At 38.7% G+C, this 144,179-nt stretch overlaps 2 protein-coding genes across 2 annotated transcripts; one reads left to right on the forward strand and one right to left on the reverse strand.

Moving 5' to 3' along the window:
- Positions 1-38,222: 38,222 nt before the first annotated feature.
- LOC139155342 (cyclin-H-like) lies at positions 38,223-50,833 on the forward strand. The gene is made up of 9 exons (XM_070730477.1): positions 38,223-38,428; positions 40,342-40,464; positions 41,674-41,747; positions 41,975-42,185; positions 42,881-43,044; positions 44,236-44,306; positions 47,025-47,136; positions 49,195-49,255; positions 50,668-50,833. The coding sequence occupies exons 1-9, from the start codon at positions 38,312-38,314 to the stop codon at positions 50,698-50,700; spliced, it is 966 nt and encodes a 321-aa protein (XP_070586578.1). The 5' UTR covers positions 38,223-38,311; the 3' UTR covers positions 50,701-50,833.
- Positions 50,834-56,992: 6,159 nt separating this feature from the next.
- On the reverse strand, positions 56,993-118,642 carry LOC139155343 (ras GTPase-activating protein 1-like). The gene is made up of 25 exons (XM_070730478.1): positions 118,182-118,642; positions 109,262-109,414; positions 107,328-107,463; positions 105,347-105,417; positions 101,590-101,707; positions 99,404-99,435; positions 97,497-97,549; positions 96,645-96,795; positions 92,428-92,506; positions 91,119-91,239; positions 85,404-85,560; positions 82,611-82,698; positions 81,543-81,620; positions 76,253-76,410; positions 75,947-76,023; positions 73,042-73,214; positions 71,065-71,224; positions 70,746-70,888; positions 69,158-69,273; positions 67,189-67,275; positions 66,263-66,330; positions 63,144-63,232; positions 60,741-60,818; positions 59,867-60,001; positions 56,993-57,794 (listed from the first exon to the last, which is right to left on the reverse strand). The coding sequence occupies exons 1-25, from the start codon at positions 118,613-118,615 to the stop codon at positions 57,711-57,713; spliced, it is 3,039 nt and encodes a 1,012-aa protein (XP_070586579.1). The 5' UTR covers positions 118,616-118,642; the 3' UTR covers positions 56,993-57,710.
- Positions 118,643-144,179: the final 25,537 nt, after the last annotated feature.

Genomic DNA, 144,179 nt, shown 5'->3' on the forward strand with positions numbered 1-144,179 from the left:
TTGTGCTTCATTGAAATCCAAATTGCTATTTTATGGTTGAAACTATATTTTCATGTTCAAGTTTTTCTTTATGGAGGCAGACTGGAATTATATATCACTAAATGAAACAAATTGTTTCACTCTGGAAGAATCTTATTTGGCAAAATTAGATGGCCAGGGGCCAATCTAATTAGCATTTCATCCTAATACTGTGACATCTGGCTTATTTATGCAACATATGATAAACTCCCCAAACGTCTATACAGCTCTTGGTTTTGGATTTTCCCAAAGTATTCTGTATACTAACTCTTCTCATGTTCAAAGTTCCCATGCATTTTTCAATTCTATTTCCAATAAGTAATACTACAACATTTACCAGATATTGGTTGTTAACCTGATCCTACGTAGCTTCTGCTCCGGTAACCTCACACTACTCACCAGAGCTTACAGACCCATCCTCGAATACAGCTCATCTGTCTGAAATCCATACCACATCTTGGACATCAACAACCTTGAAAATGTCCAAAGATACTTCACCAGAAGAGCCCTTCACTCCTCCACTCGAAACAGAATACCCTACGAAACTAGACTAACAATTCTGGGTCTAGAAAGCTTAGAGCTACGATGCCTTAAACATGATCTAAGTATTGTCCACAAGATCATATGCTGCAACATTCTGCCTGTCAATGACTACTTCAGCTTCAACCACAACAAAACAAGAGCACACAATAGATTCAAACTTAATATTAACCGCTACAAACTTAACTGTAAAAAATATGACTTTAGCAAGCGAGTTGTCGAAGCGTGGAAATCACTACCTGACTCTGTAGTGTCAACCCCTAACCCCTAACATTTTACCCTTTGACTATCCGCAATCGACATCTCCACGTTCCTAAGAGGTCAGTAAGGGGTGTGCATAAGTGCACTAGTGTGCCTTCCGTCCTCCATTCAATTGTCTCTCCTATATATCATATATCCTTTCTTCCATACCTATATCTTTTCTTCTATTCTCCATTGACATATTTTATTCTTATATCTTTTCTCCTATTCTTTCTTTGATATATTTTACTATGTGTATATTCTCTACAACCTTCATTGTGTATTGGACACAACAAAATAAATAAATAAATAAATCAATCAATAAATCAATCAATCATACTAATTTTTTTAAAAATATATTAAAATCTTGCTTTCCTAGATGGTAATTGATTGATTTTGTCCTAGATTTAAGTTCAATTGTTAGTATTTATTACAATTCTGTCTTTTCCAAAAAAAGATTTGCAGCCTGAATGGTTCTTCAACTCAGAGATGGGCTGCTGTCAGAAGGGCTAATTGTGCGCACAATTTTTCTTCCCGCACCTGTGCAGGTAGCAAAAATATCGCACAGAGACGCATGTGCAGGTGCATTTTGGTTAGGTTTTTTGCTTCCCTGCATGCCACAGATGTAGCCATGGCTGCAGTCCTTCTTCAAACTAACAAAGAAGGGATCCTCCAACCCTGCACTTACACATCATGAAAATTAACAGAAACTGACAGAAATTGGCCTATCCGGGAAAACGAGGCATTTGCTGTCCAATGGGCATTAACCACATGGTGACATCTTTTTTTGGTGGGGGGGGTGCCATTTGGGTAACTACACTAAGATGGAGTTGTATGTTACTTAAAAGTGGATGGGGATCACGGAGAATTAGCTCCAACAAAGATTCCTTTCTATAAAACTTTAAGATAGTCAGTTAGTACCTATGTTGGGATAAACAAACAAACTTGGTAACTGATTTTGAGTCCTGATTTTTCCTGTCCCAAATCCTACAGAACTTGACAAGAGTATTTCTATTTAACAGGGCTAAAAAAATGTATAACAAATAAATAAAAACATACTAAGATCCCAACTCTCACTAGTATTTATCTTTCTAGATCTGAATATAATTTATTTTTATATTTTAATAGAACCACTATTAATTGCTCTCTCTCTCTCTCATGTCCTGTTCACAAACCTGCCATGAGAGACTTGCTTGCCACGAAGGCTGTGGCATGGCAAAAGGATGAAATAGCACATCTTGGTTGCCCAGGCAACCATGTCACAAACAGCAAATTCCCCATCTCCAAATTAAAAGGTGACAGCACTGAGAACATTGCCTCTCTACGAAGCAAGGGATGCCTTTTGCAAAGAAATATTTCTCTTGGATTTCTCTACTTTACAGGCAAACATTATGGCCAAGGGAAATGCATACCACTATTCAGTCAAATATTAAAGAGACATAGGTTGGATGAAAATAATGTGTGTAAGTCAAACATGCTCTCTTTTCACATTTGAGATTATGGTAGGAAAAGGAAGGTAGAGCTACTATTTCTGAAATGAAAAAAACAAAGTAGATAACTACCGTATTAGGGAGTGTTTGATTCTTTGACCTGCCCTTCTACTGGTTGTCTGGATTTTTATAGTCCAGACCCTTATTAAAGGCCATGCAAAAATTCAGGGCTGGTACCTATTGCTTCATTTTTTGTATCCTTTCTTTGTTCTTTCTAGCAACACTATAATAATATACAGCGTTCCCTCGATTTTCACGGGGGATGCGCTCCGAGACCGCCTGCGAAAGTTGAATTTCCGTGAAGTAGAGATGCGGAAGTAAATACACCATTTTTGGCTATGGACAGTATCACAAGCCATCCCTTAACACTTTAAACGCCTAAATTACCATTTCCCATTCCGTTAACAACCATTTACTCACCATTATTACTGGTACTCACCATTGAATAAGACACTTAGTGATCCTGATATTTATAAACATAATTATTTTATTGACAATAATTTTTTTTGTTATTTATTTGCAAAAATTATTAGTTTGACGATGACGCATGATGTCATCGGACGGAAAAAACTGTGGTATAGAAAAAAACCCGCGAAGTATTTTTTTAATTAATATTTTTTTAAAAAACGTGGTATAGGCTATTCACGAAGTTCAAACCTGCAAAAATCGAGGGAACACTGTAATTCACTTTGTATTCTTCCAGCGCAACGGAGAATTGCAATCTTTCTCATAATTGTGTACTAATTCCATCAATTGTGTGTACCTCAAGATAATCCTCCATCTGGAGCTCTTTAATATTTATTCAAATTTGGTTTGGAATTTCAGCAAGGAACAAAAATTAACCCCTCCCTCTCCCCTATACTATGTCTCTTATTCCATTGCCTACTCCCTACTGCTAGAACTTTAGCTATTACAAATAACTCTTACTAAATGCAGTATTTCATAAACAAAGAAACTCCATCTTTATTCTCTTCTGTATTCAAAATATAGTTCATACTAGCACATTCCTCTTCCTCCTGTTATCTTTCTTAATTGCATTCCTCATGCATTCCTCCCAGCCTCCTCCGTTTAACAAGATTTATGTACTCACAGCATGATTCAAAAACAGCAGAAATGACTGTAAAATAACACAGAATGCATTTGCGTGCTTGGGAGCTGAACACCTTTCATTTTAGCCCTACCACATTGAAACTCCACCCTTCTTCCCCACTGACCCCCTGATGTACCAAATACATCACTCCAGTATTTAACCCATTCCTCCCCTTAATATCTTCTACAAAAACACCTGTTCCTTATGTTTTTGGACCCTTCTGAATTTAGGATTGACCCAGCAAATGTCTGATTCTTTCTTGCTAGATTCTGGACTCATAGCAACATCCTGTGGCTGGCCTCCCACCTTCTCTACTACCTGTAACCCCGGGCCCACCACTAATTCATAAACACTATCTGTATCCGAGTCCTCAAGTTCTTCATCAACCTCCAACTGACCAGGAGTATGTGCAACAGGTACAACATTTTGAGTTGAATGTGTTTTTGAAGTAGATGTCCTCTTCGGAGTCGGACAGAAACAAAATATGGCATAACTGTCAAACCTGCAGCCTGTGGGCCAGATGCATCACATGCTGGCCACACCCACTTTTGGTTTAGCAAGGGGGGGGACACTTGCGATATGTCACATGACGATGCGGACTTGACACCCTGAACTAAGAGATCCATATCCAGAACAACAGAAGAAGCAGAACAACAACAGTTATCTCATAAACTCTGTTAAATATTGGACAAGCTCCAAGGTAGAAAAGTTCTCACTTTATTGTAGCAATAAAACACATAAAACAAACCCAATCCATACAAGCTAAAACAAGGAGTGTCTGTAAAAACGCTCCTACAACTCCTTTTATAACAGGTTGTCATTACTCAACAACCAATCAGTGAGGTAAGATTTCCCGCTGTTTTAGAGAGTATACATCTGGGCTCCCTGCTGTTGCTTGGGACACAACAAACTCCAATAAAATTCTTCCAATCTTTCCCTTCATGAGAGAAACACAGCTGGACTTTACATTGTGGGCACGATTCTTGCAAAAATGTTGTGACTAGATATTCTTTGGGAAACTATTCCTTATAAATAAGTGTCAGTCCTTCAGATCCTCTCCTTCTTACCTACCATTCCCTAAATCTAATAAAAGGAAATAGCAGATTTGGGGTTTTTTAGATTAGCTACTTTTCTGCAGTTTTTCAATATATCAAAAAAGCTCCAGTAAAATCCTGATTCAGTTATAGTTATTATGGAAGAATTGTTGCTTCATCTCGGAGCACCAGAGGATTTCTTCAACCAGCAGCCCAGTGGGACCCTCAGATTTAACTAAATCCAATGTATGTTCTCTGTTACTGCCTTTGCTAAATTAGGACTGCTAATAGGAAGCTCCCATGACATAGGAAAACAGTGTAAATTTCTCTGTGTACAATCACATATGACAATTATAGACCACACCCATACATGAATGCATGCATGCATACTATGTTACACACTGGCTGCATTTTGAAAAGAGGAGGTTTCCAATGGTCAAAGCAATAGAAACTGCAGTTTAATGTTTCCAAATGTAAAATAATGCACTTGGGGAAAAGGAATCCTCAATCGGAGTATTGTATTGGCAGATCTGTGTTAGCAAAAACTTCAGAAGAGAAGGATTTAGGGGTAGTGATTTCTGATAGTCTCAAAATGGGTGAGTAGTGCAGTCAGGCGGTAGGGAAAGCAAGTAGGATGCTTGGCTGCACAGCTAGAGGTATAACAAGCAGGAAGAGGGAGATTGTGATCCCGCTATTTAGAGCGCTGGTGAGACCACATTTGGAATACTGTGTTCAGTTCTGGAGACCTACAAAAAGATATTGACAAAATTGAACGGGTCCAAAAACGGGCTACAAGAATGGTGGAAGGTCTTAAGCATAAAACGTATCAGGAAAGACTTCATGAACTCAATCTGTATAGTCTGGAGGAGACAAGGAAAAGGGGGGACATGATCAAAACATTTAAATATGTTAAAGGGTTAAATAAGGTCCAGGAGGGAAGTGTTTTTTAATAGGAAAGGGAACACAAGAACAAGGGGACACAATCTGAAGTTAGTTGGGGGAAAGATCAAAAGCAACATGAGAAAATATTACTTTACTGAAAGAGTAGTAGATCCTTGGAACAAATTTACAGCAGACGTGGTTGGTAAATCCACAGTCACTGAATTTAAACATGCCTGGGATAAACATATATCCATTGTAAGATAAAATACAGGAAATAGTATAAGGGCAGACTAGATGGACCATGAGGTCTTTTTCTGCCATCAGTCTTCTATGCTTCTATGTTTCTATTAACATGACCCCTCATGTTAAGATTTATCATCTGCTTAGCTACAGCTCTGGTGACTATAGACTAATTTGTCTCAAGCATCATTGAAACAGATGCAAGCATACTAATATGATTAAATGAGAGTTTCCTGCCAATACTTCTAAAACGGTACAAGATCCTTAAAATGTACTGGTCTCTTTATGGATCAGATCTCCTAAGGTGCTTTTGTATAAAGGTAACAGGTAAAAAAGAACAGCACCATTCTCTGTTCCCTGTTTCCCTACATACTGCATAACTCCTACTTTCATCTAAAGGATGCCTGGCTTTTGTAAAGAGCTTTTAGCCCAATATACACTGGAAACAGCATTTACTGAACAAGAGATTGCACCCTGTGCATGGTTGAAGGCTTAACTTTAGGCTGCCATTTGGGCATGGAAGCACACTTTGGCAACAGTAATTGGCTCTACTCTGACAGCAGGCATCACATACAAAAATGTATGTCACACTGACCCAATGTCAACTTTCAAAAGAAAAACAGCTTTGCTATGTGTGGGGTGGGAGGATATCAAAATGAAGGGGACGCATAACTCTTTTTCTACTTACCTCGTTTCTACTCTACTTCACCTTTTCACTATGTTTTCAAATGAGAGCTTGGCTGTCATAAATTCTCTTTTGTCTGGAGTCTTTAAAAAAAAAAAATTAAATGCCCATAAGAAAAATACATGCATTTAATGTAGTTTAGTAGCCAAGGAGGTAGAAGTTAAGAGGCACTGTATAAAGACATTCACAGCAATTGCCTAATTCACTGTAAGTAGAGATAGCTGCTTTTATTAAATGAACATTTAAGAACTGAAAGCAAGGCTCCTTTCTCCTTTTTTTTGCTACAACACAATTTGTAACACAATTCTTATTTATAATAATTTTGGTCCTGTGTTGAGACATCTTCATTTTACTTTTATCAACTATGAAGTATATCAAAAGTGTTATGGTACAGTTTGTTTGCTAATCATCTTTGAATTTTTTTGATTTAATGAATATAGTTTGCGTGTTTGTGAGTTATTAACTAGAAGTAAGAATAGCATAATTATTTGGCTGTATCCATCCTTCCTTTAAAGCATTCACCTTGACTCATAGGAATAACACACAAAAAATGTATTATATTATTAGACTACTGGTCCATCCACCACTCTGGATAGCAGTAATTTGCTTGCAATAATTCTTCAAACTTCCATTCTAAAGTTTTTCGTTCAATTCTAGTTAATAATTCCAAAGATTGAACCATGGATATTCTGCAGAGAAGACATAGCACCACTAATCTATAACTTTCTTCCAATGTCACTTGCCTGGATTTGTCTAAGAATGTTTCCTCAGGTTATTCTTCATGGCCTATTTCTTCTTTGTAGTCTGTATGATAGAGGTTGTGTTAAATCAGGAGACTGGAGACCACGGGCTAATAATCAGTTCTTTAATTAGTAGTGATAGGTAGAAGTGTTCAGCTCAACTCTCAATCTCCAACAGAGACAGCGGCATGACAGGAGGTAAGAAGAAACAAGATGAAAACTTAACTAATAAATCTAGTTTCACCAATTTTATTCATTATTCATCTCTATACCTTTCTACCCTTGCAAAACATTCTTACTTCTACCAAAGTCAAACAGTAATACATACATTACCATTTGCTCTTTAAAGTTGTTGCCTTCTTTTATTTAAAGATCTAATCAGCTAGACCCCACTGTAATTTTGTGATCATACCTTTAACTAAAAAGACTTAGGATGAGTAACCTGAATTGCTTTGAGTGCTTCCTTCAGGCCAATAATTACATGGAGCTGTCCAGTGACAGAAAGCGAGCACATTTCCTGAATTCTTGCAGTTTGCAGATCTTCACCACAGCCCAAGCCCTACTGGCCCCACAACCCGTTTACACAGTGCCATGGGAAAGTGTGCTATAGAAGTTACAGGGCCATTGTGTGCCAGGTCCCTCCTGCATTTCATGGTGTTTTGCATTCCAGGAGAGACTAGAGTGAGAAGGGGAATCTATCAACCAATATATGGCTTCCTTCAGGACAGCCTCCATCCACTGTGAATTTCATGACCTAAGGGACTTCCTTCTAGTCCTGGTATGCAGAGTGAGGGACTTGTGGCTGCAATGTCACCTTCTGGCCAGGAAAGACATCAACCTGCACTCTGTGATTGATGAGGCATGCACATCCTAAATATCAGAGAGGTCAATGGCCAAAATTCACCGGACCTTGTAAACTGCTGCCTCTGACAGGACCGTGGCTGTCCACCATGACAATGCCATTTCCGATGACCAGATAGACGATGCCTCAAATCATCTCAGAGAGACAAATGGAATACGGAGAAAAAGCCACCTCTATTGCCTTGCCGTAGCTGCAGCGAAAATCACCTCAGATCTATTTGCTGTTTCAGAACCGCTATCTGCTGCCAATGCAGAAAAAAGGGACATCAGGCTAAGGTCTGCTTATCCACCTCACAACACGATCCCCATCCAGCCAGAAGATTCAAGAGCAGGTTCACTAAATCAAGGGAAGATTGCTTCACAATCTCCCAAGATAATGCCCACTCTGTGTTGTACATCAGCCATGCATCGTCCGATTCCAACAAGAATATTTCTCTAACTATCCAGCGAGGCAGTTCACCTGGCAAATTGGAGTTGGACACAGACTCCTCTGAATCCATCATAGCCTGGTCCATCTTAAAAAGACTAGTGCCAAATTTAAATTGCATAGGCCTACCCGCCTGCAAAACTACTCTTTGTGATTACCAGGAAAATGACAGCCCTATACTAGGCCAGGGCAAATTACACCTAGAGAAGGGTTCCTGTAAAGGCCACCACCCCTTAATCGTTGTTAAGGGGAAACGTCCCAGTTTGCTAAGGCTTGGTTGGTTCGAGGCTCTTGGGTTCAATATCACCAGCATCCACACCACTAGCACAGATGATCTCAAGGCCTTGACCTCAGAATTCTGTGGGGTTTGCTTTTTTCTTCTTCTTCATTTCCAAGGCTTTCTCTTCTACTTTCAGAAAAGATTTATGTAGATAAACTTTTTGGGCCACTAGATATGCTGGAAAAAGCCCAGAAAAGGATATCAGGCAATACTCCAAATTATATAAGACATGCTCTCTCACACACAAAGAGAGGGATGGCAACATGAACATAATAATATTGTGGTACTGGTATATAGCACAATACAGAGGGTAAAAATGCACAGAATGTGAAGAAAAAGCAGAGTATAGGGCAGAGTGATGGCGAACCTATGGCACTTGTGCCACAGGTGGCACATGGAGCCATATCTGCTGGCACGCGAGCTGTTGCCCTAGCTCCAATGTGCATGTGTATGCTGGCCAGCTGATTTTTGGCTTGCACAGAGGCTCTGGGAGGGCGTTTTTGGCTTCCAGGGAGCCTCCGGTGATGGGAGAGGGCACTTTTACCCTCCCCGTCACCAAGGTAGCCTTTGGAGCCTGGAGAGGGTGAAACACGAGCCTACTGAGCCCAACAGAAGATGGGAAACAGGCCGTTACCGCCCTTCAGTGGGCGGGGGAAGCTGTTTTCACTCTTCCCTGGCATTGAATGGGCACTCACACATGTGTGATAGCATGCGCCTACACTCTTTCGGCAGCTGAGGAAGAAAAGTTTTGCCATCACTGGTCTGTAGGAAGGGAAATATAAACTTTAAAATTAAGAATTAGCTGGAAGTGGAGCAAGGAATCACACAAATTAGCTGGCCACTTGCTCCTTGGCTTCTGTATAGGTAATCCTTGACTTATAATTGAGTCCAAAATTTTTGTTGCTAAGCAAGACGATTGTTAATTGAGTTTTGTCCCATTTTATGACTGGCCACAGTTGTTAAGCTAGGAACATGGTTATTTGCTTGTCAGGAAGTAGCAAAAGTCGATTACATGGCCCCAGGACACTGTAACTGTCATTAATACATGCCAGTTGCCCAGTGCCCAAATTTTGATCATGTGACCATGAGTAGGCTGAAACAGTTGTAACTGTGAAAAATAGTCATAAAGTCCTTTTTGTCAATGCCATCGTAACTTTGAATGTCACTAAATGTATGGTTCTAAGTAGAGTGCCTCTGATGCATTTCTATTAAATTGCAATTGTTTCTAAATTAGCAACAATTGTATACAACAGAGTTTTCTGAAAATTTATATTTGATTTTTTTTCAGGGCTTTGTTCTTTTTTACAGTCATTAAATAATCACCATTTTACCCCTTAACAAAAAAAGAGAAAACGTCTTATTCGTGCCTATGTAGTAACGCAACCCTGGGTTGGTGTGTCAGAAGAATTACAAACCAATTGTATGAAGACTCTTCCTTTTTTGCATCTCTGTTTTGCAAATAAAAAAAAAATAAAGAGGCTAAAGCTGGGTAATCTAATTTGCTTCTGGGCAAATTCAAAGTGCTAATAAATATTTATTTAAGCCCCAAAAGGCTTGGATCTGAACCAGTTAATAGAGTGCCTTCAGCTGCCTGATCAAAACTGTTCAGTAAAGTCATCTGGAGAATTTGGTCACAGCTGTCACACATCATCAGATGGAGATTTAGTTTACTGCAGTGATTCCTTATTTAGATAAGTGGACTGATAACTTGGGTTTTCTTTAAGATGGTCATTAACATTATATTTTGTTTCCAGGCTGTCAACTGATGTTTTAATTGTTTTTAAATATTTTTATTGTGATAAATTAATCTGTCATATAAACATGTGTCACAATTAAAGTTTGCTTAATTTTGATCATATGCCCATGGGCTTTTAGCTGAAATGGCTATAAGTGTGAGGACCTGTAATAAGTTACTTTTTTCCAACATATATAAAATATTAGAAAAAAGTGACTTATGACTGGTCCTCAATTTATAGCCATTGCAGCGGGCTTATGATCAAATTTTAGCCACTTGATAATTATCATATATTTAAACAGTAGCATCATCCTGGGGTCATGTGATCATCGTTTGGACCTTTGTATCTGGCTTCTGACAAGTAAAGTCAATGATAAAAATTGCTTAATATGTGATCCACTTAACTAGGGTAATTTACTTAACAACCATGGGAAAATTAGTCATAAAATTGGATGCAACTCACTTACCAACACCTTACTTAGCAATTAAAATTCTGGTCCCAATTGTGTCATAAGTGGAGGACTACCTATAATAAAAAGGTGTACTAAACATATTGTTAATATATTCCATTTTTTTAAAAAAAAATCTAACAATTAATTTTATTGCTTGGTAAAACTAACATGCCAAAATAATAAACAGGACTGTCATAATATTGACAGCTTGAGACAAAGGGAAAAATTGAAACTCTCTGGGGAAAAAATATTTTGAAACCTGTCCCCAAAACTTTCTACATTCTGAAAGTTGAGTTATCTCAGCATTTCTACCAGCCCTTCTTACAATAGCTGGCTGCTTTCACTTTATTTGAGAGGCTTGAAGAAATCTGATGGTTCTTTATTTATTTATAGCTTGTGCTCACGTTTATGCAAATAAGGAACAAATCCAGTGGCAAGCTTAAAAAAAAACAACCAAGGAGATCTGACTGACTGAATGCACAAAAGAGCAATTGCACATCTTTTAATGCATTCTCTTAAGGAGGGGAAAAGAAACAACAATCACAAGGAAAAAAACTTTGCAATACAATTGCCTTGAAAAGGCAACAAATATTTCTCACAAAATAAATACTGTCCATTCTTGTCAGCTTTTTTCCCCACCTTCTTTGTGTTCCAAGAAATTGCCAGTAATGAAAACAGAGCAGAGCCAATCAAATTGTTGTGTATACTACTGCACTGTGGAAACGGGAAACCCTGCATTTCAAGTAAGTGTTATGCATTATTCATAGCCTATGCATGTTTATGTAAATTAACAAAGGCGGAAGTGTATAGTGAAGCAGTATTAGTAGGTGAAATAATGAGGGGGAGAAGTACCATGCTTAAAATGTATGTTAACAAAGATGCTGTCCTTAACCTACTTCATTAACATACACACGCACGCACATACATATATGTATTCAAGAGGGTACATCCTATGGGGAAAAAAATGAAATGCATGATCTTTTACTCAAGAAACTTGCATTTTTCATCCTTTTCCCAGATTACAGCTATAGCATAAATCTTTATAAACAGTAAGAAAAGAGGTGTGTATGCATCAATATCATTGTCAAATATATGACACCCTAAAATAGTAGAGTGCCTCTAAACTGTGATCAAAATAAAAGGGGGGCATTGGATTTTGGGATGTATTTAAAAAAGAGGTAAACTTATATCTTGGCAGGATCACTAGACAAGGTGTAATTCAAACCCCATCCCAGCCACCCCCAAACAGAATGATTTGGGTTAAGATAATTACTCTACAGACACAAAGAAAAGCTGTTTTCTCTTCCTGTCTATCTCTTTCTTTCCACAGCCAGTGATAGGAGGAGTAAGGAGGAGAAAGGGGAGGAGAAGAAAGACTTGATTGTAATGCTCATTTGCAGGAGATCTGTGCTTTGGAATTGAATGTGTGGCCTTCTGCAGCTTACTGACATACAGTATAATTTTGTGCATGTTTACTATGCATACTGCATTACGATTTGATAGAGAAAAACAAGGTTCTTTAGCTGTCTCCTTCCTCTTGCTTTAAATTTGTTTGAAGCTTAGCATTCAAAAGCCTCTCGGGTTTTTCACTCAAATTAAATACAACAATCTTCCAAAATGCAACTGTAGATATGTGTATAATTTACTTGTTTAAATATTATTTTTGGCTTGACTCCCTACTAAATTCATTGTATCTCTGTGTGCAATATGGGAGAAGCAGATTGAGAAAACATAATACTGAAATGTATTTTCAGCAAAAGAAGATTTTGCACTGCATCTGAATATTTTCAGGAGTAGATTTGATTGAGCCTATAGGTTATCCAAGCATTTGGGTTTTTCTTTTTTTATATTTGATATGTATGGATCTGATGCCTGCTAGAACCAGAGTGGGTTTTTTTTTAAAAAAAAAGGGATAAAATAGCTGTTATAAAACATTGTTTGAGACTTTCCAGAATTTGGTATTAACATTTATTGTTTCTAGAATTAATATGAATATCAAAATTGAATGTAAAGGTGTTGTGATTCAGCCTGAGGCTCCTCAGGGACCGGCTGCATCTCTGCCGGATCCATCCCCAGAGGAGGAGGACAGTGAACAGGAGGGGGAGGACCAGGCAGACGGGGGAGAGGAACGTCAGGAAGAGGAGGAGGGAGAGCAGCCTGAGACCCCCAGGGGGGGGGGGCTCTCCCCAGCTAGTAGCCTGGATTCATTGGATGAAGACGCACAGGCTATAATAGACATGAGGCAGCAACGTGCAGCTCAAAGACGGGGCCAATTAGAAAGGTATTTCCATCCCTGAATTGGCAACAGCTGGGTTTGGATGTGGTTCTCCTCAGCAGGGTTGAAAAGGCAGGCCCGCCCTTACAGTCTTGTGGAGAGTTATTAACTAGGAGTCCTGTGACCTTGCTTCGATTCTCGGCGTCTCTGATCTTGGCTTGTGGCCTAGAAGTCTGGAAGACTTGGGGGAGGCGTGGGTTTTATTATCTCCAGCATTGTTTTTGCCAGCAAGAATCCTGTTTTATTGCCTGGCCTTCGTGAAACCTCTGTGAAGCTTCATAGTGTTCCTGTCTGTAAGAACAGTTTTTGTTACCTGTGTTTGCTTTGAATTATATAAACTGCCTTTGCTTTTTACCAGTGTGTCTGGATACTCTTTTTGGTTGGTGTTGGTGTCTGGGGGGAGCCAGACAGAACAAAAGGTACCTACCAGAAGGTACTACACCTTTTGCCGTATTCTCCTTGTGTTGCCATTTTAATAGTAAGATTCCAATTGCTACTGAATACAGTCCTACAAACTTCTGCATTTCCTTAAACTCTGTATTCTTGCCAAGCTGGTGGATGGGTAGCGGGGTGGGCTACTGCCTGGATGAGGGGAACGCAGTGGGGTAGAGAAAATGGAGCTCCACCCCAGAGCACCCAATTTGCACTGAAAGATGTTGAAAGAAAATGCAGGGCGTCCTGCATAAGCTACACCCAGAGTGTGGTAGTAAAAATTTTGGTAGCCCTTCGCTGATGGGTAGTGTCCTTTTGCAAAAATAAGAAATGGATATCATATGATAACAGAATATTAATATAGATGTGGGACGTTTAAAATAATTTGACTACTCCTTCAGCAGAACTATCTTTTCAACTCCCATTCCCCTCTAATCAATTACACTTACTCAAATTTACTCCCAATTTTGCTTGCCATTATTTGATAAGGAATGGTTAGGTGATTATAGTAACTAAATGCAAAACAATAGATGCCAGATAGGTATCATAAGTGGGAGTGGCAAATTTCCTGCCAATATTCAAGGAGAAAAGAACTGAAAACAACTGAACAACTTGGTGCTACTGAAAAGACCTTAGAAGAATTATTTTTGTTTTTCTTCCTTTGTTTTTCTTCCTCCATATTAAAAGATATAAAGTTTGTATTACAGCAACACTTTCATCGATATACCCCTCACTTTCTACCTCTCAAGGATGCTACGGAATATATGATCACATTTCCTGTTTTGATGTTGTTGACATTCTCCAAGAACCAGGGTCAACCTATCCCTTTTTAATATGCATACAAAAAGGGAGGGCCTTCAAGAGCCCAGTTGACCTGATATCTTGATGCTGTTGACCCTTCTCATCTCTACAGAAGCCACTGATCAAGAATACTGTCATCTCTTTGTTCTTTACTAAAGATTACCAAAAAGAAACATTCTAAGAATGGCCATGGTGCAGCCCTGAAGCAGGCCATCATTATCTGGAACACCCAAAATAAACTTTTGCTTTGGATCAAGCCAGTCCAAGAATAACTGCATTGGCACAAACAGGAAAACATTTGGGTTTTCACATCCTTAGTATGTGGGCATTTTTGATTGATCATGCTCAAGAAAGCAGCTATATGGTGAGAACATGCACATGGTGTTTAAATTCTAGAAGTATCCATGAAACAAAAAAGGTTGATCATCCTGAGGGAAAATTACAGGTTATATTTTTCCCATCATTCATATTCTATCTACTCTGCTCTCATTATCTACTTTTTAGTCAATAGACTAACCAATATGATGAGTTTTACTGTATATTTAACAAGTTTGATAAGTCTTCAGCTTTCAGTTATTCTCAACAGGTTAAAACCTTACGCGATTGTGTGCAAAGCTAGGCAAAGTTGGCCCTGATCATGACTAATTTATATCATACAAGTAAGTGTCCCATTCAAAACATGCAACTAGTAAGCATGCTATTTAATTCTCTTATGCGAATTGGTACGATACTGCAAATTTAGATACTATGAGGATAATTTTTGTACATCTGCTGATGTGCTAGGTCAGGGGTCGGCAACCTTAAAAAGTCAAAGAGCCATTTGGATGTGTTTCTCAGAGAAAATAAAAACACCCAGAGCCACAAAACTGGCTGGCTGTGGCAAGCATGGGGAGACCCTCCTCAAAGCGCAAAGGCACACGTGGAGGGTGGGTAGCATGTTGCTGCTCACTTAAGGAGGATCTTTGGATGCAAGGAGGGCATGACCTCAAGCCCAAAGTGACAGGAAGTGAAGGCTGCCTTACCTGCCAATGTGGCATGAAGGCAGCTACAGGGCTGCTTCTCTGCTGCCCTAAGGTTCTGGTGTTCACCTTGCTATGGGCCTCCACCCCACATGAGAGGGGAAGGAGGCTCACTGGAGTGAAGGCAGCCTTCACTTCCTGCCACTTCAGGCTGGACCCCACTCCGCTCGGCTGAAGAGCTGTGGGGATGGAATTGGACATGGCAAGGCAATGGCTAGATCCTTAGGGAAGGAGAGAAGCCATATCCAAAGACCATCTAAAGGGAAATACTTAATGACGGAAGTCAAAATAAGAGAGTGAAAACTACTGATAGTTAACATATATGCCCCCAACAAAAGACAGAAAGAGTTCTATAGACAAATACACAAAAACTGATTTAACTGTTGTTCATAAAATCATGCATCATAATGTACACCCTATCAGTGACTACTTCACCTTTAACAACAATACAAGAGCACGTAATAGATACAAAGTGAATGTAAATCGCTCCAAACTTGACTGCAGAAAATACGATTTCAGCAATAGAGTGGTCACCTCCTGGAACTCATTACCTGACTCTGTTGTTGCTTCCTCCAACTCCAAAATCTTCAACCTTACATTATCTACAATTGGCCTTTCCCCTTTTCTAAGAGGTCTGTAAGGGGTGTGCATAAGTGCACTTATGTGCCTAATGTCCCTGTCCTACTGTCTTATTATCCTTTCTATTACTACGTTCTACTTATGTTATGTTAATATGTACTATAATACTATACTTGTTTGACAAATAAATAAATAAATAATAAAATAAATAAATTTGTGACAACAGAACACCAGAGGATAAGGGGACTACAACAGAGTAGTAGACTCCCCAAAAGGTTATACAACAGAAAAAGGGAAATGTACAAAAAGAGACCCATTGCTAAACACATTTAAGGACATGGTAGAAGAATTAAAACTGATAGACCTATGGAGAATTCTACATCTCAGAGATAAACAATGCACATTTTATTCAATACCTCATAACTCATATTCTAGAATTGACATGGCATGGGTAAGCAATGAACTAAATCAAAACATAGAAGCTGTAGAAATAACAACAAATGTATGGGCAGACCACAATCTTTTGATTGTGGTCAGGAAAGGAACCAAAAACAAAAACAGAAAGTGGTCACTAAATATATACTTGTTGCAGAAAAAGGAATATGACCAAACAACCAGAAAGAAAATAAATCTATTTTTAAAGGAAAACCAGAAACAACCAATGATGCTACAAAATCTATGGGACACACTAAAAGCCTATATCAGAGGAACCACCACAGCTTATACAGCTGAAAAAACAAAACAAAGAAAAGTGGCAGCGATATAACAAAATGATGGAAGATATAAAACAATTGGAATATAAACTCCAAAAATCTCCAAAAGATGATAAAATATATGAAACTTTAACTGCATTTAAGCACAGGCTAAACTTAATGGACCAGCAAGAATATATCAAAAATATTAGGTTAACAAAACAGACATGTTTTGAAAGTGCAGATAAGCTTGGCAGGTAGCTGGCACATGAGATCAAAAAATGAAAAGAAAATAGGGTGATACACCAATTAATAGACAAGGAAGGGGAACCACACCACAATGAGGAGAAATTAAAGGAAATTGCCGTAGAATATTACAAGAAGCTCAAGATCAGATAGAATTCAATAAAATAGACAGAAGTAAATATGCCAGAACTAGAAGAAGAGGATAAGACAATGCTAAATAGAGAGGTCACGTTATTGGAATTCCATGACACAATTAAAAGACAAAAAAGAAACAAATCACTATGGATTGATGAATTTTCTGGAGAATTTTATAAAAATCTTGGAGATACACTACAACACTTACAATGGAAATTGTATAATGAAGCACTTCTGAAAGCAAGAATGCCTGAATCGTGGAGGGAGACATACATTATCTTGATTATGAAAGAAGGTGCCAATGTAAGCCAAATTTGAGACTGTAGGCCAATTTCTTTGTTGAACGCTGATTGCAAAATCTGGACCAAAATTGATTTTTACCAATGCGGCATATCAGAACCAATATGAGAACAATATTGAATATAATTGAATACTATGAAGCACATCCAGAAAGGCAAGCTGCACTAAAAAGGCATACGAAAACATACATTGGCAATATATGATAGAATTAATTAAATAGATGAAATTTGGCAATAAATTTGAACAAATAGTCGAAACAATATACACCTCCGAGAAAGGCAGGTTAATTATAAATGGGGAAATGACCAAATCATTTCATATTCTTAAAGGTGTCAAAAAGGGAACACTAAGAAAATAGAAGACAATGGAGAGTCTGCAGGGTTAAAAATTAACAAGCAAAAAACTAAATTTCTGAGTAAGAATATAACATCAAAACAAAATGAAGAATTGGAAAAAAGCTTAAACCTGCAAAGCATTAAAAAAAATTAAATATCTGGGCATAAATTTAACCAATAGATATTCATCTATCAAAGAAGATAATTATACAAAATTGGTAAACAAAATAAAAATCGAATTAGAAAAATTGGGAAATGTACAATTATCACTGTTAGGCAATAATATCGGCAATCAAGATGAGCATCCTTCCAAAATTTCTATTTCTCTTTCAAACCATACCCTCCTTGCCTTTTGCAAACTCCTTAAAACCCACCTCTGTCGCCAGACAAGGGGAAATTGATTCCCCTGGGCCATTTCCGTTTTACGTATGATTTGTATCAGATATTTAATTGTTTTTTATATTAAGGGTTTAAAATTGTTTTAATAATTGGATTTGTACTGTTTTGTTGTTGTGAGACGCTTCGAGTCTCCGGAGAGGGGCGGCAAACAAATCTAATAAAAAAATAAAAAATAAATTAAAAAAAAAATACCAATCAAACTAGAAATGAAGTTCTTCACAAATTTGAATAAAATCATCTCTAAATTTATATGGCATCTCTATATTTATATGGCAAGGCAAAAAGCCTATAATTAACTTAACTAATCTTCAAATAGAGGTGGCTTTGGACTACCTGACTGGAAGTTATATTACAAAGCAAGCCTTCTTCACCTGGATAAGAGATTGGATAAATTTAAGAAATAAATGTATACTACAATTAGAAAGTCATAATTTAGAGAAAGAATGGCATGCTTATTTATGGGACATTGGCAATAAACCACAGAAATATTTTAACCAACACCTAATCAGAGACTCCCTATTGAATACATGGCAAGAAATTAAAAAAAACCCACTATTTAATTCCTAATTGGCTCTCAACCATAGAAGCCCTTATATATCCAAATACAATAGATATGACCAAAACAGTCAAATGTAAAGAAATATTAGACCCATTGGGAAAACTAAAAAGCAGGGAAGAATTAGCAGAACAAGGTATAAAAATTGATTGGTGGCCCTATTTGCAAATGCAATCAAGATATTTATTTATTTGTTTGTTTATTTATTTATTTAATTTATTAGGTTTGTATGCCGCCACTCTCCGAAGACTGGTGATTGCAATATAGAGCATCTATGGCCCCTTTTCCATTGCTGAGTTAAAACGAGATCCTCAGGAAAAGCCCTAAGACCCCTCTGAACCCAATCAGGTCCCACCAATCAGACATTGACTGGAGAAAAGAATACCATCTTTGCTATGGATTAGCCAATTTAAAAAAAAATACAAAACTTCAAAGAGAGTCAATATTAAGGAAATGGGCTAGTAAAAGAGAGTATACTGTAGATATATCCCAAATGGTTTAAATTTGAGGATGTTAAATTCTTTTTAGGGAAAATATGTTGCTTACTCCATCCTAATATGTCTGACAATAGTGTTTAAATCTGGTTAGTGGATGGAGACAATGAATTTTTCAAGCAGCTATGGGATAAAGTAATACCCTGATGTCCTGCCTAGTTGGGCTGAAGCTAAGAACAATTGTTTTATATTCAACTATATTGCACAGTTTCTACCTTAAAATATATAGATATTTTCAGAATACAGTGATACCTTGTCTTACAAACTTAATTGGTTCCGGGACAAGGTTCTTAAGGTGAAAAGTTTGTAAGACGAAACAATGTTTCCCATAGGAATCAATGGAAAAGCGATTAATGAGTGCAAGCCCAAAATTCACCCCTTTTGCCAGCCGAAGTGCCTGTTTTTGCACTGCTGGGATTCCCCTGAGACTCCCATCGGAAATCCCACCTCCGAACTTTTGTGTTTTTGCGATGCTGCAGGGGAATCCCAGCATCGTAAAAACGAGTGCTTCGCTGGCAATGGAAGTCCGGAGGTGGGGTTTCCCAACAAAGGGAGCATCAGTGAAATCGCAGCATCACAAAAACACCGAAGTCCTCGAAATCCCACCTCCGGACCTCTGTGTTTTTGTGATACTGCGATTTCACTGAGGCTCCCCTCGCTGGGAAACCCCACCTCCGGACTTCCGTTGCCAGTGAAGTGCCCATTTTTGCACTGCTGGGATTCCCCTGCAGCATCACAAAAACACGGAAGTCCGGAGGTGGGGTTTCCCATGGAGGGGAGCCTCAGGGAAATCCCAGCAGTGCAAAAACGGGTGCTTCGCTGGCAATGGAAGTCTGAAGGTGGGGCATCCCAGCGGCAGCTGTGGGTTTGTAAGGTGAAAATAGTTTGTAAGAAGAAGCAAAAAAAATTTAAACCTCGGGTTTATATCTCGAAAAGTTTGTATGACGAGGCATTTGTAAGACGAGGTATCACTGTATATATATTCAGAAGCATGGCTAAGGGGTGAGGTGTGCATTTCCTAACTACAGTTATAGTTCTTCTTTCCACTATGCCTAACTTGTCAATGGAATTCAGAAGAAAATCCTTCTTAGAGATTTGAGAAGACGAGGCACCACTAGTCAAAACAGAGACTATACATTGGATGGATCTACTGTTTGATTTGGCATAAGCTTCATGTATTCAAAAACACCAATAAGAACAAAAGTCAGTTTGTACATTTTGATCCAGCAATCTTACGTGGCTTTCAAGCAAGCTGTATAAAATAACATTTTTTTTCTCCATTTTAATTTGTTGCTAACATATCTCTATATAAGAAGCAAGGGAGGGGGGAGTGCAGTTGTCAACTGTCTTTCTAGCAATTGCAAGGATTTATTTATACGTGTAATTTCTCAAAAGACCGTTCCATGTGTAAGAATGGAATTGCTTGAAAATGTTGGCAATTATTTTGCAAGCTGTGGTTTCTCCCTTGCATGATGCTACAGCTTATTTGCATACAGTATGATTGAAAATGAAACTCTGACACATAGGATTTCACAAATATCAAGCGGGGTGGGGGGGGAAGCCAACTTAAAACAAATAAATGCTGCCACTTATAGATCACAGACAGTGTTGCAACTGCTAAGTATTTTGGCCGTTTGCTTTGTTAATGCACATTTATGAATATTTTATTAAAATAAATCTATCATTTTTAACTCTTGGACAACAGGCAGGAGAATATCTTGATAAATTCTACAATTGGTTGAATCAAAATGTGCCCTACAGGTGATATCTTTTGAAAACTAAAAATATGAAAAAGACTTTTTCTTTAAAGTTTATAGTGATCCCACTATATTAGAGCGCTGGTGAGACCACATTTGGAATACTGTGTTCAGTTCTGGAGACCTCACCTACAAAAAGATATTGACAAAATTGAACGGGTCCAAGGAAAGGCTACAAGAATGGTGGAAGGTCTTAAGCATAAAACGTATCAGGAAAGACTTAATGAACTCAATCTGTATAGTCTGGAGGACAGAAGGAAAAGGGGGGACATGATCGAAACATTTAAATATGTTAGAGGGTTAAATAAGGTTCAGGAGGGAAGTGTTTTTAATAGGAAAGTGAACACAAGAACAAGGGGACACAATCTGAAGTTAGTTGGGGGAAAGATCAAAAGCAACATAAGAAAATATTATTTTACTGAAAGAGTAGTAGATCCTTGGAACAAACTTCCAGCAGACGTGGTTGGTAAATCCACAGTAACTGAATTTAAACATGCATGGGATAAACATATTTCCATCCTAAAATAAAAATACAGGAAATAGTATAAGGGCAGACTAGATGGACCATGAGGTCTTTTTCTGCCGTCAGTCTTCTATGTTTCTATGTTTGTTTTTCAATATGACCCCCATTGCCCATCAGAAACTTGAAAACTGCTGCAGAATCACTACACATTATACCAGTAGTGGGTTCCACTTACCTTCGCTACTAGTTCAGGAATGGGAGTGTGTGGATGTGCGCAGGCATATACAAATCTTCTGTGCATGTGCAGAGGGTTTTTGATGATGTCCGGGTGGATGGGAGGAGCCTCCCACTACTGTCACCACTGCTACCGGTTTGTTGAACCCGTGAGAAATGGTAACAAACCACCACTGCATTACACTAATTTTAGATATATTTATTCGAAATTATTCGCTAGAACTCTGTGAAATATCATCAAATATTATGTTCACATACAGTACATCACTTACAGACTTCTGAAATTATCTTACAGATATGGTAAAATGCATCAGGATTTCTGTGAGCTGAAGTACAAAAATATCTCTTATAGAGGAATAAATAACAAGGGACACAATCCTATGGTCTGTTGCATATCTCCTTCCTTTCCAGGCACCCAGAAAAAAAACTATCTACAATGTCATGTCCTCATCCCACCCACAGGCAGCCAATGAATATAAAGCTACTGTTATGTCCGTAAGAGAAAATAAAGAGAAAATCGCTGATTTGTTAAGACACGGCTTAAGTTTAGGAAGCCGGCAAAAATAAACGGTTGTCAGTTTATTCCCGCGCAAAAGATAGAGTATAAATAGGGCAACAGATTATCCGTTGCCCTTGTTGGGATTGATTGTTGGAGAGAGCTGTTGTCCTATTATGTCTTAGTCAATAAACCTGTTGAACCCGAAGAAGTCTGCGGTGCCGTGATTTAATAACGATCCCTTGTTCCGGCTCCGTGAGCTCAACCCAGAATACTGGTGATGAGTGTAAATCTGGCCCTGGGCTCAGGTTGCTGCTACTCAATGCCAGGTCGGTGGTAAATAAAGCTCTCCTCATCCGGGATCTGATCCTGGATGAGGAGGCCGACCTGGCATGTGTAACTGAAACCTGGCTGGGCCCAGAGGGAGGAGTTCCTCTCTCTGAAATTTGCCCAGCCGGGTTTCAGATATGGCATCAACCTCGACCCCGGGGAAAGGGGGGAGGAGTGGCTATTATAGCCAGGGAGAGCCTTTGCCTGCGTAGACTCGTTGCTCCGGAGATTGCGGGTTGCGAGTCCCTCCTGGTGAAGTTGGACTTAGGGGTTCAGGTGGGCTTGTTTCTCATGTACCTGCCTCCCAGCTGCGTGGCACAAGCCCTGCCTGTGCTGCTCGAGGAGGTAGCCGGGCTGGCGGTGGGGTTCCCTAGACTTATTGTCTTGGGGGACCTCAACCTGCCGTCGCTCGGCGAATCCTCTGGACTGGCACAGGAGTTCATGGCCACCATGGCAGCCATGGACCTGACCCAAGTAGTTCAGGGTCCGACTCATGAGGGGGGGGGCACTCACCCGACATGGTATTCCTCTCTGAGCAACTGAGTAATGGTCTGAGACTAAGGGGCTTAGAAGTGTTGCCTTTGTCATGGTCAGACCATTTTCTACTGCGGCTCGACTTCCTGGCTCCAATCCTCCCCCGCAGGGAGGCGGAACCAATTAAGATGTTCCGCCCCAGATGCCTGATGGATCCAGATGGTTTTCAGAAGGCGCTTGGGGTTCTTCCAGATACACTCGTCCGCAGCTCGGCAGAGTCTCTGGCTGAGGCCTGGAACAAGGCTGCAGCGGAGGCCCTTGACAGAATTGCGCCGCTGCGACCTCTCCGTGGCGCTAGACCCCGTAGAGCTCCATGGTTCAACGAGGAGCTCCGGGAGTTGAAGCGCCAGAAGAGACGTCTAGAGAAGCGATGGAGGAAGAGTAAGTCCGAATCCGACCGAACACTTGTAAGAGCACATGTTAAGACTTACAAAGTGGCGCTCAAGGCGGCAAGATGCGCGTATCATGCCGCCTTGATTGCATCAGCGGAATCCCGCCCGGCCGCTCTGTTTAGGGTAACCCGCTCCCTTCTTAATCAGGGGGGAGTTGGGGAGCCCTTATAGAGTAGTGCCGAGGACTTTAACACGTTTTTCGCTGATAAAATCGCCCGGATCCAGGCGGACCTCGACTCCAATTGTAATACAGAGTCGACTGACAACGAGTCAGTCGAGGTGACTGGGGCTAAACGTCTTTGTCCAGCTGTCTGGGAGGAGTTTGACTTGGCGACACCTGATGAAGTGGACAAGGCTATTGGAGCTGTGAGTTCCGCCACCTGTTTACTGGATCCGTGTCCCTCCTGGTTGGTTTCGGCCAGCAGGGAGGTGACACGGAGCTGGGCCCAGGAGATTACCAACGCTTACTTGGGGAGGGGAGTTTTTCCATCACTCTATAAAGAAGCGCTCGTGCGCCCCCTCCTCAAGAAGCCCTCCCTGGACCCAGCCGTGCTTAACAACTACCGTCCAGTCTCCAACCTTCCCTTTATGGGGAAGGTTGTCGAGAAGGTGGTGGCACTCCAGCTCCAGCGGTCCTTGGAAGAAGCCGATTATCTAGGTCCTCAGCAGTCGGGATTCAGGCCCGGCTACAGCACAGAAACTGCTTTGGTCGCGTTGATGGATGATCTCTGGCGGGCCCGGGACAGGGGCTTGTCCTCTGTCCTGGTGCTTCTTGACCTCTCAGCGGCTTTCGATACCATCGACCATGGTATCCTTCTGCGCCGGCTGGAGGGGTTGGGAGTGAGGGGCACTGTCCTTCAGTGGTTCTCCTCCTACCTCTCTGGTCGGTCGCAGTCGGTGTTAGTGGGGGGTCAGAGGTCGACCTCCAGGTTTCTCCCTTGTGGGGTGCCTCAGGGGTCGGTCCTCTCCCCCCTACTATTTAACATCTACATGAAACCCCTGGGTGAGATCATCCAAGGGCATGGGGTGAGGTATCATCAATATGCTGATGATACCCAGTTATACATCTCCACCCCATGTCCAGTCAGCGAAGCAGTGGAAGTGATGTGCCGGTGCCTGGAGGCTGTTGGGGCCTGGATTGGTGTCAACAAACTCAAACTCAATCCAGACAAGACGGAGTGGCTGTGGGTCTTGCCTCCCAAGGACAATTCCATCTGTCCGTCCATTACCCTGGGGGGAGAAACATTGATCCCCTCAGAGAGGGTTCGCAACTTGGGCGTCCTCCTCGATCCACAGCTCACATTAGAGAAACATCTTTCAGCTGTGGCGAGGGGGGCGTTCGCCCAGGTTCGCCTGGTGCATCAGTTGCGACCCTATTTGGACCGGGAGTCACTGCTCACAGTCACTCATGCCCTCATCACCTCGAGGTTCGACTACTGTAACGCTCTCTCCATGGGGCTACCTTTGAAAAGTGTTCGGAAACTTCAGATTGTGCAGAATGCAGCTGCGAGAGCAATCATGGGCTTTCCCAAATATGCCCATGTCACACCAACACTCCGCAGTCTGCATTGGTTGCCGATCAGTTTCCGGTCACAATTCAAAGTGTTGGTTATGAGCTATAAAGCCCTTCATGGCACCGGACCAGAATATCTCCGGGACCGCCTTCTGCTGCACGAATCCCAGCGGCCAGTTAGGTCCCACAGAGTGGGTCTTCTCCGGGTCCCGTCAACGAAACAATGCCACTTGGCGGGGCCCAGGAGAAGAGCCTTCTCTGTGGCGGCCCCGGCCCTCTGGAACCAACTCCCCCCAGAGATTAGAACTGCCCCTACCCTCCTTGCCTTTCGTAAGCTACTCAAAACCCACCTCTGCCGCCAGGCATGGGGGAATTAAGACTTCTTCCCCCTCCCTAGGCTGATACAACTGTATGTATGGTATGTTTGTACGTATGTTGGTTTTATACATTTAGGGGTTTTAAGTTAGTTTTTAGTATTGGATTTTTTACTGTATATTGTTCATGTATATTGTTCATGACTGTTGTTCGCCGCTCCGAGTTTTCGGAGAGGGGCGGCATATAAATCCAATAAATTGAATTGAATTGAATTGAATTAACAGTGGCGACGAGGAGGTCGAACTCCCGCTGAAGAAACCATGAGCTCAAGCGCCCGCCTTCTATAACCCGGACACCAAACCTACAGTATATTCATATAGCAACTGGATGTGTCCAAGAACCAAACAAGATATGATGCCAATTGTATGAAAGTAAATAATGTGTGCAATGGTTTGTTTCTTTTTGTCCACAAATGAGTTTTCTTTTATTTTCCTGAAATGTGTCTCCCGGACAAAGGCTGTACCAGTTTTACCCAGAAGCAAATCGTTATACTGAAGCTGTTAATTTCTAAAAATAGGGGATTATAGTAGAAACATCCAGAAGATTGGTCTTCAGCACACCATCAAGGCTAGAAAATCTGTGGTAGCAATGCTCGTCCTTGTCCACTGTTTCCAGCACATGGTTATTAATACATGAAATGGATATGAATAAAGGGAGGACATTAGAACAGGAACGCTAGCAGAGGTTTGGACCAGTTTGAACCAGAAGTGACCCACTGGTGATGTCACGATGACATCACGGAAGTTATTTGGTCGGTGCCAGTCCGTGAGCACCACCATCTTTAAAAAAATGTTTTATTTATTTTTTTCTGAGCATGTGCAGAAGCTGAGTTTCTGGAACTGTGCGTGCAGTCGCCATCTTGTTTTTGGCTTTTCTTTTAAAAAATCAGATTTTTCAACACTATTCATGCACTATGCATGCACAAGGCTTGCCCATAAGGCGCAAGAGGAAGCGAACCTGCAGTGAAGTAAATTAGAACCCACACTTGAATGGTAGGTATGTTTGTGTAAGGTATGTTTATGTGTCATGCCCCTTACAGCAGTGTTTCCCAATCTTGGCAACGTGAAGATATCTGGACTTCAACTCCCAGAATTCCCCAGCCAGCGAATGCTGGCTGGGGAATTCTGGGAGTTGAAGTCCAGATATCTTCACATTGTCAAGGTTGGGAAACACTGCCTTACAGAACTCTTAGGAATGAGGTGAGGACAACAGTAGATAGTCTAACGTTAAAGTTTTGGGGGTTTGGGGAAGAAACTACAGAGTCAGGTAGTATATTCCAGACACTGACCATTTAAAAAAATGTGGGAGAGCTAAGTGAAACTCACGATTACTCTGATGGACAAGATTGGTTCTTTCCTAATATATATCTGAGGACCACTTTGATGTAGTGGTTAAGGTATGAGGTTAGAAATTGCTAAACCGTGAGTTCTAGTCCTGTCTTAAGCACAAAGCCAATAGGGTGACTTTGGGTCAGTCACTTTCTCTCAGTTCTGGAAAGAAGACTGTGGCAAACCACTTCTGAAAAAGAAAATTGCAGGGATTTATCCTGGCAGTTTCTGAACATGGGCAGGAACAAAATAGTTCAAGTATGGTTGATGCTACTTACGAACTGCACCAAACAAAGATGTTCAAGGAACTTGGAGCCATCAACATCAGGTTTGGTGCAGGGGTGGTATTCATTTACCTTTCCTACCGGTTCGCAAAGTCCATTTAGTCACCGTTCGATGTTAAGATGTCACTGAAAAATGACTTATGAACTTTTTCACACTTATGACCATTACAGCATCCCCATGATCATGTGACCAAAATTCAGACACTAAGCAACTGACTTAATATTTGTGATGGATGCAGTGTCCCGGGGTCATGTATTTTCTTTTGCGAACGTCTGATAAGTGAAGTCAATGGGGAAGCCAGATTCACTTCACAAACGTTACTAACTTAACAGCAGCCATGATTCTTTTAACAATCATGGCAAGGAAGATTGCAAAATGGGAATAAAAAACCTCACCTAACAAATGTCTTGCTTAGCAGCAGAAATTTTGGTCTCCATTGTGGTCCTAAGTCAAAGACTACCTCTACTAACAGATAGCTTGGCTTGTTTAAGAACTTATCTACCATTTGGCTCATATGCAGGTTTTAACAGCATTAATTACTAACACAAACAAAAATAGAACAGAGAAAATGGACAGGAAATAGTAATAAAAGAAAAATCTAAAAGTGCTATAAGAAATAATTTCATTTCATTTTCATTTTATTGGATTTGTATGCCGCCCCTCTCCGTAGACTCGGGGCGGCTAACAACAGTAGTAAAAACAACATGCGACAATCCAATACTAAAGTAGCTAAAAACCCTTGTTATAAAACCAATCATACATACAAACATACCATACATAAATTGTAGAAGCCTAGGGGGAAAGAATATCTTAATTCCCCCATGCATGACGACAGAGGTGGGTTTTAAGAAGCTTACGAAAGGCAAGAAGGGTGGGGGCTATTCTAATCTCTGGGGGGAGTTGGTTCCAGAGGGCCGGGGCCACCACAGAGAAGGCTCTTCCCCTGGGTCCCGCCAAACGACATTGTTTAGTTGACGGGACCCGAGGAAGGCCAACTCTGTGGGACCTAATTGGTCGCTGGGATTCGTGCGGCAAAGGCGGTCCCGGAGATAACCTGGCCCGGTGCCATGAAGGGCTTTATAGGTCATAACCAACACTTTGAATTGTGACCGGAAACTGATCGGCAACCAATGCAGACTGCGGAGTGTTGGTGTGACATGGGCATATTTAGGGAAGCCCATGATTGCTCTCGCAGTTGCATTCTGCACGATCTGAAGTTTCCGAACACTTTAATAAAAAAGCAGAAAAAGAGAAAGATGTAAAGATGGTTAGAAAGATAAAAAGAAGCTTCTCTAAACTTACATCATGTCTCTCTTCTTTCTATAATTTATAGTGTGTAATCATCAATAAACTAAACCAATCCTCTGCTACCTACCATTTTCTTTGGAACAACATCTCATTCAATCTTGACCTGAAAGCACTGTTTTTCATTTAAAATGTTAAGTCATTAACATGTTCTAATGAAGTCTTTGGTAATGCCATCATTTTATTAATTTATTATTAATATGCATAAACCAAACTAAACTAATAACCAAAGACTCAAAGTACAAAATCACATCTGTTCCTGAAAATAATCTATAGCTTTCAAAAAAACAGGAAATGCTTTTGTGTCAGCCTTTTTACATCTCTATGCATCAACAAGATCCAAATTATCCATTAAATAAGTTTTTAAAAACCTTTGGTAGTTTGCATTGTACATTTTAAATATTTTTCTTAGAAGTTCTATTTTTTGTGGGGGAAAACCACTCCTTTTCAAATTCCCAGAATACATCAATTTTCATATGTAAAATCCAATAAAATTCCACATTAAGCATTAAGATTTTAGAAAAGTCAGTTTATTCAACTTTAGTATTATGTGAGCAATTAAAATTTCATTGAAAGAGCACTAATCATCAAAGTGGAATTGTCTGTTGCTTTAGGACTGAGAAAAATCACCAATATTTTGAGCAGGTCTTTTAAATGTTTGCCACATCTGTAACATGTGAAAGAATTAACAGTTTTTTTGCTGATACTACAGGAACATAAGATTTGACTATGGGATTCACTTTCTTCTGTGATTTACATATCTTCTACCTTTATTTGCAAGTATAGAGAATATAAAAAGAAATCTGACATTAGATTTCATATCTTAGAATTACCAGCCTATCATGAATAATTGTTTTTTAAAAATCAGATATTTTGTTGGCTGAATCATTTCACATTAAATCAAGGATAATATGCACTAATGCAGCTTACCCAATAGATTTAGCCCTGCTTATCCTTTGTATGTGTTCTATATGTGTGTACGCGTATGTGCATGTGTGCATATGTGCATGTACAGAGACACATACACACACACAAAGCAAAATCTGGGGTTGGAATTATATACTGTACTACCAAGAAGTATAATAATAAGAAATGTACCTCAATATGGGAAATAGCCAAGCATGGGGGAGTTAAGATATTCTTTTCCCCTAGGCCATTACAAGTTATGCATGGTATGTTTGTGTGTATGTTTGGTTTTACTATAAGGGTTTTTAGTTGTTTTATTAATTGGATTGTTACATGCTGTTTTTTAAATTATTGTTGTTAGCCATCCCGAGTCTGCGGAGAGGGGCGGCATACAAATCCAATTAATAATAATAATAATAATAATAATAATAATAATAATAATAATAATAAAATAGGAGCAAAGAATTGGAACAGTCCATATTTCTGATGTAGATATATTCCCCTAACTTTTCAGTGGGTTATAAATGGAGATGAGAAAGTTTCTGTTTTAGACTTGGTATGAATTCCATAATTAGCTATTTCTTGTGAAGAAACAAGCTTGAATAAATCAGATTTTTTTTTTAAAAAAAATACTGATTTCCCTCTCAAGTATTAAAAGCAGTTAAAAATAAAATATTCCTGAAAGTTTAAAAGTATAAATTAAAATTAATATTAAACTAATTAACAATATTTGTGAAATAAGCCTTATCCTCCCCTCTAGCAAATTAAGAAAAAAAAATCTCTTCCTGAGCCATGCCAGGAATTAATCATTTGGCCTGAGAAAGTGAATTATTAATATCTTAGTGAACAGAATTAGTTTTTTGGAAAGTTTATAGTTTGGTCTCAATTACTAATCAAGTACCCAACTTTCCTTTTTTAAACCTCACTCCAGGATACTAGAGCCACTTTAATGTAGCAGCCTGGTGAAGCTCTCTCACCTTCCCAAAAAAGCAGAAAAGATTGTGACATAACTAGGTCATGGAAATATAAGAATTTTCCCACTGACTTTTTCTTAAAGGTCACCCTAAGGAAATAGTCCTTCCAAAAATTATGTTTATCACACTTTGAGAATGTGCAAGATATTTTATTTTATTTTAACAGTGCAATTGGTTAACTTAAATCTTCTTGGACAACTGGAATCACTAGGCAAGTGACATAATTTAGGAACTATAAAAGTGATAGTGATGCATTCAATTCAGTGTTATTGATACTAATTGTGGTATTTTATTTATTTATTTATTTATTGGATTTGTATGCCGCCCCTCTCCGTAGACTCGGGGCGGCTAACAACAGTAGTACAAAACAGCATGTAAATCCAATACTACAACAGCTAAAAAACCCTTATTTTACTTAAGTTGGCTACAATGAGATGCAAAGCTCTTGCCCCCAAACAAAAAACCACTGAAAGTTATTCATGCAAAGTCTAAAGACAAACATATTATAGTCAGCAAAATCATCAGAAGCAATTAAAGAAACTGTAATGCTTTCCGTCTTCCTAACTAAACAAACTGCATAGACCAGTGATTTGGTTGATAATTCTTCCTCCCCCAAGACTTTGAAAGTTGGTGATATATTTCTTTCCACAGTTGGAAATAGGTATATTAATATATACAACTGCAATTTTCAGAATATAGATCTTTCTGTTGGTTGTGATGAACAGCAGACTTGAGTTTCACAAAAACACCACATATTTCCTTTTTTCTATACCTATATTTACAATTTTGTGTAGCACTGAGAGATGAACTCATTTGGGAAACTGAAAAGAGTAGTAGTAGTAGTAGTAGTAGTAGTAGTAGTAGTAGTAGTAGTAGTAATAGTTTTGTAGTAGAAGTAGAGCAGCAGCAGGTTTTTTAAATCTTGATTTCCTACAAATGTTTGATATAAACTGGAGAGCACAATAAATGTATTTTTATTTCCTAAATCAGTCATATTAGAAAATATGGACTGTTCTTTAGAGGAGATATGTTTTGGACAAGTTTTCTATAGACTATATGACCATTATTGCCACAAGCAATAATGCAAAGGTATGTTTTAAACAGCATGGCAGAATGAATTGTGACACTAAAAACCATCCACTGCAATCAGGGTTACGCCCGAACTGGTAGTGATAGATCTGGTTTGGTAGGTGCCCGTCCGTGGGCACCACCATCTTTTTTAAAAAATAAAATTTAGTTTTTCTTCTGAGCTTGCTCAGAGCCCGGGTTTCCGACACTGTGCATGTGGCTGCCATCTTGTTTTCGGCTTTTTCCCCCCCAATTTTTTTGCCACTGTGCATACACACGTCCACGTGGTGTGGGAGGAAGTGAACCAGCAGCAAAGTAAGTTAGAACCCACCCTTGACTGCAATATATTATAAATAGGAGCCCATTTGTTCATTGTGTACAAAAGAGGACACAATGGAATGTGCAGGTGTTGTGTCCCTACCCTTTCCTCTTTTTTTAACTATTCTGCTGAGAACATTGATGGAGGCTCCTCATGATTTGTGAATCTTAGCTTCTAAACGTTTAGAGAAAAACTCCACAAATAGATATGGAAACCTTTCTTGTGCACTTTCCGCCTTTCCATATGGTTCTAAATTATCTCAAATTGGTTAGAATACATTTTAGGAATACTATAATCAGATGACTTTCAGTCTCATTCTTGTGCATTAGTTTGAACTGTAGTTATGGGAACTTCTATAAGATTAATCATAGAGTCATTCTTTGTCAAGTGGACCTGTTGTCCACTTGACTTATTTTTGCAGCCTTGTTTGAAAATAAACCATCACCGAAAGCAACATATATGATAGAAAAAATGTGCTCTTTCTAATGAAATAAAAATGAAGATGATTGAAGGTGAGAAAACAGAGAGCTGTTTCATCATCTCCAATCATCTTCATTAGAAAGAGCACATTTTTTTCCTATCATATATGTTGTTTTTATGATGGTTTCTTTTCAAATAAGACTTCAATTTCACCTGGTCCACTTGACAAAGAATGACCTCATATAGAGTTCCACAAACCTTTATGTAATTTTCCCATTAATTAACATTTGGACAAGGCAAATTGGGAAAGGTTCTTGAATGTTTGAATTAATTGAATGGTACCACTGAAGGTTATATAACCAGGAGTAGAAAATAGTGACCTTAAATTGAATGTAGCTCTTAGCTCCTTTTGTGGAACTTATGTGAATGACAGCCATATGATTTTCCATGATTTCCAATAAAAACAAGTAGGCTAAATATATCCATTTTATTTAACCTTGCCAATGAAAAAGGGGTGAAGCCAAAGTAGCTTGAGATGTAGAATCTACTGAATATAACAGTATGAATGCCCAAGTAATGACTTTGAATAATTTTGCCTTTTATGGGCTAGAAAATTCAGGGGGTTGAGGACAAATATTTAATAAATCTTGTGGGTATGTGACTGAAACAACATTAAATGTTATACATTTTATACTTGATTGATATGAATTGGCTAATTCTGGTGAACTACTGGTATTAGTAACTGATTTCCCACCCCGCCCTTACACAGACAATTACTAATACAATATCTAATGTATCCAGAACTGGAACAAAGGAATGTTTACAATTAATTTACTGGTAGGTACAAATAAAAACAAAGTTGAATTTTAGATAAATGATCAGCTGAAAAGAATTACATTCCTATGGTTTTTTTAAATTCCAGCATTTGTTAATAAAGGACATTATGGCCAATGGTTAAAATAGACAGAAAAGGTTATTCAGCAGTCTCTGAAGAGCCATTAATTTTTTCCACATCTAGTCTACACACTTTTCTGCCTAGATTCAGGTGTAAGATCAGTGACTGCCACGTTTTAAGGGTTTACCTACTCCAAGCAAGCAATACTACTCTAACTATACAGTTTTTGTGTTTTGCTTCTCACCCCAAAGAAACAAAACAGACCATACCACACCATTCAGAGTAGTAGTAGCCCTTAACAATAGCATCCCTTTGTGTCATTCTTTTTATTCCTCTGCAATTTTTTGAACACTAACACACACAAAAATAATAATCTTATTCCCATTTAATATATTATACAGGCAAGCAGGGTAGGGGGAGATTCCTGTTGAGAAAACATAACCATGGCAACAACAGAGCCAGGGAGGGAACCATTGCTACTTGTGAATTTCAATGTAATCAAGGCTACAGGGAAAAAAGGGAAGAGTTTTTTCTTTCTTTTATCCCAGAACAGACCTGTTTTTCAAGTGGAGAAGGAAAACACTTATCAGTAAGGCAGCTGGTCTGGTTCATGTTAGTGCTTTATTGTGAATCTAAAAAACAGCAGTCGAGTCATACTTAGTATTTATTAGGGAAATCCTCTCATGCATGTCACAGGATTTGGAAATGAAACATTTTTAATGCACAGGCTGGTTGGAAATTCTTGAAGCTTCTACTCCAGTTTATTTGGAGGGCAATGTTCATTTAAATGTAAATAATTTGACATCAATCTTTGCTTTAGACTGGTCCAACCACTACTTCTTGGAGTGAGGTCCTTGTCTTGGTACTCAAAGACCAAGCACTATTCTGGGGCTGTTTTTTATGAATTTTTTAGTTTAAAATTGTAATTGGATTGGTGGGTATTGGATTTGTTATTATGTACTGTTTTTACCCTGTTGTGAGCTGCCCCGAATTTGCGGAGAGGGGCGGCATATAAATCCAATAAATCTAATCTAATCTATTCCTGCCTCAGGAATTTTTTTTTTAAAAAGTAAACTGGCTTAGCATTAAATCATGTCAGGAATCATTACAACGACATCTATCCATTTTACTTCTGGATGATGCAAAATCTGACACCAGATGTTCACAGTTCTGCATGCTAAGGATCTCAATCCACATCAATCTTTTAATACATTTACTTCTGGTGGGATAAGAAATTCTCAAAACTGTTCCACAAAATGTTAGCTTGACAAAGACTGACTGTCCCAAGATTAGTTATCATAGAGACAAAGGGATTTGAACTGGCTCTCCTTAGCTCCATTGGTATTCACTCAGATGAATACCAATGAAACCAACAGAATGGTAGAAAGAACTAGAGGCTTCTTTTGCATCTTTTTGTGCTTTTTTATTGAAGCCTTGATTAACAGCAAGTAGGACTTATTGCCTATCCCTTAACTACCAGAAGTGGAAACAAATAGTGTATATGTACACCAGTCTGTATGAACTAAGTATGGTTTTAACAGAAGAATAAACAACCCGAAGCCATGAATAATGGAATCTGAAGAGCCACAATATCATATCACCCACAGGACTCATAATGGGCATGGCTAGTGATGAAATGTGTCATCATATCATGACTCAAACACTGTTACTTATGTATTTATATATATTAGGATGCGATTTGAAAGGGTGGGCTTTGCATTTTGATGTACCCACTGTTAAATCATTGTATCTCAGAGCAGATGCCACTTTCAATGGCAACAAGTCTTATCTGCTATCAGGGACAGAGCACAGCAATCATGAGCAGGACTGCCAGAATAAAGAACTAAGCCTTTCACTACTTCTTACTCTAGTAATGACCTCGGTTGAAGTAAAATAATCTGCAAGCAACATTGCCACTCTCTTCTAAGGATCACCTTGACGATCTGGGGAATAGGTATTAAGTATACTGCACATTAAGTATACTGTACAGCCTTTGAGAAATCAAGAGACAGTATATTTTGAATTCCCCACTCAATTCTTTTTTCATTGGCCCTACATCAAAGTCACACCCACACACCCACACAACCTTTTGGCTAACTGAAATCTAAGGCTCTAGGATGTAACAATCCTTACTCCTAGCTAACCCTGTATTTGTAACCATTACATTAAACTGACTCTTTAATTTAAGGATAACTAACAGACTCCTAATGCAGCATGCACTCTGCAGCTAAAGTAAACATCAGCATTCTACTTTGTACCAAGAAAGGTCTATAAGACCAGTTTGGTTTCAAACACATGCTGGTTGCTGGGTCAGAAGTTCCGGGTATATGTGCACTCATTGATCTGTACGCCCATGCTGGGGGAATTTTTTAGAGAAGAATTGGAATAATAATTCCAGTTCTCAGAGATGGAAAGGGCTCCATTCAACTATGGTTTAGTATTTGAAGTAATCAGGTGAGTTGATCTTTTCCATTCAAGATGGTAAAGTTAATCACTCCCAAGAATTAATTTGGTGTTTTGAATTTTCCCATACACCACTCCCTCCTCCCACCAGCCTTAGATAAGCATCTTTAATTTACTGCATTTTAAAAAATCATTTATAAAAGGTAGATGACTAAATTGGCTAATTCCTGAATTTCAACTTTTGTTAATAAAAGACCACATGGCCAATAGCCAAATTGATGGAAGAAGTTATTGAGTAGTCTCTAGCGTCATTCAGCTTCTCTACTCTGGTCCATTCTCTTGCTGCAAGGGAAACAAGCCATTCTTATTTAAGAAATAAATAAGAAACAAAGAAGTACATTCTTATTTTTAAAAAACCTCAGCAAAATTCTGGAAGATTTTGATATAACTCAGGTAGTACATTCTTAAAGGGATAAGTAATTGGCTAATTTTCATTATCTTCCTAGTTTGCTTTGCTGTTCCACCATTCTCATGATTCTGATCAAATATTCTAGGACATGTAATGCTTAATGGCAAAATAAAACATCTTCATAGATTAAGAATGTTTACACATGACTGACCAGAGCAACTGATTAATAACTTTTACAGCTGGTTATGAAAATGAGATTACAATACTTGTAAAATTAACACTGCATTTCTAATTCTCTAGCCTCTGGACAATTTGCACAACAGGCAATTGAGCCATTCATAATTAACTAGCACATTTCAGTTTCCAGTTTTAATTTTCAGTGGTGCATCTTTTTGAGTCATCCATTAAAACTGTACCATTAAACAGGTACTGAGGTTTTATTTATTTGCATTATTCCCTTCTACCATTAATGGCTTGGTAAATTTTATAAAATAATTTTTTTGCTACTGCTTTCAAAACATTGAACAAGATCACTATTGCTTTTTGCAACCATTTTAATAAATCAACAACATTAATTTGCTGATATAGTATTTCTAGAAACACAAAACATATGGATAACTTCTCATTCCGTATTAGGAATCTGCAACCTAAGATATGCCATATATTTGATATAAGTATGAAGAGCCTGTGACAACTCATTTTCTTAATTACATCTAGAGCCTTCCTCCCATTCTCTGGCCTACTTTATACAACAAATATTAGTATTCAGCTTAGAGAAACTTAGACAAAAGCCGAACTTTTCACCTCTGACTTGTATTGACCATTAATGCAATTGTGGTAGTATCATTTCTATATTCTGGAACATCAGGTGTTTTTGTCAATGTCACTATATTGGAGAACTATTCCACTATTAATCTACTGTATCTATTTTTATTAGTCAACTAAACTTTTTTCTTGTATCTCTATCCCCTCCTAACTAGCAAAATATTATCTCTTTATAGAAGTCAAGCCAAAAGTTAAAACTTGGACATAACAAAATTACTCCTTGGCATGGATATAAATAATCCTGTCATTACCTTTAAATATTTGCTTTGGAGAAAACGAACAATTTAAGGCTAAATATCTATTTTTTGCAGGTATTTCAGGGACTGAAATCAGCATGTATGCATCTTCTGAAAGCTGCAAAGATGACTTGACAAAGATTTTTTAATTTTATTTTGCATCAAATCAGCACAAATAGCCTATCAGAGATCTATGGTGGAGTGGGTGGCTGTTATCCTGCTCTAATGAAGGGATAAGCTAAGCCTATTCGGCCAGAGGCATCTTCTAATGAAGTCATCCTTTGTGCCTGCATAGAAAAAGACATTAAGGCACCCCAAATTTTGCTTCAGAAGGATTAAATCGTGCATTAAAAGATTCTTGCCAGTCCCTGCAAACTGTTCAAAGATCTACCTACAGCAGGGGACCCCACTATTTAAGTTTGATAGTACAGTACAGAGCTGGTAGTCCAGCTGCATAGTATTTCTTTAACAAAAGAGAACTATGATACGGCTTTTGGAGAAATGAGATTCTTTTTGGGAGCCGCCTCCCCAGGCATTGAGTTCATCAGAAAAACTAGGATCCAACTTCTCGCAAGGTTGAGAAGACGAGGAAGAAAAAAACTGCTTCGAATTGCCTTCTTATGGCAAAACTCTCTTCTCTCCGCAACGGCACATCCAATAGGAGGAGGAGAAATCCTTTCCTCATTCGGAGACCCACCTGATCCGTTGCACTTCAACTCCCATAATTGCTGGGCCGGCCTCCAGCACTTATGGGAAATGAAGTTCAACCTGTTCGGAAGATGGCAGGTTAGGCAAACTGATCTTCAGAGCTGCACATTATTCCATTCAGAGAGAATGTGTTTATTCCCTTGCAAGGTGCGCAAGTCTCCATTGACCCAGCTTGCCCATAATCCTCGTTGGGCTACATTCCCATCTCTCGCAACCAGGAAGGCTCGAATCGGATCTGATCAGTGCTTTTTTTTCGAATTTCCAAAATGCGAATTGCTTATTGAAACCCAAGCTCCCCCCACCCTCGGAGCATCAGCGCCAAGCCGACAAAGAATCCGGGAAGCCGCTGTAGCTCGAAATCCAGTCCTGAATCGCGCGGCGTGCGATAGCTCTTCCATTTTTTAATCTCTATATCTGCGCGCGCCAGCATCTCTCGCTATTCTATTGACTTTTTGTTTTTATTCCCGAGCTGCCAGTTGACTAATTAGAAATACAGGCGAGCCACATCAGGGCATGCGCCAAGTTAGATTAACACTAGTTGAGAAAAAGGCTCACGATACATACATTCATTTTTCTCAACTAGTGTAAATCTAAATTGGCGCATGCGCCGATATGGCTCGCCGGTATTTCTAGTCAGTCAACTGAATATATTACCAGTATACAGTATATACATATTTCAGGGCACCGAATAAGATTCTTTACGCAGGTTCGGCTTGTAAATGACGGGAAACTGAAATAGCTCATATGGTGTTAAGCAGGCGGTGCGAGCCCGCCAAATTTTTTTATTTTGCCGTCGCTCAAATCTAAGGCTTTTTTTTTTCTGAGTAAACTCGAAGGTTGTCCCCTCAGAAAGACGTCGCATCGCTCTCTAATATTATACGCAGCTTTCCGGAAGTGCGAGCTTAGAAAGCGACTCTTAACTTTTCTTCACTCCCGGTACGGCCTTGCGAGAAAGCCGCGGGAATTTAGATTTCAGGGCGTGCTGGGAAATCCTCGCCCTTTGGCGCAAGGCACGCCGGGAACTTGGGGGCGGAGTGATGGCGGATGTTTTCAGAGAGGGGTGGGGCGTTGCGCAGTTTCCGGGGGTGGAGGAAGGCGGTTCGTCTGAAAGGCGGCGGTTGGGCGAAGCTCAGGACCGCTGTCGTCGCTGGTCGCTGTGATGTATCACAGCAGCACTCAGAGGCGCTACTGGACATTTCGAAGCGAGGAGGAGCTGGTTCGCAGGCGCTCTGATGCCAACCGCAAGTTCAGATGCAAAGTTGTGGCCAATGGGAAGGTAAGGGCGGTGGGGGGGAAAGACCTAAGGGAGCCCCGGAGTTTGCTGTCCGTTGCATTTGCCTTTAGGATTGCCCGCTTTAGGATTTGTTAGAATGGTACAGGTAGCCCTTGTTTACCGACGTTAATCCGTACCGCGTAAGTACATCAATTTACGCAGGCAGATGGCAGTCCCGGTCAACGCGAATCCTGTATGGTGGCTTGGATCGCGTCCCACTGTCGTGCGATTGCTACCCTGCCGGCTTCCCGGTTGCCTTTGCTGGTTGGAAAGCTGACATCACAAATCTGGGATATGATGCTTGTTATAATTGGGAGCCAGTTGCTAAGCACTGTGAATTGTGATAACTTCACTGAGGATGTAGCAGTGGTTGTAAGAGAAGTCGTTACAATGAGTGCTCATTCAGCACTACTGTAACTTTGAACGGGTGGTCATTCAAATAAATACTTTATTGTCATTGTATATACACTGCTCAAAAAATTAAAGGGAACACTTAAACCACACAATATAACTCCAAGTAAATCAAAATTCTGTGAAATCAAGCTGTCCACTTAGGAAGCAACACTGATTGACAGTTTCACATGTTGTTGTGAACATTCAACTTTGTAGAGAACAAAGTATTAAATGAGAATATTTCATTCATTTAGATCTAGGATGTGTTATTTGAGTGTTCCCTTTATTTTTTGAGCAGTATATATACACAGTATATCAATACAACGGAGTTCACATGACACCTAAAGACCAGTCCCAACACACATAACAATCCCAAAAAAAACATGCCCCACCCACCCACAAATTCCCCATCCTGAACTACCCAAACATCTACATAACAGACCAAGCAATACTGTCCAACAGCTTACTGATGGTGACCCTTTAGTTCAGTGGTTCCCAAAGTGGGCCCCACACCCCACAGGGAGGCAGTTTGATTTTTAATGGGGGCAATTGGAGCCTTGCTTAAACCTAGTTATTGGCCTTTTAGGCTTGTTCCACATGAATAGGAGTTTTTGAATAATAAGAATTATATGTCTGGGGGAGGGGATCAGGATTTTAGGGATGCCTCGGTGGGTCATGGCCAAAAAAAAGGTTGGGAACCACTACTTTAGTTCATTATTAAGTGCAAGTATAGCTCACACTTCAACGAGGACAGCCTTTATGTACTAATCCTAATTCAGTATGCTGACTGGGGAACTCGAAGTTGAAGTCCACAGATCTTAAAAGTTGCCAAGTTTGGAAAACAGTGTTACATAGATTCTGTTTTCCCTTAAGAGTAAGAGAAACTGATGTTATAATGTACCATGTCCCCATGAACAGGTTTTGTCATACTTCTCTTGGCGGGAGTGAGACACCGTGTTATATCTGCACTATTTCACAGTTGCATTGACCACTAAGCGGATAAATTGTGTGTGTGTGTGTGTGTAACGTATTTTTGCTGATAATGAAAAGGAAGGGATACTACTATAGATCTATTTTGGGCTTATTTGCCTTCATCAGGTAGCCACACCATTACCAGGATTTGAACCTGGGGCTCTGCCTTGTAAAAACCACTCGACAAAAACGCAGACACACATACACATTTCTAACTGTGTTACTGATAGAGAATATTGATGCACTGCTACTGATAGGTGCACTGGTTTGATAATGAAACATCTGCAAGAAATCAACCAAACTCAGAGAGCACCAAGAACCTCTCTGTTATATGGTTTTCCAAAGTTCTTTTGTACAAATATATAAATTTATAATTCTCAATTCCTTTAGCTGCCTGGGGATAATGGGAGTGATAGTCCTGCACATGTGAACAGTACTTGGTTAGTAAAGTTCATGTATCGGATTATGTCTTAAGGGGTTCCACTTAATAGCTGCAGTCTGTGTTAGTGGATTGTGATTTCTATTTAAGATATGTATTATTCTTTCATAAGGTTCAACAGACAGACTCGTTTCTTCTTGACCAACATGAAGAACTGATAATTTGTAAATATTATGAAAAAAGATTAGCAGACTTTTGCTCTGTATTTAAGCCAGTAATGCCCAAATCTGTTGTGGTAAGTTGCTGAATATTTTACACCTATTTTTTACTTTTCTGCTTAAAGAAACCAATGTCTTGCTGGTGCTTACTTAAAATGCAACCTTTAAAGCTGATTTAAAGAAAACCAAGTTTGATTAATGCTTGTGACAAAGAAGTATAAATTAAGCATAGAAATACAAATTAAGCACAAATCATGGTTTATATAATATCCCATAGTTTTAAAATGGCTATTTGGATGTAAATAACTAATTAATTCTTATTCCTTGTAAGTTTTAATTTTCCTTTCATTTTTCAAAATTTAATGTGGTTTACAAGGTCCCCCCCCCATACACAGAATATTTTATTTTCTACATTCGCATTAATAATGCTGATTTGAAATGCTGAAAACATGCAGAAGTTTCCTTTCGAAGTAATTAGTACAGCCTTAAGGTTAGCTGCTCTGTGATTGGTGGCTTCATTTCCATGAAGACCCTGGTCCACCTTATTTTGTTAAGTGGGAAGAGAAAGAAAAACATTATGCATCAAATATCAGAGTAGCGGTTAGATCAATTTGTAATATTATAATATTTGTAATCTGTAATATTGTCACAGCTTCTGCTAGAGTTGTACAGCATACATGCAGCAGAATGCACAGAATATCAACACTGTCAGGAAAGCTATATCCTGTCATACTAAATTCTGCTATAGGAGACCACATCTCAGCTACTTTGGGAATCAATGGTAGTGACAACCAAACAAGTCCCATAATTACGGAAAACTACAGTTGTGAAGAATATAAGCGTATCTGAGATCATAGGCACATAGGCTTGTATTGTTATTGTGAAGTATACTATTTTTGACTTGGAGGACGACAGAATTACTGATCTAGTGTGCTGTTTAGAAAGGAATTCTAGTATCAGTTTTGTGTACTTTAATCTTTAATAAACAGAAAAATGATTTAGTATCTCCAAGTAGATTGGAGCAAACATGCTATTTTATTCTCCTGGCCCAATTTATATATAAAATAGATGGACTTTTCATTGTTACAGTAATAAGCTATTTCAGGGCTGCATCCTTTGTTTCATAAATTCCCTTTTTGACTATTGATTTGATTTTTTTTCTGTGTGTAGAACTGAGTGATATGTTATTTAGTTTTCTATTGGCATTTTAAAATGTGTATTGAATTTATTTATTAGGTTTATAACAAGTCATTTGAATGGACGTTCCAACTTTTTTGTACTTTTAGGGAACAGCCTGCATGTATTTCAAACGTTTTTATCTCAATAACTCAGTAATGGAATATCATCCCCGTATAATTATGTGAGTAACTCTTAACTATTTATGCTTTGATATCAGTTAAAATTGATAATGTTTATGTATTTTTGAAATTTTAACTAATAAGAGATAAGAACTATGTAGGGCTCATTTATATTCCAAGGTGAAAACTGTCTGTTTATCAGGAAAACGTTTTTGTTATTGAAATTATTTATATTGTCTCAAGTACGTATTCTTTTGTTATAATAAAATGCTTGTGTTTTGTTTTTAAGGTTAACGTGTGCATTCTTGGCTTGTAAAGTAGATGAATTTAATGTATCTAGTGCACAATTCGTTAGTAACCTCCGTGACAGCCCAGCAGGACAGGAGAAAACATTGGAACAGATCTTAGAATATGAATTACTTCTTATTCAGCAGCTGAACTTCCATCTTATAGTACATAATCCTTACAGACCATTTGAAGGGCTATTGATTGATTTGAAGGTACCTTTTTTCTTTTTTGCTTATTAAATTAAACATTAAGTGCAATAAAATGTATTACATGAAACATAGGTATCAATATTGATTATGTGACTCCATCTTTATTACCTTAGATTTTCTTTGCACATCTTTGAAAACCCTTCAGTTCTGAAAACAGTAACAAAATATGGTTTTTAGAACTGAGTGTCAAAATGATGGTTGGAAATATTTAATTGTTTGTGCTGATGTTCATATATGTTTGACAGGATTCTTAATTCGTCTGTAAATAAGGATATTATCCATATATTTCTTATGAACATCAAAGTTATGAGTTATAGAAAAAAGTGGTTGTTTTTTGTTACAAATATCATTAAAGATAAATCTTGGATATCATAATCAGCTTCATAATCTATGGACTTTCCTTATTTTGAAAAACAAGGTACTGTAGAAGAGTTTTGATTTGATTTTGTAAGGTCCAAATTTTGCTCACTATCAAATCAATTCATGAAAACCTTGGTATTTAATTATTCTGAAGTGATGAAAAAGACCACAGAATAGATAAGCTTTTTAGTTTATTTTGTTTCATTCTATTGCTTGAAAATAGGGAATCCTTTTAGTACCTGCCTTTCATTTGAAAGTATTTGTCTTGGATATTGGCTTGGAGGAAATTGTAGCAACAAATTATTCCAAAGTATTATTGTCTGTTACTTATTTTCTAGACCCGTTATCAGCTGCTTGAAAATCCGGAGACACTGAGGAAGACAGCAGATGATTTTCTTAATCGAGTAGCTTTGACAGATGCCTGCCTTCTATTTACACCTTCTCAGATAGCTCTCACTGCTATGGTATCAAGTGCATCCAGGGCAGGATTTAATATGGAAAGGTATGCATTTTCTGAATATTTAAGCAATCACATAAATATCCTCTGTTTCTGTAGGAAAAATATAGGCTATAAAAAGGCATGAATAATGATAACTGCAGTCAGACATATACCCCAAATTCCGGGATTTGATCTAATATTTGATCTAATTGCCTGAGCACTTTATATAAGAGTTTGGCAGCAGTAAATTATTCTGGTGTATGTAGAATTTTTCTGTGGAATGATCACTTTTATAACTTTTAATAATGCTTTAGCCTATCAAAATAGGCAAGTATATATGTGGCATACACACACACACAAACACACACACACACACACCTACTATTCGTATCTTAATATTATTGTTCTGCTTATTTGGATTATTGCATGTACTATAGATGGAGCTGCCCCTAAAGACCACTCAGAAGTTTCAACTGTTCCAGAATGTGACAATGTGCTCAGGATGGGCATTCCTAGCTTTACCCATATAATACCTCTATTGCATGAGCTGCACTGGCTTCAAGTTTCCTCCTGGGTGAAATTTAAGATGCTGGTTATCACATGGCAGAAGCCCAAGTTAGGAGCAGGACTGCCTTTCCCTAGGGATATCAGCCTATGCTAGGTTAGATAGGTTGGGTAAGCTTCTAGTCCCTTCCCTTAAATATTGACACCTAGGTGAGCTAGGAAGAAATGCCTTTTCTGTGGCAGTCCCTGCTCCATGGAACCCTCTTCTGCCTGTAGTTTGGTAGGTCTTCCAAACCTGTGAACTACCAAGTTTCCCATTCAAGTGCTGGGATAAGATGTGGTGATTGCATATCTGAAGCTTGACTTGGCGCCAGGGTTTTGTTTTTAATGCTTTTGGTTTTAATATTTTTAATATGGGTTCTTGCTTGGGAGCTATCCAGAGTTTGATATAAGACAGCTGTTTAAATGTTTTACATGAAGGGGGAAAACATCTGAGTACCTTAGGATGCGGAAATACAAGAAATTAATTGTAACACAAGTTACTTCGGAGAGGGGCGGCATACAAATCTAAATAATAAATAAATAAATTATTTAAATTGCTTTCATAGCATAAGTTGTATTTTAAATACTGTTAAAATATCTGCCATTGCTTATTGTGAAATGTTTAATATGATTATTCTTTTTATGATCTATAATTCTTTTTAGCTGTTGTTTGTTTATTTTTGTTAATTTTCTGAATTTTTTAAATAGTTACTTGTCAGGAACCCTAATGCTCAAAGAGAATAAAGCATCCCTTTCGCAGTTACTGGATGGAATGAAATGTAAGTATTGATGTTGACGATGAAACAGTACCTACACATTTATTTAAAATATGCTTGATGCTTCCAAAAAGAAAAGGTGAAGAGCTTGATGTGGTTTAAGAGTTGTAAATATTTTTGATATTTCTACCTGAATAAAAGGACCCATTATTTTGGAACAAACATACCTGAAATCTTGTCTGTTTCCATCTTTCCTATTCCCCATGCGAGCATGTAGGATAGAATAGGACAGGATATTCTGTTATCAATAAAGAAGAATATTTGTAGCTCAGAGTGGAAATGAGTGGCCCTTGGTGCTCTCTGAGCTTGATTATTTTCTTGCAGATGTTTCATTACCCTAACTAGGTATCATCAATGTTAGCGGCCGATGATAGTATAGAACTGAGGATGTTACCTAGATTGTGTAATTAAATTTCTGCAAGAAAACAACCAAGCTCAGAGAGTACCAGTGACTCCTTCATATCCTGTTATATAAAATGTTTGTAGCTGTATGGATTTCTGCAATATTAACTATTGCACAGTCTCATTGACAGGTTTGGTTTGTCTCTTTTGATACTAAGTTTTATGTTGCCTGATTCTAGAGTGGGTTTCTTTAAATATTGTGCACTGTGTAGTCCAGGAGATACTAAAATGTCAACAACTATACTAATGTTTTTTTTCTTTAGGACTTACTAGATTCTGTTTCAGTTGACTTATATTTAGAAACATTGATGTATATACATACCTACTGTATGTCTTAATGTTTTTTCTGTGACTGTATTACTAACTACCATATTTTTTGAAATGTAAGACGCACTGATGTATAAGACACACCAAGATTTCAAAGAGGTATGTAAGGAAAACGTTTGTCCTCCCCAGGTCCTAGAAGTACTCTGCAAGCATCCCAAACTCTGTGCTGCCTGGTTGTTTTTTTTTGCAAAAACAGCCATTTTTGCCTTCGCCAGCCATCAGGAGCACTCTGCAGGCCTTCCAAACCCTCTGTGCATTCTACTTTTCACAAAAACAGCCCATTTGCCACCTGTTTCTTTGCAAAAATAGTGTGTGTAGTGCATCTGGGAAGCCTGCAGAGCAGTTCTGGGGGCAGAGGGAAGGCAAAAATGCCTGTTTTTGAAAAGAATTGTCCATTTTCACCTGTTTCTTTCCAAAAATGGGGTGTGCATAGGGTCTGTGAAGCCTGCTGAGTGCTTCCGGGGGCTGGGGGAAGGCAAAAATGATCTTTTTTGGCTTGGGTGCCAAAAGGCTGTGCAATAGCGCATGGCAGATGCCCACACCAGAGATTGGTTCCTCTTGGTTTGCCCGAACCAGTAGCTACCCACTGGTGATGTCACTGAATTGGATCGGCTGGTGTTGGTCTGTGGGCACCGCCGTCTTTTTTGTTGATCTTTTTGTGAAGTTTTTACTTTTTGGAAGATTTTTCCTGTTCTGCTGCTTAAAAGAGGACGTCCGGCCTGCCCCCAGGTTTATACTGACCTTTATTCCTTCGCCCAAAGTGTAGCTGATCAGTTCCTCAGCTGTGTTTTGGGCTCATTCCCCCTACTGAGCATGCACGGAAGCAAAATTGCATGAGGGGACGCACACGCAAAACATCATGATGCGAACCGGTGGGGAAGGTATATAGAACCCACCTTTGGCCCACACTCATAATGCATTGCCCTCCCCCTGCACATGCGCACAAGCCTTACTGAAGCCTCCGGACTTCCGGTAGGGCTATTGGGCTATTTTTTATGAACTTCCAGTTGGCCTGTTTGGCCATTTTTGCTGTCTCCAGGCTTCAAGAGGCATTTCTGAAGCCTGGGGAGAGGGAAAACGGCCGAAAAGAAGGCCAAAAATCAGCTGGCCAGAGCATGCATGCGTGCTGGAGCTGGCATAGAGCAACGTCACGTGCCCTCAGATATGGCTTTACATGCCAGCATTCCATAGATTCGACATCGCTGGTATAATATTTTGAAATGAAAAATGTGCTTCAAATTATGCAGGGGTGCATATGTAACATACTAGCAGTGTCTGTCTCCATGGGAATTAGTTTAGAGATAGCTGTGAAATCCAGGGAAATAATGGAGCTATCTTAAGGTCTTGTGGACAAATATTTTGTGAATGCATTGTATGGTCCAAAGCGTCTTGTTTCTGTTTGAATCCAGTATGCCACATATTGGAGCAATATCAAAAGGAACTTTATATCAAGAGAGCCACTATTATGTTCATTTTCTTTAGTGATTATAAAGCTATTTGGCTAAATATGTTATGGCTTGAATAAATGAAAGAAAAGAAATTTGATAGCACTCTTCAGATATTGAAGTATTACTTGAGAAAAGAGTCAGGACTAGCTCTCCATCATCCTAAAATGTGCACTTTAAATAACATTCTTAAACTATAAGAAGGCAGTGTTTTTTTAAAACAGTTGTAATACTTTGGAACATTTAAACAATAGAATCAATTACTTACGCACATGGTAGTCTCTGCTGCTTGTATTCTGGTAAAGTCTATACTGAGAATAGAATTGATTCACCTTCCCTACTTTGAATATCCTCCAACATATATCTTGAAATTAGAGAATTCCTTAGTTGACATTTGATCAATTTTATTTAGAATGCAAACTGTTTTGTGACTCCAATCATTTTCAACCAGCACATTCATTTTCTTAGAATTTCTTCATGTTTTGGTAAGTAACATAAAAGTTCATATTTTATAATATTTTGATAAATGTTTATTGCATTTGTGTAGGTATGAAAAATCTGATTAAAAAGTATGAATTACCACATCCTGAAGAGGTTGCTGTATTAAAACAGAAGCTAGAAAAATGTCACAGTCCAGAACTTGCTCTTAATTCAAATACGTATGTTTAAAGCTTTGTTACATTTCTTCTGTTCTAATGGCCTAATTTCTGGCTAGGATTGTCTCTATTGATGCTATTCCAGGTGTTTGTCAGTATTCCTCAGTCAGCACAATACACTGAAAGTCATTTTGTGGATTATAATGTTCCTTAGCAAAAACTTTCATGCAGCAAGATTGAATAGGGATAGGTTTATGTTATACAATAAACATAAAAAGAGAAGATGAAAGATGTTATTATAAAAGTATTAATTTGCCTCCTCTAACAACATTAGTACTTACTTACATTAGTACTTAGAACTCTTGTACTTGGAGTACACTTGTAGGTATTTTATAATGCCACATTCCTCTACTAGGTTCAAATTGTTATTTATATAAATAGGAAAAGTTTACTTTCAAATAAATTAATGGAAATTGATTAAATTTAGGTAATCTTTATTCTGCTGTGGGTTATACACTCTCAAGGTAATCTTTTGGAGGAAATTGAGAAAATGAAACAAACAGAGGAGGCAAGAAATAGAAATGGTGACAATGCTCATTCTTATACGGTGGTACCTCTACTTAAGAATGCCTCTATTTAAGAACTTTTCTAGATAAGAACCAGGTGTTCAAGATTTTTTTTGCCTCTACTTAAGAACCATTTTCTACTTAAGAACCCAAGCCCGGAAAAAGTTCACAGAAAATTTGAGAGTTGCACGAAGGCCCAGCCAGTTTCCTGCCATTCCCCCTTTAATCCTGGCTATCTCGGGCTTTTCTGGGCTGCCAGAAGAGCCTTTAGATGGTGCTTAAGAAGGCTTTGGCAGCCCAGAGCAAACGGACCGTTTTCCTTTCTCTGGGCGCTTGGCGACGGAACAAACGACTTCGCTGTGGTGACTCCCTCACGCTGCGTCCCATACACCTGGCATGAGGTTGCCTCCCGGAGCATCTGGGCATGAAAAGGCAAAAGGGGGTGCTTCACCCCGGCCAGATCAACTTGACTTTAGCCAAACCGAGGAGTCACCACAGTGAAGGAAAGGTGCCGGCTACAAAGTGAGCTAGCGAGAGGAGAGCCCTTCAGCATAGGAAGAGGAAGCAGCAGCAGCAGCAGCCACCTTTCGGTCAAAGGAGCGGGAGATTCCCCCCTCCCACCCACCTGGGTTTTTCTCTCTGACGCAGTGTTTGGGAGGCTGCCTCGCGCCGAGTTTATGGGAGGCGTGTGCTCCTCCTCGCCACCTCAGAGTTTCTCTTTTTTTTTAAAGCTTTAAAGTTTTGAATTTTTTTGATTCTCGTCACCTTCCTTTGGCAGCGACTGTCCTCCTCTTCTTCCCTCTCCTCCTCCCACCCAAATTCTGAGCTTTTATTTCTTTCCTAATGGGTTTGCACACATTATTTGCTTTTACATTGATTCCTATAGGAAAAATTGCTTCTACGTAAGACCTTTTCTACTTAAGAACCTGGTCACAGAATGGATTAAGTTCTTAAGTAGAGGTACCACTGTACTCCCCTTTCCCACCTTTTTTTTTGCTAAATTGGACCCCAAAAGCCTAAAATGATCTGTTACTGAAGGCTTCATAAAAGTAGTAGAAAGAAATTTCTAATTCTATTAATCTGAAGGTTGATATATTGAATTTATTATTTTTCCAACTTCATCATTCTTTGCATTACTTTTTCTACAGTTTATCAATGGAACACACGTATCTTAAAGAAGTAAATAAGTATACAAAAGTATACAGTATATCTAACAAACTTTTTATTTACCTCAGAGATAAATTTTAATTTATAGTTTTAAGCGATTTATATGTTAAATGTACCCTAAATGCAGAAGGAAAGTATCCCAAGCCTGCTGTGCTTTTTTGTTGTTGTTACTCTCAGTTCTTCCACCTACCTGCAGAAGGCCTCTGGATTTTCCAGAGTTCTAAATCTCTGGGACAGATAGATTCCCAGAATCACCCTCTTGTAAGAATGGCTATGGCAGAGTCATGTCTTCAAGCTCATTGCTTTATTTTTAATATAAAAATGGGATTGAATAAATTTAAGGGTGGAACATATCCTCTAACATTTATCTGCTATGTGATTTTGATAGGAAAAAAAGAAAAGGCTATGAATGTGATGAATTTATCTCGAAAAAATCTAGAATGGAGGAGGTTAGTAGATTTTATATTTCCAGATTAAATTTGTATTTAAACTCTATTATTAAATCAAAATCGCAATGTTTTTAGATGGCACCTGTAATCATGTCAAAAATCACTTTTTGTTATGCCAATTATTTTTTAAACTAAGACAAATAATGTGCTATTTTGTCCCTCTTATCACAGCAAATCTCTGATCAATTGTTATTGGTTGCTTTAGTTCATAAGAAATGAAGCAAGGACTGAATTTATAAATGTCTCTGGATCATTCACTAAAATTTCCACCTGGCACGACAGAGCATTAATCTGTAATATATGCCACCATATGTTTTTTAAACCCACTTTTTAATTTGAATTGTGGTTTTAGTGTCTTTATTGTATTTTCTTTATCATGTGAGTCATCCAGAGTCACTACAATAGATGGGTAGATATACAAATATGGTAAAGAAGTAGAAATTAAATTACCATGGAATCAAAAGGGGCAGGACCAGTTCCCACATACCTTATACAGCAATTTATGGGAATATAGATGTTTATTAAGAAATGAATACCTTATTTTACCTAATAAAACAGAACTATTGATAATTATGATAAATACTATCAAATTATTAAAATAATGTTGCCTTATTTACAAAATCTAAAAGTATCAGCACTATAACTGTTAACCAGTATACACTTGTATTTTATACAGAGTTTTACATCGAACACATACCGCTCAACTAGAATATTTAAGGGAAAAACTTAGTTCTTATTTGTTCTACCTTGTCAAACTTTCTATTAAAGAAATATTAAATTCAATTTCAAAATTAGAAGTTGATACTATATTATATTTGAATTGCTGTGTAAAAATTAATTTGTATCTTTGGTTTTAAAATAAATCTGACATTAAATGCAAAACATGTTGGAAGAACATGAACTAAAGCAAATCATGGTTTAAACTAAGCAATCAGAATTTATCCCTAGTATATTATACCCATTTTAAAAAAGTGAAGTTGCTTTGCATTGAATTAAATCTTTGTACCATTCATTCTACTCTTTTTAACTCAGGTGAAATTCTTTTTATGTCCTTTTCCAGTTGGACATCTGGAAATTCTAGAACCAAATTTATGTATACTGAGATTTTTCCATCTTTAAATGCTTACAGTATTGAAGTTGTACAGTAATAACTGTAATAAAATTGAAAATGCTGATATTAGGCTTGTCATATTTGCCTTATATAAATAAAATTTGCCTTTTGATATTTAAAAAAATCTCATATGTAATCGGGATCCTTGATAAATTAAGTGTTTTTCAAAGCTATTGTAGTTAACTTGCTCTAATAGGATACTTATTGCAACCAATCTTCGTGCAGGAAAAAATGATTTAGGAGTAAATTGGGAGTTTTAATCTTTTGTAATATGTGGCTAATTTGATTTTGTTTTACTTAGGATGAATGGACAGATGATGATTTCATGGACTGATACATCTACATTCCTAATAGAAAATAAAATCTGAATAATATAGATTGGAAATAAACCCAGGCAGTATGTTGTACAACTTAACATTCAACAGTAAATTATATATTTATAATATAATAAAAAATGTTTTTACAAAGTGACTGGGATATTTGAACTTCTTTAAGTGGCATTAATGTGACTTCACAATGAACAAGGCTTTTCATTGACCATCAATCAACCAACTGTAATAACCATGTTCAGAGTAGATATGACCATAGCTACATTCAAAGGGTCTGTACAAATAACTTATAGCTCCATAATTATTTCTTTAGGAAGCACTAATCATGAAATAATCTCAGTATGATGCCATGCAGTTTTGAAAATCTTAGTATATTTAAACTTTATTTTTATAAAGATACGACGTGATTAATTGCTGTTAGAAAGCCTGATATACTCCGCAGCCAAATCGGGCTGCCAAAGACAAGGGCAATGGAAACACTACTGCTCATCTTTAAAGGCCGCCCCGAGTCTGCGGAGAGGGGCGGCATACAAATCTAATAAATTATTATTTATTTATTTATTTATTTATTTATTTATTTATTAATTATTATTATACCATATTTTAAAAGCTACTTAACTAATCTAGTACAATCTTTGCTTGAGCAGAAAATATCAGCCATGTTTAGCAAAACCTTTTGCTAACACCCCAGACAAATATTCTTGTGTTCGAAGGGCTGCAAGTGAAATATCCTGCTTATTGTGTATTCTTTGAAAACAGCTATGGAAATGTGTCACAATATGTGAACTTTGAACTTTTTATAAGGCATATATTTATTTATTTATTTATTTATTTATTAGATTTTTATGCCGCCCTTCTCCTTAGACTCAGGGCGGCTTACAACATTAGTAATAGCACTTTTTAACAGAGCCAGCATTTTGCCCCCACAATCCGCGTCCTCATTTTACCCACCTTGGAAGGATGGAAGGCTGGGTCAACCTTGAGCTGGTGATGAGATTTGAACTGCTGACCTACAGACCTACAGTCAGCTTCAGTTGCCTGCAGTACAGCACTCTGCCACCCCGGCTCTTAACTATGAATTGCTGATTTAGAGAATCAAGCTTAATCTCCAAATCAAAGGTATGTATTAACCCTAAAGTCAGTTAGTTGCATTTAATGCTGAGCATACAATTGGGGAAATAGAAGAATTAATGTATATATTTTCTAGCTTTGATCTACTGGGCATTAGCTCAGTGAAGGAGGATGAGAATGTTTTAATTAAAAATAATACCCCAATTAGAAATACTGCTGTAATTATCCAATTTACTCCCACTAGTGATTGGAAATACATTTACAGGATACATAAATATCAGCTGTACAAAGTATTTTGAGCTGATATTTAATGTTTTATTACCCACTGAACTTTTGTGGGGTTAGAATATTCTTTTACAACTGAAATACTTTTACATATTCTGTCTTGTGCATTCTGTCAGACATAATTATGAAATATAGGTCCATGCAGAATGCAGAACAGTATGATTATGTTTGGGCAGTTTAGCATAATGTAATTTGTTAGTCACAACAGATGATACATCTCTCCAAAGGGATCTGCATTTGTAGCCAAACCTCAGAATTTTTGTAACTGGAGAGGGGACTCTTCTACGTAATCTCTTTAAATTAGTTATATCCTGCTTTATATTTCAGACTATTGAAAATCAGTTTGGATTTCCCACTCTTAAGGTTTCCCAACATTTGAGGGCTAGTGGAAATATACTGCTCAAAAAAATAAAGGGAACACTCAAATAACACATCCTACAGTTGAATGAATGAAATATTCTCATTGAATACTTTGTTCTGTACAAAGTTGAATGTGCACAACAGCATGTTAAATTGATTGTCAATCAGTGTTGCTTCCCAAGTGGACAGTTTGATTTCACAGAAGTTTGATTTACTTGGAGTTATATTCTGTTATTTAAGTATTCCTTTTATTTTTTTTGAGCAGTGTATTTTGAGTGTATGGTCACTTGCAAAATTTATCTCATCCCACCCTACTGTTTGATCACCTTGGCTTGGTTTTTCCATCAAGGTAGGTAAGTGTTCAAAGAAATCATTTGATTATATTCCTTATCCCCTCATTTTTTTTTTATTTAAAAAGAATGCTTCCAATACCTATACAAAGCTCAGAAAACCAGGAATGTGGTAGGAGAATGCTTCTCCAGGATACCACTTTAAGTAAATGTAATAGGCATACATGTTGGGGGAAGTCCTAATCAGCTTGAGAGCACATCTAGTTGTTTGCACAAAGTCTTCCCTACATTTTTTCAGAAGGCTCTTTATCAGTCTAAGGCAGCAGTCCCCAAACTACGGCCCGCGGGCCGGATGCGGCCCAACGAGGTCTTTTAACCGGCCCGTGGCAAGCTCACGAGATTTTACTGGTCGATAAAATAAGCTCCCGAATCTCCTGTCAACTCACCGCGGTCGGCTGCTCAGCGAGAAGGTGGAGAGGCAATGGGGCGGGGAGGAAAGCGGGCCTGCAATTGGCCCCTTCCTTTGTCGCCTTTAGGGAGAGAAACTGTTGCTGCCCTATGGCAGAGCAGCAACAGTTCCTCTCCCTAAAGGCGAGAAAGAAATTGGCCAATTGCAGGCCCGCTTTCCTCCCCGCCCCCTTGCCTCTCCACCTCCTCCCCTCCTCCGCGGTGAGTGGACGCGAAATTCATGAAAAGGCGATTGGCAATTGAAAAACTGTCCACTGAAAGTCACAGCTAAGTGCACCATGGCTAAGTTTGTGTGTGTGTGGGAGGCGGCTGCTTGAAAACCCCTGACCTCCATCGCCTCCCCCCCACGGTACAAGGCAAGCACACCTCGCCGCTGACACAGGCGGCGGGGACTGCCCTGTCCCCCCTGCGCAAAACTACGCAGCCCCAGATCGCTCGCTTCTCCAGCCAGCAAAGCCGACTGCCCGGCTTTGCTGGCTGATGCAGGAAAGGAAAGCGTCACATTTAAAAAGCACGCCACTTTCTGGGACTGCGGCGCCGTGGTGGCCTTCAAGCGGTGCCCTTTGCGGTGCCCCACCACCCGTTTCTGCAGGAAGAGATCGGGCACTTTACCGGGAGGTGGAGGCGGCTGGGTGCCGGGGAGGACGAAGGAGTGGACGCGCCTCTCAGCTGCAGAGCGGAACGGGGGTGGAGATCAGCGGCGGAGTCCGGCGCTGGGGCCATGCGGGACCGCTCATCCAGGCGCGCATGGACCGGCAAGCCTGGATGAGCGGTCCCGCATGGCCCCAGGCCCCCAACGCCAGACTCCGCCGCTGATCTCCACCCCCGTTCCGCTCTGCAGCTGAGAGGCGCGTCCACTCCTTCGCCCTCCCCGGCACCCAGCGTCCGGCCCCACGCCGCCTCCACCTCCCGGTAAAGTGCCCGATCTCTTCCTGCAGGAACGGGTGGTACGGCGCCGCGAAGGGCCGCGCTTGAAGGCCACCACGGCGCTGCAGTCCCAGAAAGTGGCGTGCTTTTTAAATGTGACGCTTTCCTTTCCTGCATCAGCCAGCAAAGCCGGGCAGTCGGCTTTGCTGGCTGGAGAAGCGAGCGATCTGGGGCTGCGTAGTTTTGCGCAGGGGGGACAGGGGGACAGGGCAGTCCCCGCCGCCTGTGTCAGCGGAGAGGTGTGCTCTCCTTGTGCCGTGGGGGGGAGGCGATGGAGGTCAGGGGTTTTCAAGCAGCCGCCTCCCCCACACACAGAGATAAGGGAGAGAAAGAAAGAGAGGGACAGAGAGAAAGAAAGGGACAGAGAGAAAGAAAGAGAGGGACAGAGAGAAAGAAAGAGGGACAGAGAGTAAGAAAGAGAGGGACAGAGAGTAAGAAAGAGGGACAGAGAGAAAGAAAGAGAGGGACAGAGAGAAAGAAAGAGGGACAGAGAAAGAAAGAGGGACAGAGAGAGAGGGACAGAGAAAAAGAAAGAGGGACAGAAAAAGAAAGAGGGACAGAGAGAAAGAAAGAGGGACAGAGAAAGGGAGAGAAAGAAAGGGAGAGAGAAAGAGAATGAGTGAGAAAGAGAAGAGAGAAAGAAAGAGAGAAGGGAGAGAGAAACAGAAACATAGAAGTCTGACGGCAGAAAAAGACCTCATGGTCCATCTAGTCTGCCCTTATACTATTTTCTGTATTTTATCTTAGGATGGATATGTTTATCCCAGGCATGTTTAAATTCAGTTACTGTGGATTTATCTACCACATCTGCTGGAAGTTTGTTCCAAGGATCTACAGTACTACTCTTTCAGTAAAATAATATTTTCTCATGTTGCTTTTGATCTTTCCCCCAACTAACTTTAGATTGTGTCCCCTTGCTTAGACCATTTATCTAGTAAAGCTAAATCATTTACCATATTACAGACGCCTCCAGGAATATCAACCCTATTGCACACTTTAGAGTCATCGGCAAATAGGCAAACCTTCCCTACCAAACCTTCCCCTATGTCACTCACAAATATATTAAAAAGAATAGGACCCAGAACAGATCCTTGTGGCACACCGCTTGTAACCTGACTCTGCTCAGAATACTCGCCATTAACAATAACTCTGATGTCTACGCTTCAGCCAGCTGCAAATCCATTGAACTATCCAGGGATTAAGTCCAATCTTCACTAATTTATCTATCAGCTCTTTATGTGGAACCGTATCAAAGGCTTTGCTGAAGTCCAGGTAGGCAATATCCACGGCACCACCTTCATCCAACACCTTTGTGACATAGTCAAAGAAATCAATGAGATTAGTCTGACATGATTTGCCTTCAGTAAAGCCATGCTGATTTGGGTCTAATAAGTTATTGTTTTTTAGGTGCTGATTTATCCTCTTTTTGAGTAGAGTCTCCATCATTTTAACTACAACTGATGTCAAGCTAACTGGCTTGTAGTTACCAGCTTCTTCTCTACTGCCCTTCTTGTGAATAGGCACAACGCTGGCCATACTCCAATCCTCAGGAACTTCTCCTGTTAACAAGGATTGGTTAAACAATCCTTGTTAAGAAAGAGGGAAAGAGAGAGGGAGAGAGAAAGGAAGAGGAGAGATAGAAAGGGAGAGAGAGAGAAAGGAGGAGACAGAGAGAGGGAGAGAGAAAGAGGGAGAGATATAAAGAGTGAGTGAGAGAAAGAGAGAAGAGAGAGAAAGAGAGAGAGAGGACAGAGCGAAAGAGAGAGAACTAGAAAGACAGAAGGACAGAGAGAAAGGGAGAGAGAGAGAAAGAGGAAGAATAAATATTAAATATTGTATTTGTTCCCATTTTGTTTTTTACTTTAAATAATGTATGTGCAGTGTGCATAGGGATTTGTTCACATGTTTTTTTAATAGTCCGGCCCTCCAACAGTCTGAGGGACAGTGAACTGGCCCCCTGTGTAAAAAGTTTGGGGACCCCTGGTCTAAGGCCTGCTGATGTATCACGTCTACAGTCCTAGCACTGGATATCTTACTCTTTCTATTGTTTCCTAGTCATGTATTTCGTCTAAAGGTGTGAGGTAGTTTATGTTGCAAGATGGCTTAAATGTATAGAGAGAAAATATACACATATATATGTAGGGGGAAAAATTTTTGCTCATTAATGTTGTGTTCATTTACAATCTAAACATAAATTCTAAGATTTTCACAATTGTTTTAAGAACTATTTTGAAATGAATTGCATTAAAGCTTCCCTTGCTTCAGCCTTCTGGAATTGTCTTTTGTTTTTTCTGTTTTATTTGTAACTTTATTTGTAAGGAGAAGAATTTTCAAAATTCAGTAATTCAGTAGGCCATATTTTTTAGGACAATGGCAGCATACTAAGTAATAGGTGAATTTAAATGGCTACTACCTAGTTATCATTGGCATTTGTGGTATCTCAAGAACATAACAGCAAGTGTCAGGACAGTACCATATTTTTCAGAGTATAAGACGCACTTTAGTTTCTTGGGAGGAAAATGAGGGGCGGGGGGGTATCTGGCTACCGGGTATTCATCTGGCTAGCATCCTTAGTCTGGTCAGCTTCAGCACATTATTTTATCCCCTGGTTAGGGCTTTAAAAAAAACCTTATTTGGAAAAAGTAACAATGAAAGCCTGCAAGCCTGTAAGAGCTGGGAACATCGTTAGCACCTCATTATGGCTGGAAAAAGCTGTATTAGGAGTATAAGACACACCCAAAATTTCAGCCTCTTTTAGGGAGGGAAAAGGTGGGTCTTATACTCCAAAAAATACTTTCTATCATTCTTTCAGTAGTGATTTTTTTTTCCAGTCACGAATGTACAAATATATGTACATATCACTAAATTCTGAATTATTAGTCAAAAATATTAAATGTATGCTATAAAACTGTTTAATGAATGCATGCATGCCTGATACAATAATCAATAAATTTACTGAATTCAAATTTACTGTTGTAAACATTTTACAAAAAGCATTGCAATTTATCTGGATACAGTCATTGGTGAAAAAAATTACTCAAAATGATAAATGGCACATAAAAAAAATAAAGGTGACAAAACCCAGTCTGCATTTTCTTTCAGCACAACTCTGAACAAGCAAAATAGAATGGTATAAAAGTGTACAGCAAAGATTTCCTTTCAAATTCTGGAAGCTTTAAATACAAAGTGGTTGAACAATTGTAAAGTGATTACAGTAATCAGGTGAATTACAGTAAAAGGTAATTTGATCCAGTTATACTTTGCTGTTGAAACAATTTATTGGCAGTTGACTGTTTTCTGAAAGACTGCTAGACTTTGGCAATTGGAGGTTTGAAATAACATTAAAGTTCAAAGAGACAGTCACAGCATTTACTTCGTGGAAGGTGATTTGTACACCAAGGCTCAGAGGTCCTGAAAATTGGTTCCAAAAGTGCAAGTGTCCTGCACAGATAGCTTAAAGCTGCTGGTACAGTCAGTCACCAACAGATCTGTTGTTTTTTGCATAGTTCACACATCACTGGAAACGTGAAACGTGTGCTATTTTTGGCAAGAGCAAGAAGAAGTGATATTGGTGAAGTTGTCAGGTTGGTCATGCTAGTTCATGCAGAAAGCTGCTACCTAGTGTTGTTAGACACTGAATACTGATTCTGCTTTTGTTGAAGCAGTTCTGTAATTGCCAGCAACTTCTTTAACACATGCTGTTAAAAAAAATAAATAGGTAAATTTATTAAATTATCCATAGTCTTTCTGAAAGTTTTAAAAGCTGAAAGAAGTGATTTATTTATTTAAATATCTTGGATTTTGAGAAAAGAAAACACAATCTAAAAGTTTTCAAGCTTGAATACATACATCAAAATAACATTCCTGCAGCTTTAACAATTAATGTAAGGGATGATATGCAATGAATATAAAAATGTAATGTTTTGCAACATGACTTTATAATCATGGATATAACTTCAAATACACATTGTATTTGAAACATAGAGAAAAGACAGCCATGCTAAAAGGTTCAGTCATTTCACGAAGGCAGTTGTATTTGATGATGCTTTGCTAATTACGCCATCTGCAGTACTTAAGTGCCATTTTTTGAAACTGCTCAAGAGTCTCCAAAGCCAGAGCAAACTTTCAGAGGGCAGGAGAAAAGCCATTTGATGAGTTTGCTTCCTCTCAATTTTACCCATAAAAGCTTGTAGATGATGACTTTAATCTTAAGTGAATATGAATTCATTCCATTGACTACAACATGATTTTCAGTAAACTTTTACTGATCTTTTCTGTTTTCATTTTCAGTTTATATTTCACTTCATATACACTCAAGTATGATTCCTTAACTTGCAGAATATTTTTTTCACTACTTTACGAGAAATGCCCACTTAACTTGAATTATCTGTGAATATTAAGCATTCCTGATCCAAGACTCTAAAAAAGAAAACTGTACCATACTTAAATTTGACTGTAATACATTTTCAACTATTACTTCAGAAAATATCAAGTTTGCTATGTATCATACTACTTTGGTATTTAGTACATAGAAAAGCAAAAGACAAGGTCAATGTGATTCTGTGATACTGACTTAATCAATCACAATAGTATTTAAGCCAAATTTTTAAATCCATTTTTTAAAAAGTCTGCTTTAAATAGTCTCTCAAGAACGTAAGGATTTCCCAGAAACCAGGAATTCTCACTTCAGATCCTAAATTCTAAAATAATATTTTATTTTATTCTACTATGTTTTACATTTATGATTTGAGGTTTGGATATATTCACAGTTAATCAATATATTAAGATTTTTCTCTAAATTAAGGTTATAAAAATATAGAGATTGATATTACTCCCCAAACTGGCTGTTTCCAATAGGAAGATTTGTCTCTCCTGCCAATTATCTACTTTTGCCTCCAAAGCTGGTGCTTTGGAAGTGTTGCTTTCTGGATTTGAGTGGCGACACTTAAGAATTACTCGGGACAACTTTTGGACAATTGTGGATTCACCTGTTGAGAGGGAATCTTGAAGAGAGCAGTTCCCTGTGGGAGCAGCTGGAACTTGCATCTATCTTTTCTTCTCAGAAGTTTTTGTGAGCAACTCTGGGTTTTAACCTCACTTTTTGAAGTTTTTGTTTTGCTTTGTTTTTTATTTCTAAAAGTTAGCTCGTTGAATGCTAATGTATTTCAACCTCCTGCCGGATTTTATCTATTCTTCTTGATTTTTTCCCCTTTGCTTGACTATTTTTATTAACTTCTGTTTTTTACAAATGGAAAATCATGGCAAGTTTCTGGATAGTGAAAGTTCTTTTACTTTATTTACATTTTTACTGGACATTCACTACAGGGATTTAATTCAATTTCCAAAAGGTTTAGCTTATGTTTCTCAGTTTTTCCTTTAATTTTGTATTCAAATATCCAGAAAATATCTTCCCTGCTCTTTAGTCAGTTTTCTTATTCTGCTTTATCTACTACATGGAGCAATATCTTATCACACGACAGATGAGATGAGGCTGATATATGAAAAAAATACTCTTTGATAACATGCAATTCTTAGCTGAAAGTTCTTTTTTTTAAAAAAGTTTGTTTAACTCATAAATATGTGGTAGTCATAGGCAAGTAACTGTAGATAAAATTAAAAGAAAATGAATGAGATTCAGAAGCAGTATATTTTCTGGGAAGAAATATGGACCCAGACATAGAATTAACTGTGTTGACTCCATATACCTCTCTGAAGTTGAATCATTTCTTTGCATATTTTGGAACAAACCTTTGTTTGGTATCATTTTTACCTGCATTGGCCTTCGCTCGTTACTGAGTGTTCGAAGTTCATCTGAATGTGCTACACAAATCTCATGAAGGGCTGCTAGATCACGTGATAAGTCAGTTCTAGAGGGCTCTGTAGTGTCTGGAAGCTCAGGTATGTTCTTGAACAAAATATAACAAAGGTTATCATCTTTTATAAAATGATACAAAAGTCAGGCTTTTCTCACTTTTTTACCATTATTTGACAATATTTGTCCATATAGAGAATGATTACAGTCATTGTAATTTAATTACAGGCCGCTCAAAGCTTAAATGCCATAATGAATACTTTTTAAAAGTTGTGTAAGCATCACAGAAATTAAAAATGTGTAATTAACATATTCCATTTTATTGTTGAATGATGCAGGAAGCTCAGGTAAGAACTGATATGTAATACTGCATTTTAAAATTATTACTCTTACTTATGAAGTTTAGCCTTCTATTTTTAATACCAATAGGCTGATTTTATCCAATATTAGTGAATAAGTGTGGCAAACAGCTACATTGAATTAATGTGCTCTGGAAGAACATATTCTATGCAAGAAAAATTCCATGAACAAAGATGGCAATGGGAGTATATAAAATAGAAAGGCAAGAATAAGCAGGGAGATGCACTATATAAAATAGAGGGACAATATCACTTGAATATTTAAAAAGTCCATTGAAATTACTTTAACACACATAAAAAACAAGTCATAAAGAAAAGGCATTTCAGAAAGCACAAATGATGCCTTGGAGAATAAACAATTAATACTTTGAAGTACATTTCTGGAACTAGAGAAATTTCCCAGTTCTCAATGAGGAAATCATAAAGCAAATATTTACAAAACTAATAGCTGTGTTATAGTTAAATGTTCTTACCCCAAGTTCGTCCAAAAACATGATCATCCTATGTTTGTTACTCTTGATAAATGGATTTACACCTTCCATATAAGGTTCCTAAAATTAGATAAGTTGCTATCTTTATTTTACATCTATTGCAATGCAATGAAAAAAAATGAATTCTATATGAACTCACAAAGCAACTTACGAAGTTAAAATATTTTATTATCCCTTTTCTACATTTAATGAAAATTACATCAAAAGATTCACATGACACATGTTTTACTAATTTGATACTGCTTTTATTGTAACATGAACGTATTTTGAAATGTATTAAAAAAGTTTGTATGGAGGAAAAAATAAAAATAAATTATCCCCACATGACAAAAGACCAAGTCACAAATGTTTTATATATTTTGTAAAATGGTAAAAATGGTTTAATGTGGTTCCTTTATGAGATTTACTAAATCTCATCTTATTTAAAAATCTCATCCATTTTTAAGTCAGCAAGGCAACTGACCAGAACTGACAAGGGAAATTCATAATTGGCCTTTAGAAGGAAGCAGTTTTTAAATTGTGAAAAAGGTTACAGCCCTTCAAAATGGCTTGAGAAGCGAAGTGATAACCTACCTATCTAAACAGAGAAGAACAATACATATGAATTGGCATTCTGCATCAATTCAAATTACTAAACTGCTTTCAAGAACACCCCCACATGGAACATACAGTAACAATCAAAGTGAAAATAGACTCAGAGTTTTGTTTCTCTGGATTTTGTTTTTATGTTTGGTAAAATTTGAGATAATACAAATAATGTTTTCATATTTCACACTTGACCAATAAAAAAATATGTTCTATTTTATAAGCCCTGTCCCCAAAAGAAGTCCTAGTTCAGAGCATCATCAGTGAGATGTGGAAGGTGGAATGTATGTGTGGGGTCCAACAGTGTTCAGAAGCAACCGCAGACCACCCAGCCCAATCCCTACAAACGGCAAACAGAAGGGGGTGAGAGGATGGTGGAGGTATGGGATCCCACAGTCTGTCCTTGCTTGCAGTGTGTGTGTGGGAGATTTAAGATGGTGGCCGAGCGCAGGGGCTGCAGTGTGCCATCCTGCCCCACCACTTGCCCCACAGCGGAGGGCCAGAGGAGGCACACAAGCAGGCCTGCTGGATGTGCTGTTGCCTGCCCACTCCATCTTTGCTTGCCTGTGGCTGCAACAAGGCAGGCAATCATGTGGCACATCTGGCCTCCACCTGTTACTGGTGCTGCCATCACAGAGTAAGGCAAGGCAGGCGGCAGGATAAGGGTGGCAGCATGCACGCTTGGTTCCCGCCATCCAACCTGGTTTCTCCAACAGGAAAAGCAAGGCAAGGCGAGGGTGATGTTTAAGTTTAAGTTTAAGTTTAAGTTTAATCAGATTTGTATGCCGCCCCTCTCCGCAGACTCGGGGCGGCCGCTGCATGCTTGGCCCTGCCATCCAACCTGGTACTCCAGCTCTGCCACATACTCCAGAAGAAAAGACAGATGGTGGGACAGCGACTGGGCCTTTTTATCCCTCATCATAGAAGGAGAGGGAGGGGATGGAGAAAAACGGTTGCTCAAGGACTGCTCCCTGAGCTTTCTGGCAGGAATCTGGTGTGTTTCTTTCAGATTTGTCCTGACCCTCCCATCCCATTTGAACCTGGCCTCCCTCCTGAGAGGGAGATGGAGAGCTGGCTGGACTGAAACAGAGAAGTGGGGAGGGAGAGAAGCTGTGCAGCTAAGGATGAGGGGCTCACCTACCTCTTCGCGAGACCTCTCAGGACAAATGGCATCAAATGTAAGAGCCACTCCTTCCAAGTCAGCAGAAGCACCTGGGCTCTGGCAGGGGCCCCGCTTGATCCTTTCCCCAGGAGTACTAGCCAGCGTCCCTTTGATGGCCCTTCCTCTTCCTCCATACAGTTCTCAAGGAGAGGGGAGGGGAGCAAGAAAGAGAGGAGGGAGGAACCAATGGAAAGGCCTCACGTTGTTTTGATTTGCATGCCTTGTCTCCTGAGAGGCCTCGTGGTGAGGAGGACAAGCCCCTCATCCTTAATTGCTGGATGGAAGGCTAGTCTGGGCCAAAGCAGTGGATAAAATAGTGGGGGGTGGTAGTGGTGCAATAAGCTAAGAACAGGAGGCTTGCCCGCCTCTCCAAGAGGCCTCTCAGGAGACATGGCATACAAGTCAAAACAAAGCGCTGTGAGCCCTTTCTGTTTGTTCTCCCTCTTCTCTCTCTCATCTCCTTTCCCTCCCTGGGAAGACCGGGTCTTATTTTCGGGGAAATACAGTATGACATGTGGACACAGGATATAAGGTGATGTTTAATTATGGGACTATCTGAAGCCAATGTATACAGCAATTAGGATAGGTAGCTTGTTTGTACTTTCTCAATGAGAGTATAATGAACCCATTATGTTTACCTTAGCTCCAAACTCAACAAGATTTGCCAAATTCTGCACAGACTTAGCGACCAGCGTCAGTGTTCTTGCTGCAGTTGGAGAAGGAGAATCTGTAATAAACAGTTTGAAAATTATAACCAATATTATAGTAATTTATAGCAAGCCAACGTAATTCAAGTTCTTCCTTCCAAACCCCATTAAACCAGCTAAGTTGCTCCTGATTCAAGTGTTACCTGATAAGGAAGGGAAAATTCACAAACCATAGCACTTCCTTTCTTAAGGCACTGATAATAAAATTATAAAAATCTTTAGGATAGTAAATTCTGGTTTCCCCTTTCTTAAAATTTATTTAAAGAAAAAATGGCCAGCGTCCACTTGATGGCCCTTCCTCTTCCTAGTTATTTAGGAAACATATCAAAATAATTATACAACTGCATATTTGTCATTATCTTCGTAGTATCTAACTCTCTGAAATCAATTCAAAATGAATTGTTGAGTAGCAGTATGAAGTTATTTTACTTTTAAAAAAAATGTTGAAAGGAAAATTCTTAGGGAAGTTTAGCAGTATTGCACACATATGTAGGAATTATTTTTCTAGTTACCCAACTAATATTTTTCTCTCAAGTTTTAATAGTATTTTTTCAGCACATGCAATGTTTTATCTAAATGTGTCATACTCCTGTGAAATTTATGAAAAGTGATTTTTTTTTGTAACTATGAAAGCTAGGTATTGTGCGTTTTCAAAGTTTTAAAACAATATCTTTTCAAAGGTAGCTGAAAAATAAAACATGAGGGTGAATTTCTCAATTATAGCCATAACAGGCAACAAAGTAAAAATAATAATGAGTGCACCGGATCCATATACCGTATATACTCGAGTATAAGCCGAGTTTTTCAGACCAAAAAATGGGCTGAAAAACCCGACCTCGGCTTATACTCGGGTCACTGAGGAGTCACCACAAGAGGGTGCCCCGTTGGAGCCCAGCAGGCATTGCTTCAAAAACGGAGCCGCCTGAAGAACTGGAGCCGGGTGAGACATTGATAGAAATGGCGGCGGGGCGGGGCCCTGCAGCTCATCTCTCTCACTTCCTCACTTTCTTTCTTTCTTTCATTAAATACAATAAATAAATATGCTGTGGGCTGCTTCCTCTTCTCTTCTTTTGTTTTCTCCTGTCAATTGCGGTCGTGGAGGAAAGGAAAGAGGCGAGGCTTTTTTCTTTCCTCTTCCTCCGTTTCCTTTGCAGCTGCAGCTGCCATCCCAAGTGGATCTCTTTAGCAAATCTGCTTCTCCGAACAACACATGGGGCAATAAAAGGAGACGGAGGAGGAGGGAGGATCAGGGGTGGGAGGGAGATCCAACCAGCCAGCCAGCAAGCTAAGGGGGGAGGGGACAGCATGAACTCTCTCCAGGCTTTAGAAGCCCCCAGCCAAAGAGAGAAGCAGATTTGCTAAAGATATCCACTTGGCGCGGTAGCAGGGAAAGAAGGAGGAGGAGGACAGCCTCTTTCCTCCTCCTCCCCCAGGGCTGTGGGCTATTCTGGCTCTCCTCCTACTTTCCCTGCTGCTGTCCCAAGTGGATCTATTTAGCAAATCTGCTTCCCCCGAACAACACATGGGGCAATAAAGGGAGACAGAGTAGGAGGGAGGATCAGGGTGGGAGGGAGATCCAGCCAGCGAGCCAGCCAGCAAGCTAAAGGGGGGGGGGGGCGGTGGCATGAACTCTCTCCAGGCTTCTAAAAACTTGTCAAGTTTAAAGATCCCTGGGTTAGAGTTAAAAATGCAAGAGTCTTCAAACCTGAAAAGATTAAGGCTTGTGGACTTCAACTCCTCCTGAAGTAGCATGGCTGAGGCAGGAATTCTGGGAGTTGAAGTCCACTAGTCTTAAAACTGTCAAGTTTAAACAGCCCTGGGTTAGGGTTAAAAATGCAAGAGTCTTCAAACCTGAAAAGATTAAGGCTTGTGGACTTCAACTCCTACTCCTGAAGTAGCATGGCTGGGGCAGGAATTCTGGGAGTTGAAGTCCACTAGTCTTAAAACTGTCAAGTTTAAACAGCCCTGGGTTAGGGTTAAAAATGCAAGAGTCTTCAAACCTGAAAAGATTAAGGCTTGTGGACTTCAACTCCTACTCCTGAAGTAGCATGGCTGGGGCAGGAATTCTGGGAGTTGAAGTCCACTAATCTTAAAACTGTCAAGTTGAAAGAGCCCTGGGTTAGGGTTAAAAATACAAGAGTCTTCAAACCTGAAAAGATTATGGCTTGTGGACTTCAACTCCTACTCCTGAAGTAGCATGGCTGGGGCAGGAATTCTGGGAGTTGAAGTCCACTAGTCTTAAAACTGTCAAGTTTAAAGAGCCCTGGGTTAGGGTTAAAAATGCAAGAGTCTTCAAACCTGAAAAGCTTATGGCTTGTGGACTTCAACTCCTACTCCTGAAGTAGTATGGCTGGGGCAGGAATTCTGGGAGTTGAAGTCCACTAGTCTTAAAACTGTCAAGTTTAAAGAGCCCTGGGTTAGGGTTAAAAATGCAAGAGTCTTCAAACCTGAAAAGATTAAGGCTTGTGGACTTCAACTCCCACTCCTGTGGTAGCATGGCTGGTGCAGGAATTCTGGGAGTTGAAGTCCACTAGTCTTAAAACTGTCAAGTTTAAAGAGCCCTGGGTTAGGTTTAGAAATAGCTTTTAGCTTGGTTGCTAAGTGAGCTACTTTTTTTACTTTTTAATTTACTGTTATTACCAGATTGCTTTTGTTTACCCTCTTTTAAATTTACAGAGCTAGTTTACTGGTTTTCTTTAAAATAAATATTCTAAAACATTTAATCTACTGATTTCTCAATTAATGTAATTTTATTGGTTTTCATTTTTATAAGTTACCAGTAGCCACTGCATTTTCTAACCTCGGCTTATACTTGGGTCAATAAGTTTTCCCAGTTTTTGTGGCAAAACTGGTGCCTCGGCTTATACTCGGATCGGCTTATACTCAAGTATATACGGTACTCTCATTCTCATTTTATTACTGACATTTCTAATAAGAATTACACATTTTAAAATTTATAAATTTAACCAAGTATTAGAATGTCCTTGAAACTAAATAGGTAGTGTTGTCCTAATGATAAATATGAGTTAATTACTATATAATGTATTCACCTGAGATGATATTAAACATCCTTGGATTTAGAATAGCAGGGCAGATCAGCCGAAGGAAAACAAAGCCACTGAAATTTTAGATACATGAATATGTTGATGTTTGAAATAAAGGAACAAAACATTACAAAGTTACTAAGGTGCATTTATCTCATTGTTCTTATATATGTACTAGCAACAGTTCATTGCTTCCCAACCCTTATTCTAAATCAGAGAAATTATCCTTTCCACACCTATATCTAATACTTTGTAAAATATTCATTACTGATTGACAGAATGATAGAAAATATTTTCAAAAGTCCTAAACTTTTTAAAGCTAAAATAATAGCCTATGTCACCATACCAATGTAAAATTCAATAAGTATCAATAAAGTTATATAATATATAGGTATGAAAATAGTTATTTTATATATGTACTGCTTAATAAGTAGTTAAACATACATATCCACAGTCTCAACAAGATAAGAAACAAAGATAAAATCTGGTGTATTAATTTCTTTCTCTCTCTATCTCATAGTTTTCTGATGAGGTCCTGTTCCATAACATATTATGTTATAGAAGGATTAAGTGAACTATCACCAATAACAGGGCTTTACCTTTACAGTGATGACATTCACATTTGAGATTGCACATTTACTAGCATCTTTTCGCAAGAATACAAAGACATATTTCCTAATTGGGATATAGGAATTACTTACCCAATTAATATTTTCTCTCAAACATGCAATGTTTTGCCTAAATATGTTATACTGCTTTATAATTTATGAAAAGTGATTTTTTTCTAACTATGAAGGCTAAATATCGTGAATTTTCAAAGTTTTAAAACAATATATTTTCAAAGATAGTTGAAAAATAAAACATAAAGGTGAACTTCTCAATTATAGAACGTAACAGGCAATGAAGCAAAAATAATAGTAAAAATATCTTACCTAACTACTCTTGTCCTCATGGTTGTGTTGGCTGGCCACTTGCTCTGAACAGATTTTTGTAAGCAACCATAAATATACCTCAGTGTCCTATTCAAATAATACAATTGGGATAATAACACATATAAGTTTTACTAGTCAAGTACAGTATTCCAAACATAGCTGATATTCCTGATATTTCATATTATATCTATAAAATCAAGAGTAGTACTTAAAAAATTGATGCATGAAACATCAGGGAAAGTTGAATGAAGTAAAATACATCTGATGAATATATATTACACAAAAACTTTAGCAAAGTACTGAACTTTAGAAATTTTACTTTTAGGGATCAACTGAATAACTGAAAGATACATAATTTTAAAACAAATTTAAGAACTTTCTAAATGTTCACCGAGGTTTTTAACAGTGTTGGCAGTGTGGTGGCCTAGTAGTGAAGACTAGGTCAGTTACTCAGAATGTTGAGAGCTCAAACCCAAGTCGCAGCAGATGTGCATGGCCTTACTAAAGGCAAATCATGTCAGTCTAATCTCATTGATTTCTTTGACTATGTCACAAAGGTGTTGGATGAAGGTGGTGCCGTGGATATTGCCTATCTGGACTTCAGCAAAGCCTTTGATACAGTTCCACATAAAGAGCTGATAGATAAATTAGTGAAGATTGGACTTAATCCCTGGATAGTTTAGTGGATTTGCAGCTGGCTGAAGTGTAGACATCAGAGAGTTATTGTTAATGGCGAGTATTCTGAGCAGAGACAGGTTACAAGCGGTGTGCCACAAGGGTCTGTTCTGGGTCCTATTCTTTTTAATATGTTTGTGAGTGACAGGGGAAAGTTTGGTAGGGAAGGTTTGCCTATTTGCCGATGACTCTAAAGTGCAAAAGGATTGATATTCCTGGAGGCGTCTGTAATATGGTAAATGATTTAGCTTTACTAGATAAATGGTCAAAGCAATGGAAACTGCAGTTTAATGTTTCCAAATGTAAAATAATGCACTTGGGGAAAAGGAATCCTCAATCTGAGTATTGCATTGGCAGTTCTGTGTTAGCAAAAACTTCAGAAGAGAAGGATTTAGGGGTAGTGATTTCTGACAGTCTCAAAATGGGTGAGCAGTGTGGTCGGGCAGTAGGAAAAGCAAGTAGGATGCTTGGCTGCATAGCTAGAGGTATAACAAGCAGGAAAAGGGAGATTGTGCTCCCGCTATATAGATCTCTGGTGAGACCACATTTGGAATACTGTGTTCAGTTCTGGAGACCTCACCTACAAAAAGATATTGAGAAAATTGAACGGGTCCAAAGATGGGCTACAAGAATGGTGGAAGGCCTTAAGCATAAAACGTATCAGGAAAGACTTAATGAACTCAATCTGTATACTCTGGAGGACAGAAGGAAAAGGGGGGACATGATCGAAACATTTAAATATGTCAAAGAGTTAAATAAGGTTCAGGAGGGAAGTATTTTTAATAGGAAAGTGAACACAAGAACAAGGGGACACAATCTGAAGTTAGTTGGGGGAAAGATCAAAAGCAACATGAGAAAATATTATTTTACTGAAAGAGTAGTAGAGCCTTGGAACAAACTTCCAGCATACAAAAAATAATATAAGGGCAGACTAGAAGGATCATGAGGTCTTTTTCTGCCATCAGTCTTCTATGTTTCTATGTTTCTCTCTTAGGGCACAAAGAAAAAAAATATCTTCTGCAAACTCCACATGGCCAAAAATGCAAAGGTGGAGGCTGAAGAGTGGGGGCCGGGCTTCAGCAACATTTGATGCATAAGTCACAACACAATTTTCGCCCATTTTGTATGCGGTGCGTTTTATATTCTGAAAAGTTATGAGAACAATGGACAGAATGTCTTTGCTCTTTCTTATGCCGGGAGGCAGTAAAGTGCCAGAATGTGTTCTAATTAATACATGTGAAACTGAAACAACCAAATTTCAACAGATTTTTCTAGAAAATATTGATGAACTCACGGAGGTAGTATTTCTGCAGCCATGAATATTTTTTCCACTAGCTCTGAAAGAATACTTAGTAGATGTGTTAAGTTAGTATTTACATCTTCATTTTTTTCTAATTTTGAAGGATTCAACTGAAATATACAACCGTAAATTGAACATTATTATTCAAAATGAAATATATTAAATATATTTACAATACACATCAGTATAAGATTAACAGATTAAGACTACTGGGATACACAGAAATTTTAAATTCAATAATAAGCATATGGGTTATGTCTAAAAACGAAGCATTCTTGGCTTTTTTGTCAAATCTTTCTCAGAAATTTCATCAAATAAAATGCAAAGACACTGCGTATATTACAATGGAAAAATATGTACAGGTTAAATACAACTATTTTTGGGTACAATAATTTCAGACGATATGAGGTTAGAAAACATTTTAATCTCTTAATTTCATCTGAGATTAGACCTTTTGCCCAATCCTATTGGCCTTTTGCAGGACTCCTAAAACCTGGTTTTCTACATAGGCTGGAACTCCAGATGAGTGATAAAGCCCACCACAAATGGGCTTTATGGATTATGAATGGTTATTTTGTGATGCTTGGCTGCTATATATTTTTTAATATTATGTGTTTTATTTATTTGATCTATTTTATTGTAAACTGCTCTGAATATGTGTGATGGTTGGCAATATAAATTAATTAAAAAAAACAAGTTTTAAGAGTCTAGAGGCTATATTTACATTGTACTACAGTAGTCCCTCACCTATCGCTGGTGTTACGTTCCAGACCTGGCCGCGATAGGTGAAATCCGCGATGGGGAATTTATCGACTGATAGTACTTATTTAAGTATTTATATTGCAATTGTTTGGTAAGTTTTCATTGTTTTAAGTGTTTATAAACCCTCCCCACACAGTATTTATTTTAGATACAGTATTTAAATACAGTACAGTATTTACAATTTTAGATATTTTTTTTTTTTTTGAAAAATCTGCCGATCGAGTTCGGCGGGCTGTTTAAATCTGCCAATCGACTTCCTCAGAAACCCGCGATGAAGTGAAGCCGCAGTAGGTGAAGCGTGGTATAGCGAGGGACTACTGTATATGTATATCATTGAATATCACTACAGTGGTACCTCTATCTAAGAACACCTCTACTTACAAACCTTTCTAGATAAGAACCCGGTGTTGCAGATTTTTTTGCCTGTTCTCAAGAACCATTTTCCACTTACAAACCTGAGCCTCCGAAACTGTAACCGGAAAAGGCAGGAATCTCCTGGGAGGAAACGGGGCTGGAAAAGGTGAGGAGAAGCCTGTGGGAGGAAATAGGGCCTCCACCCTCCCTGTGGTTTCCCCAATTGCACACATTATTTGCTTTTACATTGATTCCTATGGGAAAAATTGCTTCTTCTTACAAACTTTTCTACTTAAGAACCTGGTCACAGAACGAATTAAGTTCGTAAGTAGAGGTACCACTGTATCTTCATCACAGGCTTACAGCATTAAAAATTGCTGTAAACAAAACAAATGTACATTAAAAAGTGTTTCGTAAAGAAAACATGCATATTCGTTGGATAGTAATATTAGCTGAAGTTTCTTACCTCACAAGATTGTTTACTTTCCATTATCTTTAAAATAGAGTCCTTTAGAGCATGATGCACAAAACGTGTAGCTGTTGCTTTCATATACTGTTCCATAAGCGTGCTTGCCAATGTGGTGGCACGGAATAAAGTAGTGGCTTCATCTGAATAAAGATATGTGTTTATATACTGAGTTCAAATATATGTGGCATTTTTAAAAAAACCTGTGATATTAATGATACAAAAGACTCTAAAAGAAATGATTGAGAATCTTGGGAAAAGAGAAAAGGTATGTCATAGAAAATTAATTTCAGAAATCAGTTAAAGATTTACAATGTACCTTCCATGTATATTTCTCTGTCGTTTAGCGTTCGCAATAATAATGCTTCCAGTTTTTCATGGAGAAAAATTTTAAGTAAAATACTAGCCAGCAATGTCCGATCTTGTCCGCACACCTGAGATAATGCATTGACCACATGCAACTCTTTTTGCAGTACCAACTGAAAAATAAAAGTTAATAATTTAATATAAAATTGAAATAGCATAGGTTTTTTTCTTAAAAGAAAAAAAGAAATCAAAAATTAGTAAATGCAAAAATAGAATATTACACAGTGAATAAAAAGTAGCTGCAGAAGCTACTGTAGTTTTACAATAAAAACTATTTTAAATATGTTTGCGTGTCTCTGATATATTTGTACTCCAAATGATATATTGATTATAAACATTTTACAATTTTCATGTATTTATGATTTCGGTACTTTTCCCCCTTAAAAGCTGTATTCTAAATACTTTAATTTCCCTTGCTGGGTAATAAACTATATTATGAAAGCCATTTTTAAAAATTGGGTCAAACCTTTGTTATTATTACATGTTAATTCTGCTATTACTGCATATTATCCAAGTTAAAATTTCCAGGCTAAAATCATTGGTAAGTTATCTTATAGTACATATAGTGTTAAGTTTATCCCTGAGGTTGTGAACAGTATTTTTATTAAAATATATTGAAATTATGTCTAATTAAAATTTTTGGGTTTTTTCAGATTTGAATTCTAAAATTATCTGAACAATGCTGCATGTTTACTTGTTACGTTTTCTTTGCATGTCTTCCACATTAAGTAATATGTTGTTCTCATGGTATTTTCAGCATTTATTACAGTATGCTTATTGATGGAGCTGTATACAATCTATAAAATATTTTATATCAGTTTTCTTTTAAGTTACAGCTTGGGAAAATTTTATAGGCATGTTCCATAGTTCTTCCCATTGGTTTCTGGGGATTGTTTCTTTTAAGTTTTACGTTCAATTTATCTACAATTTTAAATTTTTCTGTTTCTGTATCAAATGTAATTGACACCTTATATATGTACCCTAGTAGGTGATCTTAATTCTGTTCATGCACTTCAAATACTATCCTTTTTCTTAGAAACCTTCCCTAATTTTTGAGATCAGTTTTTATTATTCCAACAATTTATAGATACACGGACTATAATAAGTTTAGCCTTCACCAAGTCATTTTTGTTGTAATTCTTCTTTAATCTATTATGGAGACTAAGTGGACCATATCTGCATATATAATTCTTACTCTAGTAATCTCCAATTTGAAACAAAAGCCTAGGGGTTAAATGGTTGGACTTACTATGTTTCTCATGAAGTTCCAAACTTTGCCTTATAATAAATCCTTTCATCTATGGAAATTCTCCATCATCCAGGTCATGTCTGTCCCAAAGGTGCTTTTTCAAAGGCAATTGGACATTTGTTTTTACCTTGAAAGGACAGTGAAAGGATACCACCTATCTGGTCTCCTTTTAGCAGTTCCAAAATACTGATTTAGGTGACTTTAAGGGTACACATATATCCCCAAGTGGCCTCAACAACTCTCAAAGAGCTAATGACCTTGTCCAGTTGCCTTTGAAAAAGCATCTTTGGGATAACAAGTCCTTTTCAATTTTTGTTCATTTTCATGGTCCTCCATCAAATATATTTATGTAGTTCTATGCTCCTTCAAATAATAAAGTTCTAGTGTTCGGGGATTTTATGTATTCTGTTAGCTATCAGAGACAGCTTGTTCAATAATACAGTTTGACATTTGGAAAGAGCAATATTACTCTATCTTTTAAGTCTTACAAAAATTGACATTATTTTCTGAAGAATTTCAGTGTATGGCTTAAATAAATCTAAGCATCTTCTATTCAAATTAAGAGCTACACAAAAATATAAACACCTTGAAAGTCCCAAAATAAAAATAATTTTCTTATATTGACAAGAAACTCTTTCGAATATTTTTCAAAATACAACTGAAATTACACTATTTCAATACCTCTTTAAATTCACTATATTCTTCTTCAGGCATTATTTTCTCCATAGAATATCGTGCTCGGACACGCAAAGAGCCTGGTTCAATACCCTTCAGGGGTACATGTGAACTGAGCTGAAACCATTCATCTGTTGCTTGTCCTTTTTGCAGTCGGTTCAACTGACATCGCATAAATACTAGAAATATAACATTACAGATTATAGTTAGCGTTTTACAATTCTGTTATACTGTAACTGACATGTCAAAAGTTGCTGTTCCTGGCCAACTTTATCTGGGCTAAAAGTTTTGGAGGTAAGGCCTAGTTAGGACTTAGATGGACCAGGAAATCATAGTGGTATTGGCTAAACTGTGATAGGTGTGCATGAATATATGGGCTGATATTAAAAGTTTGATGTGAAAGATGTAAAATGATTTTCTCTGTGTTAGAATATTATACTTGATTTCATTCCTACCCTAATGTTTTAAACATATAATAAAACATGAATTATTATATCCCTAAGCTTAATAAAGTGTCTGAAAAGTCTCCTTAAACAATTTTCCAGTAGGATTAACTGTAGCATAATTCAGCATGGATTACACAATTATTTTCTTTATTATATAGAATAAACCATTCTAACTTCTAAAAATATGTAATGGAATGTGCACCTAGTGGAGCAGTAAATAAGACTTTAAAAACAAAGAGCTATAGCAGATAGAGGTCCAGATTAAGAGACTGCATAGTCCTAACCTGGATGGGGAAGGAAAGGAAAGAGATTGAGGGTAGCCACACCCGAGAATCTCAGGATATATCTATATCTATCTATCTATCTATCTATCTATCTATCTATCTATCTATCTATCTATCTATCTATCTATCTATCTCATAAATTCACTTTAGCACAATTCTGTCTCTTAGATGTTTACAAATAAAGGATTGAACTCAAATCGATTTTGCTGTGTTGTCCTTGTGCTTAGGTCTGACAGAATATTTGATTATTTACAAATGCAAACAACAAAGTATTTATCAGGACCACTGTTGCATCACATAATTTCTTCAGAGAGAAAAATACAAAAAGATTTACTTTCTTAAAAATACAAAGTTAAAATTTAATCATTCTTTTTTTCAAGTCACCTATGTACTAAGTATTTTATCTCGTCTTAAAAGTTTCAGAACATAATAACTTTATTATTACATCTATTTCATTTTCTCAGAGTTATTAGGTGTATATTTCATATTTTTACCATTTCTAAAAAAAAGTTACATACAGGATCTATTTGGGTTGATCATAATTTTTTACTTATGAATTATCTTTCTCCTACAAAGGCTAAGGTTTTTGCGCTCTTCCCCTTTCATGTACTTCCAGTGCAGAACTGAAAATTATTTTGCTGATGTAAATAAAAAAGAATCATGGTTTATTCTTCGCACTAAAAATATTTTAAAAACTATTTGTGTTTGGTTGATATGCTTTTATTACTGATACATTATTAATACCAAACTTATTACTACCAAAAATTCTAATCAAAGTGTTTGTATATTGCTAGACAACATATATAAAAGAATATTCCTTTTGTTTTACAACCTCTCCCAACACAAAACTGAAAACGTTTCCTATAAGAGAGTAGGACTGGTAAGTAAGACTAATGAGATTGAGTTTCAATACCCCAAATTTTGTCTTCAATTTTACTTCCTAAATCTATTTCCCATCTTTATCTTCAATAAATGAGTATGGACAGATGTGTATAATTTGGGAATCCTCACAGTCTCAAAGTTCCTGGCTATGAGGGCTTTAGTAAATCTTTGAATTGTATATTGGGAGTGGTAGTTACTCATATCCTCGTGACCACTCATCTGGACTACTGCAATGTGCTCTAAATGGGAGTAGCTTTGAAGAGCATACGTTCCCTAGTTATTTCTGCCATCCAATCAGCCAGGAAGGGTAGAAATGCTTCAGGTCCCATTGGCCAAGGACTCTAACCTATGGCATCTAGCTTGTGGGACATTCTACCTTTGGAGATCAGGTCAGCCCTGAGCCTGCTGGCTTTTCGTAAGGTTCTAAAGACTTAATTCTGGCACTGGCCCTGAGACCATGCAAGAAACTACTTTTTGGTTAGGCTAGAGATCTGAGTTTACATTGATTGGCCAATGTGGTTTTTTTAAAACTTTGTAATATAGTTAATTTTTACATTAACTCATATAAATGGAATAATAAAAAATAGATAAACAAATAGAATATATATTCCTTCTTTATTATCATCACAGAATACGTTCAAAGTTGGGCACATACTCATGCTTGGTTAAATTCAATCTTCATTGTCTTCTATCTACATTTCAGGCATTGCCTTATTTTATTTATTTATTTATTAGATTTGTATGCTGCCCCTCTCCGAGGACTGCCTTGTTGTTTCATCTTCCAAAGTTCCTCAAAGAATCAAGGAGCTAATACAGATTAGGTTATTTATTATTTATTTATTAGATTTCTATGCCACCCTTCTCAGACGACTCAGGCTGGTGGTTATCTGGGAACAACTTTGTCAAGGGCCTGAGATGCTGCATCATATTAGCAGCAAACTATGCCCATAATTCACCTGCCTATAGAATTGCTGAAAAATTCCCTAAGTGGAAATCAGATAGGATTTGAAGATCATTTGAAGTGAGAATACAAAATGGTCACTATCCTCTCTTGTTTTCAAACAATTTCTATGAACTGAAATTAAAGCTGGAATGACTACCAAACAGCAATGACTGAAATGATTACCAATAGCAATGAAATTTACAATATATTATATGCTAAGGGTGATATTATAGGAAGGGGACAAAGCAGTTCAAAGTTATTTGAAAACTGTTTTTATTTAACTGGAGAAAAGAGTCATTTTCTTTTTTGATCAATGCAATAGTTTTGAAATGATTTTTTTTAAGTACCAAACTTACATATATCTTGGTCTTTACTCTTCTTTGTTTTATTACTAAGGCTTATTTCAAATCTGTTGATATCAGAAGAAAGATCACTAGAGAAAAAAAGAAAGAAAAACCAGATTCATATTTGCATTTTACCTTCAAATTGAACATCAAAATGCCAAAGGTTGTTGGTATTTTCATTACAGTTATATTGGTAAACAAATGAAAGAAAGCTGAGTACTATAAAACTGTCTGATTTCCAATTCCATTTTTAAAAAGTCTATTCATTTTGTTGGCAAACATTTCTGCCCCATGTAATAGAATTTGTATGGAACTTACTCAAACACAAACTCCTCTGACCACACAGGGTTCTGACCTTCTCGTACATGGGTTTTTGCCACTTGAACAGAGTTCAGGGATATATTACAGTAAGGATTAGTAAAATGTTTTGCTGGAAGTGTATGGGCTTCTTCAACATGTAATATAAGACTGCTGACCTAAAAAAATTGCAACAGAATTTTACAATTTATTTTAGACCAATTATGTAGCATAAAAAAATTTGTACATAAACTATAAATGGTTATGTTTACTGATATATTAACTAATTATATACCTAGTAATGCCACATTAAGAACTCAAACATAAATTGATTTAACCTGAAAGCTATTGTATATTCTTTCATATCTATCTAATGTTGGTAAAGTAACCCAAAAAATGTCCGGATAGAAATCACACACCACTAAAATAAGAATATAATGCAAAATTATTGACTGATGGTTTTTAACTGTGGGTTTGTGCCTGCATAGAGCAAATTCAGAGAAACTGTTTAATGATATTACTGCTGCAAAGGTAGACAAACAGAATCCAGATCAACAATAAAAGTGACACATTTAATTATTGAAAAGGATGGGGTGGGGCAACACACCTGTTGCAAAATAAATTCAGAAAACCATTAATCTCTGTGGAATGCAATAATCTTCTACAAAATATCCTACATTGCTATTAATGCAGGAACTAGTAGAAAATTGAAGAGGAGGATCACCATGCCACTTCCTGGGGTATAAAGAAATGTCATAGAATGTGGAAGGCATTAGCATCAACCTCTATTTAAGCTTTTCTGTAATTCATAAAGAGTTTGCTCTGTGCACACACATACAGCCTTTTGAAAGAACATATAGCAATCCTGTAACAAAGTTAATATTTAATTATAAAAAATACTATTCTTATTATTTAAAAAATGCAAAATGATTAATTTAGTCACATATAAAATTGGAAGAAAGAGTACTGTAACATTTAAATATTAATTGTTCTACCAAATATTAAGGCATAATCAGTACAATTTGCTATTTACTATTTATAATTCTCAAAAATTTTTAGAAGATAAAGCAACCCAATAGGGTCAATTGGTCTGGGAGGTCCCTGCTCAACCATCACAGATTTCGATGAAATTTTGTGTGAACATGCAAACTTCTCCAATGAACACTGATAAAGTGTTACGTGTGCCAATGCAATACTTGCGGAGATATAGTAATTTGTTTGACTTCATATTGCAGCCTTATACAGTATGACACTGAGGTTCCAGAAACTTTGAGACATAATATCTCTGGCAATATTTTGTTGAGAAACAAAACTTGATCACTTGGTACAACTTTTTGTGCTCTACTAAACAAAATAATAAAAACATTCTCATGAGCGATCTTCATCTAGATAATTTGGAGCAAAGCTGGCTGAAAATATTGCAGCACAAAAAAAGGTTAAAGTTTGGCTTTCTCTGGAAGGAAAGGTATGGTAAACATGAAACTTTGTGCATAATAACTTAGCAACACAAGGTTTTTGAATATAAAATTTCATTCTCCTACTGCTTTCCAATAATTTACAAATTGAATGTAAAGTTGACTATTTTTTGAAAACATGCCCAAAATAGGGTATTTTCAGCCCAATTTTACACACACAAAAAAAGACCTTCTGGAAACTCTGTTAAATCATTCTCACTAGAAATAATATGTTTCAAGCCCCCTAAAAATGTAGGGTTGTTTTTTCATCGCTGATGTATAAAGCAGTAAAAATAGGGACTGTTTAATGGGTTACAAAAAGTTTATTTATTTATTTATTTTATTTATTTAATTGGACTTGTATGCCGCCCCTCTCCGTGGACTCGATGCGGCTCACAACATATACCAAAATACGTAACAATAGTTTGTCCAATTAAGATGCTAAAAATAATTCTTAAAATTCTAATTTTAAAACATTCATTCACATTCACACAATAATCAGCTAACGACATCTCGTTGGACAGAGGAAGGTCTAATGTCCCCAGGCCTCACGGCAAACATGTTTTTTTAGATTCTTTTGGAAGACAAGGAGGGTGAGGGCAGTGCGAATCTCCAGGGGGAGCTGATTTCAGAGGGCCGGGACCCCCACAGAGAAGGCTCTTCCCCTAGGTTCCGCTAGCTGACATTGTTCGTTCGACGGGACACTAAGGAGACCAACTCTGTAGGATCTCACCGGTCGCTGGGATTTGTGCGGCAGAAGGCAGTCTTGGAGATAGTCTGGTCCTATGCCATGTAGGGCTTTATAGATCATAACCAACACTTTGAATTGTGTCAGGAAACCAATCAGCAGTCAATGCAGTCCGCGGAGTGATGACGAAATATGGGCATGGCTTGGAAGGCCCATAACCGCTCAAGTGGCTGCATTTTGGATGATCTGAAGTTTCTGAACACTCTTCAAAGGTAGCCCCATGTAGAGAGCATTGCAGTAGTCGAACCTCGAGGTGAAAAGGGCATGAGTGACCGTGAGCAAAGACTCCCTTGTCCAAATAGGGCTGCAACTGATGCGCCAGGGGAACCTGGGCAAACGCCCCCCTCGCCACAGCCGAAAGATGGTGGTCTAAAGTCAACTGTGGATCGAGGAGGACACCCAAGTTGTGGATCCTCTCTGAGGGGGTCAATAATTCTCCCCCACAGGGTAATGGACAGACAGATGGACGTGTCCTTGGGAGGCAGTACCCACAGCCACTCCGTCTTGTCTGGATTGAGCTTGAGCCTGTACAAGACAGCCAATTTTTGTTTCTCTTAACAAAATATTGCCAGAGATATTATGTCTCAAAGTTGTTGAAACTTCAGTGTCATACTATAGAAGGTTGAAGTATGAGGTCAAACAAATGGCTATATATCTGTAAGCATTGCATTGGCATACCTAACACTTTACCAATGCCACCTGAAAACGCTTTCTTCCTCAATTCCTTGCGTTTCAATGATGGATCTGGCCAGCAGAAAAGTGAAGGTAAATCTGTGGAGGAGGAGGATGCGCAGCTCTGCGATGTTAACCAGGAGGAATATCTCCACCATCAAGCAGGCCTCAGTATATATGGCGGACTACTTCTACAAGACATATTGGAAGGACTTAAGCTGACAGGCAGGGGACGGGGGGCACCATTCAGGATGAGCTCTGTCTTCCTTCTCCTTCTTGCTTTTTTTTGGGAGGGGGAGGCAAGGAACAAAAGGAGAAGGAATACCATGCAGATAGAACTGTTATACTCTTGTAGAGAAAGGAGGGAATCTTCCAGCTCTGCAGATGTGATCACTGTTGCGAGTTGGCAGGACATCTCTTCCCTCCCCCCCAACCTTCCCTAGCACTGTTTTTGGAGCTGCCTCTGGAGAGGCAAAGGGCGACCCAAGGGATCTCCATACCCGTCTTCAAGCTCCTCGAAGCAGTGGACAAGAGGTGAGTGGTTCCCGCTGGCTGCATGCCCCATTTTTGAATTCAAGGATGGGATTGCAGTTCTGCTGCCCAAAAACACTTTCCTCCTGCCACCTGAAATTCTTCCCTCCCTGGCAATCTCCAGTAGAGATTTTGGGGGGTGGGGTGTTGATTCATCCATCACTGCTGCAGCTATTCCAGGGAGACAAAGTTGTAGGGGCAGCCTGAGGGTGTGACAAACGCACAGGGCCACAGCATCAGCATGCCCAGCTCCTCCGCCTCTCCTCCTTCAACACCGACCATAGCGCATGCAAACAGCGTGCATTTTCCACCTCTCCTTCAAATAACCGATCAACCTCCACTCCCCTTCCCTGCTATGCAAAACACTTTTCTCCCCGAATCCAAAAATGTAGCATGCGGAGCCCCCATAAAAATCATACCCCATCTCATCCAACCCACTGCAGTTAAATGCACAGAGGATGATAGGATTTGTTTTAAACAGATAAAAGGATATGTGTTGCTCATTATCAAAATCCAAGTGAGGACGCCACTGATCCTGATGCTGATAGACAGAGGCAGAATTCTTTTTTTCTTACTTTTCTTCCCAAAAATTAAGGTGTGTCTTATACACCGATGTGTTTTATACTCCAAAAAATAGGGTGATTTTTAGAGAAGAATATACTAAATTCTCAGATTATATTCTCAATATATAATCCACACAATGATAATCCCATTATAATTAGACATAAAATATACTAAATGATATCCCATACTACCAGATATACAGTATGTTGCTCTATCGTGATTATAGAACAATCTATAAGAAAAATGGCAATTAACATAATAGAGTGGTACCTTGTTTTACGAACTTAATTTGTTCCGTGACCAGGTTCGTAAGAAGTTTGTAAGATAAAACAATGTTTCCATAGGAATCAATGTAAAAGCGAATAATGCATGCAAGCCCATTAGGAAAATCCAAAACTTTAGAAGCGAGGCGAACAGAGGGCGGGTAGGGTCAGCGAAAGGGTGCAGGTGGAGGAAGAAATGACAGGGGGGGGGGGGTTTCCTGGAAATGTAAGGAATAAAGGTGTCTGGAGGAATAAATGGTGATGGTGAGGTCCTGGAAACGTAAGGAATAAGGGTGGCTGGAGGAAGAAATGGCAGGGGAGGGGGTTTCCTGGAAATGTAAGGAATAAGGGTGGCCCTGCCATTTATTCCTCCAGCCACCCTTATTCCTTATGTTTCCAGGAAACCTTCCTCTGCCATTTATTCCTCCACAGGCTCCCTTTCCCTGCCTCTACAAGCACTCCGCTAGCGTTGCTTTAGCCACCCGCTATCCCGGGGCGGCTGCGGACAGCTCGTCAGACCCACCATTTTCTAGCAGATGGCATGGGGGGAGGGGGAGACCCTGCACGGGAAAGCCTGCCTCCAGTTCCCTTTTGATCATCAGAGCCTGCTAACTTAAAATAACTTGTTTTGGCCGCTGCTGGCAGCAGCCAGGAGAGAAGCGAGGGTTCGTAAGACGAAAATGGCTTGTGAGAAGAGGCAAAAAAATCCTGAACGCCCGTTTGTATCTCAAAAAGTTCATATGAAGAGGCGTTCGTAAGATGAGGTATCACTGTAATTGATTATATAACTGCTTTTTCTTAGAATTTGGTTAGTAGGTTAGTTCATGATTCTCCTATTAGCTTTGACTTCATTATTAAAATTAAAAATTAAAAAGTGTCAGAAGCAAAGCAGTACTTGTATGTTATTAAAATTATTAACACTATTTATTTCATGTTTATTTCAATCTTTAATTTGTTTAAAGTACATGGCAAAGGAAACACTATGATTGTTCTAAAAAAAAAGTTATAACTTCTTTATTTTATACAAGTGATACATTAGTTCAATCAAAAACATTTCAGTTTCAATAAATACACTTTACCTGACGCAAACGTTTATTGGATGTTCCTGAACTTGTTTTTCGTAAATTGCAAAAAGTTTGCAAAACTTTCATCCAGTCCTGCAAATAAGAATATCTCAGATCAGCAGTTCCCACCTATACAGTGTAAACTTTTATAGGTCCATAGCTTGGTTTAGGATTACAAACAAAATTGCATTTATGCTTAATTCCTTAATTTCTAGGTTATTTAGTTAAATATAATTTGTTACAGCAGGCCTCTTTCTTATTTCCCCTAATGAAGAAAAGTAGTATGATCATAATCAATTAACCATTTAATTACAGGAAGGTAAAGTATAAAGGCAACTGAAGACACTTTTTTCTGACTATCCTATTTCTGTAAGTATTTGCTCTTGTTCACTTCTAAACAGATTTCTTAAATCCTTACAAGCCTTTACCCTCTACTTTCTAATAAACTGCTTCACTAAGCTGTATGTCAATTTCCTTACAAGGAAAATATCCTTTTTGGGAATGAGTGTGTGCATGCGTCCACACACATGTTGTAACCAAAAACGTTTGACCTTGCATAATAGAAACATAGAAACATAGAAGTCTGACGGCAGAAAAAGACCCCATGGTCCATCTAGTCTGCCCTTATACTATTTTCTGTATTTTATCTTAGGATGGATATATGTTTATCCCAGGCATGTTTAAATTCAGTTACTGTGGATTTATCTACCACGTCTGCTGGAAGTTTGTTCCAAGGATCTACTACTCTTTCAGTAAAATAATATTTTCTCATGTTGCTTTTGATCTTTCCCCCAACTAACCTCAGATTGTGTCCCCTTGTTCTTGTGTTCACTTTCCTATTAAAAACACTTCCCTCCTGGACCTTATTTAACCCTTTAATATATTTAAATGTTTCGATCATGTCCCCCCTTTTCCTTCTGTCCTCCAGACTTTTATATTATGAATAAAATATATTATGAATAAAAACCACTATAGCAAGTACATTATTACAATCCAATCTAATTTTTATCACACTACATTAAAACATGTCATATACTGCTATCTTAATCATATCACTTCGGTAGCTTTTAAAAAAATGTTTACCTGTGCCTGTTCTGGAGTTTCTCCTGCAAAGTAAAAGATGTAATGTTCTTCACTAAAGTGCTGAACTACTATCTGAAAACAGTTTGGCCTATTTAAAGGAAAAACAAACAAACAAACAAATAACAATAGAATTCTTTTAACAGAATACAGGTGTCACTGCTGGGATATGCAGGGCTTTTCATTCCCATATGTGTTTGCTATTATTATTCTCCTATTGCAGTGCATTAAAATCTCTCTTTATTTTCCAAATATGCCTATATTTTTAATTTATAATATGCATCTCTTTTTAAAGCACATTAATAGCATAATTTAAGAATAAATCACCTCGAGATGAAATGGGCAGAAAATAAATGTAATAATTAAAAATAAATGAGTTAATATTGACTCCCAAAACTGCATGAATTGAAGTATACAGTAAATTCTAAATAGTCAGTTTTAATTTGTTATAGTCTTTTCCAATCTAAAATGTCATTACATACAAATTCGTTTTTGGGTAATCAAAATGTCCCAATATTGGGTTTGATGTTGTTATGTTTATGATCAGGAACTAAGAAAATTTAAAAACAATTTTGAATGATAGAAAGAAAAATAATTTTAAGATAATCTAATATTTCAACAATTTTACAAATAATGCAGACTAGGAATTTAATCAACACTTTAATGCAAATTATTTTTCTTAAGTTTCCAAGTGCTAAGAATAACACATTCATTCATACATAGTACTTGTTTTTGGTTTAGGTTCTGTTGTAGATTTTGGGGAGATATTGGCCAGGGGTGAAATTCAGCAGGTTCTAACAGGTTCTGGAGAACTGTAAGTGTACATTTTGAGTCGTTCGGAGAACTGGAAAATACCTCCTCTGGTTGGCCCCCAAGTGGAGTAAGACTGGAGATTTTGCAATATCCTTCCCCCAGGAGTGGGGAGAGAAAGAGGATTTTGCAGTATCCTTCCCCTGGAGATGGGTAGGAATGGAGATTTTGCAGTATCCTTCCTTTAGAGTTGGGTGGATATAGAGATTTTGCAGTATCCTTCCCCTGCCATGCCCACCAAGCCACGCTCACAGAACCAGTAGGGGGGAATTTTGAATTTCACCCCTGGTATTGGCCTGTTCCAGCAACTCCTAGAAAGTCTGCTTCATGTCATAAACATCATAATGGGTGTCAGCAACCCATGCCCCCAGAGCCTGCATGCGGCTCTTTGGGCCCTCTGCTGTGGCTCCCTGTCCCATCACTGGCTGCTCCGCCCCTCACCTTCTCCTCTTTCACCTGGCCTGGCCTAAGAAGGTAAGGGTGATGGCGGGGTATGGCAAAGCAGCCAAGGCTGATTCTTTGGCTGTGAGAAGATCGGGAGGGTGCGCATACATGAGGACACCATCCTCAAGCAAGCACTAAAGCACAGCAAAGGAGTGCACCATGTATGGGAGAGAGAGGGGTACAGAGAGGACAGAGGGGCAGAGAAATAGAGATACAGAGAAGGGACAGAAAGAAAGACATAGAGAAAAAGAGAAATAGAGATAATGGTTTTGTGGCTGAGTAAGTGTGGCTAGATGTTATGTGACTGGATGGGAGTGAGTGACATCAAGTTGGCCACAGCCACCCAGGTTTTATGGCTTCCCATACTCTCCCCCCCCCCCCCGCCGTATTATAATATCACCATCTTCTTAAAAGGTAGTCAAAATCCTTAGTTGAATTATTCAAGTCTTACTGCCAGGAATAGAAATAGATAATCCATAGGCCATAAGTTAGTTTTAATGTTCTTACACTGATCTAGCCATTCTCCCACTAAAAAAGCACAAACAAAAACTAAAAAATGAGTCATTTACTTCCAGAAATATTCCTTTTTGGTCTTTGTAAAATTTAGAAATCAATACATTGTACAAGTTTTGAAAATGAAAAGATGACTTACAATAACTCTTGAGCAGCAGAAAATATAACGTATCAAAATTTATAACAATACCAAATTAAAAAAGAAAAATGAGGCAAATATATTTTCTACTGTTCAAGAACCACTTATTAGGCATTTTTTGTTTTCAAGACATGTACACTTTATTACTTTTAAAAATGGACTTTCTATTATTTATATAAACTAGAATACTAAAAACATGAGAAAAAAAGATATTCTATCAATATTAATTACAATTTGGATTATTATTGTTACAAGCATTAAAATTATTTGACTTTTCAAGGTTGAAAATAAATTTTGTATTATTAATACACAACACACAAACAAACACACATTAATGAAAGGCAAATATTGATGAATGGAACAAATTTAACAAAAATTAAAATACAAAAAAGTAAAAAAGCAAACCAACCCCAATTTCTATTGGATACATCAATGATGGCTAACCTTTTCGGGACCAAGTGCCCAAAGCGTGCAAATAGGTATGTGCACATAAACCCCAAAATGCAATGCATACACGACCTCCATTATGCACGTATGCCTCCTGAATGCAGCCTGCTCCATGCATGCACTCCTGCAGCCCCCCCCCTTCTACATGCAGGCACTCCCGACATGCCCCCTTCCCCTGCTTGCACGTCAGAGACCCAAAGACCAGCTGGCCAGTGGGAGGCATGCACACAAGCATGGCAGAGCTGGAGTGATAGCTTTCATGCCCACAGAGAGAGCTCTGTGTGCCACCTGTCAGGTGTGCCATAGATTCGCCACTATGAAAATATATGTTGCTGCTATTCTCCAAGTTTAAAATCCCACTCGGATATTGTCAGAACAGTGTCTTTACATTTACTTCATTAGTGATAAAATTAACCGCAAAATATTTGAAAATAATATCTTACCTGCCAAACAGACTATCATGTACGCCATAGACAGAACATACACTAAGATCTATCAGTCCTTTGGGTTTAGTTGCTCGCTTTTCACTTTCAAAATAAATAAGCTGAGCATCATTTCCTTCTAAAATAAAGTACAAATTCTTCCACCGCTTTCCTTTACCTGTAAACAAGGTAAAGAGGCAAGGTAAAGTGGATTTTCTATCATCAAGTCTGTGACAGTCTGACTTCTAAAATTATCTTTGTCAATCCTGCCTTATTTGTTCAAATTACCCAATTTTTTAAAAAATGGATCTTTAACAATGGAATGGGACATAAGGTAAACGTTTAACTGAACTCAAATTTTGATTGAATGCTGGGAAGATTCCCTATAGACCGAGTATGAATGTATAAATTCATACCTGTCTGGAAGTTTCAAGTTCTATACATCATAAGCAGAAAAAAAAGGAAAATTGCAGAAATGCATTTTCTTCTTGAAGAATATCAATACAGTGATCCCTCGAGTTTCGCGAGGGTTCCGTTCCAAGACCCCTCGCGAAACTCGATTTTTCGCGATATAGCGGTGCGGAAGTAAAAACACCATCTGCGCATGTGCGGCCATTTTTTCATGGCCGCACATGCGCAGATGGTGAAGTTTGCGTGTGGGCGGTGGGGAAGACCAAGGGAAGGTTACTTCAGCCGCCCAACAGCTGATCTGCTCGGTAGCGCGGCAGCAGCGAGGAGCCGAAGATGGGGTTTCCCCTTTGCCTGGGCAACGGGGAAACCTCATCTTCGGCTCCTCGCTGCTGCCGCGCTACCGAGCAGATCAGCTGTTGGGCGGCCGAAGGAACGTTCCCTGGGTCTTCCCCGCCGCCTCGGATCCTCGCTGATGCCCGCCCGCCGTTTGCCGCTCGCCCCGTTCGGCGGCCGCACATCCCGTTCGCCCCGCCGCTCGCCCCGTTCGCCCGCCGCTCGCCCCGTTCGCCCGCCGCTCCCCTCGTTCTCCCCCCATTCCCCTCGTTCGCCCGCCGCTCCCCTCGTTCGCCCCCCACTCCCCTCGTTCGCCCGCCGCTCGCCTCGTTCGCCCGCCGCTATCGAACTTGCTATCGAGCCTGCTAATGAAATCCAACCCGCAGCGGCCCTTTCCCTCTCCAGGCTGCGGGAGGGGTCCGGAGAACAATGCCTGGCGCCGCGCTCCCGGCTGGGCTTTTTTCCCCCATTTCCCCTCGGGTGGAATTTCAGACCCTCCGCCGGTTGGATTTCATTAGCAGGCTCGATAGCAAGTTCTTCCTCCCTTTAGAAAGCCCCGCAGCCTCCTCCGCCCGGCGAGGCCGCCAGCGAGGACCCGCAAAGCCGCCGCCGCAGCGAGGCCAAGCCGCCCGCTCCCACGGCACGGGCTCCCAACACAGCGCCGCTCAGCCCGCCCTCGGCGATGCCTCCGCGGATCTGCAAACCCAGCCGAGCGATGCCTCTGGTCTGGGCGAAGGCAGTGGGCAGTCCCCGCCGCAGCAGTCCCCGCGGGCACCGCGCGCCAAGGGCCGGCCAGGCCGCCGGCCAACAAAGGGGCTCCCTCGCCTCCCTCGGGCAGGTTTACAAAGGCAGCGCGGCAACTTGGAGCCCGGCACGCCCCGCAGCCCTCGCCTCGCCCGCCCCCCGCCTGGCCGGCGCTCCGGCTACCCCCGGCTGAGGAAGAACCGAGTAGCCCCCGCCCTCCCCCGCCTGGCTCCCTTCAGCCCCCCGGGGCCAAGCGGGCGGGGGGCGGGCGGGACTTCGCCTGTCTCCGCCGCCAGCATCGCCCCTCCGGCGGGCCGGCCTCCCCCGCCCGCCTCTGCTGCAGCCGCCGCCGCCTCCCCGACTGGCACAAAAGGGCCCCGCCCGCCCCGCCCCGAACCTTACCTTGCGAGTTTTTGGCTGCGGGGGGAGAAGTAGGATTTTCCTAACTCCCTCCCCCTGCAGCCAAAAACTCAAAGCCTGTATCCTGCCGCCCGGTTTACCCAGGACACGAGCGGCGAAGTGACTTGGAGGAATGGAAAGTCCAAACCGCCCGGTTTCAGTGGGGTTTCCCCGTTGCCCAGGGATTCCTTCGCCCGAACGGAGGTGGCTGTGGTGTGTTCAGGAATCCCTGGGCAACGGGGAAACCCCACTGAAACCGGGCAGGTTAAGCCTCCTTCGGCGACTGCGGAACTGCTTGCTGTCAACTTTGCACTGGGCAAAGAACTCTTCACCTCCCGCCAGGCACGGACGAAAGGCGTGGAAGTCTATTGTAGCAGCTGCTACAGCGGAGACATTTGGGGGGGGGGGGGGGAGGCAGGAGGCAGGAGATCCGGCCCTTCACTTGCCCTCCCAGCAAAAGGCAAAGCCGCGCAGCTCCCCAGCCGCCAAAGGAGGCTTAACCCCACCCCTCTGTCCCACTCATCGCCCGTGGTCGGCATAACCTCCTCCTGCCTATCCCCGCTTTTCTGCCGGCCACGGGCGATGGGTGGGACAGAGGGGTGGGGTTAAGCCTCCTTTGGCGGCTGGGGAGCTGCGCGGCTTTGCCTTTTGCTGGGAGGGCAAGTGAAGGGCCAGATCTCCTGCCTCCTGCCTCCCCCCCCAAAATGTCTCCGCTGTAGCAGCTGCTACAATAGACTTCCACGCCTTTCGTCCGTGCCTGGCGGGAGGTGAAGAGTTCTTTGCCCAGTGCAAAGTTGACAGCAAGCAGTTCCGCAGTCGCCGAAGGAGGCTTAACCCGCCCGGTTTCAGTGGGGTTTCCCCGTTGCCCAGGGATTCTTTCGCCCGAACGGAGGTGGCTGTGGTGTGTTCAGGAATCCCTGGGCAACGGGGAAACCCCACTGAAACCGGGCGGGTTAAGCCTCCTTCGGCGACTGCGGAACTGCTTGCTGTCAACTTTGCACTGGGCAAAGAACTCTTCACCTCCCGCCAGGCACGGACGAAAGGCGTGGAAGTCTATTGTAGCAGCTGCTACAGCGGAGACATTGGGGGGGGGAGGCAGGAGGCAGGAGATCTGGCCCTTCACTTGCCCTCCCAGCAAAAGGCAAAGCCGCGCAGCTCCCCAGCCGCCAAAGGAGGCTTTACCCCACCCCTCTGTCCCACTCATCGCCCGTGGTCGGCATAACCTCCTCCTGCCTATCCCCGCTTTTCTGCCGGCCACGGGCGATGGGTGGGACAGAGGGGTGGGGTTAAGCCTCCTTTGGCGGCTGGGGAGCTGCGCGGCTTTGCCTTTTGCTGGGAGGGCAAGTGAAGGGCCAGATCTCCTGCCTCCTGCCTCCCCCCCCAAAATGTCTCCGCTGTAGCAGCTGCTACAATAGACTTCCACGCCTTTCGTCCGTGCCTGGCGGGAGGTGAAGAGTTCTTTGCCCAGTGCAAAGTTGACAGCAAGCAGTTCCGCAGTCGCCGAAGGAGGCTTAACCCGCCCGGTTTCAGTGGGGTTTCCCCGTTGCCCAGGGATTCCTTCGCCCGAACGGAGGTGGCTGTGGTGTGTTCAGGAATCCCTGGGCAACGGGGAAACCCCACTGAAACCGGGCGGGTTAAGCCTCCTTCGGCGACTGCGGAACTGCTTGCTGTCAACTTTGCACTGGGCAAAGAACTCTTCACCTCCCGCCAGGCACGGACGAAAGGCGTGGAAGTCTATTGTAGCAGCTGCTACAGCGGAGACATTGGGGGGGGGGGAGGCAGGAGGCAGGAGATCTGGCCCTTCACTTGCCCTCCCAGCAAAAGGCAAAGCCGCGCAGCTCCCCAGCCGCCAAAGGAGGCTTTACCCCACCCCTCTGTCCCACTCATCGCCCGTGGTCGGCATAACCTCCTCCTGCCTATCCCCGCTTTTCTGCCGGCCACGGGCGATGGGTGGGACAGAGGGGTGGGGTTAAGCCTCCTTTGGCGGCTGGGGAGCTGCGCGGCTTTGCCTTTTGCTGGGAGGGCAAGTGAAGGGCCAGATCTCCTGCCTCCTGCCTCCCCCCCAAAATGTCTCCGCTGTAGCAGCTGCTACAATAGACTTCCACGCCTTTCGTCCGTGCCTGGCGGGAGGTGAAGAGTTCTTTGCCCAGTGCAAAGTTGACAGCAAGCAGTTCCGCAGTCGCCGAAGGAGGCTTAACCCGCCCGGTTTCAGTGGGGTTTCCCCGTTGCCCAGGGATTCCTTCGCCCGAACGGAGGTGGCTGTGGTGTGTTCAGGAATCCCTGGGCAACGGGGAAACCCCACTGAAACTGCAGAGCCGAAGGGTGGCCTTTTTGTCTGGGAGGGAAGATGACGCGCGGGCGGCACAGGGGGGGGGGAGGCAAAGCTCTGCGGCTCCAGCCACTTTCAGCCAAGCCTCCCCGGCCACGCAGCCAGGGAAGCCGAGCCGGGCGTGGCGGCGGCGGCGCTGCTGCTCCGGTCGCCCGATCGTCTCCTGCCTCCCGCGCCGATGTTCCACGCCCGGCTCGGCTTCCCTGGCTGCTTGGCGGGGGGGGGGAGGCTTGGCCGAAAGGGGCTGTACCCGCAGAGCTTTGCCTCCCACCCCTCGCCCCTGTGCTGCCGGCGCGTCATCTTCCCTCCCAGACTCCCCCGGCAAAGTGACGTGGAGGAATGGAAAGCTGAAACCGGGCGGTTTGAGTTTCCCATTCCTTCAAGTCACTTCGCCGCTGCTCTCCTGGCTAAACTGTGTGGCAGGAGACAGGCTTTGAGTTTTTGGCTGGGGGGGAGAAGTAGAACCTTCCTAACTCCCCCCCCCCACCAGCCAGAAGGAGCGGCGAAGTGACGTGGAGGAATGGAAAGCTGAAACTGGGCGGTTTGAGTTTCCCATTCCTCCAAGTCACTTTGCCGCTCCTCTCCTGGCTAAACCGGCGGCAGGAGACAGGGTTGGGGGGGGGTACTGGGAAGCCCCCCAGGCCGACTGCCACCTTTTCAAACAGCCGCGCCCTTCCCAGCTGAGTCCTGAAGCCAAGCGCCAAAGGCGAACTTCTGCGCTTGGCTTCAGGACTCAGCTGGGAAGCGGCACGGGTGTTTTAAAAGGTCTCCCCCGGCATGGGGGGCTTCCTAGCACCCCCCCAAACCCGGGTTGGGGGTTCGGGGGGTGCTAGGAAGCCCCCCATGCCGGCGGGAAGACCCAGGGAAGGTTCCTTTGGCCGCCTAGCAGCTGATCTGCCCGGCGGTAATGCAAACTCCACCATCTACGCATGCGTGCAGATGGTGGTGTTACTTCCGGGTAGAAAACTCGCGATATAGCGTTTCGCGAAACTCGAGATCGCGAAACTCGAGGGATCACTGTATATAAATATGAGCTAAAAAGACAGTAATATGCAGCTACACTCTATATAAAGCATACAAACTGAGTATAAGTAGATGGGATTACATTATGTTTATACCACACAATATTATTTATTTGTTATTAATTAGATTTTATGTTTTTTTACAAATAATTAAAGGTGGTAAAGATATCCAACAACCCTTCTTTCTTCTATTTTCCTCACAGAAACAATCCTGTGAGGTCGATTGGGCTGAAAGACAGTGACAGATCCAAGGTCACCAAGCTGGCTTTCATAGCTAAGGCAGGATTTGAGGTCTCCTGCTTTCTAGCCTGTTACATTAACCACTGGACCAAACATGCTCTATTTAGTATAATTTAAGATTTCCTAAACTGCAGTATATACAAGATTATTCTGATCACTGACACTGTATGTACTTGCCACAAGTGAAGTAAAATTTAATTGAATTGTCAGATATTCACAGCCATTCTTAAAAAAAAACCCTCTATCATTTGTACTTACTTTTTTTAAGTAGATATCCTTTTTTAACAATATTTTTATAGAATGCATCTTTAGTTTTTCGCCGAATTGTATTGTAAATTTCTTTTCCATCTACAACATCGTTAAGCACTTGCCCCTGATGCTGAGAGGAAAAAAAAATGTTAATTTTTCACTCTGAAACATTAGAATTCTACAATGCATACTATAATACACGGTTTAGTTCATGCTGTTGCAAGATACTAATTAAAGAATAGTATCTTAAATTCATGGTATAACTTTGTCAGCTATTTCTATACCCCCCCTCCTCTCACCCTGTATACATTTTTAATCCATTTTCCCATATCCATCTAGAGTAAATTAACAATACAATAAAGCAATAAGAAACAATGAAAAGTTTATTGTCCTTTTCATTTTAGAAATCTTTGTACTTAAACTAATGGTTTTAAAATTGTGTTATCTCTACTTGCATTATTTAGTTTTTCAACTAGGAACAGGAACAATATGCATGTTTCCTATTTCTGTTTGAAAGTTCGGGAATTCTTATTCCATTACTCTTGTAAGCTTCTATTTCATGCCTTCCGTCACAATGTTTCCTGGCCTACCTACTTTGGTTGGTTTGCTTAGTTTTGTTTTGTTGTCAACTTCATAATTCTGAAAACAAGTGGATCTGCTTGTGCTTGATTTTGTTCATATAACAGTTCAAGTACAGCATATTACTATTGTATAATAGTAAATAGAGTAATAAAGAGTGTCATTATTAATGTTTTGTTTTTAAGTATTAAGGATTTAATTATAAGTCATATTCCAATACATAACAAGAAAGAAGATCAACTTAAAAGGATAATCAAATAAACAAGTGTTATAAAGGTTAGAATTTAAGTGACCTATAAAATAGTAAGCTTTTGGACCAAAAAGCAATTATCTCATTACTAATATTAATTTAAAATACAACTCTCTCTACTGAAAAATAAACCAAATTTTTATTCATTTTATTTATTTGATGTTTTTATCCTATCCTTTCTACTTTTAAAACTAGCCCAAGACAGTGAGCATAGATAATACTCCTCGCTCCTCCTATTTCCCTTACAACAGCAGTCCTGTTAGGTGGATAGACTGAGAGTAACTGGCCAAAGTCTCCAGCTGACTTTCATGCCTAACGTGAGATTACAACCCAGTCTCCTTCTCCTCTCGCACACCACTTTACTATTGGCTCTTAATACACATTTGCAAGAGGACGTGACAAAAAAATATCTTTCTTTTATGACTTTTTTTGTATTTTTGCAATTACTAGAATCTTTAATTACAATTAAACATTCATGTAATGACTCACCTGCATTGGAACAGGATCTTTAAGATAATAGCCTTCAACAATCTGTTCTTTTCTATAGTGATCTATGATATCTGCTATACTGTTAAAAGCAAAGCAAAACAAGTCAATTAAGAGTTAAAATTTTTATAAAATTGAAACAGATGAGTGCAAAAGTATAGCCTGTCTACTGAAATTGTACGTTTTAATGAATTCTCAAATGAAAAGAAGTTGACACAACCAACACAAACGGTAAAGCTAAGTCCAGCATGACATCTTTCTGAAAATTTGAATGCATTTGTACTATGTGCAGTTGTTTATTTGTTCAAAAATAAGATAAAACTGAGCATTATAGTTGCAAAAAGTTTGGTCACTTTTCCAGTTCGCAATTTCTAATGCCTCTCTATTAATATTAGTTCCTATGTTTCTAAAGATGTCCTGTATCTAGCTAACATAGAGGGGCGGCATACAAATCTAATAAATAATAATAATAATAATTTGTGCCACTTTTTGGAATCTTTTTCTACTTTTTCTTGAATAATTATTTTAGTTTTAAAATATTCTTAAATTTTTTAGATCTGACATATTTTCATTATTTTCACCATTCAAGCCTGAAGGCCAGACTTTTTTATTTTTCTGGTAAGTACCCTGTAGTTTCTTTTTCTTTTTTTGTTAGATACTTAATTTCTCTTTACTGTAAGGCAGTGGTTCTCAACCTTTCTAATGCTGCGACCCCTTAATATAGTTCCTCATGTTGTGGTGACCTCCAACCATAAGTCTAGCACCAATTCTCCCAACAGAGCTTAAATCTGATTGGCAGGAAGGTCAGAGGGATACCCCCCACTGTAAACACCTGATTTGTTGGATTATAAAAATATGTTCCAAGGTGCCAGAATAGAGGTTTTAGTTCCCAACACCATGGGAAAATTGTCTTAGGCGACCCCTGTGAAACAGTCATTCGACCCCCAAAGGGCTCCTGACCCCCAGGTTGAGAACCACTGCTGTAAGGACTTCAGGATTAATTTGCAGGTATTTTTCAGATTTTCTTTCTGAAATACCCAACTTTTAAAAACTTTATTACTGACTGTGTCATATTAGCTGTTGATATTTAGTTGAATCCATTCTTTTGCTCACCTGCACAATATTTAATGAGCCACTAACTGCCCTCTAGCTGTAAAAAATAACTACCATTTCTTTTTTTATTTAAATGCTTTATCCATTTTTTTCTAGAAATGTACTTTACGTAGTTGTGGCTGAACATTTCAATTTTGTTCTATTGTTTCAAAATGTCTTTGGAGATTCACAATCATCCACAACACAGTTGTCCCCAAAATGTTCAAAAGGCAACTTTTTCCAAAAGGCAACTGAACTTTGTTTTTTTCCCCTTTGAGAATACTTTGCTTCTTTTTCAAAAGAACTGAAGAAACTTCTTGGATGAGAAGCCAAACTTTTCAAAGACAAAACCAAGAAAGTCATTGCATTTTGGAAAAATCACCTTCTGGTTATAGAAACATAGAAACATAGAAGACTGACGGCAGAAAAAGACCTCATGGTCCATCTAGTCTGCATTTATACTATTTCCTGTATTTTATCTTATAATGGATATATGTTTATCCCAGGCATGTTTAAATTCGGTTACTGTGGATTTACCAACCACATCTGCTGGAAGTTTGTTCCAAGGATCTACTACTCTTTCAGTAAAATAATATTTTCTCATGTTGCCTTTGATCTTTCTCCCAACTAACTTCAGATTGTGTCCCCTTGTTCTTGTGTTCACTTTCCTGTTAAAAACACTTCCCTCCTGAACCCTATGTAACCCTTTAACATATTTAAATGTTTCGATCATGTCCCCCCCTTTTCCTTCTGTCTTCCAGACTATACAGATTGAGTTCATTAAGTCTTTCCTGATACGTTTTATACTTAAGACCTTCCACCATTCTTGTAGCCCGTCTTTGGACCCGTTCAATTTTGTCAATATCTTTTTGTAGGTGAGGTCTCCAGAACTGAACACAGTACTCCAAATGTGGTCTCACCAGCGCTCTATATAAGGGGATCACAATCTCCCTCTTCCTGCTTGTTATACCTCTAGCTATGCAGCCAAGCATCCTACTTGCCTTTCCTACCGCCCGGCCACACTGCTCACCCATTTTGAGACTGTCAGAAATCACTACCCCTAAATCCTTCTCTTCTGAAGTTTTTGCTAACACAGAATTGCCAATGCAATACTCAGATTGAAGATTCCTTTTCCCCAAGTGCATTAAAACACATTTTAAATTTTGTAGAAAAAAGTATGAATGTATATGTTTTAATAATTCAGTAATTAGTATCTTATAAATAATATTAAAACTCTTCAATGAAACAGAGGCCCAAATAATAAGGAAAAAAAGTAAGCCAAAAATTCTGATATAAACAAATGGTTATATGACAATCTTCACCTGTAGCACGCTGCATACATTGAGATATGGAACAGTAGCATGTCTGTTACTGTTTTCCTTTGAAAATGGGAAAGTGGTCTCACACTAGTTTTCTATCTGGCATATCAAGTCTCATATTTAAAAATATAGGCATGCAAGCATAAAAACAATTTCTTTCTCCCATTTGATTATATTGCTTTGAAATGGTTCATTTTAATATGAAGTTGAGGAATACAGTGATCCCCCGGTTATTGCGTCCCCCGACCATTGCGAACAGGCTAATTTGCGATTTTTCAACCCGGAAGTCAAAACACCATCTGCGCATGCGTGCCCTTTTTTTCTATGGGCACGCATGCGTAGATGGCGCCGGGCAGATCAGCTGCTGGGCGGCTTCCCTGGGTCTTCCCCCTCTTGCTGGCGGGAGGGCGAAGCCCGCCGTTCGCCCGGCCACCCGCTGTTCGCCGCTCACCCGCCCTTCGCCCGGCCACCTGCCCTTCGCCCGCCGTTCGCCGGCCCTTCGCCCTTCGCCCGGGAAGTTCGCCAGGAGTCAGCGGAGAAGCGGCGCGCCTGTTTTAAAACGATCGGAGCCGGCCTGGGAGGGCTTTCCAGCAACCCCCGAGCCCCCAACCCGGGCTCGGGGGTTGCTGGAAAGCCCTCCCAGGCCGGCTCTGATCGTTTTAAAACAGGCGCGGGGCTTCTCCGCTGACTCCTGGCGAACTTCCCCGCTTTAGGAGTCAGCGGAGAAGCCCCGCGCCTGTTTTAAAACGATCGGAGCCGGCCTGGGAGGGCTTTCCAGCAACCCCCGAGCCCCCAACCCGGGCTCGGGGGTTGCTGGAAAGCCCTCCCAGGCCGGCTCCGATCGTTTTAAAACAGGCGCGGGGCTTCTCCGCTGACTCCTAAAGCGGGGAAGTTCGCCAGGAGTCAGCGGAGAAGCCCCGCGCCTGTTTTAAAACGATCGGAGCCGGCCTGGGGGATCGGAGCCGGCCTAGGGGGGCTTTCCCTTTCAGGGTGGGCGAGCGGCGGGCGAGGCAGCAGCGAGGAGTTTGCGTGGGCGGCGGGGAAACCCCAATCTTCGGCTCCTTGCTGCTGGGAAGTAAAAACACCATCTGCGCATGCGCAGATGGTGTTTTTACTTCCGCAGCGCTACTTCGCGAAAACCCGCTCGTTGCGGGGGGTCCTGGAACAGAACCCCCGCAATGATCGGGGGATCACTGTATTTTAAGTATGGCTTTTATAAACTGTTGATCTATTTCAAATATATTCTTATAGATGGTTGGGATGATTCCTGTACGGTGTAACTGAATTCCATAATATAGGTTAGGGCAAATCTTCTTTGTAAGTGGGAACTAAACTTAGTACTGTACTACTAAAAGTTATTCAAACATAGTTTAGCTTAACATACTTTTAAGAACTTGAAAAATAAAATGAAATATACTCAGTATAAGTGCAATTTTATGTCCTAAATTTTATCTTGTATGAAAATTAAATGCAATGTCTACTGATAAAGCAATGATACTTTTAAAAGAAATATAGCAGAATCCACTCTTATGTTCCAATTGCCAAGCCTTTTCATTTAAGATCTGACAATGGACACATCATCTTACTCATTTGAAAAGATGTACAAAATTTTTATTTAATGTATTATATATATATATTTAATTTTTCATCTTTCAAATGAAAAAGAATTGTAACTTATAGAATTCTCCCTCCCTGCACAAAAAAATAAAAAAATTAAACCCCACAAAAGTCTGATAGAATTCAGTATATACCATTAATGGCAATTAACCGAATACATAACATAAATTGTAAAATACTTGTGCAACATACCTGTTATAGTATCTGCCCCCCATCATAAACTGATTATTTGGTGTTGGACATATTTTAAAACGCTGTATGTTTTCACTGGTTCGAAAGTAGAGTGAGTAATCTCCAGGTGTATTATCAGAAGGCCTCACAAGAAAACTGGATACTTGACCCACTAAGACGAAGAAATAGTTACAGATGTTTGTCAATAAATCTGTTTTATTAGTCTGGAATTTAGCATGCAGCAGAAGAAAAATCAGTTGCAAAAAGACTTGTCATTTTTTTCTCAGGATAAAAGGAGTCAGGAATTTCTAAAAAAACCTCTCAAACCTTTTCATGTCTTATTTTGCAAATAAAACCTACTATATCTTAAAGTAATCCCAAATTTAAAAAACCTTTGCTGAAACCCCCCCCATATTTTTATAGTAGAAAATTTTGGCAAATACTAGAGTAATATTTAAATTTCAACTTAGGCATGAGATAAGATACTACTATCCCTGAAACATATGTATTCCCTCAGTTTCCATTCTCCCATCTGAATATTCCGATGGGTTTTAGTTATCAAATTGTGGAAAACTGACAATTCATTTCCCTGACAATTTGAAACACTTAATAATATACTGTATACTATAAGTCGTAAAGTAGTTTTAATGTGTTATTTTTAAAATCCCACCAACTCCCCTAAAAAGTAGAAAAATCATTTCCTAAGAACATGTACGACATTTCAGTCCTAATTCTATCTTTTGATAGAATTTTATATAGTTTTATATAGTCAAAAATGGACCTTTTCTTTCTTTTTAAAAAGAAGCAGTGGCATATAATATTAGCATACATTTCATATTAACAGACATTAAATTAATTAAAATTCATACATACCTGTCATCAGCAAACTATAAGCCTCTTGTTTTGAAATCTTTCCATGGAACCATCTTAAAGAAAACCACAACAATAAACAATAGAAATATTAGTAGCAAGCTCTTTGGTTGTCTTTAGGAAACAGGCATTTTACAAATGACAAAACGCATTTACAAAAAGCCAGAAACGTAACATTAATACTCAGATTCTTTTATATCAGTTAGATTAAATGTTAACAATATCTGATAAATAAGTTTTAAAACTGCTAGGTTTTTTTCTGAATCAAATATATTGCTCAAAAAAAATAAAGGGAACATTCAAATAACACATCCTAGATCTGAATGAATGAAATATTCTCATAGAATACTTTGTTCTGTACAAAGTTGAATGTGCACAACAGCATGTGAAATTGATTCTCAATCGGTATTGCTTCCTAAGTGGACAGTTTGATTTCACAGAAGTTTGATTTACTTGGAGTTATATTGTGTTGTTTAAGTGTTCCCTTTATTTTTTTGAGCAGTGTATAATAGAAAACAGCAACTTAATCTACTTCATGAAAGGACCACCTGGAAGCCAGAACCTGGTCCAGAATGTGGTGGGGAATGTTGGGAGCATCATGATATTCCAGCAGGACCTTATTGTTTTGCAAACTGCACTAGTTGCCAATTGGTTTCTGAGTGAAATTCAAGGTGTTGCTTATCACCTTTAAAACTCTTCATGGCATACAGTCTTGATTATTTTAGGGACTGCCTATCTCCAATTGTTTTTGCTTGTACAATCAAAAGGAATGAGTGTTCTCTGGATCCACTTGATTGAACAGTGTTATCTTGAAGGCAGGCTGCTGTTGCAGTTTTTTTCCCTTTGGAACAATGTCTACCCAGAGATTCTTGCACCTTTTTCCTTGTGATGTCTAGGAAACTGTTATAAACCTGGCTTGACCTTAGGATAGAGAGGGTGGAGTGGTCCCTTTTTATTATGTTTGTTGAATGGCTTGTGCATTGTTTTCCAGTCAGCTAGGGTTCTTTTTTTACTTCTATCTCAAAATATTGATTTTTATTTTTATCTGTAACTTGCCCAAGGATCTGAATGTCTCTAAATTTGGTAATTCAATTAAAATAGTATGTTTAGAAAACATTTCAAAGCAAGCTTTATTTCTATTGCTATTCATTTATCCAGATGAATATATTTTATTCCTTTTGTTCTTTTGTTGTTTGATAAATTCTCTATTGTACTAATTAATCATCCCAATGGTAAAAAATTGTGACTAATATCAAACAAAGAAATCCAGATATGTCTTTTGAGTCAAAATTAGAATATAGATTTTTGAAGTTTTAAAATTTTTCTCATTATGAACATTAAAATAGCACTAATTCAGTGTTCAGCCTCAGTAAATTTATTTGTGCTGACTGTTAATTGGGCTCATTACAGATAGTCCTTGACTTACAAGAAGTTCATTAGTGATAATTCAGAGTTATAATAGCACTGAAAAAAGTGAGTTATGCTGTTTTTCACTTACGACCACTGTAATATCCTCATGATCATGGATGCTTGGCAACCGGTTCATATTTATGATGGTTGCAGTGTCCTAGGGTCATGTGATCCTCTTTTACTACCTTTTGATGAGCAAAATCAATGGGGAAGCAAGATTCCCTTAACAACCGTGAGACTAACTTTAACAACTGTAGTGATTCATTTATTAACTGTGGCAAGCAAAATCATAAAACGGGGCAAAACTCACTTAACAATTGTTTTGCTTAACAATGGAAATGTTGGGCCCAATTGTAGTCATAAGTCAAGGACTACCTATATGCATCTAGGCATACAATCTTCTTTTATGGGATGATGTCTTTGGCACATAAAAAAGCAAGGATGAGCATGCTTAAAAGAACATACACTTAAATAATTATGTATCAAAATTCTACACTTACATTTTGCCTTCATGTGGATCTTCCTCTCTCCCCTAAGAAAAATATGAATCATAAGTATGAACACAAAATGATTGTAGCATTAAGCATGCTAAAGAATTCTGTTCTCTTTAGAAAAAAACATAATTAGTATAATTTAGAAAATTTAAAATTAGGTTGTTCTGAATCAGAACAGAGACTCTTTTCATGCTTATTTGGGAGTGCATAGTACATTAGACAACAAAGCTTTCTGCAAATGAAGTTTATAAAGAAATATAGTCTATGATACTTAAAAATATCTAAACATTTTAAAATATGGCCCAGTTTGAAATCCTTAGTAAAAGAGATTGATAACATCCCTCAACAAGCAGGTAGCAGATGTGGTCAAGGGATTCTCCACACAGTACCTGGTGTGTTAATTTTACCCATTCCTGAAACATGAGGTCGGGATACAATCATTTTTTTAAAAATATTGTTTATTAAGTAATTTTAAAAACAACATATGTATACAAATATACATACAGTGATACCTTGTCTTACAAACTTAATTGGTTCCGGGACGAGGTTCTTAAGGTGAAAAGTTTGTAAGGTGAAACAATGTTTCCCATAGGAATCAATGGAAAAGCAATTAATGCGTGCAAGCCCAAAATTCACCCCTTTTGCCAGCCAAAGTGCCCGTTTTTCCGCTGCTGGGATTCCCCTGAGGCTCCCCTCCATGGGAAATCCCACCTCCAGACTTCTGTGTTTTTGTGATGCTGCAGAGGAATCCCAGCAGGAGAACCCCAGCATCGCAAAAATGAGCACTTTGCTGGCAACGGATGTCCGGAGGTGGGGTTTCCCAGCGAAGGGAGCATCAGTGAAATCGCAGCATCGCAAAAACACCGAAGTTCTCAAAACCCCACCTCCGGACCTCTGTGTTTTTGCGATGCTGCGATTTCACTGAGGCTCCTCTCGCTGGGAAACCCCACCTCCAGACTTCCGTTGCCAGCGAAGCGCCTGTTTTTGCGCTACTGGGATTCCCCTGCTGGGATTCCCCTGCAGCATCACAAAAACAGGGAAGTCCGGAGGTGGGGTTTCCCATGGAGGGGAGCCTCAGGGGAATTCCAGCAGTGCAAAAATGGGCGCTTCGCTGGCAACGGAAGTCCGGAGGCGGGGCATTCCAGTGGTGGCTGTGGGTTTGTAACATGAAAATAGTTTGTAAGAAGAGGCAAAAAAATCTTAAACCCCGGGTTTGTATCTCGAAAAGTTTGTATGATGAGGCGTTTGTAAGATGAGGTATCACTGTATATACAAATCAAACTACATCAAACTCCACATAACATCCACATATATAACGTGACCTAACAAAAACAATAAATAATATTAATATATTTTTGCAGTGTTTCGTATCATCATATTATATACAACTTTCTGCAAATTTGGATAGTCATATAAATAAATAAACATGGTCCCTGTGTTTAATCTTATTTCTATTTCCTATCCAAAGGAAGGAAGGGTAAAAATTAATTAATATACCTGTAGTAGTAGTAATAATAATAATAATAATAATAATAATAATAATAATAATAATAATAATAATAGAAGGTGGCTCAGGGTAGTACTGGGGAGTCCTTCGTACTGAGTTTGGATGTTTTCATGCAGCCGTTTCATTATCTGGCTAGTAATATCTTCATTCTAAAAGGCTTGGAGTTTGCTCTCTGTTTATATACAGTAGCTTGTCCTATCATTGTGTGTAGTAAGGGGGTTGTTGGTACTTTCTTAATTAGGTTGTTGTTTACTACTTGATTAGTTCACTGCTGGATTGTTTGTTTGATGCTGCTCCTGGTGTTAATTTCTGCTTATCTGGGTACTGATTTTGGCAAGAGATGTCCTGGTCTTTTTGTTTCCTTTTTAGCTTTTTTATTGCCTCTTTTGAATGCTGTGTAAATATCACTTATATCCCAGTTGATGGCTAATTTGTCTGACTGGCAAGTTCCCAGAAATACTTACGGGATTACCACTCTCAGGACCCCTAGCAAAGACTGTAAAGCAATGTATAGAAACAATAGCTTTTCCATACATACAATTAAACATATGGATCTGGTATATAGATGACACCGTTGTCATAACAGAAAAGAAACAACTAGAGAATCAAGAATCAATAATATATCCAAAGGAATAAAATTCACAAGAGAAAAAGTAAACAACAACAATTGAATAATATTACTTACCACTTCCTCTACTAAGTCTTCTACAATAAGGCCTTGTTCATCTGTACGTAAATTGGTAACCCACATCCATCCATCTTCTAATTCATTGTGGACAATGAACATGTCTCCTTTAAGGAAACTACAGGTAGTTAAGGTAAAATGTATTAATTATTTAAATCAACCCTCATGCCAACAAAGTTACACTTTGATCAACTTGACCTAATTTCTAATCTGTCTTTGTAAATTAAATGAATTTCTTATAATTTCCCCCCAACCATTGGCCATTAATCTGAAATCCCCTAATACAGTATATATTTTTAATCACATCCTACTTTCAAAATTGTTACAATTGGTACATATGATCCCATAATTATTTACTAAGAAGTATATCTACTTAAATTTGGTGATACTAACACTTTGGTATATACATATAGAATTAGATGGTGCTTTAATAAAATTACTTTAAATAGCATTCTTTAAATCTAAACTTATACCATATTAACTATATGCATCATTTCCATAAATTTGACTGACTTCACTATTAATTAAATGATAAACAGAATTTACACTGAAACAAAAGAATAATTGTAGTGATTGTTTTAAATTACCATATTTTTCAGCGTATAAGACACATTGGACCATAAGATGCATGTTAGTTTTGGGGGCGGAAAACAAGGGGAAAAGGCCTCTGCCTCCCAATAATTTGCCATATAGCAAACATCAAACAGTACAAATGATATACACTGTTTGCTGTGCATGTGTGTCTGACACATAGAAATAGAAAATTGAAGAAATGTACATTATAGCAGTACATTAATGCCAGAAAGTTTTCTTTTTTTAGAAAAAGTTTTATTAGTTTTCAAATATATTTTGAAATAAACAAACAAGCAAACAACAACAAAATAAATTAAAAAGGACACAACAAAAAAAATTATAATATCAGCAAACATTCACTATTTCTTCATTGCTACATTGGATATTTCATTAACTCCTATAATGATATACATATTAATTACAGCAGAGGTCCCCAACCGCCGGTCCGCGGACCGGGACCGGGCCGTTGGAGCTTTTCAGCCGGTCCGCGGCGCCAGGGCCCCCTCGGCCTTTCCGCATCACCAGCGGCGCTCCCACCGCCAGCCAGCCAAGCCCCGCGCCCGCCGGAACCGGCTCCTCGCTCTCCCCCCGCCGCCCGCCGCGTTTGCAGGAGGTGGGGAGGGTTGGGCGGCCCGCCAAGGCCAGGAGGGACGCCGCTGCCCCCCCCCTCCTTCCCTCTCTCCGCCCGCCGCTGCGCCTCCTTGACAACGAGAGGAAATGCCGGCAAAGGCTTTCCTCAGCGGAGGCCGGCGAAGGTGATATTGAATGTCGGGGGAGAACGGGTGGTTGCACGCGCTTCCTATCTCCCTGCTAGCCCACTCGGAATATTCAAAATAAGAAAAACCTTTGCCGGCGAAGGCTTTTCTTATTTTGAATATTCCGAGTGGGCTAGCAGGGGGATAGGGAGCGCTTGCAGCCGCCCGTTCTCCCCCGACATTCAATATCACCTTCGCCGGCCCCGCCTCTCCTGCAAACCCCCTTGCTGAGAGCCCGGGGCGAAAGTGCTCTCGCAAAGGTGAGGCGGGCAGGGCGTGCGCGCGTCATCGCTGAGAAGAACAGAGAGAGAACGAGAGTGAGTGAGAGCAACAGACAGCAAGATAGAGAGAAAGTGAGAAAGAGAGAGTGAGAAAGGGGGGGGAGAGAAAGAGATAGCAAGAGAGAGAACAAGAGAGAGAAAGAGCGTGAGAAAGAAAACAAGAAAGAGTGAGAGAGAGAGAAAGAAAGCAAAAGAGACAGAAAGAAAACAAGAGAGAGAAAGTGAGAAGAAGAGAGAGAAAGAGGGGGAGAGAGAGAGAAAGAGAGAGGGGGGAGAGAGAGAAAGAGGGAGAGGGAGAAAGAGAGAGGGAGAGGGGGGAGAGATAGCAAGAGAGGGAGAGAGGGAAAGGGGGAGAGAGGGGGAGAGAAAGAGAGAGGGAGAGAGAGAGGAGATAAAGGAAGAGGAGAGAGAGAAAGGAAGAGAAAGAAAGAAAGAGGGATAGAAAGAGAGAGAGAGTGAGAGATGCTCAGTGAGCCTTTCTTTGAAGTTGCCTTTCTTTCTTTCTCTTTCTTGCTTTCTTTCTTGCTCTTTTTCTTTCTCTCTTTTACCTTCCCTTCCTCTATTTCTTCTTTTCTTTCTCCTTCCTACCTTCTTCCCTTACTCTCCCCTTTCATAAGTTTCCTTGCTTCCTTCCTCTGTTCCTGTCCCTTCCCCCTTTCTTTCTTTCTTTCTTTCTTTCTTTCTTTCCTTCCTTTCCTCCCTCCATTTCTTGCTTTCCTTTTCCTTCCTCCCTTCCTTCCTCCCTCATTCCCTTCTTTCACTCCTTCCTCTCTTACTCTCCCCTTTCACACCTTTCCTTGCTTCCTTTGCACCCTTCTTTTGTTCCTGTCCCTTCCCTCTTTCCTTCCTTCCTTCCCACCCTCCGTCCATTCATTCACCCATTCCTCTCTTGATCGCCCCTTTTACGGCGCCGCTGACAGCTAGCTCCCCCCCCCCACCGGGCCATGGAAAACTGGTCTAGCTTAAAGCCGGTCCCTGGTGCAAAAAAGGTTGGGGACCTCTGAATTACAGTATTATTCATATTAATTCATACAATCAGAAAATCCTTATTCAAACCATCAATATTTACATATTTATATCCTTTGTTTTACTAGCTTTTATGTATCTTTTGTGATTTTTTTATTTCTATTTCTTAACACTTAAAGAATTGGAGAAATTTACATTATGGCAGTATATTAATGCCAGAAAGTTTTTTTTAAATGTAGTCACACTAACTCCTCCCAATTATTTAAATAGATCAAACATGACAAAGTCAGGGTTTAATTCACCTGCCTTATCTTAATACTAAAACAGGGCACTGTTACATTTCAGATTATACTTTTACAGATTTTTTAAATTAATGTGGCTTTCTGGAAGTATATTCTGCTATTTAAAAGAAGATGCAATTGCACAGGGCTTCTTCAGATCAAGCATTTATTTTAAAAAGCTTCTTCATTTTGTTAAGTTGTCTAGAAAAATAATAAAGCAGTCTTTAAAAAATAAGCCTAATAATTTGAACATTCTATAGACATTTATAGAGTTACTTCCTTGCATCCAGTCTCAACAACTGATTAGCACAATAAAATAAAATTCTGCTTCTGCCTCTCCCTCCCAGCAATTTGCCTCCTTGCGTTTCATTTTCATTTTAGCACCTGGGCCTGAGTTTGAGTTTCATTTTCATTTTAGCACCTGGGCCTGCCTGCAGCCTCAATAAGCTGCTGGCCAGGAGGCTGATAATCAGTTTTTATAGTTTATTTAAAATTTATAGTTATTGACTTTCCTCTTTGCATCCAAATTAAGCAGTCCTACATTGCCAGCAGTCCACCTCTCAGCAATTTTCCTCCTTGCAGCTAGTTTTACTTTCAGTTCTAGCACATGGCCTGCCTGTGCTGAATCAGCTGTGGGTTGGCAGGCTGCTAATGCACTGTGCTCTTTGCTGCAAGGAGGTAAATTGCTGGTAGGCAGAGACCAAAGGATGGGGGTGGCTGGGAGAAGCTACATTCGGTGTATAAGCTGCACCTAAGTTTTCACCCTCTTTTGGGGTGTAAATAGGTGTGTCTTACCCTGCAAAAAATACGGTAATAGAGTGTAGTGCCATTTTAATTCTTACAAAAATCTAACAAATATGAAACCAAGTGTACACACATTATTTAGCATTCTAAATTATACCTTATTTCATCTGTTTCTGGCACTTTAGTATATGGCAGAATGGCTCGGACTCTCCTGCGGTCCTCTACTGGCTGTAACAAAAAAAAAGATATTCTGTTTTGAAGAAAAACTTCAGAATTGGTATAATGAATCTAGACAAAATCTCCAACATATTCAGACCCACAATTTACAATCAGCTTTTTTCCCTTTCCATTCCTTCAGTCATAAAGTTCCAACTGGCCAAAACCAATTTCAAAACCAATAAAAAGATCAAGATTTTTATCTAGGTTTCGATGTAGCATTAGAAATAAATGTAATTTAATAATAAAACAATTGCAGTGAGGTTTTTTATGATTGGGATACAATCATGTTTTAATTAAGATTGGTATAAACAAATATAAAATATTTGAATTTGTGCTAGATATTTGCTGATTTTATTTTGTAGAATTTAAATAAGTTACCAGAAAAATCTTTGATTTATATTCAAATTGTGATTTATAAAAATAGATTGCATTACAATTAATTAATGTCATATTATTATTATTTTGTTTGTTTTTGTCCAAAATTTCTCTCTATATTTATTATGTATCTATAGAGATTCTAAGTCATCCAGGTCACAGTTGTTCCAAAGGTGCTTTTTCAAGAGGCACCTGGAATTTCTTATTTTTCTTTGAAGATGTTTGTATTCTCAACGAAGGTTTTTCGGCTCTGGAAGATTGTGAGATGAGAAGCGAAATGTCTTCAAATGTTGAAACGAAATGTCTTCAAAGAAAACGCAGTAAGTCTAATTTCCTCTTGCAAAAGCACCTTTGGGACACCTTTATTCTACCTGTCCAAGTTGAGAAAAAAGACTATACAAGCTTTTGGAACTTCCAGAACATTTCATCAGGTATTATCTATAAAAAGAAGGAATAAAGAACCACAGAAGTCCAAAAATATTTATTTTTGTTCCCAAGGTAGACCCAGTTGGCTGATTGCAGGTGTTCTTGGTATTGTATTACCGTATATTATTTATTTTCTCCTGAAAACTGTATTGTTCTGTATTCAGTCTATATCACAACTTTTATTCTGGGACTGACTTTGATGTAAAGTCAGTTCCAGAACTGTAATTATTCTGTGTCAATCTAGTTAATTAGGTATGGCATTTAGTTCCTCCAAAAAAGTGAACAAAGCTGTGAATCTTGAAACAGTGATTTTCAGTTTCTAATTCAATTTATTCTTTTTGTCCCATGAATCAGTATTGACTCCTGGCAACTGAAGTTCTCTTGACAAGATGTTTGGAAATGATTTAACATTGCTGTTTCCTAATGCTAACAGAGTGATTGCTTGTAACAGTGATGACAAACCTTTTCTTGTCCGTGTGCCAAAAGAATGCGTGCATGTGCCCACACACCTTCCCTCCCCCATGCATGCACACACCCAGCACATGCACACAATTCCTCCTGTCCCTGCACATGCACACAAACCTTACTGAAGACTGGGACATGGAAAAAATGGCCAAACCATAAGTGCATTTTCTGAACTTTAAGTTTGTCCATTGGGCTTTTTTTTTTTTTTTTACACTCTGGGGCTTCAGGAAACTTCCCTGAACCCTCCGGAGTGCAAAAATACAGCACAACAGGTAAAACAGAAGTGCGTTTTTCAAACCTCCGATTTGTTTGTTGGCATTTTTTTGCACTCCGGAGCTTCAGGGAAGCTTTTCTGAGGCATCCGGAGGGCCAAACGGCCTTTCCCAAGGCCAAAAATTAGCTGGCCCAGCATGTGCAATGGTACTGACATAAGGCAACGTCTCACATGCCTTCCAATATGGCTCTGTGTGCCACCTGTGGCACGTGTGCCATAGGTTTGCCATCATGGGCCTATAAGGTTATCCTTTGTGCTTTAATAGAACTCATTATCTCCAGATTTCCCACCTGGTACTTTAACCAGAGTACCAATCTGATTCACTTCCAATTAATTTCAAATATATAAAAATGCACATTCATATATAAAAAATACATACCTCTGGAGGTGCTACAGGAAACAATAATTTTTCCCCTTTAAGCAAACAAGACACATGGCTGTAATACCCTATTAGATCAGAAAGTGAAGAAAATCGTCGGCCACCAATGTAATAATCACCACACATTGCAATAATCCTATCAGAGAAAATAATAATCAATATTAGTATAATGTCCTTTTCTACTAAAAAAAGACTGCACATATAACAAAACTAGAGGCAGTCTTCATTAAGGCATATTCTTTCAGCAATTGTTTGAAGTTATGATGATGCTGCACAGGAGATGCTGGTAGCTGTGTCCCTTTCTGCACCCCTGCAGTACTGTCAACTTCCAAAAAACAAAATCAATGGGGAAGCAGGCAGTTATTTGAAAAAGGTGATCACCTGACCACAAGACACTGTGATCATGTGGCATTCGCCTAACTATAGGGCAATTGAGAATATGGAATTGCTGTCATAAATTGGTGTGATCATGTGATATCACACCTTACAAGCAGATGGCTTAATGACAGTTCTCAGTTGCAAATGGTAATCAAGAATTTAATTTATATTCTACATTTCTATTCAACCAGGAAGTAAGTTTTTTAAGGGTACAGAAAGATAAAAAGCATAATTTAAAATTAATATTACAATTGATTGATTAATTGATTGATTAGATTTCTAGGCCACCCCTCTCTGAAGACTCGGGACAGCTTACAACATATTTAAAAAACAGTACATTACAATAAAATCAATCCAAATTAAATTAAAATTACAAAGCAATCTAAAATCCCTAATAAAATTAAAAATCAATCACATCCATTCGTATAGCAATCATACAATCATTCGTTGGCCAGGGGCTAAGATCTAATTGGGCCAAGCCTGACGACATAAATGAGTCTTAAGACTCTTACAAAAGGCAAGGAGGGCGGGGGCAGTACGAATCTCCGGGGGGAGCTGATTCCAGAGCCCCCCCCCCCCGAGATAATAACATCAGCCTTATTCTTCTTTTCAGCAAATCAAAGATAATTTAGACTTAGATTTAGAATAACTTTATTGTCACTTTGAATGTAATTGTCAATTTGAATGTAACACTAATTGGAATACATTAAAATGAATTTTTGTTGTATACAGCTCTCAAAGGGTCCCAACCTCCAATGTACACTACATAAGCATGACAAAATAAATAAATTAAAAATTATGCATATATCCACATATATTATATGAAATGGAGAAACTGTCTAGTCAATTTATTTTCAAAATCATGGAAAGACAGATCTCTTTTGAGAATTTTGTCTAGAACATGAGCAACATTAAACAAAGCCACATTTTTTTTAAAAAAATGACAGCTGTACAACATGTGGCTAAACTCTCAGCAGCTGCCATTCTTTAAGCAAAAGAAGCAACCTTTCTTGATTCTTTCCAACATTTACAAATTAATCTGTTGTTTTTAAATTAGAAATTATATCAAGCATATATGCTAGAAAAAATATGTTTGACATACACTTCACAATATTTAAAAATTTGTGAAATGGTTATTAGAGAAATAAATCTCATCTTACCACAATATTTTACAAATGAAAATGTTTTAATGCGCGCTACAACTTCATCTTCTAGACCCAGTAATGAACAGAGGAACAATGATTAAATGAATAAAAAATGGGGAGGAGTTAAAAATAAGAATAAGAGAGAGAGAGAGAGTAGAAGTGGCCAATTCCCTATTAAATGTAATGTATAAGCAGTGGGCGAGCGCATGTGTTGTTCCACTTGTGTGAGTGGCAAGTGTGCACAAGCACATGCTCCTACCACTCACACAGAATCATCCCCTTTCCCCCTCCACCCGCTGGTTTGCCAAGCAGGAAAGCATGCAGACAGCTGCCTTAAAAGACCTGCTTCTCATATTTTTTAGGAGTTTATGGGAGCACAATTATCAATTTCAAAAAGAAACATTCACTCACCGAAAGTGATTAACAATATTGGTTTTGCTCAGAAATGAAAGTACAAATGATCCAGGCCGTCGGTCACTCTCTCGAATAAGGTAACTTCCAGGTTTCCCCGCCTGTCGAAGACGTTCTTCTGCAATTGTTCTGTCAAGTTTTCCATGATACCATCTGAAAGCCAAAGCACAAAGGCATGATATAGTCAATCCTGAATAAAATCTCCTACATACATTTTTCTTAGAGGCTAATGTAAGTAAATGAAAAATTTACTTCTAATGTAATAATCTAATACTTACTTTTGCGGAAATCTAAAAGTAACAATTATGTAGTTGTTTCATGTTTTTAAATTAAAATCATTTTATTTTAAAATAGGCATTAGAACTTCAGTGGTACTTATTCCTGCAAAAAATGAATGAATGAATGAATGAATTTATTTAAAAAGATAAATTTATAAATTTATTTTTTATAGTGTCCCATCTCACTTTTAAGTGGCTCTAGCTAGATTAAAATAAAATAAATAAAAATACTGAATATGTTGCAGGAAACAAAAGTAAAGATAGATAACAGCCAGGCATCACCTAACCATGTGATGGCGAACCTATGGCACTGTGCTACAAGTGGCATGTCTGAGAGCATGCAAGCTGTTGCCCTATGTCAGCTCCAGTGTGCATGTACGCACTGGCCAACTGATTTTTGGCCTTCCAAAGGGCTGGGGGCATCTCCAGGCTTCAGAAAACCCTCAGGAACCTTGGGAAGGTGAAAACCATCTCCCCTGCCCTCCAAAAGGCTAAAAATCAGCTGGATTCCAGTTTTTTGCCATCCACAGGTTTTGGAGGCTTTGGTCAGCCCTGCGTGTAGACACTGGGGGGATCATGGGGGATTGTGCACGCATGAGCAGGGGGAGGGCATTGCATTATGGATATGGGCACATGAGCATGCAATATCATGTGAACACGCACCCTTTTGGCAACTGAGAGGAAAAAAGTTCGCCATCACTGACCTAACCTATCACCCATACAATCGAAACATGGGCTCTCTCAGAGTCCCTTGCTTGAACACAAAGCCAATTTTTCAAAGCCTTATGCAAGGCCAAAGACTACAGTGCCAATCTAACTTCAGGGGAAGTGATATTTCAAATGGGAGGTACATAGAGAAAATGTTCTCCTTCTTGGCCCCACCAGCTATGTCATTATTCAGAGCATGCCCTTCCTGCTAGATTGGATAAGATGGTTAGAAACAGTTGGGGAGAGACGCTTCTTCAACTAACCTGGTCCTATGCCATGAATGCTATAAACATAAATTTCCTTCCTTGCAAGAATGCAATGAATTACAACATTGTGCCCCTATCAGATAATCAGAATAAAATTCCATTCTGTAAGTTATACATTTGGCAGGTCTAAAATGTTCACATAGTGCCGTGATGGGAAACCTAATGGCATGTGTGCCGTAAGTGGCACACAGAGCTATCTCTCTGGGCATGCTAGCTGTCATCTGTTGTTCTTCCAGGTTCCGGCAGACATATGTGTGCTGGCCAGCTGGTCTTCACACATGCATGTGTGCCAGACACCAGAAGAGAAGGTGACTGGTGCGCATATGCATGCCGGAAGCTGAGCTTCTTGGTGCGCACATACATGCCAGGGAACTGCTCTTCCAATTTACAGCGCCCCCACGCATGTGCACCAGAGAGTTACTCTTCCAGTTCATGGCGCTGTCCCACGCACCACGCTCCCATTTTGGCACTTGGTGCCAAAAAGGTTTGCCAACACTGACATAGAATATGTTAGTGAAAGTATTTCTGTTGATCTTTTTCCAAACTTGTACTTAATTTTTATACATAAACCACACAGTCTTCATTGATTCCACATCTGATCCCAATTTAAATTCTACATCAGTTTAGCCACTACATGCATCTGATGAAGAGATCTGTAACTCAAAAAAAAAAAATCATTGCCTTTTAATCAATTGGATATTTATTTATTATTTAGATTTGTATGCCGCCCCTCTCCGCGAACGCTGAAAAGATGCTAGCAAAACCCTATATGTTAAACCAGGCCTATCAAACTGGCGGCCCATGGGTCGGATGTGTCACATGTAGGTCACAGTCACCCCAGCTCCACCCCAGGCAAAAACATCATGATACATCACATGACACAATCAAGTTTAACACCCATGCCTTAAACTAACATAGGTTCCAACTGCCTGAATACCTATTATCATACCTAACTTCATATATAAAACAACTGTATCCAAAAATGTTTGTGTTATTTAAGTTTCCCAGATTTTTAAAGCTCCAAATCAACATTATATTTATGATGCATACTAAATATTCCATCATGCCTATTATTCTGGGATGCTATTTGCCATAGTTAGAACTACCAAGTCTCTCTCTGTCTCATTAACATATATCACTCACCCACCTAAATATATTATTTTCTCACACTGCTCTGCAAACTCATTGCTTCAAAAAAGTGTGATGTGATTGCACTGAGATAAATCCTGCAGTTTAATATTTATTAATTCTTGTATGATTTCTCCCAGTACAACTATAAAACAAATCATTACATCTGTGATCCAGTTCGGTACAATGTGTAGAATACAATAGAGCAATTCAGAGTATAGTAATATTTAAGAAGAATGTCTTTAACTCATCCTGCTTCCAATTCAAAATCTTCCTCAATTCTGTCTCATACATGCTAACAGGAAACACAGTCCACACAAAAAAATGTTAGTGTACAGTAGGACAGTGTACAGTATGGCTGTGTACAGTTTTGTCTTTTTAATGAAGTAATACCATTTGCTACTTGTTCATGTTCACTTTGATAAGGAAAAGCTTGGAAGTACTGATCAACAGGTTTCTGAATCAGGTGATCCTTGAATCAATTTCCTTGATCACAACCTTTTAGGAAGATGCAAGAATCCTTAAGGCTACAGTAGGCAGAAGACATAAAGGTGATGCATACTATCCTATTTATAAAATATCACTGTAATCACTCCAAACTCTTGCTACTGATTTTTATTCCAATTTGTCATCTTAATTTGTATCACTTGACTAATTTCCACTTAAATCTTATTTATGCAACTTGCAATTCCTTTCTTTTTCTCTTCTACCTATCATTTTATACAATATTACAATTGTTCACTAAAAATTTGCTTTAGTTAATGAGCCCTTTTTTGTTGCTCAATTATTAAATGTATGATTTTTTTTTCTTTTTAATGTATAATTCAAAAAAAATGTACTATTGTATCGCACCACCTTGTCTTTTACATCTGGGAATAGAAAATTAGCCTGTAAAAATTACTCTTTTTTTTTTCTTTTAGTCAGCTGTCAGCCCTTACTATGGGGATGAAATTGCAAAGAAATGTTTTTTCTTTATCATTAATACATAAAGAGGTTTGAATGGTTAACATTTGCAGCAACTTTAAATTAATGATCTATGTGAGTTAAGGAAACTGTAATGTGTAGAAACCTAAAAAAGATTCTACACTTAAACTCAAGGTTTGCATCTAGTCAAATTATGGGTACTTGATTATGGGCATATAGGTGGGATGTTCAGAGTACCCTGGAATTTCACATTTTGTATTGAAGCAGCGGGATAGACCTATGGCAGTTTGACTTTGTTTGTGGAAAGCTGGGGGAAGGTCACAAATAGAGATACACTTAATAAGACTACAGCTTGCAACAAAGTTGTAATCATGAGCCAAGCACCTAAGTACCCCATTCATGTCCACATTACAGTGGGGATGCTGGGACAGCCACAGTCTTTATGTACTGGTCTTAGGCTTCCCTCTTTCAGTAACATAATTTTGAATATTCTCTGAACAAGTGATTATAACTCAAGGACTACCTATAGATCCTCTTAATAAAGTCTTTATTATTCATTTATTTTACAATAATTAAGTATTACATCAGTCTTCTGACTCTGGTCAATATATAAAATAATTAAGAAAATATTTAAATGAAATGCATAAATATAAAGAATACTAGCCAGCCTGTTCAAAATATTAATCTTGGCAATATATACATATGCTTATACAGTATAATTGTTGACCCAGTCCCTGGAGATTGTCACATAAAGACCTGAATGAATACCTCCAAACTGGACTGAATTTCATTTATGTGGAGCAAATAATTCCACAAAAATATATTTGATAGTGAAAGGAATTTTATTCCCCTTCAGAGATAATTGGCAAGACTGAGAGACCCTCTGGACTAAACTCTCGACCCATTAGAAGGTGGTAGCTTCAGCTAGGACGGTTTTTGCACAGCTATGTCTTGCTTGCCAATTCTGGCCATTTTTTAATTAGAAAACCCTGTTCAATCACTTGTGACTCAGTAACCTCCTGTTTAGATTGCTGAAATATACTGTACATGGGGTATCCTTAGGAAGCATAGGTAAAGTTAGCATAAGTTCCGAAAGTATAGTTAGTACAAAATGCAACAGTCCAAGTAACCAGGTATTTTGGTCACTGTTACATTTCTTACGGAGATACAGTCTTTTTCTCATATTTGCAGACAACAGTTAAGATGCGGTTATTCCATCAGGCTAAGGAGAAAGGTGTGCTGTGATTGAAGATGTGAATTCAGCAGACACTTATATATACAGTGGTACCTTTACTTAAAAACTTAAATCATTCCATGACCAGGTTCTTAAGTAGAAAAGTTTGTAAGTAGAAGCAATTTTTCCCATAGGAATCAATGTAAAAGCAAATAATCCATGCAAATCCATTAGGAAAGAAATAACAGCTCGGAATTTGGGGGGAAGGAGAATAAAGAAGAGGAGGACAGTCATTGCGGAAGGAAGAAGGTGAGGTGAGGGGAATCAAAAATATCCAAAACTTTAAGTCTTAAAAAAAAAAAGAGGGACTCTGAGGCAGCGAGGAGTGGCACACGCTACCCATACAGCCGGCGCGAGACTGCCTCCCATAAACTGCGCCAGTAAGAGAAACCCAGGGGGAATGGCAAGAAACTGGCCAGGCCTTCATCCTGCTCTGAAATTTCCTTGGAAATTTTTACGGGCTTGGGTTCTTAAGAAAATGGTTCTTAAGAAGAGGCAATTTTTTTTAAAATACCTGGTTCTTATCTAGAAAAGTTCTTAAGTAGAGGCGTTCTTAGGTAGTAGTACCACTGTATTGTATACTCTCTGGTTTGTATTATTTGATAACTATGGTTATTTTATCAGTGGCCTTAGTTGCTATTTTGTGAAAGCTTGACTTGGTGATGTTTGGGAACTATAGGGAAGGGTATGAATCTCAAGTTTAGTTTTGATACAGTATTTATAATTGTGTGGAAATTAATTTTTTTGTCATGCTTACATTATGATACAGATACAGGTAGTCTTTGACTTACAACCAATCATTTAGTGATTCTTCAAAGTTCAACTCATTACTGTTTTTCACACTCACAACTATAATAGCATCTCTGTGGTCATTTTATTTAAAATTTGGGTGCTTGGCATCCACGTTTTAAAGTGATATGCAAAATGTAACTTTTTATTAAATTTCAAGACAAGTTCAATTAAAATTTTCTAGTGGGAATCTTTTTTTATATAATGGTGTTCATAATTACTAATTTTCCCTTTTAAAAATAAATATTAAATTAATTTCACCTACAACTCTACTTATCAAAAAGATAAGAAAAAACAAAAAACATTTGCATTTAATTTCATAGATGATTTAATAATTTTTATAAAAGTTTTCAGTTTAAAAAGATGGTGGGTGATATTCATTTATTGTTTTCATGTTCATATTAATTTCAATATTCTATTAATTTCCGGTCTTTTTATGGGATATTTATGTCTTACCGTTTTATACTTAAGCAAGCAATAAAATATAGAAAAAGTTTACATAGAACAGTATGTCATTGAAGCTGATATATAAAATAGCTCTTTTCAAAATTTTACTTCAAATGTATTTTTCAGATTACACAGTAACTACAATAGTTAATAAAACTTAGCAAACAGTTTAATAATTTTATAGTGATTCTATATTGACGTAAAAGTCAAGGCCTTCTGAGTTTGTATATGCAAGTATACTGTACAGGCAATCCTTCCTTACAACCACAACTGAGTCCAAAATTTATGTTGCTAAATGAGACATTTGTTAAGTGAGCTTTATCCCATTTTACAACCTTTCTTGCCAGAGTTGTTAATTGAATCACTGCAGTCCTTAAATTACTAGCTTATTTTTTAAAGTTAATCTGGCTTCCCCATTGACTTTGCTTGTTAGAAGGTCACAAAAAAAGTGATCACATGATCCCAGGACACTACAAAGGTCATAAATATGAATCCGTTTTGCCAAGCATCTGAATTTTGATCACATGTCCATGGGGATGCTGCAGTGGTCATAAATATGAAAAACGGTCATGTCACTTTTTTCAATGATGTTGCAATTTTGAACGGTGAATGATTGTAAGTCAAAGACTACCTGTATAGCCGCATATGCAATGGAAACAGAGGAAAAAGTATCTATTGCAACTGACACCAACTGGGTGGTGGCGATGGAAGAGACACACAATTTCCCCCTTTTTCATTAGCATGCAATTTCCAGGGTTAGAATATTTTAGGGATTTGTCTAGGCAACGTATGAATTTTCAATTTCCCAATCCTCCATATCACAGTACCAGACTTGTCAACAATAGTGCAGAAAGACTCTGTGAGCAGACGTCCCACAATGGCTGCAAAGAAGTAAAGATCTGCAGGTGTACAGTATCTGGATCTAGTATGGACACTTTCTATTCCTACTGGCAGCTCCTCTTTCCCTTAATTTAGAAAAAGAGGCATCGATTAAGGAAATTAAAAAGCAGTGGTTACATATCCTATTGCCACCCCCTAACTGTTAAAAGGTACTTTCCTATGCTAACCCAAGTAACATGCAAGTCCAGGAAATGGAACTTTTCCTTTAATGAACACCTGTACACCTTTTTCAGATCAAAATACTGCTCCAGATAACAGCTCCAGATATATTAACTTAACACTTTTATAGCTATCCTGTTAATAAAGCAGCTGCACACATTTAATTTTTTTTAAAAAAAATTATCAATGAATTTATATAGTTATCCCTCACCAAACTTGACTCTGTGGTGGTATACAAAATAGCATAAAGTTAACTTTTCATCTAAGGGAGTAGTTGGGTACACAGATTATCTATTAATAATAATTTCTTAAACTTCCATGCGGATTGATTCAATAATTCATGGAAGCCACCCAACTCTCAACAATCAAAATGACTGTCTTAAATCAATAAAAGATAAAGGCATTATCCCTAAATGTCCATTTAATCTATTTTCAGCGAATTAGCAATGACACCGTTCAAATGTCAGAAAATATCTCATTTTTGTAAATTCATATCATATGCATAATATAAACTTAATGTAACATAATGTAAATGCTTCTCTTGAAGTATTTGGATGCAGAAGATTTGTCCTTTATTTTTCAAGGATAAATCTTTTTAGGAATAGTATTTTTATAAAAATGATTATAAGGCTACTACTGGAAACTGACAATACATGGATTCAAAATAGTGATAATTTGTCACCAATACATTTGTCTCTTTTTAGGAAAGGAGCACAGATTGGATATATCCATATCTTCCAGAATGGCGCTAAATCATTTTACTTTTGTATCTATTCTAGGTTTATTATGGCATTAGTTATGATCATCCTAAATAAAACATCTGTTTTATGTTACAATAGTTTTTACCATAGAAATAGTATTCAGGGTTCAAAAATCATTTTAGCAAATGAGGCTATAGAGCAACTATGTGCCACTTCAATAAATTCAATTGCTAATAAATAAATGATTTTATCTATTTTTGTGCAATATCCTGCTCATAAAAGGACAACTCTTTAGAAATAAAAAGCCACTGGATTATGCAGTAGCTGCAATGGATGAGATGAAGTATATTTTGCCCCATTGGAAAAGCTAAACTACTTCCCATTGTTTTTTATACACACAGCAAGAAAGCTGGTTTAAAGCTTTGCAGTTTTAAGTACCTAAAGCTTCTCAGTCCCCACTTGAACCTGTTCTGATGTCAGGATCAACATCTCTGCCACTTTCAAAGTTAATCCATTAAGAGAATGTATACCATTATTTCTTTTATTTATTAGAAAATATCTATTTTTTTTAAAAAAAACATTTTCTGTCTAAACTCAACAGACAGTGACACTTTTAATGTCAGAGACAAGTTATCAGGTGCAAAGAGTGATATTCTGTATTTATTTATATTAGATATTTCAGAGAGATGTTACTACCATTTTTGCTATTTTAGAAACATAGAAACATAGAAGATTGAGGGCAGAAAAAGACCTCATGGTCCATCTAGTCTACCCTTATACTATTTACTGTATTTTATCTTAGGATGGATATATGTTTATCCCAGGCATGTTTAAATTCAGTTACTGTGGATTTACCAACCACATCTGCTGGATTTTGTATCTTACAAGAAAAGCTTGGCATACAAAAGTGTTGTGTTACACCATGGCAGCACAGCAAACCTTTATATGCAGAAAATGCTATAGTTAAAAAGATAAGCAAGTCTCATATAGTATTTTTGGTTTCAGTCATGGATTCCCTTAAACGAAAATACTGAGGGCTGTAAAAGCTTTCGGGAAACGCCCACTTCGGGAAGCTTTGAGGCAAAAAGCGAAGGAAAAATGTCATATTTTTATTAATTTTCAAGCGAAGGGACGGAGGGGAAAGACTTAATTGTCAGGTTTTCAGTTTTTCCAGGCAAGCAGGCAGTTGACTAAGCAGCTTCCAACGGGATGCGGGGAGAGAAAGAGGAGGCGCAAAAGAAACTTTCAGGACTTGCTGGGAGTTTTGACACACACAACACATTTCCACCGGGTGCGGTGCTAGAAACCGAGACTTTGGGGAAGGATCCTCGTTCGGAATCCTTAGTCTTGGATGAGGTCGGTGGGGGGGATGTGGGGCATACTCACTGGTTCGTGGGGGGCGCGTTCAGCGGGATGGCCACCTCCTCTTCTTCGTACTCGGGCCCGTCGAGAGAGTCGCCTTCATCCACCGTGCTGAGTCCCCCGGCCGGAAGCGGCGGCTGCGGAGGCGGCGGCAGAGGAGGGAAGCTACCGGCAGGATTGACGGCGGGGCCAGTGCCGCCGCCGCCGCTCTCGGAAAACGGTAGCGTCGCGGCTAGCGGCCCCTTGGACATCTCCGCCGCAGGGGCAGGCCTGGAGCCCACCGCGAGCGCGCCCGAGGCGGGAGAAGCGTTCAGGCCGGAGCCTCCTAGAAGAACCGCCGCCGCGGTCTTGGTGCTCCCGCTGCGGGGGGCTGCGTTGGCGGGCGGGCAGTGTCCCCCCGCTTCTCCGGCCGCTCCCGAGCTGCCCTCTTCGCCGCTAGCCTCGGCCGCCGCCATCATGCTGCTCCGGCTCCCCCCACCCCTTCCCCGCCTTGAATGGGACAGCCCGCGGCCGGGAGGAGGCGGCCGAGAGGCACACGGGGAGAGAGAGAGAGAGAGAGCAAGCGCTGTTCTCCGCCTTCGCCTCTCAGCAGGGAAGGGAGGGAATCGGTGGACCTGTGCTGGCAGAGGCGCGGAATGGGAACAATGGGAGAGCCGCCCGGTAGGCAAGGTCTCAAGTCAGTTCCTGAGGTAGGGGGGCGTGACATTCCGCCTCTGGCACCGAAGGCGGCGGCGGCGGCGGCTCTCCGTCAACCATCCTCCCTGCTTGGACTCAAGTGGGCTGCTGTTTGAGGCGGCAGCGCCCCTAGTCTTCCCACTTGCCGTTCCTCCACACATACACACACACACCCCTCCGACTTTCTCCACGGCGCATGCGCGTCCTTTTGGCCGCCACTGTTTGCCCTGAGGAAAAAGCGCGGAAAGAACTTCTTCGGGGCAGTTGTCGGCCCAAGCTGGGCTTTCGGAGCGGGCAAGAGGCGCCCGTGACCCGGTTGGGAAAAGAAAGACGCGATCAGGGAGTGCCTCGCTTCCCGGCGGTCAGAGCTCGGAAAATAGTAGTGCAGAGGAAGCAGCGCAGTCTGCCAGTGTAATCGGATTGCGGAGACAGGTTTAAGAGTTCGTGGGTTTATAAAGCCTTTCTTGGCTGCCTGCAATTTGGTAGTTCGAACCTCACCAGGCTCAAGGGCGACTCAGCCTCCCCAGCCTTCCGAGGTGGGTTAAAATGAGGAGCCAGATTGGGGGGCAATATGCTGACTCCACAAACCTCTTAGGGAGTAAAGTACTGTGCAGCTGTACATAAGTGTAAGTGGTATTACTATTTCTGAGGGGTGCAAAAAGGTTTCTCGCCCATGAAAATCTCTGCCGCATTTTAAAGGGGTCTGATTTTTTCTTTAATGCGACTGTCACATTTGACTTTGTAGTTAAAGTGAGGCAAAGAAAAAGGATATCTCCCCCACCCCCCCATGGGTATCCTGGTATAGATGTCTTTCTTAACTTTGGCAACTTGAGGTCCACATGCCTTGAAAGTTGCCAAGGTTGAGAAACACTGATAAAGATGAATTGGTGGATGTGGTAATGGTTTTTGCCTCTGATTCATAGAATTCAAGCTAGTTAAATGTGATAACATCCCTCAAGGTTGTGGGTTAATGTTTTTTTTTGTTTGCTGCAATTTACAAATAAGATTATTGCTAGCTTTGGTCCTTTCAGCCCAAGTTTCTTGGATGTAACCCCAGTACGATGTCATCAAGGTCAACAAAAGCAGGCCTTTATGTATTTATAGCATAATGGAAATAGCATTTAGACTTATATACCGCTTCACAGTGCTGTACAGCTCTATTTAAGCAGAGAGTAACCATATTACCCCAACAATCTGGGTGCTCATTTACCGACCTTGGAAGGATGGAAGGCTGAGTCAACCTTGTGCCTACTGAGATTCGATCTGCCAAACTGCTGGCAGCCAGTAGCTTGCAGTACTGCACTCTAACCACTGCACCACCGAGGTTTCAGACATAAACCTCTCTGTGCAGGTGACTCTTATGTCAAAGGCAACTTGGCTGTAACTGGGTGCAGAAACATCTGTCCGTGTGTTATGTACATATTTACTCATTTTTCAGTGTTGATATCCTGCCCAATTCAAAGGATTTTGGGCAGGTTACTGCATGTTAAAACTAAGAGCAGCCATAAAATAAAAAATATAAAAACAGTAACAATAAATCAAGCAAATAATATACTGTGACCCTCCCCAAAGTGTGCATGGATAAAGTTGGCAGAAATTGCAGCATTCCAGGCACTAGAGCTAAAGCCAAGGCATCCTTTGTATCTCATTCTCTAATGCAAAAGGGATACATTGCATTATAGCATTGTAGTTGTTTTCAAAATTATTTGATTTGAGTCTGTATCTTAATATATTATGTATTCCTATTTGGTATTTCAGAAATGTATTTTGCTAAAAACTGTTGTATTCACATGGAATAGGCCTGTTAATGGAACTCAAGATGCAAAAATAAAGAACTCACGGAAAACCCATAGGTCAGGGGTCTTCAATCTGGACTGCGGCCCACTACCGATCCATGTCATTCACAACTGGACTGCGTGAGTGACTGGGTAATATGCGTGAGTACTTTCAGCCCCAGCCCCACTTGTGCAAACAACATGTGCTTACGTGTTTACATGTGTATGTGACTGCCTCCCCAAAAATCACTCCCTCTTTTCCCCCTTCTCCCACTCCAGGCCGCCATCTCAGAAAAGTTGGGGAACTCTGCCCTAGGTGATATAGATGCTTCTCCCCATTCCACACCACCACTTCCTTTAGTTTTTCTAAACTTTTTTTCCTCCATGTTTTGGAGGAAAAGTCAATTTATATGGATGCTCATCTCAAAAAAGTGATTCTGGAATCGAACAACTTTAAAAAACCTCAGTAAATAAATAAATGGATGATTGGTAGATGAGGGGAAAAATGCAACCACAAAGATTCTTTGTTTTGTCTATTTATTCCCATTGTTTACAGCAGACCTGGCATTTTACAGCTCATGGACCACATCCGGCCTTTTGATTGTCCTTGTCTGACCAGTAGTGGTGGTGATGGGGTGATAGTGGCCTTCCACAACAAGTCCAATTACTCATGTGGCTTTTGGGGGAAACTAATTGTCCACCCTGGTTTATAGGAACCAAGCAGGAGAAATAGTCAGTACCCACTAACATTTTTTTTATTTTGAATGACCTATAATTTGGAAGAATTTTATTCTACATTAGGGTTGAACTTCAGAGTTATTGTGATAAGGATGGATAATGTTTTTTCTTTATTTTTTTCATGTTGAAAAATGGGAAATGGATGAAGAAAGGAAATTACAAAGAAAGGAAGGCACAAAGAAGCTAACAAAACTTTCCTTTCCTCTGCATCTTGGTACATGAGTATATTACATGCTTCTGCGTTTATTATTTTCTAATTTAAGATGCTAGTTCTCACAGAAAAATGTTTTCATTACAAAACACTGTAATGTTCTGAGATAACAGTAAACATAAGCTTCGTACAAAATTAATTTAGGAAGAAGGACAAACTGAAATTAGGTGAAAGGAGAATCCTAATCCCTGTGCGGCAGCCCAATACCAAGCCATGGCCCATTCAGAACTGGGCTGCATGAGCAATGGGTCAGAGCACACGCACACATGTAACTTGACTTGCGTGAGGGGAGGACAGCATGCATACAGCTCGACTAATGCAAGTAGCAGGCTGGTGTGCACATGCACCGCTTGACTTGCATGAGTGGCGGGCCAGCGTACAGTGTACAACAGGCATGTGCATTCTGGCCCATGGCTTGTGTGGGTCTATTCCCCGCTCCCCTCCTCACCAGGCCACCAAACCCTAAAGGTTAAAGATTGCTGATCCAAGCCACTCTAAAAACCTTATTATACTTTTATCCAAATTGTAGAATTGTTGTTAGTTAGTTAAGTGATGTGTAAACAAATGCTGTGGCCATTAAGTGAATCTGTCTTATTCAATGGGTGGCTTTTGTCAGAAACCGGAAGCAAACACCAGCAAGTGGTGTAAAATGTCAACAATCAGTTCCATGTGGGACTCTGCAAACGGCCATAAATGTGAGCTGATTGTCAAAATGCAGTCATGTCACCACGGGATGGCGCGGACCTCATAACTTCAAAATCAGGGCATATGCAGCTTTTGGAGGTCTGCCATAACTTTGAATGGTTGTTAAAAGGTTTGTAAGTTGAAAACTACCTGTATGACTGTTCTAAGCAGCTGCACAAAGAAAATATTCATGCATATAAATTAAACTATGTAAGTCAAAAAATAGTTCATTTTTAATGAAGTGGGGCTAACACAATTATATACTACCTCTTTATGATCTAGGAGTGTTAGAATTTATGACAGGTGTCAGAGTAAATTGGCAACTTGCTTTATTCTTAAAGTAGTTTCAGTTGCAAAGGAGACTTGAATGTAGCAAAGGATAGAATTCAGATTAGCAAGCTGCATAAGATGGCAAGCTGCAATACAGCTAATAGTATAGCTATACAACTTGTAACATATTGACATTGTTTATTTCTGTCAACAAATTGATTAGTTATTACAAAAAAGATGGAATATAAATGGTATGTAAATAATGTCATCTAAGGAGTCATTGCTTTTTGGAATCTGGCCTCATTGGAGGCCAGTACATAAAAACTGTATTATAATTAGAACAATGTTTAGAAAATAGGTACGGTGCTAAAACATAGCCAGTTAATGAATGGATTTAATTTCCAGGCTTCTTCCTTGTTTATTTTAACTTATCAAATATCCTCTATCAAAAATGAAGTCTATACTGATTTAAATGATCTGAAAAAAATATTTAGAAGCTCTTAGTACAAAAATGACATATCTCCAGGTAAGCAACAATGTGCACATTCTCTATTATTCATCAACACATTTTACTACAGGTATAACAGTTCAGTCACAAAACTTAGCCCAGCATAAAAAAAATAACTTATGGGTTCAGTAGAAAGAGATAGGAAGAGAAATACTTTGAAGAAGCTTAGTATGTGCTTGTGACTAATAAAGTATACCGTATCTCTAAACTAAACCTTTCTGAAAATTCATATTGCCTAACAAAACCTTTAAGGGGAAATTGCCCTTTTCAAAGAAGTTCAACATTCTGAAATCAGGTTGAAAATATACTTGGCAATTTCTATTGAGAATTGCATTTAGAATGTATGAAGTATTTTTAACCTGCAAACCTATGCCTTGGTCTTTACCAATATAACCACTTTGATTTACAAGTTGCATTATTTGCCTTTGGGCCTTTCCCCTACTTTGGTTTCATGTAAAATATTAATGCAAATGCCATTATATTTAATCATACCCCTATGGTGCCATTAAACTTTCAAAGCACAGAACAGTTGTGAGATATTATTAATTAGGTTACACTTAAATTGTGGTCCATTTACTGTTCTCTAGAGAGGCAAATGGTTGTAGTCACATGACCTTAATTCAGGTGGTATAGAAATACAGCAAAACAAATAAATTATTTATGATGGGCTGTTTGGGAATACAATATGCAGTAGCTTCCTAAATATGTAATTTGAGTTTGGAAGAGAAAAATAGTACATCACTAAATATAATGCAATAATATGTGAAATAAATGCTATTAGCTATAAAATGGTATAGTACCAGAATATGAGGACTTCCAACAACATAAATTAACTTACTGAAATACAGTATATGACTATATGCATTCACTTAATGTTGCATAGTTTCCCAAACAATGCATTAATTACTGGGAATTTTGAAAGCAAAACCCCCATGTTTCCAATACACAGCTGATCAGTTGGAATAAATGTTATTATAACAGCTATTTCAGTTTTCTCTGACATAAGGCCTTTTTCTATGCTATTCTGCCATTTTATCTTTTTAAGTGACAGTGAAAGTTCCATTCTCATGTTGTTATGGTATTCTTTTAAGAAAAAGAAAAGGAGAAATAACTAAGTATGCTCAAAGCATTTCCTAGATTTCCATGATAAAATATTTTTTACTGAATAAGAATCAGATATTATATAACATATAAGTATTTCCCCATTTTTTTAAAAAAAATCATCTTTCTGCCATTCCTCTAAACCTCTCAGGTATTTGTGATTGTTTATCTTCCATGCTATGCAGATGAAAGTAGATGAATTCCAAGAAAAAGAGAAGCTGAATCATCAGACATAAACATGCTATTCTTATTATCTTGGCACCTAAGCAAAGGCAAAATTTTCCTTTCAAATATCACTGTGTGGCAGCTGTGACTGTCCTTAATGAGTGTTTTACTTAAAATAGACAGAAACTGGGAAGGCTTAAATGGGAACGATACCAAGAAAACAGACCAACCAGCCAGATGGTGAGTGCTTCCAGCGGGGTGGGGGGAGAGGCGGACTGTGAAAGAGTCAAATCACAGCAATTAACAGAGAATAAAGGGACATGTGGGAGCACTTACACTTTTGTGAAACACTCTTGTTTTTCATCATCCCGTACACATTTATATGTATGCATATGTAATTATATCTGACAGACAGGTTGAGTATTTACTTTTGGTCTGTTACAGCTACATTTTAACTATTCCCAGCCACATTAAATCTTCCATTGGAAACTAGATGCAGTTTTTCCCAGTGCAATTCCTAAATTGTGATATTAATTGCAAGTGTTAAACAATTTTTATCAACCAAATTAATAGAAATATTTGTCTTTATATAATAAGTATGAAAGTAATAACTAAGAAAAGATTCATTCTCTTCTTACATGTTTTTGCTGAGAATTTTGGGCAATATTCATTAACCAGTTGCTTTTGAATGACAGGAAATAAATCCTATTAAGGACATATATAGTATCACAGTATTCACAACAAGCATTCTAAAAGTGCATGATACAAAGCGGCTTAAATAAATTACATCTTCCCAATCTGTTCTTTGTCAGATCCATTGGACAGCAGCTCTTATAATTCCCAATCAACTTGGCCCTTGGACAGTATGGTTTCCAAATTAAGGAATAAAACTTTATTGAATAACTTTTGTTAATGATTGAACTCACAGTGTATTTCACGATGGTAAATTTGGTTGGATTTGTCTTACTGTGGTACATAAACTTATAACATTATGATTTATTTAATTTACTTATTTATTCAAGCAGAGCTTAATATATGGATTTAGCCATATGTTGAGTCTCAATAATGATTGGGAACTTCAATTTCAGTGAGTTTTTCAATCTTGATGTTTTTCAGTTATCTATTTAGTTGTATTCAACAAGAACAACAAAAACACTAGCCATGATTATTCACCCTCCTGCATATATTTTTGGATATACAGTTTCATCGTTTGTACAAATCCATGCGTGATTTAGAATCAGATCAAGATCTAGACTTTGACAAACAAAAATCGGACCTTTTTTTTTAATGCAGGTGGAAAAGCATTGAAATCAAATCAAATCCAGGAATAAAACAATAAGCTTATATTCCATTTAGCAGATCTTAAACAGAAGTAAAATACAAGTCATTCAAATTTAAAAAAATGAATTTCATACCTATGTATAAATTTGTCAATTTCCCAAAAAACAGAGCAAAAAATAAGATGATATAAACCAACATTCAGTATGAGGTTGGATGGTAAATTTCTGACTCAAGATTTTCACAGATTTTCTGAAGCAACTCAGTTAAGGTATCTGAAATAAATTTGGTCTTAAAGCAGCTTTAAGTTCTTTGTTCCCACAGATTTTAGTCAATTCCAGGATTATCACTTTACTCATTTTTGTTTTCTCTCCAGAATCTCTTATTACTTTCCAGCAGTCTCGCAGTATTTCGAGTTGTGAAATTCATGCCAAATTCTGTGATTCAGAAATGTTATGATTTGTTTTTCTGCTGATTAAAGGAAATAGATACTAAAATGCTATCTCATTCATTGGGAAACTCATGTGGGCAGCACATTTTTTAAAAAACAGCAGTCAACTACCTCATATTTAAAAATAACATTAATTATGTCTGACATTTAAATTGCAATTCTCAAACACATTTTGTATTGAATATTAGATTACTGATTTTGCCAGTTCTGAAACAAACTTTCACTTGTTTTCAGAAGTATCTCTACAAATTAGAAGCTTTACTTAAATTCAGCATTAGTGCTACATATTTCATGCTTTATATATCAGATACAGAAGTACAGTATATTTGAATAATCTACAGTACCTCATTTTGCATTTCTCAGTTGTGAAATGACTGCAAACAACCTTGTAAGCAGATGCATCAGCAAATTCCATTCCATTTAATAAAAGAGCAAAATCAGATAATTGTGACACGTAGCACATGGCTTTGACATTGTGACACATATATCAAAGGAGTAGAGGTTGCATCACAGAACAATAATGCGTTTTTCATGTGTCTCTTCCCTGCATCGGAAATATAATCCCTTCTGAAGACTAATTTTTAGTGTGGCAGTCCAGTTGACACTGAATTTGTCAATCTCAGTTTCTCATCTTTTCATTCTTAATTTAGGCTCATTGTGCATATTTTAGCAATATATAATTTTGTTCATCTTATTAAAAATTGCTACTTTATTAAAACAAATTTGAATTTTAAAAGTTAACTCGGCTTTTTGGTACCCTGGTCTTGTTGCTAAGAATTATGAAAAGTGTAATCCAAACACCAGGTTGAACAATATTAGTTCCAAAGTGAATTTTTCTCTAGCCCCTATTTGTTGATTTTTTTTATATCAATGGAGAAAGCAGTGTCTGAAAGAATTTATCACAGGAGATAGATATTGAAGTGGAAAGTTGTGGAGCAAATCTGTGTATTCGTAAAGTGTATTCTTTCCATTTTCATTATTGGTCACAAAAAGTTAATATCATCCTTTTCAAAGTTACAAGTTAGATAAAATTTATTTAAATTGATGAAGGTGCTAAAAGGTTACTACTATTATAGAGTGAAAGAACTCTCTAAGGATAACTTTAAGAATAATCAACAAAATACAATGTTACCTAAATGAAAAAAAAGAATGAAAGACAAATAGCAGGCTTAAAATGTACTGAATTATATTGGCCATATACTAGTCTACTTATCTATATCTTCACATTGTTTTTGTTCTACTTTTTCAGTAAATGGAGATAAAAACTAATTATAAAAAATCAAAAAGTAAAGCAACTATAAAAATACAGATATCAATAGTAACCTCACACAATTTATTTTGTCAAAGGAGAAGCAACACATGTATGTTACATGTGTCTTTGTGTATTTCATGTCTTACTTCTGAACTGAGCTACAAATGTAGTGAAGCAGAGATCCAGTTCCCTAATTAAAAAGGACACTTAAAAATTTTTACTTGATGGAGCTGAAGAATAGATTCTGAATTTTAATGGTTTAAAATCATGGCAATAGGTTTACACAATGTGGCCATCATTGAAGACTGTTAGAAACCTACCTAGTTTATCCTCTGAAAACTGTGGATGAGGAATTCTGGGAATTGAAGTTTACTTAGCTTCCAGCTGTTAATGTTGAGAAACACTGCCCTAGGAAGTGTTTTGTTTGAAGTTTCAGTGAAGCAAAGCACAACTTGAAATGCTGCTACAGGAGAATCAAAACTCAGAGCCATTTTTCCTTAGCAACTGTATACATTCTTAATATTAACCAAAAGTATCCCTTAAGGTCATTTTTTTCTCTGATGCATTTTTCTAACTCATCCAAAATAATTCCAAGTACAAATATGAATACAATTTAGCATCTTTCTGATAGATCAGACAGCTTGAAAGAAAAAAGTAGGCAGTATTATATCTGAATATCACTATGTCTGAGAAAATTATCTTGTTATAAAGCTCTTGGTTTTAAAAAGGGCTTATTTTTTAAAAATATAACAATTAAAAACAAGGCTGGAATGTTTAATTCTATTCATTCTGCTTCATCTACTGCAAAATCCTATCAAATTTTCCCCTGTTTTAATCAACCATTTGTTACTTTACTTAGCTGCCCCAAAGCAGTTTTGGTTATTATTTTTTATTTGATTGATTATTTTTAGTTGACTAAAAGCAAAGGATAAAATTTAAAATGAATAATAGATCCTCTCTTCTAGCTTCATTTTTTGTATGGTTCATTTTCCCCCACACCCAGAACCTTTTACATTCCATCAACTATCCTTTCTGATCCTTAGTATCTTCTTTATAGCAACTTCAATCAGTTCAATGGCACTTTGTAACATCACTGTGTTATGAACAGCTGCATATTTTCAGGAACACTTTCTGTTCAATATATTAGAAATAGCATCTATCATTTCTTCGTTCTTTATGTGTGCAAAACATACATTTTATGTTTCTGAAATCGTTCTATTTTCATTCCTATTCCTTTTATATATATATATTTCCATGTCAACTGTTTTTCCTTCAGGTGGGTAATAGAGCTAGGTCAGCTTTCATTTTATCACATTGTGCTGTCTGGAATAGTTTTCTTTTGCTTTCAGTCTTGTAGCTGATAGCCTTGCAAGTTTAGGCAATTCTGCTTCTTTTTATTCATCCCTACTATTGCCAGTACAAATTTATGTTCATTTGTTTCTCCTAAGCATAATGGGGAAATGGCAATAATATAATCAATTATCTTATTAAGGAGTCCTATCCATTCTTTCAGCTTGGTTTAGAGTATGTTCTTTTAGGGACTACTCTCTTCTGAGTCTCCTGGATTGTTTCAGCCATTTTAATATTTAACTACATTCTAATTTCAACTATTCAATTATTTTGCCAATAGAAATAAATAAATTCCAGGAATAGTGCAGACAAATCAATTCTTAGTCCAGTTTTCCCTTGCCTTCCTTTAATAAACAGGTTACAGATAAATTCTTTTTTTAAAACTTTGCTGGAATGGATAGCACTATAAGCTGTAATTAGCATTTTTAACTTCAGAAAACATACTTTATTGACTGATCAACCTAGCCAACTATTCTTTCATGAAATTTATGTGCTTTTCTTACAGGAGCTAGGAGTGATACATATACCAATCCTTCATGCAAGCTATTTCAACAACGACCCTGTGAGGTTAAACTAAGAAAGCTAGCTCAAAAACACCCAATGAATTCCCATGGCTGAGAGTGGATTTGAATCTAGGCCTAATGCAAAACTTTTAACTACTATATCAGTACAGTGTTCCCTCAATTTCCACGGGGGATGCGTTCCGAGACCGCCCGCGAAAGTCGAATTTCCGCGAAGTAGAGATGCGGAAGTAAATACACCATTTTTGGCTATGGACCGTATCACAAGCCATCTCTTAACACTTTAAACTCCTAAATTACCATTTCCCATTCCCTTAACAACCATTTACTCACCATTATTACTGGTACTCACCATTGAATAGTGATCCTGATATTTATAAACATAATTATTTATTAACAATAATTTTTTTTTGTTATTTATTTGCAAAAATTATTAGTTTGGCGATGACGTATGACGTCATCGGATGGAAAAAACCGTGGTATAGAAAAAAAAACGCGAAGTATTTTTTAATTAATATTTTTTGAAAAACCGTGGTATAGGCTATCAGCGAAGTTCGAACCCGCGAAAATCGAGGGAACACTGTATATCATAACACAGTACTCAAATTATTTCCTTAGGCTCATGAATACCTAACTAAGGCAGGGGTAGGCAAAATTGGTTCTTCTATGACATGTGGACTTCAACTCCTGGAATTCCTGAGTTAGCATGATTGGCTCAGGAATTCTGGGAGTTGAAGTCCACAAGTCATAGAAGAGCCAACTTTGCCTACCTCTGACCTAAGGCAATAAACCATATGACATAAAAGGATACCACATTGATAATTATTTGTAATTGTTGTATTTTTATTGTTGATTAGAGAAAGAAGTGGCTTCTTGGAATAACAAAAACAGTAGGATTAATCTTGGATCCTAAGCATCTAGAGGAGTGGGGAGAAAAACGTGTTAGCACTTTCCAACTGGTGGGACGAAAGCAAAAATTAAATTTGATATCAATTAGTTTAAAATATCAAAGCTATTAAATACAATTAGCATAATTTATTCCTATGTTATTAATGCTTTCATCTGTCTGTCTGTCTGTCTGTCTATCTGTCTAACTATCAATTTATGATCAGTTCATTGGCAACTTTTGGAAAAACTCTCAAGACATTTCCCAGAACTTTGTGGGAACTGAATGTGGTGGTCCCAACTCTGAAGTTAGGTGTCCTTGATATAAAGTTAGGTGCCCATTCTGAGTCCATTTTGGAGTGAACGACATATAAATTAAACAAACAGACAAACAAACAAGCAAATAAATAATGAAGAGAAGTTAAAGAAATGTCCTTTGTAAGACCATAATTTAAATCAGACCTTCACAATTGTAGGAGATAAAAAAGCCATACTGATAAATAAAAAATAACTTCAGGCTACATTTTACAAATGTAAAATCTTAAGCAATCTTTTTGAACTGGTGGCTTTCAAATGGGTTGAACGACAACTGCCATCACAATCACCTGCATATGCAGTTATATAGTGCAGTTTATGGTGTGACGCAACTGAAAGTCACCATGTTACAAAGTCTTTCCCATACTTTTAATTAAATCTATTATTATTAATGATAACACTGCCTGTCTGTTAATATGTATTAATACCAGGACAAAGGTATACTATATGTTGTCTGCAATGTTTAGTTAAAACAATCAAGATAGCAGCCATGATAGGGTGATTAAAACTCCCCATTCTTTATGTGGATCACAATGCACATAAAAAACAGGCAGCGATTTGACCAAATATTTAATCAAGACTGCATAGCTGCAGTCTTTTTAGATATATCTTGTGAATACTCCTGATTATATTAGGAGCTTTAATTTTTTTTTTTAAAAAAAATGCTATTTGATTAGTGGTAGTATTGTTTAACACAGGTAGTCCTCAACTTACAACCATATTTTTAGTGACTATTCAAAGTTACGGCAACATTGAAACAAGTGACTGACAACCGGTCCTCATAATTTTGACTGTTGCCTCATTTCCATGGTCACATGATAAACATTCACGTGCTTGGCAATTGGCGTATATTTATGATGGTTGCAGTATCCTGGGGTTACATGATCACCATTATGACTTTCCACCTGGCTTCCAATAATTCAATTCAATTTATTAGATTTGTATGCCGCCCCTCTCCGAAGACTCGGGGCGGCATACAATAAGCAAAGTCAATGGGGGAAAGACAAATTTACTTAACAATCATATTCATTTAATAGCCACAGTTATTCACTTAAGGACTGCAGCAAAAAAAGATTATAGAATTGGGCGTAATTCACTTAACAAACTGCTTTGCTTAGTGATGGAAATTCCAGTACCCATTGTGGTCATAATTTGAGGAGAACCTGTTTTCTGCCCATCTCTTGTTGAATTAAGATTTCTAGTGAATCACACACAGAAGAAATCAGTGAATATGGGAAAAATAATGTACGTTTACTTGTCCAGTCACATTTAAGTTGCCATTTTACTGTGACATATTTTTATTCATATCCACACAATTAGCTATTGTTGTTAGTTGTGAAGTTATGTCCAAACTATCATGACCCTACGGACAATGTTTCTGCAGGCCTTCCTCTTCTCTACTATTCCCCAGAGTCCATTTAAACTCACACTGACTGCTTCAGTGACAGCCACCTCGTTTTCTGTCATGCCATTCTTCAGTGTTTCAGTCTTTCCCAGCATTAGGCTCTTCTCCAGTGAGTCCTTCTCATTTGGTGGCCAAAGTATTTGAATTTCATTTTCAGGATCTGGCCTTCTAAAGAGCAGTCAGTTAATCTCTTCTAGGACTGACCAGTTTGATTGCTTTGCAGTCCAAGAGACTTGTAGGAGTCTTCTCCAGCACCATAGTTCAAAGGCCTCATCCTTTGTTATGGTCCAACTTTCACAGCCATACGTTGCACCTTGTCTATACACACTTTTATTGACAGGATGATGTCTCTGCTTTTTATTATGCTGTCTACATTTGTCATAAATTTCCAGGAGCAAGCATCTTTTAATTTATTGGCCGCAGTCCCCATCTGTGGTGATCTTGGAGCCCAGGAAAATAAAATTTGCCATTACCTCCATTGAAGGATGGGGTCCTTCAGGCACTCTCCCTTTCTCTCTTTTCTCATCTCTCTTCCTCTTTCTCCCCTTTTCTCTCTCATCTCTTCCCTTCCCTTTCTCTGTCTCCTCTCTGTCTCTCTCATCCCTTTCTCTTTCTCATCTCCCCCCTCTCTCTTGTCCCTCTCTTATCTCTCTCCCCCCTCTTTCCCTCTCTCTGATCTTTCCCCCTCTCTGTCTCTCTGTCATCTCTCTCTCTCTTTGTATGTCATCTCAACTCTCATCTCTCTCTGTCAGTCTCTCTCTCTCTCACTCTCTCTCTCTCTCTCTCTCTCTCATTCTTATTCTCCAATGCTATCTGGGTCTCATGGATGCTTCTTCGGTCTTTCTTGGTGCTGGATGCACCTTGGTCATTTGGAAAGATGACCAATCTGCTCTCTACCCTGATACTCACCTGAGCCAGCTACAGATGATGCTCCATGTCATAATGGTGTCCTGGAAAGGAAAGGGATGCCATGTCCCATATTGTGAAGTGAGCTAAATTTAACTGCTGCAAGAGCACGGGCAGGCCATGGAAGGGCCAACAGCAGTGGCGGAGAGAAACAGCCGGGCCAGTGTCTTGGGGCTTAGAGGAAGTCATTTGTCTCCCTGAGAGAGCAAGGTGGGTGGAGCACCAACAAGGGCCGGAAGAAACGCCTGTGAGATCCAGCAAGAGATGAAGCTTCACTCCCACTCTGGAATTTGGAGCAAATCTCCACCCTCCATCCTCCCCTTCTCAGGCCAAGTGAGGAGTGAATGGGAGGGGAGAGAAAGGGGCATGCCAGCCACTGGTGGGTTCAGCTGACAGGAAGCCACAGTAGGGGGGGAAATGAACCATGAGTTGCCAACACCAGTGCTTGGACCCGCCTGCGTTACCCCCTCTCCTTGTACCATTATCTTGTTCTGGCTGGCGGGGCCTGTGCTACAAAGTTGCATGTACCTCCCTTTTAAGGGGGAGATTTCCAGCCCCACTATGAGCTGCTTGGCCAGTCCCGTATTCCAGAGCTCCAGAACTCTGCACTGGCTGCCGATCAGTTTCCGGTCACAATTCAAAGTTTTGGTTATGACCTATAAAGCCCTACATGGCATTGGACCAGAATACCTTATAGACCCCCTTCTGCCGCACAGATCCCAGCGATTAGGTCCCACAGAGTCGGCCTTCTCCAGGTCCCGTCAACAAAACAATGTCATCTGGCGGGACCCAGGGGAAGAGCCTTCTCTGTGGCGGCCCTGGCCCTCTGGAATCAACTCCCCTGGAGATTAGGACTGCCCCCACCCTCCTTGCCTTTCGCAAACTCCTGAAAACCCACCTTCCCCAGGCATGGGGAAATTGATATACCCCTAGCTGTTCCGTTTTATGTCTTGTTTTTCTGGATTGTATGACTGTTTTTTATAATGGGTTTTTTAAAAATTGTTTTTAATATTGGATTTGTACATTATGTATTGCTTGTTGTGAGCTGCTCCAAGTCCTCGGAGAGGGGCGGCATACAAATCTAATAAATTATTATTATTATTATTATTAATTCTAGTCATAGGACTGACCATTAGTCATCTTGGAGCAGCTCCTCCATCTGGGTGCGCCAAAATTTTCTCATGGACCACCAGTGACCCCTGAACTATACAACCCAGACAACAGGCTTGGCAACAAAAGCAACTTAAGGCTTTATTACACAAACTTGAAAGTCTAGTAGCATTTTCTCTGTGTTTTAATTTATTTAGTTATTAAATTTATGTGCCATCCATCTCACTGTTGAAGCAATTTTCTTACATCAAAGAGAGTCAGTGTAGGGCAATATTGGTTTCTTTCTCATGTTTAATTTCTGGCAACATCTTCATTGTCAGAACTAAACTCTTCAATTCTCTTTTACCAATAATACATTTATTCCAACATTTATTTCTCTTTATTTCATATGTGTTGTCCCAGGAACATCTGCAGCTATATGAAGCATGACTGGAGAGGTGGCAATATAAAGTTTCTATAGCTGTTTTCTCTAGTTATGCCATAAGGCATATCCTGTGCAAAGGAACACCACAATTAAAAGACATATTAATGGTGATTTTCCAGAAAAGCCTTGAATGCAATCATTATTTAACTAGACTGTCTAGATTCCATGAAAGCTTTTGTGACAGTATGCAAGATGGCAGACAGGAAATCAGTATCCCCAAATGATTTGCATTTAGCACCAATATGAACTTGGAAATGGTTATAGAAACAATCAATTTTTCAGTTTCAGAAGATTGGCTTCTGAACAGCCTATCACAAATTTAAATATTCATTGATTCACTGCTGACTCCTGTTATCCGTGCAATCCAATGAAATATGCTTCTAAAAAGATTTTTGCATGGAAAATATTCATCCACTGACGATGTTAAAATGCTCTCTAAGATGAATAAGCAGTTCAGAGTGAACAGCAGCATAGAGCTGAGATTGTTTAGGAACTTTTAGCAGCTTCAGACTTCACAGCAGGAGATGGAAAGAAAAATAGCTTATTTGATTTATGCCTATACTTAAAGAGGTAGAAATAATGTAATTGCTGCTGTTAGATTGAGTGATAATATTCAGCCTGAAAGTAGAAATATTGCTGAGTTTTCTAAGAAGCACAAGTTCTAGAACATGTCCTCAATTTATATATGTACAGAAAGGTTAGTTTTTAAGAATCTGAAAAAATGTTCCAAATTGACATTATTCAAAGCACAATGTGATTCATACATGCAGTCTGAACAAACTGAAGACCACTTCCATTTTGGGTTTTGCATTTTGGCACCAAAAATCTTACTTTTACTCTTAACATTTCATAATTTCCTTTAAGTGTGTCTTTATTTGCTTGTTTATTGTTGTTCCACAATAAACCTTTCTATAAAAAAATTAAACAAAGTTTGCTCAGTAAAAATAGATAGCAGATTGCTGTTTGCTGTTTGCTATATTCAAGAATGTACTTTTCATAATTACACATTAAAGAGTATTTACTTAAAATATTGATTTAAAAACTCAGAATTTCAATTCATTTAACTTTATAGAACATGCCTTTCCAAAAAAAAAAAAGCAATATTTGCATATTTTGCATTTTTTTTAAGCTATGTCTAAACAGAAACAAAAAGGGGAAACTACGTAGATGAAGCAGCCATGTTGATTTCTGCAATATTGCCATCACTTTTCTTCATCACTAGTTCAGGTAATGAAAAATGTAACTCAAGGCAATACTGCCTACAGTTGGGAAAAGTTATCATTATCATCATCATCGTCATCATCACACACAAAAACAAAGCTTACTACTCTGATAACTTTTTGAAACATTTGCAAAGTGTTTTTTTTCCTTCTGAGCTGATGATTTGGGTATAAAATGGCTGTCTCTCATTATTATCAATATGCAATGGTGGGATCGTGCCGGCTTAAGAAACAGTTTGGTGATTGTGCACTTCGATAAACTGTGCATTCTTTAAAAAAAAAAAACCTACCTTCCGCGTTGCTACTGGGACATAATACACTACAGCTGAAGCGTGGCAATCCACTTAGAAACATAGAAGTCTGACGGCAGAAAAAGACCTCATGGTCCATCTAGTCTGCCCTTATACTATTTTCTGTATTTTATCTTAGGATGGATATATGTTTATCCCAGGCATGTTTAAATTCAGTTACTGTGGATTTATCTACCACGTCTGCTGGAAGTTTGTTCCAAGGATCTACTACTCTTTCAGTAAAATAATATTTTCTCATGTTGCTTTTGATCTTTCCCCCAACTAACTTCAGATTGTGTCCCCTTGTTCTTGTGTTCACTTTCCTATTAAAAACACTTCCCTCCTGAACCTTATTTAACCCTTCAATATATTTAAATGTTTTGATCATGCCCCCCCTTTTCCTTCTGTCCTCCAGACTATACAGATTGAGTTCATTAAGTCTTTCCTGATACGTTTTATGCTTAAGACCTTCCACCATTCTTGTAGCCCGTCTTTGGACCCGTTCAATTTTGTCAATATCCTTTTGTAGGTGAGGTCTCCAGAACTGAACACAGTATTCCAAATGTGGTCTCACCAGCATTCTATATAGCGGGATCATAATCTCCCTCTTCCTGCTTGTTATACCTCTAGCTATGCAGCCAAGCATCCTACTTGCTTTCCCTACCGCCACTTTGCCACATTAATCAGCTGAGGATATAGGTGAATTAAGTGCAGTGGTATGGGGGGGGCAGCTGATAGTCGGAGCAAACTAATTCACTCACAGCTGATCATCACAGCTACCAGTTCACCCCAATTGCTAGAACCCCACCCCTGTCTATATGTATCTCTATGCATAACAATGACTGACTAACAATGACAGGCTGAGGTTACCATCCTTCAGGAAACTGACACAGAGGATATTGGTTGATTGGAAAAGCGAATACTAAAAACCTTTCCATTAAAATGCAACAAATTAAATCCTTTACTGATTGGCTACACCACCACTAAGATATGCTATTCTTAGGCTATGTTGCTGCAAAAGTGGCTAAATTGTGCAAGGTGGGGTTGCATGAACAAAGCTTGGTAGTCATTACCTTATTTGTTTCCTGTGTCAGAACAGTGGTATTAGTGGAAAGCTCTGCAATTGACCACATAAGAGTTTTGACTTTTCTGTCAAACAAACACCTGTTTGCTTAGGGGGCTTTGTTCCTGTTGTTATTATGGCAGGGTAGCAGGGGAGAAATGTGTGTTGTCTTGAAACAGAGGACATGGAATATATATCAATTAATGTCTAGCTGATTAATAAGAGAAAGCCTTGTTTGGCTTTTAATTTGTTAGTAAGTCTTCCAGATCCATGAAGAAGTAAATATGCCAATTCTGGCAAGGCTTTATTAATCTTAGACTTCCTGGTTTGGACCAGTTCACCCAAACTGGTAATGACTTGCTGGTGATGTCACAATGATTGGTTTGGTTAGTGCCGGTCTGTGGTTTTTCTCCAGAAGTGATGGCCTTTACCTTTGGGCAAATAAATGGTTCTTCTTGGAAAGGAAAAGAGGGAGAAAAGAAGAGAGACAGAGACAAAAAGAAAGAAAGAAAAGAAAGGGGAAGGGGGAGAGAAACAAGCCACTCCCACCCAGTCACATGAACATCAAGCCACACCCACAAAAATTATGGTAGTAAAAATTTTTGGAGCTCACCGCTGATCTTAGTGGAGTCAAGTCAGGTTGCGCTGTCTTTGTTGTAAAGTTGGAAGATTTAGTTAAACTGGAGGTAATAATCTAAACATATCCTAAACTGATGAGTATAATCTATCTATCTATCTATCTATCTATCTATCTATCTATCTATCTATCTATCTATCTATCTATCTATCTATCATCTATCTATCATCTATCTATCTATCTATCTATCTATCTATCTATCTATCTATATATATATATATCATCTATCTATCTATCATCTATCATCTATCTATCTATCATCTATCTATCTATCATCTATCTATCTATCTATCAATCATCTATCTATCTATCATCTATCTATCTATCATCTATCTATCTATCTATCTATCTATCTATCTATCTATCTATCTATCTATCTATCTATCTATCATCTATCTATCTATCTATCATCTATCTATCTATCTACAGTATCTTATCTATCTATCTATCTATCTATCTATCTATCTATTTATCTACAGTATCTTATCTATCTATCTATCTATCTATCATCTATCTATCTATCTATCTATCATCTATCTATCTATCTACAGTATCTTATCTATCTATCTATCTATCTATCTATCTATCTATCTATCTATCTATCTATCTAGCATCTATCTATCTATCATCTATCTATCTATCTATCTATCTATCTATCTATCTATCATCTATCTATCTATCTACAGTATCTTATCTATCTATCTATCTTTTTATCTACAGTATCTTATCTATCTATCTATCTATCTATCTATCTATCTATCTATCTATCTATCTATCTAGCATCTATCTATCTACCTATCTAGCATCTATCTATCTATCTATCTATCTATCTATCTATCATCTATCTATCTATCTGGCTACTTCTTAATAGTTAGAATTCAGTGTTGGACTGTCTGAAATACATGTCTAATTAGAAATAAGAGCATGGCTGCTTGTGTAGATAAGTGCAATGCAGAACGGATCTAGTTAAAACTGATCTAGCAAGGATGATTATGATTATTACATTTTTATATGGATATATATATAGTTCAAGGTTGCACAACAATATTCCTGCCTCAACCCTGTGATGTGGATGGGGTTGAGAGAGAGAGAGAGAGTGATTGGCCTAAAGACACCGAGACAGATTTCATGAATAAAGGAGGCCTCAAACTCACATGTTCTTAGTATCTTACAAATTGACCACGAACCTTTCCTCTTCATATAAAACAAACAAAGCACCATTTTCAAAAAGGGAAGTGGTGAACCACATTTGAAAAATACGTACTTTTAAATATCCGGAGTGCTCTATAGGTATACCACTTCCCTTTTTATTATAAAAAAAGGCATGTATCTTTAAGTACAAAAGCTGTCATTTTCCAGAATGCAATCAATATCTGAAATCCCATTGTTCACATGACTCCGCATTTATTTATCATTAATTTGACTTCTTTGCCGTCCAACCCATGGGGCTCAGGGCATCTAGTAGTCAATAGAGCTTTTTATTACAGGTGTCATCATGCCTTTACTTCCAGGTTTAGAAATACAAAAGGCATAAGAAAATATTGCTCCAGCAATGCTGAAACCAAGTGAGAGATTTAACAGTTCCAGAGGCAGGCCGGTATCTCCATGTCAAAAAATAAATACAAGTCTTGTGTCCTATCCTTCAAGAATCAAGATAACAATAAATTTGGTAGAAAATCAAAGTAAGTCCTCTTTTATAGGAGCTAAATGATGAGTTTGACATAATAGGTTGCTAAAATAGAAATTTACTATTAATGCAAATAATTTTTCTAATCCATACACTTGTGTTCCATATAGTGCTATTTAGAATACAGACTAGAATAATCTGTAACTGATAAAAATATCAAACTTATGTAGAGTAGAATTATGTAACACCAATTCTTAAAGAATTCTTAAAGTGAGTTATTAGGAACATTTCAAAATGCTGTTATTACTGTATATGGCACTAGATCGTTTAGAATTCACGTATTTAAAATTCTCCAGCATCATCATCAGCAAAATTTGATTGAATGCTTTAAATCCATGTTTTTAACACTTATAAAATTAAGATGAGTGAACTTCAAAATCTTTTAAAAAATTGCTGGTGGGGAAATTCTGGGAGCTGAATTTCACACAGCGGTGAAATCTACTTACCTTCCCTACCGGTTCGGAAGTGGGTTTACGCATGCACCGAGAGTTTAAAAAAGAAAATGGTGGTGTCCAGACAGGTGGTGTCCACAGGTGGCCGCCACTACCGGTATGCCTGAACCGGGATGAACTGTTAGCATATCACCTCTGAGTCCACACATCTTAAAAGTTTGAGAAATAATGTTTTAAATGGTGATGAATTTTAGGATAACTTATCTGTTAAATAGACAGTGCCAGTCTATGACACCTGATGGAAAAGCCAAGTTTTTATAGCTTTTCAGAAGGCTAAGACAAGCTGTCCATCGTTCCATTAATATCCCACACTCAGTGAAGAAATTCATGCTGAAGAGTGATTGGATATTTCAGCAACATGATAATCTGAAAAGACCTGCCACCAAATCAACCATGAAGTACTTTGCAGAGAAAAAACCAAAACCAAAAACCTAAAGGTTTTAGAATGGCTTTCACAGTCTCCGGACAAAAGTAATTGAACTGCAGGCAATTGTAACTGCTTCTTCAGACTGTTGTAACTATTTGACCTGTTGTAGCCTTTCTGATTGCTTCAGTGAAACTCATTCGTCCCAATAGCAATCAGCATCAGGTACAGCATGCAAGAAAATGGCAATGGTTGAGAGTAATAGCAAAAGCAAACAGAGCTGTACCAAAATTCTTTTGCAGGTATGTTCATTTAGCAATCCATCTCAGTCACTAACAAAATAAATGACTATCTCCCTTCTTCTAAATAATTTCAGTAATTAGTGATAGACAACCCAAGTCCCCCCCCAAAAAACCCCCCCAGCTATCTGCAATAATCTTTCAAGATGGTATTTACTTACTTACTTACTTACTTACTTACTTACTTACTTACTTACTTACTTACTTACTTACTTACTTACTTATTGTTCTATCGGGCTCTCTGGTAGAATCCTCTCAAAAATTCACAGGTACAAATTTCAGACACACACACGTTTGAAAATTCAAAACAATGTTCTTTATAATGAAAATTCACTTAAACCAAGCCCTCTTTTGGTATAGCAAAGAGCACTCGTCTCCAAACAAACTGGTAATTTGTACAAGTCCCTTATCAGTTCTGAGATACTTAACTTGCAGCTGTGAGGCAATTCAAAGTCCTTCTTTCACAAAGTGAAACACACTTTGCTCTGGTTTAGTTTCAAAGCAGGGAAAAAATCAGCACACAAAAAGTCAGTCAGTAAAGCAGTCATGAAACACAATGATCAGATAATCCTCCACAATGGCCAAACCCACAGGCTGCTATTTATAGCAGCCTCACTAATTACCACAGCCTCACCCAACCACAGGTAGCCTCATTTTCTTTGATAATAATCTCTCAGTTGTTGTTGCCTATGCATCGCTCTCTGCATGCGTGGCTGTATCATTAACTCTTGTTCTGAATCCAAGGAGGAGCTAGATAATTGATCTCCTTCTGAGCTGTCTGCCACACTCTCCTCCTCCCTGTCACTCATGTCTTTTTGGTCAGAGGAGCCTTCATCTTCAGATTCCACCGGGGGCAAACCAGGCCTGCAGCATGTGGATGTCTCCTCCACATCCACAGTCCTTGGGGCAGGAGCTGGGCCAGAGCTAACCACACTTACTAGATTTCTATGCCGCCCTTCTCGAGGCAATTCAGGGTGGCTTACAACAAATGCAACAATATGTGAAGAAATATAAATTACTATTAAAAAATTATACAAATTACTAAAAAGTATTAAAAATCCTATGTACCGTCATACACATCCAATTCAATCATACATAGTATTGGTCGGAGACAATCTCATCACTCACGGCCCCGATGCCCGCCAGCAGAGGTAGGTCTTAAGAGCTTTACGAAAGCTATGAGCTAGCTCAGAGGTGGGTTCCTCATGGTTCAGACTGGTTTGCCTGAACTGGTGGCAAACCACTGGTAATGTCACAATGATGTCATGGAACTGTTGTGATCTGGGCTGGTCCATGGGTACTGCCATCTTTTAAAAAGATAGTATTTGGGGGGGGGAGATTTTTTCCCGTTTCCCCCCCCCCTTCTATACATATGCAGAAGCCGAATTTCCAGCACTGCGCATGTGTCACCATCTTGTTGTTGGCTTTTTTTTGGCTTTTTAAATTTTTTGGCACTGTGCCTGTGTGTGCGCCCACACGGCATGGGAGGAAGCGAACCAGCAGCGAGATAAGTTAGAACCCAACCCTGGGCTAGCTACTAGTTTCTCAAATCCAAATTGAAAAGGATTATTTAAACACCAATGTAATATAATTGTGTCTACTGTATTGTTTTCATTAGTACTCAATTCCTGATAAAGAAAGCTGATAAATTTAGAGCTGATATTTGCCTTTGACTAGAATACCTCAGACAGACAGATAACAGACCTCAAAGCATTTCCTGCAGTCTAGTTTGTACATGAAACGTGAGACTGCGGGCAGGCCTAGCAACAAGAGAAAAGCTATTTCATCATAAAGAAAATGTATTCCTCTCATCTTTAGTCACAGATAAATCTTTTTAATTAATGATCGGCATGGCAATGAGGAAAAAAATGTCCTTGATTTACCAGCAGTGAGTTATGTTAGTAGTTTTAATAGTATTTAACGTACACTTTTTAACTTGTTCTGTTTTCAAAAGTTTTATTATGAGTGAATGCCCTGTCTCAGAAAACTCCATATACCAAAGTCTCTGAGAATATTACTGTTTGCTAACGATTTCCTGCCATCTAAGAATGGATTATATCTTGTTTTTCCTGCCATGGTATTTTTAATTTTTAAAAAGACAATTTATTAGAATATTTTAGACCAATTCTTGATCTGCATTTGTGGATAAGGCAAGAAAGAATTAGAATTTTTGCAGATAAAACCCTCTTTTGAAGTTTCTCAACATCAGATGGAGTCAACTTAAAAACTGGAAAAAGAAAACTAATGGCATGGGTGCATTAGTTATGCCTCTTCAGAATAAAGCTTCCCCCCTTTCTTTTATCTTGTTATAATTTACCAACTACTAACTAATTTATTTCATGCATGCCTACATTGAAAAATATTGGAACTCAATTATTTCTATTTGATAAGATTCTAATGAATAAATATTTATGAGTTTGTTTATTTCTTTATTTTAATATTAAAATTCTGTCATCTCTAGATAATATAATAATATAATTATAATATTAGAATAGATAATATGATTATGAGATGATATTTTACTAAACGTTTAAATGTTGCTATAGTTCAATGTTGTTGCTATAGTTCAATGTTCGATTCTAAGGTGCAAAAATAAAATAGATGCCATATTATTTGTGAGATATAGTCATATTTCAAAGCTAGCAGTGAACTGAAAGAACTTGAAAAGTTCATGCTTTTTTGTACATAGTGGCTTCTTTTTTGTTTAACATGATGTAATTGTTGACGGAAGGATAGCCTATGTTTAGTCAGCTAATTCTAGGAGGTTGGAATTTATGACATAACCATTTTGAATTTAGAAAACCTGAACTAACATTTCCAGCTTCATGTTCATCCGAGTTAGGTACCTCTTAATTAATACCATCAACATGAATTGGTTGATCTCCTATCAGTCTCAGCCAACATGGCATTTGGCTAACAATAATGGAAGTTGTAGTCAAACATATCTGGATGGTGCTGAATTAGAAAAGGCTGTCTGGAATAGCAAAAGAAATAATATATTTTATTTGGGGAAAAGCAAGCAAACAATAAGACTATATAGAGCAGTAATGGCGAACCTATGGCACGCGAAGCCATATCTGCTGACACACAAGCCGTTGCCTTAGCTCAGCACCAATATGCATGCGTGTGCCGGTCAGCTGATTTTTGGCTCACACAGAGGCTTTGGGAGGGCGTTTTTGACTTCCAGAGAGCCTCTGGGGGGGTGGGCATTTTTACCTCCCCCCCGCTTCAGGGAAGCCCTTGGAACCTGGGGAGAGTAAAACACAAGCCTACTGGGCCCATCAGAAGTTGGGAAACAGGCCGCTTCCTGCATCCAGAGGGCCTACAAAGGATGGGGGAAGCTGTTTTCACCCTCCTCAGGCATTGAATTATGGGTGTGGGTACTTGCACATGTCAGATAGCACTTGCACACACTCTTTTGGCACCCAAGGGAAAAAAAGGTTTGCTGACATAGAGAATGTGAAAAGAACAACATAATCTAATCTAAGCATTATAATCTGTACCATGTATAATTTAGTTTTAGAATTTGTCTTTCAAGAAAAAGCTGAATATTTTTTGGTAAAAATCTTACTTGGTTTCAGAAGTCCAGTGGGATTGTTTACCAGATCCTTCACAAACAAAAATGAGAATGAAGATTAAAGATTGGTCCTGCAAAGCATTCTTGGGAACAGATTTCTAAAATAAAATGACAGATGATTTTGCTTTAAGTCTGAATCACAATGACAAGAAGGCCGCAATTAGGATTTAGACAGCACAGGTCAAGGTAGAAACCCAAATGAGAGAAATTGCATTTCAGAAGCCTTCTACCCACTGACATTCATAGCCTCATTTTGAGTAGCTCACTTCTAGCTCTTTATAGTAGATTGATACAGAGGGACTGCAGAAACGAATGAAATTACATGTCACTTCTAATAACTCACAGCAAAGTTCAGAAATTATTTTCTAAGCAAGAGGAGAAGAAGAGAAGGTAGAAGTTTATTTTAGAG

The sequence above is a fragment of the Erythrolamprus reginae genome, unplaced genomic scaffold, assembly GCF_031021105.1.
Source record: "Erythrolamprus reginae isolate rEryReg1 unplaced genomic scaffold, rEryReg1.hap1 H_11, whole genome shotgun sequence".
NCBI classification, from domain to species: domain Eukaryota; kingdom Metazoa; phylum Chordata; class Lepidosauria; order Squamata; family Dipsadidae; genus Erythrolamprus; species Erythrolamprus reginae.

Coding starts and splice junctions, on each gene's coding strand:
- LOC139155342 (XM_070730477.1), top strand. CDS start 38,312: ATGTATCACAGCAGCACTCAGAGGCGCTACTGGACATTTCGAAGCGAG. Junction 38,429..40,341: donor AAGTTGTGGCCAATGGGAAG/GTAAGGGCGGTG, acceptor TTCTTTCATAAG/GTTCAACAGACAGACTCGTT. Junction 40,465..41,673: donor TAATGCCCAAATCTGTTGTG/GTAAGTTGCTGA, acceptor TTGTACTTTTAG/GGAACAGCCTGCATGTATTT.
- LOC139155343 (XM_070730478.1), bottom strand. CDS start 118,615: ATGATGGCGGCGGCCGAGGCTAGCGGCGAAGAGGGCAGCTCGGGAGCG. Junction 91,240..92,427: donor AAGATCCTGTTCCAATGCAG/GTGAGTCATTAC, acceptor TTTTCCTCTCAG/CATCAGGGGCAAGTGCTTAA. Junction 67,276..69,157: donor GCTGCAGAAATACTACCTCC/GTGAGTTCATCA, acceptor TTATTTGAATAG/GACACTGAGGTATATTTATG.